The 144,179-nt window shown below is 38.8% G+C and overlaps 2 protein-coding genes and 1 non-coding gene across 4 annotated transcripts in view; 1 reads left to right on the top strand and 2 right to left on the bottom strand.

Annotated features, from left to right (window-relative positions):
* Positions 1 to 11,559: 11,559 nt before the first annotated feature.
* Positions 11,560 to 11,695, bottom strand: LOC129677693 (small nucleolar RNA SNORA17). The gene has a single exon (XR_008720238.1). It is a non-coding gene; the product is annotated as a small nucleolar RNA SNORA17 (small nucleolar RNA).
* Positions 11,696 to 75,380: 63,685 nt separating this feature from the next.
* Sytl4 (synaptotagmin like 4) lies at positions 75,381 to 135,000 on the top strand. Of its 2 annotated transcripts, none has more exons than XM_055608334.1 (17): positions 75,381 to 75,477; positions 106,866 to 107,032; positions 107,257 to 107,472; positions 108,098 to 108,207; positions 108,451 to 108,553; positions 117,131 to 117,232; positions 117,698 to 117,773; positions 118,119 to 118,200; positions 118,312 to 118,415; positions 119,090 to 119,185; positions 120,228 to 120,406; positions 120,669 to 120,771; positions 121,866 to 122,027; positions 126,606 to 126,714; positions 130,175 to 130,274; positions 130,972 to 131,180; positions 133,387 to 135,000. In XM_055608334.1, the coding sequence occupies exons 2-17, from the start codon at positions 106,923 to 106,925 to the stop codon at positions 133,533 to 133,535; spliced, it is 2,010 nt and encodes a 669-aa protein (XP_055464309.1). In that variant the 5' UTR covers positions 75,381 to 75,477; positions 106,866 to 106,922; the 3' UTR covers positions 133,536 to 135,000. The 2 variants fall into 2 exon arrangements, with proteins under 2 accessions (XP_055464309.1, XP_055464308.1); XM_055608333.1 differs by having other exon boundaries at positions 118,110 to 118,200.
* A 5,645-nt stretch (positions 135,001 to 140,645) lies between these two features.
* Positions 140,646 to 144,179, bottom strand: part of Srpx2 (sushi repeat containing protein X-linked 2) — a 32,819-nt gene continuing 29,285 nt past the window's right edge. The window contains exons 7-10 of the mRNA XM_055608312.1: positions 143,902 to 144,081; positions 143,459 to 143,592; positions 142,242 to 142,363; positions 140,646 to 141,194 (exon numbers count right to left, since the gene is read on the bottom strand). Of these exons, the coding sequence (XP_055464287.1) occupies positions 141,014 to 141,194; positions 142,242 to 142,363; positions 143,459 to 143,592; positions 143,902 to 144,081 (617 nt within the window). The 3' untranslated portion in view covers positions 140,646 to 141,013. The remainder of the gene's footprint in view (positions 141,195 to 142,241; positions 142,364 to 143,458; positions 143,593 to 143,901; positions 144,082 to 144,179) is intronic.

Below are 144,179 nucleotides of genomic sequence, written 5' to 3'. Positions count from 1 at the left end.
ATGAGTGAGTATATAACCTGTGTGTCTTTCTGCTTCTGAGATACCTCACTTATCTCAGATACCTCACTTATCTCACTTATCTCTTTTCTAGTTCCCATCATTTGCCTGCAAAGTTCATGATTTCCTTGTTTTTTGTTTGTTTGTTTTTTAATTGCTGAGTAATATTCCATTGTGTAAACATACCACAATTTTTGTATCCATTCCACAACTGAGGGGCAAGTGAGTTGTTTCCAGCTTCTGGCTATTACAAACAAAGCTACTATGGACATGGTTGAACAAATGTACTTGTTGTATACTTGAGCATATTTTGGATTTATGCCTAGGAGTTGTATAGGTGGGTCTTGAGGAAGCACTATTCCTAATTGTCTGAGAAAGCACCAGATTTCCAAAGTGGTTGTACAAGGTTACATTCCCACCAGCAGTGGAGAGGGTTCCCCTTTCTCCACAACCTCTCCAGCATGTGTTGTCACTTCAGTTTTTGATCTTAGTCATTCTGATGGGTGTAAGGTAAAATCTCAAGGTCATTTTGATTTGCATTTCCCTGATGACTAAGGACCTTGAACATTTCTTTAAGTGTTTCTCTGCCATTTGATATTCCTCTATTGAGAATTCTCTGTTTAGCTCTGTACTCCATCTTTTAATTGGATTACTTGATTTGGTGCTGTTTAACTTCTTGTGTTCTTTATATATTCTGGATATTAGCCCTCTGTCAGATATAGGGGTGGTGAAGATCCTTTGTCAATTTGTAGGCTGTCTTTTTGTTTTGATGACAGTGTCCTTTGCTTTATAGAAGCTTTTCAGCTTCATGAGGTCCCATTTATTGATTGTTGCTTTTAGAGCCTGTGCTGTTGGTGTTCTGTTCAGGAAGTTGTCATATGTGCCAATGAATTCAAGGCCTTTTTCTACTTTTTCTTGTAACAGGTTTACTGCATCTAGTTTTATATTTAGGTCTTTGATCCACTTGGACTTTAGTTTTGTTCAGGGTGATAAGTATGGATCTATTTGCATTTTTCTACATGTAGACATACAGTTAGACCAGTACTATTTGTTGAAGATGCTTTCTTTTTTTTCATTGAATGGTTTTGGCATCTTTGTCAAAAATCAGGTGTCCATAAGTGTGTGGATTCATTTCAGGGTCTTCTATTTGAGTTCATTGAGTCACCTTTTTATTTCTATGCCAGTACCATGCAGTTTTTGGTATTGTTGCTCTATAGTGCAGCTTGAGATCAGGGATGGAGATACCTCCAGAAGATCTTTTATTGTAGAAAACTGTTTTAGGAATTCTAGGGTTCTTGTTATTCCATATGAAGTTTAGAATTTTTCTTTCAAGGTCTGTAAAGAATTGTGCTGGTAATTTGATGGGAACTTCATTGAATCTGTAGATTTTTTTTGCTAAGATTGTCATTTTTACTATGTTAATCCTGCCAAGCCATGAGCATGGCAGATCTTTCCATCTTCTGATATCTTCTTCTAATTCTTCAGAGCCTAGAAATTTTTTTCATACAAGTCTTTACTTGCTTGGTTAGGGTCACCCCAACCCCAAGGCACTTTATGCCTTTTGTGGATATTATGGAAGGGTGTTGTTTTCCTAATTTCTTTCTCAGCACTTTTGTCTTTTGTATACAGGATGGCTACTGATTTTTTTTTTTTAAGTTAATTTTGTATCCGGCTGCTTTGCTAAAGGTGTTTATCAGGTGTAGGAGTTCCCTGGTAGAATTTTTGGGGTCACTCAGGTATACTATCATATCATCTGCAAATAGTGGTACTTTGACTTCTTCCTTTCTGATTTGTATCCCCTTGATCTCCTTTAATTGTTTTCTTGCTCTAGAAAGAACTTCAAGAACTATGTTGTAGCGATATGGAGAGAGTGAGCAGCCTTGCCTCGTCCCTAATTTCAGTGGGACTGATTTATGTTTCTCTCCATTTAGTTTGATGTTGGCTATAGGCTTGCTGTATATTGCCTTTACTGTGTTTAGATATGTGCCTTGTATCCCTGATATCTCCAAGATTTTAAACACGAATGATTGTTGGATTTTGTCAAATGCTTTTTCAGCATCTAGGGAGATTATCATGTGTTTTTTTTTCTTTCAGTTTGTTTATATGGTGGATCACATTGATGGATTTCTGTATATTGAACCACCCCTGCATGCCTGGGATGAAGCCTACTTGGTCGTAGTGGATGATATCTTTGATGTGTTCTTGGATTCAATTTGAAAGTATTTTGTTAAGTATTTTTGCATCAATGTTCATAAGGGAGATTGGCCTGAAATTCTCTTTCTTTGTTGAGTCTTTGTGAGGTTTAGGTACCAAGGTGACTGTGGCTTCATAGAATGAGTTTGGTAATGTTCCTTCTGTTTCTATTTTGTGGAAGAGTTTGAAGAGAACTGAAGTTAGCTCTTCTTTGAAGGTCTGGTAGAATTCTGCGCTGAAACCATCTGGTCCTGAGCTTTTTTTGGATGGGAGACTTTTGACGACCGCTTCTATTTCCTTAGGGGATATAGGAATATTTAATTGATTTACCTGGTCTTGATTGAGCTTTGGTAAGTGGAATCGATCAAGAAAATTGTCCATTTCATTTAGATTTTCAAATTTTGTGGTATATAGACTTTTGAGGGTTTTTTTCCTCCGTGGGAGATTTTTGATGACTGCTTCCATTTCCTTAGGGGATATAGGACCATTTAATTGATTTACCTGGTCTTGATTCAGCTTTGGCAAGTGGAATAGATAAAGAAAAATCATCTATTTCATTTAGATTTTCAAATTTTGTGGCATATAGACTTTCTAAGTAAGACCTAATTATTTTCCGGATTTCCTCAGTGTCTGCTGTCATTTCCTCCTTTTCATTTCTGATTTTGTTGATTTGGATAGTGTCTCTCTGCCTTTTAGTTAGTTTGGCTAAGGGTTTGTCTATCTTGTTGATTTTCTCAAAGAATCAGCTTTCGGTTTTATTGATTCTTTGAATTGTTTTTTTGTGTTTTTAATTTATTGTTTTCAGCCCTGAGTTTGATTATTTCCAGCTGTCTACTCCTTTTTGGTGTGTCTGCTTCTTTTTTTTTTTTTCCCTAGGGCTTTTAGGTGAGCCATTAAGTTGCTTGAATGAGCTGTCTCGAATTTCTTCTTGAAGGCACTTAGTGCTATGAACTTTCCTCTTAGCACTGCTTTCATTGTGTCCCATAAGTTTGGGTATGTTGTGCCTTCATTTTCATTGAGTTCTAGGAAGACTTTAATTTCTTTCTTTATTTCTTCTCTGACCCAGCTGTGATTGAGTAGCGGGTTGTTCAGTTTTCATGTGTGTAACCTTTTTGCTCTTTCTGTTGTTGAGGTACAGCTTTAGTACATGGTGGTCAGCTAGGATACAGGGGATTATTTCAGTCTTCTTGTATCTGTTGAGTTTTGGTTTGTGATTAACTATATGGTCTATTTTGGAGAAGGTTCCATGAGGTGCTGAGAAGATTCTTTTGTGTTTCGGTGTAAGGTTCTGTAGATGTCTCTTAGGTCCTCTATTATCTTCTTCATAAGCATAGATGTTAGGTCATCTTCTTTAATTTAATTTATGCTGTGGTGTCCAGGGCTGCTTGTTCCTGGGTAACTGGGTTCTGGAGATGCCATATTGCTGTCTTTTGTTGGTTGTGCTTTTACGCTGGCTTCTACCCTTTGGGCTAGCTTAGGTGTTGAGTATTAGTTTCTGGTGTTTTCTGGAATCCTGTGGTGGGGAGAATCCCCTTGGTAGGAAGATGATAACTCCTGAAAGAAGCCTCCTCAGATTTTTGGGTATCGTCACTGAATGGCTGGTATTTTTCAGGAATTACCACAACTCACCTCGGGCGTATAGACCTAAGTGGTAACTGTGGTCTTTGTTAGTCAAGGGGGCTCTCCTCTCACCTGGAGAAGTCCTGGAGACAGCTTCCCTGCTTCTGGGTTTTTGCTGTAAATTTAGTGAGCTGCTGCTGTAACCTGGGTGCCCTATGATTTGGTCAGTTTAGTTAGGGATAACTGGTTGCCCCTTGGAGCAGTATCTGGGGCCTGATCTCGGGGATCCCAGGCTTCTGTAGGTCTGAGGTTGGATCTTTGTGCTCCAGTACCCAAGGGGTAATCAGTGGCAAGTGAACACAGCTCTCGTGCATGCAGCAGGAGGCTAGAGGCTGGAGTCTGCGGGTACCCAGAAAGTTTTCAGGAGCTGGGTGCTCTGAGGTAGGGCCAGATGTTTCCCCCTCCGTGGGGTTTCCTCCCAACAGGAAGGCACAGTCTGTAGTGTTTGGGGTGGCACATAGAGTGTGCAGGTGCTGGCTGGTGGTGGCTCCAAGCTGGTGACTGGGCAGAAACCTGGGAACTTTTCCCCAGAAGATTTTTCTCTGTGGTGTGTGTGTGTGTGTGTGTGTGTGTGTGTGTGTGTGTGTGTCTGCTGAGTGCTTTAAGCTTGGATCTGCTATTTCCCTTGGTGTGGGGTTTTCTCTGGACAGGAAAACCCAGTCTTTTGTGCTGGGGGGGGCGCAGTTCTGTCTGTGAAGGAGAGTCATGTGAGCAGCAGGTCTCTGTGCTCGTGGCTGGAGCCCTGCTCTGGGCTGATGGCTGTTTGCCCGCCAGTCCCTGGGACCTTTTCCCAGGATAGACTGGGTGACCTGAGGTCAGTCCCATTTGCTTCTTTCCCTGTAGGGGGGTACTGGGTACTAATCTTGGGGCCTCTGGATGAGCAACAATTCCTGTTAACCACTAAGCCATATTTCTAGCCCTTAATATCTTATGTCAGATATAACTTTTCACAATTTTAATTAACAGACAGAAAAAAATTAAGATGAGTTAAAATTAAGCAAAATGACTGGCAAAAGTAAATGGATAAATAAATAACTAAACACATGACTAAGCTAAAGAATTGAGCAACTACTTCTTTATTCTTGGTATATTTATTCTTCAAAAACAAAACATTTCGTTTCTTTAAATGCATTCCCCTTGGCCACTTACACAATCTTTTAAAGTAATATCTCATTGTGTCAAATTATAGAGAACTATCCAGGGTTAACACTATCGAAAAATCATTCTGAAAACAATGTACCTATTTCGATTTAAATATTTTAATATTTAAATATTTTTTCTTCCATGTCTATCTTTATCATCAGTGATTTTATTTTTAGTCTCATTTTTTTAGAGCTTAATCAATTAATTTTACCTAGAAGTATATGAATATATATATATATATATACCATTTATGTGGTATGTGCAAAATATGCATTATGCTCTTTATATAATTATGTATCTTTTTCTATTTCTGTTAAGTCTACTTTAGTAAATCAATATTCACATAGTAACTATATTTACAAGAGTACTCAAAGGAAAATAAAAAATTTCCCTGTGAAAAGGAATGTCAAGGCATTTTTGAATTGACTAAGCATCAAATACTATCCTCGAGGAGTCCAGCACATTATGCCCCTGGTCTACCAATCTGTGTAGATATTGAGGCTTCACCATATGGGGTCAAAGTGGTGGTTTCTCACATAATGCTAAATGACCTAGAAAAGCCCATAGCATATGCATTGTGAACACCTGCTGAAGAATTAAGTACAGACGTTAGGTTTCACCTTGAACATTCAGATTTGTTGTCATTAAGCTTCTACACATTACTTCTATGTACATATTTGCCATGCAAATTTCCACGGTGTTAAGGTTTAGCTTCTTTGCTTTATATTTAGTGATTTATAGACATAAAGGAAAGATAGAGACCATGGAGTAATTTTTAACCATAGGTATACTTAAAGAACCTTTATCTATGTGAGAGAGTAACTTTGCTTATAAATTTGAAAGTGGAAATTGAGACAAAGACTTTTCTACATTTAAAAAACCCTTTTATGTATACCTGCTAATACAGAATAATTATTTCACAAGCTGTGAGACAAAGCATATTAAGTGATCATGACTGGTATAGAAAATCCTGAGATATCAAAATAAAGCAAGATTTGAATGTTCACAGAACTGTTTGTAAGATAAAAGTCATTTGAAACTGTGAATAAAATTTGACTTTACACAATTAAGGTAAAATGTTGAAAACACAGTGCAAACAAAACAAAACAAAACAAAACAAAACAGATATATTCTTTTATTCTTTTCAAAGCCAGAAAATCTTTTGTTATTTAGCTTCTACTCTCGTCATTTGTGACATATGTATTATCAGGCAGGTAGGCAAATTATCACTGCTGACATTAAGGAAGTTCTGTCTTAGGGTCAGGAAAGCCATGAAAATGAGAATGGCAATTAAAAGACATGGACTCTAGTTTAGTTTAATTAAAATAAATGGCAAGGGAAAATGAGTGTCTGTGAATGGCACAGGGGTGCAACTAATTGAGAGAGTCAGAAGGCATATTATCTGTCTTTAATTGAGAGGCCTTGAACACCATTTCACTCATTGTCCCATGCTCTCCTCTGTTAATTTTCTTTCATTTTTATGTTGCTTTGCTGATGAAAGCATTTTGCTCCTCCTTTCATCATCCCTGTCTTAATGATGCACAGGCACTTGACCTTGGTCTCTCCTGATAAACAGACAACCACTACAACAAATGGTCACAATAAAATTATAACCTTGAAAAAATGTATCCTTCAGCAAAAGGTGATCCTTGTTCTTCATTTTCAAAAATCCCAAAGTCTATCCAGAATATGAAATTTGAAGAGAGGGGTTATCCTGAGCTATTTCTCCTAGTTCAGGAACATTGACAAATCCCCAGAGAGGAGTAAACTACCCCTTCATTTTCAAATAGCTTCGTGATGTGTTGTTTTACATGATTTTGCATTTCGCCAACCTGTAAAATACATGTGTTCCAGTTAAATACACACTAAATTATCTTTTCATTCTGCTGTCTAATGGGTAATTGGGTAAATTTGTTTTTGGCCTTCGGTAAAGGTCTTACTCTCATTCACTGATGAAGATATTATCTGTTGAATTCTGATCATGCATTAAATCTCCCCAAAAGTTTTCCAACCAAAATTACAGTCTACTTTTAATTAGATCATTTTAGCATAAACAAAACAATATTATCTTAAAACAAGTTGTGGTAAGTGTGATTAATGCAAACAGTGTGGAAGCCTCAAAACAGTGCTTTCATTACTGAAATCCTCAGGCACAGACATTTCAATGTCATCAAACCCCAGAAGCCATTGTCTGTTGCCTTTTCTGGAGTTAAATAGACTAGCCTTTTTTTGTAAGCTTGCTTGAGAGTGAGTTTACACTTCCCTTAGAATGTTCTTTCCTTGATGTTTTCTTGGATGAAAGAAAGCTCTTTCTGCGAACAGCTCAAACTTCTTTAAGCTTAAAGAAGTTGCCTGGAGGAGAAAATTGCTTGCCACAAATATTGCTCAAAAAACAAACAAACAAACAAACAAACAAACAAACAAAACAAAGCAGATGCTGAGCCTGATGGACAACTGATGGGCAGAGTGAATGGAATTTTATGTAAAAAGTGGGAAATAGTAAGAGCTGGAGGGGACAGGAAATCCACAAGGAGAGTAACAGAACAAGATAATTTGAACACAGGGAACTTCCCAGAGACTCATACTCCAACCAAGGACTATTTGTGGAGATAACCTAGAACCCCTGCAGAGATGTAGCCCATGGCAGTTCAGTGTCCAAATGGGTTACATAGTAATGAGAAGAGGGACTGCCTCTGACATAATCTGATTGGCCTGCTCGTTGATCACCTCCCCCTGAGGGGGGAGCAGCCTTACCAGGCCACAGTAGAGGACAATGCAGCCACTTTTGATGAGAACTGATAGACTAAGACCAGAAAGGAGAGGAGAACCTCCCCTATCAGTGGACTTGGGGAGTGGCATGCATGCAGAAAAGGGAGGGAGGATGGGATCGGGAGGGGAAGAAGGAGGGGCTTATGGGGGGATACAAAATGAATAAAGTGTAATTAATAAAAAATTTAAAAAAAAGAAAGTTAAAAAAAAAAAAAGAAATGCACAAGGCATTAGGAGGATAAGAAACTTGTCCAAGCGGAAATTGTTACTTGGGGAGTAACAATTTGTAAAAACAGAGGGCAGAAGGAAAAATTCTGAATGTATACATTTTTAAATTGAATTGCCTCTCATATTAAAAAAAATTCTGATGAAGATAGAGGGAGTCAGATTATATTTGCATATATGCATGTGATCCTGTATATTCTTTTATAACAGCTCACCAAGGGAAAAAGTTATGTTTCCCAGGACCTATTTATATATAAATATTTCAGCATGTAGTATATGTTTAAAATTACAAATTTATCTGCTAAGGAGATAACTATATACTTACTGGCATTCAAAAGTACAACCTGGGTATGGAACAAAACATCTTTGTGTGAATTCTTAACTCTGAAATCCACATTACAGAATTTTAAGAAAATGCATTTTTCTAATATGTCAGGCAAGATTGTTTTCCCTAGCTCCAATAACTTAGACTTGTAAAAGCTATTTTTGCTTTATGAATATAGCCACCTTGCACTTTGGTAAATTACCTCCAGGCATCCTAGTTGCAGTCTTCTGGTCCATTAGACAGCTAAATGAAATGATTGCTGTAAAACAGAGACCTCTCTAGTATGCACATGAAGGGAGCTTGGGAAAACTAAAGTATGGACAAAAGTCCTAGGTAAATATGAGCCAATGAAAAAATATTTGGTCAAACCTTGATGTCAATAAGCCCAAAACTTGATAAATTAACTTGGTTAAGTTATTTACAGAGCTTTTCTAGATCTTTGTAATTATGTGACTGAGTACTAAAGGCTGTTCCTGACCTTATTTTATGTACATAAGCTTTTGTTTAACTCATGCCAAACATGTTTGGAGGATGGCTGTGGAATATATAGTATATCAATATCATATGCAGAAATGAATACTTGATGGACACATTAATCATAGTATGCTTACATATGGATATTTAGAGTAAATCATTTCACAAAAGAATAGATAATATAACTGATTCTGGCATACTTTGTGACCTACCGTAGACCATTAAATCATTTGGAACATATTTAAGCCACATGTACAAAAGTAAATCTTCCTGATGGCAGTACTAAGAGGAGAAATGTTTATAAAGCACGCTGGGATTCTAAGATACAAGAAGTTAAATAAACATAAATTATTAAGCATCCCAGTAAACACACTCATCATGAAAGCATTTGGGCTAATGAATTACATGCTGTTTATTCCTAGAGGTCATCATAATTACATGCTGTTTATTCCTAGAGGTCTTTCTCAGCTTCAGTTATTTTTAAAGAAATTACAAATATCAATGGAAAGTCAGTGTCTTAAGAAGGTTTAGCCAACCAGGTGTGATTTTACTTACACACACACCCACACACAGACACACACACTTTTCTCAAAGCATATAAATCACTTTTTTTAAAGTCAAGAAACAATAGTATGCCTCAAAGGTATGTCATTCATTCTGTCTAATGCTATTCCTTGCTATCTCTAATTCATGACTTTCTGCTACTGACACTCCTGTTTCTTTGCCATTACTAGGAGACAATAACAGCTCAATAAAAAGCTCACTTCTAATTATCCAGATGAGTTTTAATAAACACAGTTCACGTGTTTGAGGCACAATCAGGGAGTCATGTTTTTTTGTTTTTGTTTTTTTTGTTTTTTCCTTCTCTAATACAACTTAAGCTTTCTGCCTCGGCAATTCTGTCAGCAGAGACTGAGTAATGATATGCTAGACAGGTAGCAAGCCAAGCAGGAATAGGAAAGGGCAAAAAAAGTTAAATACAACAACAAATATTCAAGCATGTTTGTCTTCTTTTGAATATATCAAGGCCATAAAGAAAATTGTGTTAGGTTTTGTAAGAGAACCACATATGCAACCACAAAATTCAGGCTGTTATCTGTCAAATAAGCCTCTTTCATCAGCATTCTGAGAAACATGTTACACACCCAAAGGCACTTTTGCTTTTGTGAAATGAGTGAACTTTTTATTCTTTTGCTTTGACAATGACAGAGATTTTCCAGGTGAATAAACTCGCTCTCTTACCAGATGTAAGCTAGAGGAAGGAAGCAGTGTAAGCCTTTGTTAGTAAGGAAGTGGAGATAAGCTTGGACTTAGTTGGACCTCAAACAGAAAAGCTGCTATTTGTGCACATCTCCCATGCCACACGCACTCATTGATCTTTAAGAATGGCATTAGAGCTCTCAGGTAGAATCACTTATTAAGGAGCTTAAATGAATACTGGATAATATTTATAACAGTCCAAGTGGTGCATCTTGATTTCTTAGTTTCTAGTAAATTAGTAGTGCTATTTAGCATTCATACATAAAAGGATTGTGGGGATTCCTGAGATGATAACTGAGTAGGTATAAACATTGTTGAAGAAAAGGGATGATCCATGAGAAAACACTATCACTTATTTTTTTTAAGAGTCCCATTTTTTCTCTGTACAATAAACGTACAATGGGAACTAGATTTTCAAAGGAAGGTGTAGTGGGTAGGCTTACCAAATTTCATGTATATGTGTTATACCCTCAAAAGCATATAATTGTGTTGCAAATGGATAATTCCATACAAAATTGTGTGTGCAACCACCCATTTTATGCACAAAAAAAGCTTGTTTGAAAATCTGGCCCTGGAACTCTTGCTGTAGTCACAAAAAAAAAAAAAATCAGCTTGCACACATGGTTTCTGAAACAGAAATTATGGCCTGCCTTGACTATATAACTGCTGTCAACTATTTAAGAGCTCTTCTTTTCAGAATTGATTCAGAATGTAGTTTCAGGCTGTATAACAAGACCGTGACATGAAAGATAGTTTTTGAGATAAACATAGAAACTTTTTATTCAGCTGCCACTGAATATGCTGAAAGAACTTCTAACACTAGCAAGCAATGATGATGGCTATGTAATCACTGCTTGGTATAAAAGGCTCCCATGCATAGGAGAAAGCCTAATAATACTCAGTTACAACAATGTAGCACTATATTTTAAATATTTCCCTAATTTCCATAGTCTAGAATGCAGCAACAAACAGCTCTATGTTTGTTAGTCTGATTTAAAGTAGACTGCTTTCTTTTACTGTGGACTGAGTCCTAGTATTTGTGTGATAATATTTCTTAATACCTGAAGAACAGCTCTAACAGAGATGTAAGCAGACTTTGTAGTGTATAGAAGACTATGAGATGAAAATCAGTGTCAAGAGGAGCATGTCAGACATTAGCCTAAAAATTCAGAGTACAATTTTAGCGCATTATTTTAGTCTAACCACTGATTTCAAGACAATAATTTTTGTTAAGGAAGTTTTTCTTTTTCTCTTTCATTTCTCTACTAATTAATTTACTTCTCCTAGTAGTGTCTGGGGTCTCTGAGTGTCTGGGATCATCTCAGGAGTAGTCTCAGGAGTGCTATGCTCCACTCAGTTCATTATGGTGCCAGGCAGGGGTCTGCCCATAGGCCTGCATTGTGTCAGACCTGTGGTCATCTCAGGCAAGCTCCCCATCCGGGCCCTATGACCCCATTGTGATGACTCTCTTAATCTTGCTCCCCATCCTGGTAGCCAGTCCAGGCCTGCATAGCACCAGACTGGTGGTCACCTCAGGCTCACTTTTTTCAGGGAATGTTAGGCTAACTAATCTTTCAGATGTTAATAGGTCAACCACTGAGTGCAGACATAGCCTCTTTCCTCTCTGCAACCTACTGACAAACATGTGACACAACAGCCACACCTGCAGCTAACTCCTTTAGGTGCAGTTTAAAGTTTGCCAATTTTAAAGTGCAAATAAAGTTTGCCAACTTTATTTTCTATGGTTTCCTTTGGAGTTCTGTCTTATTTGATTCAAGCCTATCTTGCTATTGTTTATTTAGTTTCATTGAACTTTTTGGGTTAGAAACTCTATCCTCCAAGCCTGGTAAATAGTTCTCTTTGCAAAATCTTGCATGATGTCCAAAACATAAACACATTAGAAAAGTGAAAAGAAAAAAAAATATTTTAAAAAATGTTTGTTAAATCTTTGTACATACAAATCTTAAAATTTGTATGAATCAACATTATATCACCAAGATCACAGACATTAGAACTGATGTAGCCTGCATTACCATTGATATTTGTCACTGAGAGGTGTATCAAAGTATAAAGCATATGTATAGATGAGTTAAATTTTTGATGTAGTAAAAAAACCTTTGCAGAATAAGTAGACAGTTGAGTTGATTTAGCCTCTTATACGGTATTGTATACATTATTTATCCAAGAAAATACTTGTTTCTTAAATCATGAAATTTGTAGGTAAATGGTGGGACCTAGAAAGAATCATCCTGAGTGAGCTGTCCCAGAAGCAGAAAGACACACGCGGTATATACTCACTCATAGAGACATAACATAGTATACACCTACTAAAAACTGTACATCTAAAGAAATTAAGCAAGAGAGAGGACCCTGACTAAAATGCTCAATCCCCATCCTGAAAGGCAAAGAGGCTAGACATCAGAAGATGAAGAAAACAGGAAACAACCTAGGAACCTGCCACAGAGGGCCTCTGAAAGGCTCTGCCCTGCAGACAATCAAAGCAGATGCTGAGACTTATGGCCAACTGTTGGGCAGAGTGCATGGAATCTTATGTAAGAAGTAGGAAATAGTAAGAGCTGAAGAGGACTGGAACCACACAAGGAGAGCAACAGAACCAGAAAACTTGAACACAAGGGTCTTCCCAGAGACTCATACTCCAACCAAGAACTATTCATGGAGATAACCTAGAACCCCTGCACAGATGTAGCACATGATAGTTCAGTGTCCAAGAGGGTTACATAGTAATGGGAAGAGGGACTGCCTCTGATATAATCTGATTGGCCTGCTCTTTGATCACCTCCCCTTGAGGGGGGAGCAGCCTTACCAGGCCACAGAAGATGACAATGCAGCCACTCCTGAGGTGATCTGTTAGACTAAGATCAGAAGGAAGGAGAGGATGACCTCCCCTATCAGTGGACTTGGGGAGGTGAAGAAAGGGGAGGGAGGATGGGACCAGGAGGGGAGAAGGGAGGAGCTTATGGGGGAATACAAAATGAATAAAGCGTAATTAATAATAAAAAATTAAAAGAATACTTTCACCATTTAACTTTTTAAATTAATTAATTTTTATTAATTACAGTTTATTCATTTTATATCACAGCTGTAGCCCCCTCCCTCATCCCCTCTCCATCCCACCCTTCCTTCTTTTTTTCCTCCCATGCCCCTCCCCTAGTCCTATTAGGGGTGGTCCTCCTCTCATTTCAGCTGACCCTAGTCTATCAGGTCTCATCAGGACTGGCTTCATTGTCTTCCTCTGTGGCCTGGTAAAGCTGCTCTCCCCTGAAGAGGAGGTGATCAAAAGCCAGTCACTGAGTTCACTTCAGAGACAGCTCCTTTTCCCATTACTAGGGAACCCAATTGGACACTGAGCTGCCATGGGCTACATCTGTTCAGGGGTTCTAGGTTATCTGCATGCATGGTCCTTGGTTGGAGTATCAGTCTCACAAAAGACACCTGGGCCCAGATTTTTTTGATTCTGTTGCTCTCTTTGTGTAGCTCCTGTACCTTCCAGGTCTTTCATCTGCCTCTTCTTTCATAAGATTCCCTGCACTCTGCCCAAAGTTTGACTATGAGTGTCAGCATCTGCCTTAATTTTTAGCTGGTTAGAGTCTTTCAGAGGCCCTCTGTGGTAGGCTCCTGTCCTGTCCCCTCTTTTGTTTCTCTTCCTGTGTCCATCCCGTTTGTGTTTCTCAATGAGGATTGATCATCTTACACAGGGTCTTCCTTTTGTTTAGCTTCTTTAGGTGTACAGATTTTAGTATGTTTATTCTATATTATATGTCTAATATCCACCTATAAGAGGGTATATACCATGTGTGTCTTTCTTCTTCTGGGATACCACACTCAGGATAACATTCTAGTTCTCACCATTTGCCTGCAAAGTTCATGATTTCCTTGTTTTTAATTGCTGAGTAGTATTCCATTGTATAAATGTTCCACAATTTCTGCACCCATTGCTCCATTGAGGGACATCTGGGTGGTTTCCAGATTCTTGCTATTATGAATAGAGCTGCTAGGAACATGGCTGAGCAAATGTACTTGTATACTTTAGCATATTTTGGATATGTGCCTAGGAGTGCTATAGCTGGATCTCGAGGAAGCACTATTCCTAATTTTCTGAGAAAGCACTAGATTGATTTCCAAAGTGGTTGTACAAGGTTACATTCCCATCAGCAATGGAGGAGGGTTCTCCTTTCTCCACATTCTCTCCAGCATATGTTGTCACTTGAGTTTTTTATTTTAGTCATTCTGATGGGTGTAAAATGAAATCTCAGTGTCCTTTTGATTTGAATCTCATTGATGACTAAGGATGTTGAGCATTTCTTTAAGTTTTTCTCTGCCATTCAATATTCCTCTATTGAGAACTCTCTGTTTAGCTCTGTGCCCCATTTTAAAGATGGATTACTTGATTTGTTACTGTTTAACTTCTTAAGTTCTTATGTATTCTGGATATTAACACTCTATCAGATATAGGGTTGGTGAAGATCCTTTCCCAGTCTGTAGGCAGTTGTTTTGTTCTGATGACAGTGTCTTTTGCTTTACAGAAGTTTTTCAGTTTCATGTGGTCCCATTTGTTGATTGTTGATCTTAGAGCTTGTGCTGTTGGTGTTCTCTTCAGGAAGTTGTCTCCTGTGCCAATGAGTTCAAGGCTTTTCTACACTTTTTCTTCTAACAGGTTTTGTGTCTGGTTTTGTGTTGAGGTCTTTGATCCACTTGGACTTTAGTTTGTGCAGGATGATAAATATGAATTTATTTGTATTTTCCACATGTAAATATCTAGTTAGACCAGCACCATTTTTTGAAGATGCTGTCTTTTTTCCATTGTATGCTTTTTGGCTTCATTATAAAAAATCAAGTATCTATAGGTGTGTGGATTTATTTCTGGGTCTTCTATTATATTCCATCTTTACACCATTCTGTTTCTATGCCAGTACCATGCAGTTTTTATTACTATTACTATGTAGTATAGCTTGATATCAGGGATGGAGAAATCTCCAGATGATCTGTTGTTGTACAGGACTGTTTTAGCAATTCTGTTTTTTTTTTATATATATAAAATTGAGAATTTTTCTTTCAAGTTCTGTAAAGAGTTGTGTTGGTATTCTGATGGGAATTGCATTGAATCTGTAAATTGCTTTTGGCAGGATGGCCATATTCACTATGTTAATCCTACTAATCCATGATCATGGGAGACCTTTCCATGTTATAATATCTTCTTCAATCTTTTTCTTCAGAGACTTGAAGATTCTTTCAAACAGATCTTTCACTTGCTTGGTTAGAGTCACACCAAGGTACTTTATGCTATTTGTGGCTATTGTGAAGGGTATGATTTCCCTAACTTTGTTATTGACCATTTTGTCTTTTGTATACAGGAAGGTTACTGATTTTTTGGGGTTAAATTCATATCCAGCCACTTTGGTGAAGGTGTTTATCAGCTGAAGGAGTTCTCTGGTAGAATTTTTGGGGTCACTCATGTATACTATCATAATGTCTGCAAGTAGTGATACTTTGACTTCTTTCTTTCTGATTTTTATCCCCTTGATCTCTTTTTGTTGTCTTATTGCTCTACCTAAGAGTTCAAGTTCTATGTTGAAGAGATAAGGAGAGAGTGGGCAGCCTTACCTTGTCCCTGATTTCAGTGGTATTGATTTAAGTTTTTCTTCGTTTAGTTTAATGTTGACTCTAGGCTTTCTGTATATTGTCTTTACTATGTTTAGGTATGTGCCTTGTATCCCTGATCTCTCCAAGACACTAAACATGAATGGGTGTTGGATTTTGTCAAATGCTTTTTTGGCATCTAAGGAGATGATCATGTTGTTTTTCTCCTTCAGATTGTTTATATGCTGGATTACATTGATGGATTTTCTGATGTTGAAACACCCTTGCATGGCTGGGATAAAGCCTACGTGGTCATGGTTGATGATATCTTTTATGTGTTCTTAGATTTGGTTTGCAAGTATTTTCTTGAGTATTTTTGCATCAATATTCATAAGACATAGGTCTGAAATTCTCTTTTTTACAGATTTTTAATTAATTATTTTTTTATTAATTACATTTTATTTACTTTGTATCCCCCTATAAGCCTCTCCCTCTTCCCCTTCTGATCCCACCCTCCCTTCCCCTTTTTCACACATGCCCCTCCCCAAACCCACTGGTAGGGGAGGTCCTCCTCTCCTTCCTTCTGATGTTAGTCTATTAGATCTCATCAGGAGTGGCTACACTGTCATCTTTTGTGGCCTGGTAAGGCTGCTCCCCCCTCAGGGGGAGGTGATCAAAGAACAGGCCAATCAGATTATGTCCAAGGCAGTCACTCTTCCCATTACTATGTAACCCACTTGGACACTAAACTTCCATGGGTTACACCCATCAGAATGGCCAAGATGAAAAACTCAAGTGACAACAACATGCTGGAGAGGATATGGAGAAAGAGAAACCCTCCTCCACTGTTGGTGGGAATGTAAACTTGTAAAGCCACTCTGGAAATCAATCTGGTGCTTTCTCAGACAACTAGGAATAGTGCTTCCTCAAGATCCAGCCATACCACTCCTAGGCATATATCCAAAAGAGGCTCAATTACACAATAAGGACATTTGCTCAACCATGTTTGTAGCAGCTTTATTTGTAATAGCCAGAAGCTGGATACCACCCAGATACCCCTCAAATGAAGAATGGATTGCAGAAATTGTGGTACATCTACACAATGGAATATTACTCAGCAATGAAAAATAAGGAAATCATGAAATTTGCAGGTAAATGGTGGGACCTGGAAGGGATCATCCTGAGTGAGCTGTCCCAGAAACAGAAAGACACACACGGTATATACTCACTCATATACATGTAATATAGGATAAACCTACTAAAATCTGTACATCTAAAGAAACTAATCAAGAGAGAGGACCCTGACTAAAATGCTCAATCCCCACCCCGAAGGCAAAGAAGAAGGACATCAGAAGAAGAAAACAGGAAACAACCTAGGAACCTGCCACAGAGGGCCTCTGAAAGGCTCTGCCCTGCAGACTATCAAAGCAGATGCTGAGACTTATGGCCAACTGTTGGGTAGTGTGCATGGAATCTTATGTAAGAAGTGGGAAATAGTCAGATCTGAAGGGGACAGGAACTCCACAAGGAAAGCAACAAAATCAGAAAATTTGAACACAGGGGTCTTCCCAGAGACTCATACTCCAACCAAGTACTATGCATGAAGATAACGTAGAACCCCTGAAGTTCTCTTTATATGTCAGGTCTTTGTGTAGTTTAGATATCATGGTGACTGTGGCCTCATAGAATGAGTTTGCTAATTTCTTTATGTTTTTATTTTGTGCAATAGTTTGAAGAGAACTGGAGTTAGCTCTTCTTTGAAGGTCTGGTAGAATTCTTTGCTGCTGAAACCATGTGGCCCTGGGATTTTTTTTTTTTTTTTGAAGGAGCCTTATGATGCCTGCTTCTATTTCCCTGGGGGATACAATCTATTTACCTGATCTTGATTCAACTTTGGTAAATGGAATCTATCAAGAAACTTCCCATTTCGTTTAGATTTTCAAATTTAGTGCTTGTATATGTTTCTGTAGTAAGACCTAATGATTGTTGAGATTTCATCTGTGTCTGTCATTATGTCCCCCTTTTCATTTCTGATTTTGATGCTTTTGATAGTTTTTCTCTACTTTTTAGTTAGTTTGGCTAAGTGTTTGTCTATCTTGTTGATTTTCTCAAAGAACCGGCTCTTGGTTTCATTGATTCTTTGAATTGTTTTGTTTCTAATTCATTGATTTCAGCTCTGAGTTTGATTTTTTAGAGCTATCTACTCCTCTTGGGTGCATCTGCTCCTTTTTTTATTTTCTAGGACTTTTAGGTGTGCCATTTAATTGCGTGTATGTGATGTCTCAAGCTTCTTTTTGAAGGCACTTAGGGTTATGAACTTTCTTCTTAATAGTTATTTTCATTGTGTCCCATAAGTTCGGGTAAGTTGTGCCTTTTATTTTCATTGAATTTTAGGAAGTCTCTAATTTCTTTTTTCATTTCTTCCCTGACCAAGTTGTCATTGAGTAGAGAGTTGTTTAGTTTACATGAGTATGTAACCATTTTGTTCTTTTTGTTGTTGTTGATGTCTAGTATTAGGCCATGGTGGTCTGATAGGACAGGAGGGATTATTTCCATCTTTTTGTATCTGTTGAGGCTTGCTTTGTGCCTGACTATATGGTCAATTTTTGAGAAGGCTCTATGCCTTCTCAAAAGAAGCTATACTCTTGACTTGGGGTGAAAAATTATGTAGACTTCTATTAGGTCCATTTGATTTAGGACCTCTCTAGGTGTCATTATTTCCCTATTTAGCTTCTGTCTAGATGTTCTGTCCGTTGGTGAGAGTGGATCATTGATGCCTCCCATTATTAAGGTGTTGGGAGCAATGTGTGATTTGAGCTTTAATAATGTTTCATTCACAAATGCAGGTGCTCTTGTATTTAGGGCATAGATGGTCAGGATTGTGATATCCTTCTGGTGGCTTTTTCCTTTGACAAGAATGTAGTGTTCCTCCTCATCCTTTTGATTTTGGTCGAAGGTCTATCTTATTCGATATTTGGGTAACCACTCCAGCTTGCATTTCTGGGTCTGTTTGCTTGAACAACATATTTCTAGCCTTTTACACTGAGGTAGTGCTTATCTTTGTAGCAGAGGTGTGTTTCTTGGATGCAAAGGAATCTTGGATCCTGTTCCTTCAACAATTTTGTTAGTCTGTGTCTTTTTTTTTTTTTTTGGAGAGTTGAGTCTGTTGAAGTTGATAAATAATAGTTATCAGTGAATGTTAATATGTTAATTCCTTTTATTGTGGAGTTCTTGCTCTTACTGTGTTTCTATGCTTGTTTTCTCTTAATTTTTGTTGTGAAGTTATCTACATCCTGTGTTTTTTTGGTGTAGTTAATTTTGTTAGATTGAAAGTTTCCTTCTAGTATCTTCTGTAGGGGTGGGTTGCTGCTTAGATATTGCTTAAGTTTATTTTTGTCATGGAACATTTTTTTTCTCCGTGTATGTTGATTGAAAGCTTTGCTGGGTATAGTAGTTGGGTTGGCATCTGTGTTCTCTTAGAGCCTGCATGACATCTGCCCAGGCCCTTCTGGCTTTCATGATTTCTGCTGAGAATTCTGGTGTGATTCTGATAGGTCTACCTTTAAATGTTACTTGGCCTTTTTCCTTTGCTGCTTTTAATATTTTTTCTTTGTTCAGTAAATTTAGTGTTTTGACTACTATGTGACCTGAGGAGTTTCTTTTCTGGTCTAGTCTATCTGGTGTTCTGTAAGTCTCTTGTATGTTTATGGATATCTCTTTCCTTAAGTTGAGAAAACTTTCTTCTATGATTTTGTTGAAAATATTTTCTGGACCTTGGAGCCTGGAATCTTCTTTTTTTTGTCTATTCCTATTGTTATTAGATTTCTTCTTTTCATGGTGTCCTTGGTTTCTTGGATGTTTCGTGTTTGGGATTTTTCTATTTTAATTTTTCTTTAAGAGAAGTATCAATTTCTGCAACTGTATCTTCAGCACCTGAGAGTCTCTCTTCCATCTCTTGTATTCTGTTGGTGATGCTTACCTTTGTTGTTCCTGATCTTTTCTCGAAATTCATCAGCTCCTCTCTGTTAGTGTTCTATTTATTTATTCTAATTCTGTTTTTATGTCTTGTACCATTTCTTTTATTTGTTTGAATATAGATTCTTGTCTTTCCATGATGTTCTCCATTTTTTTTTGGTTCATTTCCTTTCTATACACCTCTTCTTGTGCCTCTATGTGTGTCTTTATTTGTTTGTCTGTTTTTCCTTGAGAGCTTTGTTCGTTTCCTCTCTATATGTCTTTACTTGTGCCTCTATTTGTTTGCCTGCATTTGCCTGTTTTTCTTTGAGAGCTTTCTTTCTTTCCTTTTTATGTGCTTCTAATAACTGGATAAGCATAGATTTGAGATAGTTTTTCTGTGTTTCTGGTGACTTAAACTATCCATTGATTTTTGGGGTTGCTGGTGAAGCCATGATGTCCTGATTTTTGTTGGATGTGTTCTTATGCCGACCTCTAGTCATCTGCTTATGGAACAAATCTTTGCCTTTTGTTCCTGGAGTTCATACTTCAGAGTATGTCTGTCTGTCTCTGGTTTCTGGAGTATTTTTCTGCAAGATGAGAGAGTTCCACTGATTTGGGAGTGGATGTCGGTGTTTCAGCTGTAGCTAAGGGAGGAAGGTCACAGGCGCATGTACACAAGTGTGGCAGTGTTTGTGGGAGTTTGCTTTGGAAGACTGGGTGCTAGTAGGTGTAGAGGCCTAGAAGGGTGAAGTGTAAGCACAGATGGGGATGCTGGTACAGGTTGTGGGTGCTAAGTGCATGTGCAGTTGCCCCGAATGACTCTGTGATCCACAGGCCTGTTGTACTGTCCTCAAGGTATTTCGATCTGTTTGGGTTGCACTATCTTGGCTCCAGGAATTGCCTGGACTCCACTGGGAGACCCACAGAACAGGAGATTCAATGTTGAGGATGCTGTCCCAAGGATCCCTATGTTGCCCACAGTGTGTGTCTATGGTGGGGAGGGATTCTATGTCTGCCTGCTAAAATAGAGGAACGCTGGATGTGGGGCTCTGTACACACTCACTTAAAGGTGCACTCACTCACTTGCAGGCCTAATCAGAAAGCAAAGGGTTTACCCTTTGTTCTCTATTCTCAGATTTTGGCCTGCAGGAGCAAATGAGAGTGTAGGAGCTCTGTCAGCTCAGTGGTGTCCACTGTTTTTCTGCTGGGCAGGGAGACCTGTAACTGGGGCAGCAGCCTCTGCTGTTTCAGCCATAAAGCAGAGAGGCTCATGTGTGGGGCAAGGGGAAGTGCAGCAGTGTCGAATATTGGCCACTCTCATGCCCTGGAAATGTCCATGGGAAACCTGGATCCAAACTGGCCCAGCTCATGGGTTGTTCCCTCTCGCCCAGGAAGCCTCATTGTCAATGTTCTGACTTCAGTTGCTCCCCGCCACTCACACATTTCAGAGTTTCGGATCCTGTGGCCCTCAGATAAGGTGTGCACTGGTCGCCGTCATCTTGGATGCACCATTTCACTTTTAAATCTATCATTTCATTCACTCCTGTGGAAGTTAGATGAGGTGACAGTATTGTCATTTTATTAATAGCGAATTTGGCAACAGGACTCAGACTCACACAAGTAATGATGGAAACATAATTCCAAACCACATTTATCATATCAGAGACAGTTTATTTCTTCTCCCTAACATAACCAACATTTTAATAACTATCTTTATAGAAAAAGAATAGACCCTAATATGCATTTACCATCTGTTAGAGATACTATAAGTCACTGATGGGCAAGATCACTAACTGACAGAAATATTTTTAAATGAATTTGGGTTCAGTCTTTAAAAATGTTTTACTAAAAATATAAACTTTGCCTTCATGTGATGGCTAGTTTCATTCAACTTGATATGAGCTAGAATCCTTTCAGAAGAGGGAACCTCAATGAGAAAATTCACCTACCAGATTAGCCTGTAGGCAAAGACTGTAGCACATGTTCTTAATTGTAATTGATAAATGAGGGCCCAGCTCTTTTTAGGTGGTGCCATTCCAGGGTAGCTGTTCCTGTAAGATATAAGAAACAAGGTTGAGTAAACCATGAGGAACAAGCCAGTAAGTAATGTTACTCCATGGCTTCTCCTTCAGTTACTGCTTTCAGATAACTGCCACCACTTCCTTTGATGATGGATTATTTTAAGAAAACTGTAAGCTTAAATAAAGCCTTTCTCCCCAAGTTGCTGTGTCATGTTGTTTTACCCCAGGAATAGAAACCCTAATTAAGACACTTTATTTACCAAACACTTCTATCAAGTTGAGACAGTCTTAGATTTTCTAGGCTCACTTACTCTGGAGATTTTATTTTTCCAAGGGCAGCAAGCACATCTCCAACTTCTTAATACTTTCACATGAAGAAACAAAATGCTTGTTGAAGATATTTCCCAAGAGAAGGAATAAAATGGTTAAGAAATATATTTTAAAAGGTATCCAATAGTCTTAGATATTAAGGAAATGCAAATTAAATCGAATTCAATATTTCATCATTCACCTTCCATAATGGCTGTGGTCAAGAAAACAATTGTAAACAAATGCTGGGGAGGATGTGCAGAAAGAAGATCCCCCCATTCACTGTTGGAAGGATTACAAACAGAAGCAAACACTGTGGAATGCAGTGAAGATCATTCTCAAAAGCTAACTATAGTCCTTCCACACAATTATACATTCTTTGGGACTTGCCCAAATTTCTCAATATCTTAGATACTTGTTCAGCTACCTTCTTTGGCACTCTGTTTATCTAGGAAATGGATATAGACTTAATGTTCTTCAACTGGTAAGCAGAAAATGAAATTGTGGTACATATACAGAGTGGAATAATATTCAGCTGTAAAGAAAATTAAAATCATGAAACTTGGTAAATTGATGGGACTAGAAAATACTGTGTGAAATGAGGAAATCCAGACCCAGAAAGAAAAACTCTGACTGCTCTCTTTCATGTGTGGTTTCTATCTGTGAAATTTTTAATTAATTAGTTTGTTTATTCACTTCACATCCCAATCATAGCCCCCTCCCACCTCTCCTCTCAGTCACACCCTCCTTTCCTCTTCCCCCATACCCAGTTCCTTATCCCTCAGAAAAAAGTAGCCCCCCCACCCTTTCCAGCATATCAAGTCACATCAGGACTGAGGTCACCCTCTTCATCAGTGGCCTGGAAAAGCAGCCTTGCTAAGGGAAAGTGATCTAAAAGCATGTAACAAAATCATTGTCAGAGATAGACCCAGCTCCTTTTACTAGGGGACCCTGTTAGTATATAGGCAGCCTGCTTCTCGGTTGCTTAGCAACCTATGATAGCATCATGTGTTGCCCACCAGGTAACCACACCTGGCAGGTGTGGTTCAGTTGCTCCATAAAAGGAGCAACCTGCTACTTTGTCTCTCTTGCCCTCTTATTCTCTCACTCTCCTGTGCTCTCCCCTTTCAATGTCAAGGCGCCCCTCCCTTCAACCATATCATGTCTTGCTCTCTGCTTCTCTTTCTCTTTATCTCCATCCAATAACCCTCTTTCATATAAAATCTGTGAGCATCATTATTTCCTTGGTCCTAACATTGCTGTGTTGGGCAGGGAAGGGCTCTCCTGGTAGCACCTGGTCTGGGCAGACCAGGAACCCTTAATTGAATCCATGATGTCAGCAACAGATTTTTCTTCTGTTCTACATATCCCTAACCACCACTCAACCATATATGCCATAATACCTACATTTTTCTCAAAACTGCCCTGCCCTTACTTCACACACCTGTCCCTCTGCTCACAGCAGCTCAGACTCAGCGTCCCGCCATGTGCTTGGAGCACATGGGATAAGGCAGATACTCATGCTGCACCAAATTGGGCTTGGGGAAACTAAAATGCTCATGCCAATCAATGAAACTGCTGATTTTTACACAGACACAGCCTGATTCTAAACTATTGCTGTTAGGTAAGCAATTTCTGGGGATCCTGCCTACACATAGATGGCCTTTTCAGAACTCATCTTTTTTGTGTTGTTGTTTATTTTTTTTAATTTTTTTATTAATTACACTGTATTTACTTTGTATCCCCCCTGTAGTTCCCTCTCTCTTCCCCTCCCAATCTCTCCTTCCCTCTCCCTTCTCCACGAATGCCCCTCCCCAAGTACACTGATGGGGAGGTCTTTTCTTTCCTTCTGATCCTAGTCTGTTAGGTCTCATCAGGAGTGGCTGCATTGTCTTCCTTTGTGGTCTGGTGAGGCTGCTCCCCCCTCAGGGGGAGGTGATCAAAGAGCAAGCCAATCAGTTCATGTCAGAGGCAGTCCCTGCTCCCATTACTATGGAACCCACTAGGAGACTGAACTGTCATGGGCTACATCTGTGCAGGGGTTCTGGGTTTATCTCCATGTATGCTACTTGATTGGACTATTAGTCTCAGGGAAGACCCATGTGCCCAGGTTTTTTGGATCTGTTGCTCTCCTTGTAGAGCTCCTGTCCCCTCCAGGTCTTACTAACTCCTGCTTCTTTCATAAGATTCCCTGCAATCTCCTCAAAGGTTGGCCATAAGTCTCAGCATCTTTTTTGATAGTCTGCAGGCAGAGCCTTTCAGAGGCCCTTTGTGGCAGGCTCCTAACTTGTAAATGTACCAGTGTCTTTATCTATTCTTCAGTTGAGGTGCAAACAGCTTATTTCCAGTTTCTGGATATTATGAAAGAAGGTGCTATGAACATAGTCAAGCAAATGTGCTTGTTGTATGATGGAGCATCTTTTGGGTATATGCCCAGGAGTAGTATACCTGAATTTTGAGGTACAACTATTCCTTATTTTCTGAGGAAGTGCCAGATTGATTTCCAGAGAGGTTGTGCAAGTTTGTACTCCCACCAGCAATGGAGAAGTGTTTCTTTTTCTTCACGTCCTCTCAAGCAACTTGAGGTTTTGATCTTAGCTATTGTGGCTGGTATAAGATGGTATCTTAGAGTTGTTTTGATTTGCATTTCTCTGATGACTAAGTACATGGAGCATTTCTTTAAGTCCTTTTCAGCCATTCAAGATTCCACTGCCATGAATTCTCTGTTTAGCTATGTACCACATTTTTAATTGGAATATTTGATTTGTTAATGTTTAATTTATTAAGTTCTTTGTATATTTTGGATATTACCCTTGTCTGATGTAGTGCTGAAGATCTTTTCCCAGTCTGTAGGCTGCCATTTTTTTTTCAATTGATAGTGTCCTTTGCCTTACAGAAACTTTTCAGTTTCATGAGGTTCCATTTATTAATTGTTGATTTTAGAGCCTGAGCTGTTGATGTTTTATTTAGAAAGTTGTCTCCTGTGTCAATGAGTTCAAGGCTGATTTTCACTTTCTTTTCTAAAAGATCTAATGTTTCTGGTTTTATGTTGAGGTGTTTAGTCCACTTGGACTTGAGCTTTATGCAGGGTAATAAATACGGATCTGTTTGTAATTTTCTACATGTAGATATCCAGTTAGACAAGGACCATTTGTTAAAGATGCTATCATATTTACATTGTATGGTTTTGGCTTCTTTGTCAATAATCAAGTGTCCATAGCTAATATCCACTTTTAAGTGAATATATATCATTTGTGTCTTTCTGATTCTGGGTTACCTAACTCAGAATGATCTTGTCTAGTTTCCACCATTTGCTTCCAAATTTCATGATTTCCATGTTTTTAGTTTCTGTCTTGATGGTCTGTCTATTTGTTAGGGAGGGTATAGACCTGAGTGGTAACTGTGGTCCTTTTTAGTCAGGGGAGCTCTCCTCTCTGAGAAGTTCTAGAGACAGATGCCCTGCTTCTGGGTTTCTTATTGTAAATTTAGTGAGCTGCTGTTGTAACCTGGGTGCCTTGTAATTTGGTCAGTTCAATTAGGGATAACTGGTTGCCCCTTGGATCAGTATCTGAGGCCTGATCTCAGGGATACCAGGATTCTGTAGGTCTGAGGTTAGGGCTCTGTGCCCCAGTACCCAAGCGGTAGTCAGTGGCAGGTGAGCTCCGCTCTCATGCCTGCAAGCTGGAGGCTAGAGTCAGGAGCGTGTGGGTAGCCAGAAACTTTTGCAGAGCTAGGTGTCCTGAGGTAGGACCAGATGTTTCCCCCACCATGGGGCTTTCTCCCAACAGGAAGGCACAGTCTGTGGTGTTTGGGGTTACTTGTAGAGCATGCAAGTCTATACACCTAAGGTGAGCTGTGGCAATTCCTAAAAAACACCGGCCATTCAGTGACCATACTGAAAAAGCTGAGGAGGCTTCCTTCAGGAGTTATCATCTTCCTGCCAAGGAGATTCTCTCTACCACAGGATTCCAGGAACCATCAGAAACTAACACTCAACACCTAAGATAGCCCAATGGGTAGAGGCCAGCGTAAAAGCTCAACAAACAAAAGACAGAGCAATATGGCATCTCCAGAATCCAGTTACCCAGGAGCAAGCAGCCCTGGACCCCCCAGCATAATTGAAATTCAAGAAGATGAACTAACATCTATGTTTATGAGAAGCAAAAAGAAGAAACAAATAAAATGCATAAAGAACTAGAGGAAGATAAAGTCAAACAGATTATGGCCATCCATAAAGAAATAGACGAAGATAAAGACAAACAGATTATGGCCATCCATAAAGACATACAGGAAGTTGCAGCCAAACAGTTTGTGGACTTCAGTGAGGAAATACTTAAATCACTGAAAGAAATAAAATAAACAGAGGATTGTTCAAACAAACAGCTGAAGTTATTGAAGGAACAACAGGAAAATACAGTCAGACAGGTGAAGGAAATCAACAACAAAATGGCTCAAGATCTGAAGATAGAATTTGAAAAATTAAAGAAAACACAAATGGAGGAAATTGTGAAGAGAAAGAACTGAGAGAAGAAAACAGGAACTACAGAGGTACGCATAACCAATAGACTATAAGGGATGGAAGAAAGAATCTCATGTGTGAAAGAAACAATGGAAGAAATAGATGTATCCATCAAAAAAATAATAAATCTAAAAAATTCATGACACAAACCTTCCAAGACACCATGAAAAAAGAAAACCTAAGAATAATAATAATAGAGGAAAAAGAAGATTCCTTCCTCTAAGGCCCAGAAAATATTTTCAACAAAATCATTGAAGAAAATGTCCCCACGTTAAAGGAGAGGCCAATAAGAATACAAGAGGCCTCCAGACCACCCAATAAATTAGACCAGAAAAAAATTCTCCTGGCATATAATAAACAGAACAGTAAGTATACAGAACAAAGAAAAAATACTAAAAGCTGCAAGGGGAAAAGTTCAAGTAACATATAACGACAAATCCATCAAAATCACACCTGACATTTCAACAGAGACTATGAAAGCCAGAAGGGCCTGGACAGATATCATGCAGGCCATAAGAGAACACAGATGTCAGACCAGGCTACTATACCCAGCAAAACTCTCAGTCCTCATAGACAGAGAAAACAAGATATTCAAAGACATAAACAAATTTCAACAATACCTATCTACAAATCCAGAATTACAGAAGACACTAGAAGGAAAAATACAACCCCCAAAACTAACCACTTTCAAGAAAACACAGGAAATAATTAACCTCACTACAGTAAAACAAAAAGTAACCAAGCACACAAACTTACTACCGCAGCCAACAGCAAAATCAAAGGATCTAACAGCCACTGGTCATTAATCTCTCTCAACATCAATGGACTCAATTCTCCAATAAAAAGAAACAGACTAACAGAATGGATGTATAAACAAGACCCAACAATCAGTTGCATACAAGAAACACACTTAAGTTACAAAGATAGATATTACCTGAGGGTAAAGGGGTGGAAGACAGTTTTCCAAGCAAATGGACGCAAGAAGCAAGCAGGAGTAATGATTCTAATATCTGATAAGATAGACTTTCAACCAAAATTAATAAAAAGAGATGGGGAAGGACACTTCATACACATCAAGGGAAAATTCCACCAGGAAGACATCACAATTCTGAACATATATGCCCCAAATATAAGAGCACCCACATTTATAAAAGAAACATTGATAAAACTTAAACCGCACACAGATCTTTACACATTAATAGTAGGAGACTTCAACACCCTACTCCCAACAAAGGACAGGTCAACAAAACAGAAATTAAACAAAGAAACAATGTCTGTATAACAGAAGTCATGAAACAAATGGACCTTACAGACATCTACAAAACCTTACACCCAAACACAAAAGAATTTACCTTCTTCTTAGCACCTCATAAAACCTTCTCCAAAATAGACCATATGGTTGGTTATAAAGCGAGCCTCAACAGATACAAGAAGATTGAAATAATCACTTGTATCCTCTCTGATCACCATGGACTAAAGCTGGACTTCAACAACAGAAATAGCAAAAAGCCTACACACACATGGAAACTGAACAACTTGCTACTCAATGACAACTGGGTCAGAGAAGAAATAAAGAAAGAATTGAGTTCATTGAATTCCTAGAATTCAATGAAAATGAAGACAAAACATACCCAAACTTATGGGACACAATGAAAGCAGTGCTAAGAGGAAAGTTCATAGCACTAAGTGCTTTCAAGAAGAAATTCAAGATATCTCAGTCAATCAACTTAATGGCTCACCTAAAAGCCCTATAAAAAATTAAAAAAGAAGCAGACACACCAAAAAGGAGTAGACGGCTGGAAATAATGAAATTCAGGGCTGAAATTAGAAACACATAAAACAATTCAATGAATCAATGAAACCAAGAGCTGGTTCTTTGAGAAAATCAAGAAGGTGGACAAACCCTTAGCCAAACTAACTAAAAGGCAGAGAAACACTATCCAAATTAACAAAATCAGAAATGAAAAGGGGGACATAACAACAGACTCCGAGGAAATCCAAACAATAATTGAGATTTACTTCAAAAGTCTATATACCACAAAATTTGAAAATATAAATGAAATGGACAATTTTCTTGATCGATTGCACTTACCAAAGCTCAGTCAAGACCAGGTAAATCAATTAAATAGTCCTATATCCCCTAAGGAAATAGAAGCCATCGTCAAAAGTCTCCTATCCAAAAAAAGTTCAGGACCAGATGGTTTCGGCGCAGAATTCTACCAGACCTTCAAAGAAGAGCTAACTTCAGTTCTCTTCAAACTATTCCACAAAATAGAAACAGAAGGAACACTACCAAACTCATTCTATGAAGCCACAGTCACCTTGGTACCTTAACCTCACAAAGACCCAACAAAGAAAGAGAATTTCAGGCCAATCCCCCTTATGAACACTGATACAACAATACTCAACAAAATACTTGCAAAGTATTTTGCAAGTACTTTGATGTGCAAGGGCACATCAAAGATATCATTCCACTATGACCAAGTAGGCTTCATCCCAGGTATGCAGGAGTGGTTCAATATATGGAAATACATCAATGTGATCCACCATATTAACAAAATGAAAGATTAAAAAAAAACACATGATAATCTCCTTAGATGCTGAAAAAGCATTTGACAAAATGCAACATCCATTCATTTTTAAAGTATTGGAGATATCATGGATACAAGGCACATACCTAAACATAGTAAAGGCAATATAGAGCAAGCCTATAGCAAACATCAAACTAAGCAGAGAGAAGTTTAAATCAATCCCACTGAAATCAGGGACAGGACAAGGCAAGGCTGCCCACTCTCTCCATATCTCTTCAACATAGATCTTGAAGTCTTTGCTAGAGCAATAAGACAATAGAAGGAGACAAAAGGAATACAAATATGAAAGGAAAAAGTCAAAGTATCACTATTTGCAGATGATATGATAGTATACCTGAGTGACTCCAAAAATTCTACCAGGGAACTCCTACAGCTGATAAACACCTTCAGCAAACTGGCTGGATACAAAATTAACTCAAAAAAATCAGTAGCCCTCCTGTATACAAAAGACAAAAGGGCTGAGAAATAAATCAGAGAAACAACACCTTCCACAAAGGACATAAAGTACCTTGGTGAGACCCTAACCAAGCAAGTCAAAGACTTATATGAAAAACATTTCCAGTCTCCGAAGAAAGAAATAGAAAAAGTCATCAGAAGATGGAAAGATCTCCCATGCTCATGGCTAGTCATGATTGACATAGTAAAAATAGCCATCTTACCAAAAGCAATCTACAGATTCAATGCAATTCCCATCAAATTACCAACACAATTCTTTAAGGACCTTAAAAAAATTCTCAACTTCATATGGAATAACAAGAAGCCCGGGATTGCTAAAACAATCCTCTACAATAAAAGATCTTCTGGAGGTATCTCCATCCCTGATCTTAAGTTGTACTATAGAGCAACAGTCATATAAACTGCATGGTACTGGCAAAGAAATACAATGCTGGATCAATTGAAGTGAATAGAAGACCCAGAAATAAACCCACACACTTATGGACACCTGAATTTTTACAAAGATGCCAAAACCATACAATGAAAAAGGATAGCATCTTCAACAAATGATGCTGGTTTAACTGGATGTGTACATGTAGAAAAATGCAAATAGATCCATACTTATCACCCTGCACAAAACTAAAGTCCAAGTGGATCAAAGACCTCAACATAAAACCAGACACATTAAATCGGTTAGAAGAAAAAGTGGGGAAGAGCCTTGAAGTCATTGGCACAGGAAACAACTTTCTGAACTGAACACCAACAGCACAGGCCCTAAGAGCAACAATCAATAAATGGGACCTCATGAAACTGAAAATCTTCTGTAAAGGAAAGGACACTATCATCAGAACAAAAGGATATTTACTAACCCTATATCTAACAGATGGCTAATATTCAGAATATAAAAAGAACTCAAGAAGTTAAAAGCAAGAAATCAAGTAATCCAATTAAAAATTAAGGTACAGAGCTAAACAGAAAATTCTCAATAGAGGAATACTGAATGCATAGAAACACTTTAAGAAATGATCAACATCCTTTATCATCAGAGAAATAAATGCAAATCAAAACGACCCTGAGATTTCACCTTACACCCATCAGAGTGCCTGAGATCAAAACCTCAAGTGACAACACATGCTGGAGAGGATGTGTTTCAGGTATACTGTTAAGATGTTTAATCTCTTTTCAGGTGATTTTTAATGTATGGTATAGTATAACAGGTCAATTACATTCTTCTTGGATAAATATATTTTACTGAAATTCTGAGAATTTTATATATCCATATGATGTATTTTGATAATATTTACTCCAGCTCCCCACCCTACCTCCTCAAGATCCACCTAACACACCCTTTCCTACTCTCCTGATTTCATGGCTTCTTAAAAAAAAAAAATCCAGTCTAATTTGTGCTGCCCATAAAATCATGGGATTTGCGGCCATCCATTGGCCAACTTAGTATGTGCCACACCTCTAAAGAAAACCTATTGTTCTTTCCATAGAATCCATAATTGTCAGTAGCTTCTTGGTTAAGGATAAGGCTCCTGAACCCTTCCCCAGTTCCATGCTGTAATGTTGCCTGGCTTAATCTTATACAAGTCTTATACAAGCAAACATAGCTTCTATGAGTTTATGAGTTCATGTCCCAAGGACACATTTTATTCCGGTCTTCCTAAAACTCAGGCTTTTTCCTCACATCTTCCATAAATTACTTGAGAGACAGAAAGGAGGTATGATACAGATGTTCCATTTCTGGCTTAGCACTACATTCTTTATTTTTTTATTTTTATTACAATTTATTCATTTTGTATCACAGCTGTAGCTCCTCCCTCTTATCCTCCCAATTTCACCTTTCCTCCCTCTTCTCTCATGCTCTGTCCCGATTACACCGATAGGGGAAGTCCTTCTCCCCTTCCATCTTGTCCTAGCCTATCAGGTCTCATCAGGAGTGGCTGCATTGTCTTCCTCTGTGGCCTGGTAAGGCTGTCACCACCCCCTCAATGGAAGGTGATTTAAGAGCCAGCCACTGAGTTTATGTCAGAGACAGCCCCTGTTCCCCTTACTAGGCAACCCACTTCACACTGAGCTGCCATGGGCTACATCTGTGAAGGAGTTCTAGGTTATCTACATGCATGGTCCTTGACTGGAGTATCAGTCTCAGAAAAGACACCTGGGCCCAGATTTTTTGGTTCTGTTGCTCTCCTTGTGGAGCTCGTGTCCTCCAGGTCTTTCTATCTACCCATTCTTTCATAAGATTTTCTACAATCTGTCAAAAGTTTGGCTGAGTCTAAGCATCTGCTTCCATACCCTCCTGGGTTGAGTCTTTCAGGGGCCCTCTGTGATAAACCTCTGTCCTCTTTCTTGTTTTTTCCCTCTTCTGATGTCTATCCTGTTTGCCTTTCTGGGTGAGGATTGAGCATCTTACCCAGGGTCCTCCTCCTTGCTTAGCTTCTTTAAGTGTATAGATTTTAGTATGTTTATCTGATATTATATGTCTAGTATCTACTTATAAGTGAGTATATACCATACGTGTCTTTCTGCTTCTGTGCAGAAACTCTGTTGGTCTTTGGGTTTATTTATGAGTCTTCTATTATTTGATTCCATTGAATCACACATCTTTTTCTATGCCAGTACCATGCAGTTTTTATTACTGTCACTCGGTAGTACAACTTGAGATCAGGGATAGAGATACGGCCAAATTATCTGTTATTGTACAGGATTGTTTTAGCAATTCTGGGTGTTTTGTTTTTCCATATGAAATTGAGAATTTTTCTTTCAAGTTCTTTAAAGAATTGCATTGGTATTTTGCTGGGAATTGCATTGAATTTGCAGATTACTTTTGGCTGGATGTCCATTTTCACTATGTTAATCCTATTGATCCATGAGCATGGGAGATCTTTCCATCTTATATCATCTTAGATTTCTTTCTTCAGAGACTTGATTTACTTTTAATACAAGTCTTTCACTAGTTTACAGTCACACCAAGGTATTTTATTTTATTAGTGGCTATTGTGAAGAGTATAGTTTCCCTAATTTCTTTCTCAAACTTTTTGTCTTTTGTACACAGCAGGGCTACTGAGTTAGTTTTGTATGCAGCCACTTTGCTGAAGGTGTTAATCAGCTGAAGGAGTTCTCTGGTAGAATTTTTTGGGTCACTGATATATACTAACATGTCATCTATGAATAGTAATACTTTGACTTCTTCCTTTCCAATTTGTATCCCCTTGAACTCCTTTAGTTGACTTATTGCTCTAGGTAGGAGTTAAAGTACTGTGTTGAAGAGATACAGAGAGAGTGGGCAGCCTTGCCTTGTCCCTGATTTCAGTAGGCTTGATTTAAGTTTCTCTCCATTTACTTCGATGTTGGCTATAGGCTTGCTCTATATTGCCTTTACTATGTTTAGGTATGTGCCTTGTATCCCTGATCTCTCCAAGACATTAAACATAAATGGGTGTTGAAATTTGTCAAATGCTTTTTTGGCATCTAAGGCAATGATCATGTGGTTTTTCTCCTTCAGTTGGTTTATATGGTGGATCACATTGATGGATTTTCGTATATTGAACCAACCCTGCATGCCTGGGATAAATCCTACTAGGTCATGTTGGATGATATCTTTTCTGTGTTCTTGGATTCTGTTTGCTTGTATTTTATTGAGTATGCACCAATGTTCATAAGAGAGATAGGTCTGAAGTACTTTTTTTTATGTTGAGTCTTTCTGTGGTTTAGGTATCAAGGTGACTGTGGACTCAGAGAATGAATTTGGTAATATTCCTTCTGTTTCTATTTTGTGGAATAGTTTGCAGCATATTGGAGTTAGCTCTTCTGCGAAGGTCTGGTAGAAATTCTGTGCTGAATCCATCTGGCCCTAGGATTTTTATGGAGGGGAGACTTTTGATGACTGCTTGTATTTCCTTGGGGGATATAGAAAGATTTAATCTATTTACCTGATCTTGATTTAATTTTAGTAAACGGAATCTATCAAGAAAAATGTTCATTTCATGTAGATTTTTAAATTTTGTGGCATAAATGTTTATGTAGTAAGACCTAATGATTGTTTGAGTTTCTTCTTTGTCTGTCGTTATGTCCTCCTTTTCATTTCTGATTTGGATGATTTGGATAGTTTCTCTCTGCATTTTAGTTAGTTTGGCTAAGGGTTATCTATCTTGATTTTCTCAAAGAACCAACTCTTGGTTTCATTGATTCATTGACTTGTTTTATTTGTTTGTAACTGATTGATTTGAGCTCTGAGTGTGATTATTTCCAGCTGTCTACTCCTCTTGTGTGTGTCTGCTTCTCCCCCCCTCCCCCCAGGGCTTTCAGGTGAGCCTTTAAGTTGCTTGTATGAGATGTCTCAAACGTATTTCTAAAGATAATTAGTACTATGAAATTTCCCCTTAGCACTGCTTTCATTGTGTCCAATAAGTTTGGGTAAGTTATGCCTTCATTTTCATCGAATTTTAGGAAGTCTCCAATTTCTTTTTTATTTCTCCTCTGACACAGCTGTCACTGAGTAGACAGCGGTTTATTTCCCATATGAATGTAGGCTTTTTGTTATTTCTATTGTTGTTGAGGTCTTGTTTTAGGCCATGGTGGTCTGATAGGATACAAGGGATTACTTCGATCTTCTTCTATCTGTTGAGAATTGTTTTGTTTCTGACGATATGGTCATTTTTGGAGAAGGTTCAGTGAGGTGCTGAGAATAAGAGTATACTCTTTAGAGTTTGGGTGAAAAGTTCTGTAGACATCTATTAGGTTCATTTGATTTAGGACCTCTGGAAGTGTCATTATTTCCCTATTTAGTTTCTGTCTAGGTGATCCCTTGGTGAGAGTGGAGTGTTGAAGACTCCCACTACTAATGTGTTGGGATCGATGTGTGATTTAAGTTTTAATATGTTTCATTTACAAATGCAGGTGCTCTTCTTTTTGGGGTATAGTTGTTCAGGATTGTGATGTTCTCATGGTGGATTTCTCCTCTGATGAGAATAAAGTGCCCCTCGTCATCTTTTTTTGATTTATTTTGGTTGAAAATGTAATTCATTAGATATTAGGATAAATACTCCAGCTTCTTTCCTGAGTCTGTTTCCTTGAAAACCTTATTCCAGCCCTTTACTCTGGGGTAGTGTTTTTCTTTATTGCAGAGGTGTGTTTCTTTGATGCAGCAGAATGTTGGATCTGTTTCAGCAACCAATCTGTTATTCTGTGTCTTTTCATTGGAGCGTTAATTCCCTTGATGTTGATAGATATTAGTGACCAATGAATTTTAGTTCGTTTTATTGTGTAGTTGGATGTGTTTCTGTGCTTGTTTTCTTTTAATTTTCTGTTGTGAAGTTATCTATATCCTTTCCCTTCTTGGGTGTAGTTGATTTTGTTAGAATGGAGTTATTCTTCTACTATCTTCTGTAGGGCTGGTTTGCTGTGTAGGTATTGTTTAAATTTAGTTTTGTCATGGAATATTTTGTTTTCTCCATGTATATTGATTGAAAGCTTTGCTGGGTATAGTAGTCTGGGTTGGCATCTGTGGTCTCTTAGAGTCTGCATGACATTTGCCCAGGCCCTTCTGGATTTCATGGTTTCTGTTGAGAAGTCTGGTGTGATTCTGATAGGTCTACATTTATATATTACTTGGCCTTTTTCCTTCCCTGTTTTTAATATATTTTCTTTGTTCTGTAGATTAATGTTTTGACAAAAGGAGTTTCTTTTCTGGTCTAGTCTATTTGGTGTTCTTTAAACCTCTTATAAGCTTACGGATTTCTTTTTTCTTATAGTTTGGAAAATTTTCTTCTGTTATTTTCTTAAAAATGTTTTCTGGATTTTGGAGCCTGAAATATTCTCTTTTGTCTATTCCTATTATTCTTAGATTTTGTCTTTTCATGATGTTCTTGTTTTTTGGATGTTTTGTGTTTAAAACTTTTCTGATGTTACTTTTTCTTTGAAAGATGTATCAGTTTCTGCAATTGTATCTTCAGCACCTGAGATTCTCTCTTCCTTCTCTTCTATTTTGTTGGTGATACTTACCTTTGTGGTTCTTGATTTCTTCTCTAAGTTCTCCAGCTTCAGGGTTTTCTCTGTTTGTATTTTTTTATTTTTAATTTTTTTTAATATTAGTTACAGTTTGTTAACTTTGTATCCCTGCTGTATCCCACGCCCTGTTTCCTTCCCTATCCCACCTTTCCACCCCCATCTCCTCCCTTCCCCTTTCAAAGTCCACTGGTAAAGGAGAACCATCTGATACTGGTTTATCAGGTGTCTTCAGGACTGGCTGCAAAGTCCTCCTCTGTGGCCTAGCAGGGCTGCTCTTCCCGGGGGGTGGGGAGGAGGTCAAAGAGCCCGCCATCCAGTTTATGTCAGAAACAGTCCCTGTTCCCCTTATTAGGGTACCCACTTGGATACTGAGCTACCAAGGATACTGAGCAGGGGCTCTAGGTTGCATCCATACATGGTCCTTTTTTGGAGAAAGAGTCTCATAAAAGACCCCTGTGCCCAGACATATTTGTTTTTTGTGGAACTCCTGTCCTCTCCAGGTCATATTAACACCCCCCCTTTTTTTTTTTATTTCCTGTACTCTGCCGGAGGTTTGGTTATGAGTCTTAGTATCTGCTTTGATACACTGCTAGGTAGAGTCTTTCAGGGGACCTCTGTGGTAGGCTCCTGTCCTGTTACTTGTTTGCTCCTACATCCAATGCATGTCCACCATTTCCTTCATCTGTTTGAATGTGGATTCCTGTCTTTCCATGATGGCCTTTTTTTGTTGTTGTTGTTCATTTCCTCTCTATCTGCCTCTACCTGTGCTTCTATTTGTTTCTCTGTATTTGCCTGTATTTATTTGAGAGCTTTGTTTGTTTCCTTGTTATGTTCCTCTAATAACTGGATAAACATAGATTTGAGATCCTTCCCCTGTGTTTCCAATGAATGAAATTATCCATTGATTTTGGGGGTTGCTGGTCAAGCTGTGATGTCCTGATTTTTGTCTGATGTGTTCTTATGCTAACATCTAGCCATCTGCTTATCTGTAACCTTCGCTGTTTGTTAATGGAGTCTGTACTTAAGACTTTGTCCATCTGTCTCTGGAGTCTGGAATATTCTTCAGAAAGATAAGATAGGTCCACAGGTTCAGGAGTGTATGTTGGTGTTTCAGCTGTAGCTAAGGGTGGAAGGTCGCAAGCACATGTGTGGAAGTGTGGCAGTGTGCGTGCAAGTGTTCCTTGGAGGACTGGGTGCTAGTGAGTGTAGATGCCTTGAAGGGTGGAGCATTAGCACAGGTGGGGGTGTAGGCACATGTGCACTGAATGCCTTAGTGGACCACAGGTCTCTTGTACTGTCCTCTAGGAACTCAGATCTGTCTCGGTTGCACCATTTTGTCTCCAGGTATTGTTTGCCTGGACTCCACTGGGAGACCCACAGAACAGGGGCTTGAATGTTGTGAACACAGTCCAAAGGTTCCCCATGTTACCCACCGTGGGGGTGTGGGTGAGAGGGATCTGATGTCTGGCTGCTGGAGTAGAGGGAGCCTGGGTCTGTCCATTCTTTGGTCACCATGCAGGGAGGCCCGTAGTTGGGGCTGCCTCTGCAGTCTTAGACATGGATCACAGAGGCTCTTGCTTGGGGCAGTGGCCACCCACCACAGCAGCTGGGCATGGACTGCAGTACTTGGGGCCTCCTCTGCTGTCTCAGTTACAGAGCAGGGTGGCCCTTACAGCTGCTGCCTCTGCTGTCTCAGTCACTGAGCTGGCAGGCTTGTACAAATACCACATCCACTGTCTCAGTCACCAAGCAGGGATGCTCATGCTTGGGATGGCAGCATTCTCCTCCTTAGCAGATGAGCTGGGAGGCCTGTGCCTGGATCCAAACTGTGCCAGCTCACAGGTTGTCCCTTGTAGCCCAGGAAGCCTCAATATCGATGTTCTGCCTTTAGTCATCCCTCCATTCGCCAGTTTCGGAGTTTCGGATCTTCTGCCCCTCAGACATGGTGCACCCTGGTCACTCCCATCTTTGAGTCCCCATGTTTTCTTTCTTAAGTTCATCCACACCAATGTTTTCTTTCTTTATCTAATTTCTCAATCACTTTAAAATTTCTACTTTCTTGAGATATGACCTAATACTCTCCACTTTGTTTTTTCCCATTTTTTTGTCAATTATCTCTATGCTTTTTATTTACTTTATGCACTGCTGGAGATCAAATCTAGGCTTTTGCACATGCTAGGCAAGTCCTTCACTGTTCAGCTTCACTTCCAGCACTGACTAATGTTTTTTTATTAGCATTCCTAATAGCCTGAGGGGGAAGGTGAGATATCAAATTAGATAAGGCTTCTTGAACTTCCTGTTTTGCTGCAATAAGGTTGTACAGAGGATGCATGCTAAAGTGAGTCTCTTAACCACAGCATTTACCATAACTTGATAGCATATTCAGTCACTAAATATGTTGGTTATCTTAAGGCAGTCCCATATGGCTTGCATATAGTCAATTCATTCAGATTGTGCTCTTGGCACTTGTAGATGGTAGCAGGCAATCATTTTTATTCCCAGGCAAACAGACTTCATAATTTTTCTCTTCCAGTCCACAAAGCTAGCTGTCCCTTAGGAATAAAGTATATTTTTGTATCGCATACAACAATCTGTGATTGTTCCACAATGAGCTAGTCTTCCTGCATCAGCCCGAACTTGCTCTTCTACTCTCTCACATAAAACCAAAGATCTTCTCACATCAGTTGTTTTTAGAGTCCATTTCACAAAAATCTCCTCAGGGAGCTAATGACTCTTAATCACAAGATGAGACAATGCTTTCCCACTATATCTTCTACTTTCAATGTTTTCTACTTTTGCCCTTCCATGATAACTATCTTTTTTGTGACCAAATGTCTTACAGGTATCTTCTGTTGCGATAGCATAATTTTCTCTGTTGAATGATATTGAGGCTCATAGACTGATTCTTACAAACTACCTCAAAGCCTGATGAGGCATTCTTTTCTGCATTCATATTAGTTACAACAGATATTGATAACAAAACAATTGAGTATTTATTATACTTCTTATTATTTTTCATTTCATTACATATCCAAGGGCTAGTTCCTCAATAGTTGTGTCTGCCGCTATCTCTGAATTCCTCTGGTAATGCTTTCTACAACTGAACACAGAGCAGCTGTGGTTTCACATTATATGTGACCAAGCATCAAAGGTTTCTCATCCTGTATAATTTCAGGTTTTTCCTTCCCTAAACACAAATTTCTAGAATTCTAGAAAAGTTCCATCTCAGTGATAATAAATGATTAAAACAAAGAAACAAGGAAACAAACAAACACATACTTGGTGACTCTTACACTCAACCAAATTTTTTTTAGTTTTAAATTATTTTTATATTAATTAGAGTTTATTCACTTTGTATCCCAGCTGTAGCTCCTTCCTTCATTCCCTCCCAATGTCACCCTCCTCCCTAATCTCCTCTCATGCCCCTTTCTAATTCCACTGATAGCAGAGGTACTCCTCCCCTTCCATCTGACTCTAGCTTATCAGGCCTAATGCATGGCTGCATGGTCTTCCTCTGTGGCCTGGTAAGGCTGCCCCCTCTCAGGGGGAGGTGATCATAGAGCCAGCCACTGAGTTCGTGTCAGAGACAGTCCTTGTTCCCCATACTAGGGAACCCACTTAGATACTAAGCTGCCAGGGGCTATATCTGTGCAGGGGTTCTAAATTATCTCCATGCACGGACCTTGGTTGGAGTATCAGTCTAAGAAAAGAACCCTGGGGCCAGATTTCTTGGTTCTGTTCATCTCCTTATGGAACGCCTCTCCCCTCCAGCTCATTCTATCTCCAACTTCTGTCATAAGATTCCCTGCACTTTGTCCAAAGTTTGGCTATGACCCTCAGCATCTGCTTTGATACCCTGCTGGGTAGGTAGAGTCTTTCAGAGGTCCTCTGTGGTAGGCTTCTGTCTTCTTCCCTGTTTTCTCCCTCTTCCAATGTCAGTCCTGTTTGCCTTTCTGAGTGAGGATTGATCATTGTATTCAGGGTCCTCGTTCTTGCTTAGCTTCTTTAGGTGTACATATTTTAGTATGTTTATCCTATATAATATGTCTAATATCCACTTAAAAGTGAATATAGGCCATGTGTGTCTTTCTGCTTCTGGGATCCCTCACTCAGGATGATCTTTTCTAGTTCCATCCATTTGCATACAAATTGGTTCATGATTTCCTTGTTTTTAAATTGCTGAGCAGTATTCCATTGTGTAAATATACCACAATTTCTGTATCCATTCCTCCACAGAGGGACATCAGGGTTGTTTCTAGATTCTGGCTATTACAAATAAAGGTGCTATGAACATAGTTGAGCAAATATTCTTGTTGTATACATGAGCATATTTTGGATATATGCCTAGGAGTGGTATAGCTGGATCTTGAGGTAGCACTATTCATAATTTTCTCAGAAAGTGGCAGATTGATTTCCAAAGTGGTTGTACAAGTTTACATTCCCACCAGCAGCAGAAGAGGGTTCCCCTTACTCCACATCCTCTCCAGCATATGTCATCACTTGAGTTTTGGAACTTAGCCATTCTGATCGGTGTAAGGTGAAGTATCAGGGTAGTTTTGATTTGCATTTCCCTGATGACTAAGGATGTCGAGCAATTTTTCAAGTGTATCTCTGCCATTCGGTTTTCCTCTATTGAGAATTCTCTGCTTAGCTCTGTATCCCATTTTTTAAATTGGATTACTTGATTTGTTGCTTTTTAACTTCTTGAGTTCTTTTTATATTCTGGATATTAGCCCTCTGTCAGATATAGGGTTGATGAAGATCCTTTCCAAGTTGGTAGGCTGTTGTTTTGTTCTGATGACAGTGTCCTTTGCTTTACAGAGCTTTTCAGTTTCACAAGGTCCCATTTGTTGATTGTTGATCTTAGAGCCTGTGCTGTTGGTGTTCTGTTCAGGAAGTTGTCCCCTGTGCCAATGAGTTCAAAGCTCTTCCCCACTTTTTCTTCTAACATATTAAGTGTGTCCTTTTTTATGTTGAGGTCTTTGATCCACTTGGACTTTAGTTTTGTTCAGGCTGATAAGTATGTATCTATTTGCATTTTTCTACATGTAGACATCCATTTAGACCAGCACCACTTGATGAAAATGCTGTCTTTTTTTCATTGTATGGTTTTGAATTCTTTGTAAAAAAATCAAGTATCTGTACATGTGTGGGTTTATTTCTGGGTCTTCTATTTGATTCCATTGATCCACCAGTCAGTTTCTATGCAAGTATCATGCAGTTTTTATTACTATTACTTGAGAACAGGGATGGAGATACCTTCAGCAGATCTGTTATTGTACAGGATTGTTTTAACAATACTGATTTTTTTCCATATAAAGTTGAGAATTGTTCTTTCAAGTTCTGTAAAGAATTGTGAAAGTATTTTCATGAGAATTGAATTGAATCTGTAGATTGCTTTTGGCTGGATGGCCATTTTCAATATGTTATTCCTACTGATCCATGTACATCTGGGATCTTTCCATCTTCTAATATCTTCTTCAATTTCTTTCTCCAGAGACTTGAAGTTTTTTTTTTTTTTTCAAACAGTTCCTTCATTTACTTGGTTAGAGTCACACCAAAGTACTTTATGTTATTTGTGGTTACTGTGAAGGGTGTAGTTTCCCTAATTTCTTTCTCAGCCCTTATGTATTTTGTATACAAGAGAGCTACTGGTGTTTTTTTTGAGTTTATTTTGTATCCAGCCACTTTGCTGAAGGTATTTATCAGCTGAAGGAGTTCTCTGGTAGAATTTTTGGGGTCACTCATGTATACTATCATATTATCTGCAAATAGTGATACTTTGACTTCTTTCTTTTTGCTTTATATCTACTTGTTTTCCTTTAGTTGTCTTATTGCTCTAGGTAGGAGTACAAGTACTATGTTGAAAATATACGGAAAGAGTGGGCAGCCTTCCCTTGTTCCTATTTTCAGTGGGAATGATTTAAGTTTCTCTCCATTTAGTTTAATGTTAGCTCTAAGCTTGTTGTATATTGTCTTTACCATGTTTAGGTATGTGCCTTGTACCCCCGATCTCTCCAAGACTTTAAAGATGAATGCGTGTTGGATTTTGTCAAATGCTTTTTGTGCATCTAAGGAGATGATCATGTAGTTTTTATCCTTCGGTTTTTTTATATGGTGGATTACATTGATGGATTTCCATGTATTGAACCGCCCTTGCATGCCTGGGTTGAAGCCTACTTGGTCATGGCGGATGATATCTTTTATGTGTTCTTGGATTCGGTTTGCAAGTATTTTCTTGAGTATTTTTGCATCAACATTCATAAGGAGATAGGTCTGAAGTTCTCTTTTTTTGTTGGGTCTTTGTGTGGTTTAGTTGTCAAGGTGATTTTAGCTTCATAGAATAAGTTTCTTAATGTTCCTACTGTTTCTATTTTGTGGACTAGTTTGAGGAGTGTTGGTGTTAGGTCTTCTTCGAAGGTCTGGTAGAAATTCTGCACTGAAATCATCTCGCCCTGAGCTTTATTATTATTATTATTATTATTAATTTTTTTATTTTTTGGAAGGGAAACTTTTGATGACTGCTTCTGTTTTCCTGGGGGATATGGGACTGTTCAGTCTATTTACCTGATCCTGATTTAATTTTGGTCAATGGAATCTATAAAGAAAATTGTCCATTTCATTTAGATTTTCAAATTTTGTGGAATAAAAGCTTCTGAAATAAGACCTAACGATTGTTTGGATTTCTTCCATATCTGTTGTTATGTCCTCCTTTTCATTTCTGATTTTACTGATTTGGATAGTTTCCTTGGGTAAGGGTTTATGTATCTTGTTAATTTTCTCAAAGAACCAACTCTTGGTCTCATTGATTCTTTGAATTGGTTTCTTTGTTTTTAATTCCTTGATTTCAGCTCTGAGTTTTTATATTTCCAACTGTCTATCCTCTTTAGTGTGTCTGCTTCTTTTTTTTTCATAGGGCTTTTAGGTATGGTGTTACATTGCTTGTAGGAGCTGTCTCAAACTTCTTTCTGGGGGCACTAAGTGCTATGAACTTTCCTCTTAGCTCTGCTTTCATTGTGTCACTTAAGTTTGGGTAATTTGTGCCTTCATTTTTTTTTTAATTTTAGGAAGTCTCTAATTTCTTTTTTTCATTTCTTCCCTGACACAGCTGTCTTTGAGCAGAGAGTTGTTTACTTTCCATGTGTATGTAGGCTTTTTGTTATTTCTGTTGCCATTGAGGTCTAGTTTTAGGACATTGTGGTCTGATAGGATATAAGGGATTACTTCAATCTCCTTGTACCTGTTGAGGTTTCCTTTGTGCCCGACTATATGGTTAATTATTGCGAAGGTTCCATGAGGTGCTGAAAAGAAGGTATACTCTTTTGATTTTCAGTGAAACATTCCATAGACATCTATTAGGTCCATTTGATTTAGGACCTCTGTAAGTGTCATTATTTCCTTATTTAGCTTCTGTCTAGATAATCTGTCCCTTGGTGAGAGTGGAGTGATGGAGTCTCCCACTATTAAAGTATTGAGTTTGATATGTGATTTAAGCTTTAATAATGTTTCATTCACAAATGTAGGTGCTCTTGTTTGGGGCATAGTTGTTCAGGATTGTGATGTTCTCCTAGTGGATTTTTCCATAGATGAGAATGAAGTGCCCTTCCTCACCATCTTTTTTGAATAATTTTGGTTGAAATTCTATTTTATTAGATTTTAGGATAGCTACCCCTGCTTGTTTTCTTGCTCTGTTTGCTTGAGAACATTTTTCCATCCCTTTACTCTGAGGTAGTGTTTTTCTTTGTTGCAGAGGTATGTTTCTTGGATGAAGTAGAATGTTGGATCCTGTTTCCACAAACATTCTGTTAGTCTGTGTGTGTGTGTGTGTGTTTTATTAGAGAGTTGAGTCTGTTGATATTGATAGATAATAATAACCAATGAATGTTAGTTCCTTTTATTGTAGAGTTGGTGGTGGTACTGTGTTTCAATGCTTGTTTTCTTTTTGTTGTGAAATTATCTACATCCTGTGTTTTCTCAGGCATACTTGTTTTTGTTGGATTGAAGTTTTCCTTCTAGTATCTTCTGAAGTGCTAGATTGCTGAAGATATTTTTAAGTTTAGTTTTGTCATGGAATATTTTGTTGTCTTCATCTAAGTTGATTAAAAGCTTGATAGGCATAGTAGTCTGGGTTGGCATCTGTGGTCTCTTAGAGTCTGCATGACATTTGCCCAGACCCTTCGGGATTTCATGGTTTCTGTTGAGAAGTCTGGTGTGATTCTGATAGGTCTACCTTTATTATATTGCCTGGCCTTTTTCCTTTCCTGCTTTTAATATTTTTTCTTTGTTTTCTAGATTTAGTGTTTTGATATGAGAAGTTTCTTTTCTGGTCTAGTCTATTTGGTGTTCTTTAAGCCTCTTATAAGCTTACGGATTTCTTTTTTCTTATAGTTTGGAAAATTTTCTTCTGTTATTTTCTTAAAAATGTTTTCTGGATTTTGGAGCCTGAAATATTCTCTTTTGTCTATTCCTATTATTCTTAGATTTTGTCTTTTCATGATGTTCTTGTTTTTTGGATGTTTTGTGTTTAAAACTTTTCTGATGTTACTTTTTCTTTGAAAGATGTATCAGTTTCTGCAATTGTATCTTCAGCACCTGAGATTCTCTCTTCCTTCTCTTCTATTTTGTTGGTGATACTTACCTTTGTGATTCCTGATTTTTACTCTAAGTTCTTCAGCTCTAGAGTTCTCTCTGTTTGTGTTTTCTGTATTAATTCTTTTTTTTTTTTTTATGTCTTGCACCATTTCCTTCACCTGTTTGAATGATTCCTGTTTTTCCATGATGGCCTTTATTTCTTTGTTCATTTCCTCTCTACATGCTAATAATTGTGCTTTTACCTGTGTTTCTATTTCTTTGTCTGCATTTACCTGTATTTCTTTGAGAGCTTTTTCCGTGTCCTCTTTATGTGCCTGTAATATCTGGATAAGCCTAGAATTGAGATCATTTTCCTGTATTTCTGATGGGAAATAGTATGTATATTGATTTTTGGGGTTGCTGGTGAAGCCATGATATACTGATTTTTGTTGAGTTGTGTTCTTATGCCAACCTCTAGCCATCTGCTTAGCCATAACCTTCGCTGTTTGTTCCTGGAATCTGTACTTCAAACTAGGTCCGTTTTTTTTTGTTTTTTTTTGTTTTTTTTTGTTTTTTTTTTTTGTTTTTTTTTTTTTTCTGGTGTCTGGAGTATTCTTCAGGAAGATGAGAGAGGTCCACTGGTTTGAGAGTGTGTGTTGGTGTTTCAGCTGTAGCTATGGAAGGAAGATTGTATATACAGGTGCACAAGTGCTGGTGAGCAAGCGTGTGTGTGCTTGGAAGTATGCCTTGAACAACTGGGTGCTAGAGTGTGTAGATGCCTGGAATGTGGTTCTTAAGCTCAGGAGGATGTGTGGTGATGCTGTTTGGGAGCTCAATGTGTATGTGCAGGTACCCTGAATACCTCATTCGTCTACAGGCCTGTCCTGGTATTCAGATATGTCTGGGCTCCAGGAATTATTTGCCTGTACTCCGCTAGTAGACCCACAGAACAGGAGCTTCAATGTTGAGAATGCTGTCCCAAGGATCCCTATGTTGCCCACAGTGGATGTGTGGGTGGGAAGGATTCGATGTCTGGCTTCTAGCTAGAGGGACCCTGGGTCTGGGGCTCTGCACTCACTAGCTAGCAGGCCTAATCAGAAAGCACAAGGGTTCACCCTGTTCTCTACTGTCAGAAATAGGCCAGCAGGGGCAAATGAGTGTGTAGAAGATCTGTTAGCTCAGTGGTGTCCACTGTTTGTCTGCTTGGATGGGAAGATTGTACTTGGGGTAGCTGCCTTTGCTGTCTCAGACACAGAGCATGGAGGCTCCTGCTATGGCTAGCTGCCACCCTGCTGCCACCTCAGAACCTGGGAGGCTGGTACAGTCACCTGCTGGGGGTCCCTGAGAGTCCTGTACAGTGGTCTGCATAACTGAGGGGGGGGCTGCTCATATAGTGGCCTGCAGTCCCAGACCTGGGAGGCCGGTAGAGCTGCCTTCTGGGAGACCCTTATAGCCTCCTACAGAACTTGGAGTCAGTGTGGGCCACTTCTGCCAAGGAAGGAGTCCTGTGCTTTGGGCAAGGGAAAGTGAAGAGTGGTTGAATATTTGCTACTCTCAGTCCCAGGAGAAATACACGGGTGACCTGGATCCAAATTGTCTCAGCTCACTGGTCATCCCCCTTCACACAGGAAGCCTCAGTGTTGATGTTCTGGCTTTAGCTGCCCCTCCACTCACCAATTTTGGAGTTTTGTATCCTGTGCCTCTCAGATACTGTGTGTGCTGTTTGCCGCCATCTTGCTCTACTAAGCAATTATGAATCCAAGATCTCTCTATCTGTCTCTGTCTCTCTCTGTCTCTCTGTTTCTATCTCTGTCTCTCTGTATATATCTCTCTCATGTGTGTGTTTATGTGTGTGTGTCCACGTTATGGTGGGGGGTGTCTTTGCTTAAAAGGCAAGCAATGATGAAAACAGCAGATATCAGTTTGGTTCCCTCTAATCCAATTCCAGCCTGCCACAATCTACCTGAAGATAACATCAGATCCCATAGACTGGGAGCTCAGTCGTTAAGGCTATCCTGATTTTAGATTACAATTTTAAATCCTGAGGTTATTTTACCTGTGCTTCTGACCAGCTAGTTATAAATCAGAATTACTAAAATCCTCTGGCATGAACGTCTAGCTTAGTGGCAAATTGCTTGCCTAGCATGTCTGATGCCCTGGGTTTATTCCAAGCACTTAAAAAAAAAAGATAAAAGAAAAAATTACATCTCCAACCTCCCTTTAAGTTTAATTATGCCCACAGCACTCAGGAAATACTTAGTTTCTCCATTTATTTTAAAGCATATGATACAGATGAGCAGGCAGATGGAAGCAATGTATAAGGTAGGCAAGAAAGAAGGGCACGGAACACCGTGCTTTCTTTGGGGACAGCACCACTCAATAACCTTTATGTGTTCTTCTCTTTAGAATCTGCTAGAAGTGCATATGACATAGATTGGAGTGTATATATCATGAGTGTATACTTATCTCCAAACTAAACTAGTTGTGTGTGTTAAATATATGCATCATTTTATATGTCACCATACTACAATAAAGGGAGTGTTTCTAATAGGAATAGGCTGAGTTAGATATTTTTTGTTCCATTTCCTCATCCTTTTCTGTTCTTCTTAGTTCCTCTCTAGGTCCTACCAGATTTACCCCTTCTATTAGTTTCATTTTTTTTTTTTTACTGCTGAGATAACATATCCTGACAAAATAGAACATAGGGATTTATTTCAGCTAACAATTCCAGGCTACTGTCCATTATTATGGGGAAGTCAAGGCAGGAACCTGATGCAGCTAATCATACCCATAATCAAGATGAGAGAGAATAGAGAGAATAAATGGATGCATACTTACTTGTGCTTAGCTTTTTTTTTTTTTTTTACACAGTCCAGCATATTCTGGTTCTTCATACATCAATTGACAGAAGTAATCAAGATAATCCCATACAGACTCATTTACACCTGATCCGTTATTGAGACTCTATTCTCAGGTGATTCTAGGTTTTGTTGTTAACAAAACTAACCATCCAGACCATATATAATGTGTAGTCTTGGTTCCTTTGCCTGTTGACTTGTAGCTGGTTTTGGTAACATAATATAAAGAAGAGGTTAGGAGATGAGGACAGATGGTGGGAGAAGAGAGAGGTCACGGAATCTCTGCCTTACTTTGATCATCCTGTGGCAATAGTTACGTTTCTGTACACTGAGAGCACCCTCTTCGCAACTACTCATTCATGGTACTAACACTCATTGGACACTAACATTTACATCCTTTTGTTTCCTCGACTTCTTGGCTGTAGCAGAGTTAATGTTTTGGTTTTTTTTTCATTCAAATTTTACTGTTCTTTGTTTCTTCCAGTAACATTGATCACTCCTTGTAAGTAATCTTTTCATAAACCTTCTTCATCTGGATGATTTGTAGTGAGTAATTTTCCAGGTGAGTTACTATTGCTGAAAGTTGCTCCTGTCTCCACCCATTGTGATGAGGTTTAAACAACAATCACGACGGATGGAGAAATAGTCTCATTATAGAGGGTTGTGAGCCACCATATGGTTGCTGGGAATTGAACTCAGGACCTTCGGAAGAGCAGCCAGTGCTCTTAACCTCTGAGCCATCTCTCCAGACCCCGAGAAATAGTCTCATTTGGGAATTTTCCTGTACTTCCTCAGTTCTTCAACAAGTGATTAGAGATAGAATGTTTGAAAAATAAAAATAACCACGTAGGAAGATCACCTTTCTTTTTTGTTGTTGTTGTTGTTGATAATTTTATTATATTTTTTGTTGAATATTAGTATTTATTATAGATTTATCTTTTAGTTATACAGTGGTTATTCCTTTTTTGTTTTATTAATTACAGTTTATTCACTTTGTATCTGAGCTGTAGTCCCCTCCCAATCCTACCCTCCCTTCCTCCTCTCCTCCCATCCCCCTCCCCAAGTCCACTGATAGGGAAGGTCCTCCTCCCCTTCCCTCTGACCCTAGCTTATCTGGTCTCATCAGGACTGGCTGCATTGTCTTCCTCTGTGGCTGGTAAGGCTGCATCCCCCTCAGGGAAAAGTGATCAAAGAGCCTGCCACTGAGTTCATGTCAGAGACAGTTCCTGTTCCTGTTACTAGGGAACCTACTTGGACATTGAGCTGCCACGGGATACAGGAAGATCACCTTTCTTAAAGGAACTTAAAAAGTACAGAATTAGTACATGGCCATGCTAGAAAATTTAGAAAACCCCTAAAATAAAAATAAAAATAAAAATCATACTCCATGAAATAGCTACCATTTTACATTTTAATAAATATCTTCTTACATTGCACATATTTAAGGTGTACACTGATTTTTAAACCCACAATTCCTGAGAAAATGCCACCATCAATTCTTGGTGTTTGGTAGTCTTTATTAATTGTTCCTATCCATGGTTTATGTGTGTGTATGTGTGTGTGAATTGAAGAAAAAAAAAACACAAAAGAGAAACATAACTGGGGTGTTTTCTCAGTTCAGTCCCTTTCATAGACTGACATATTTGATGGACTAGGTGGAACTCACCCATACTGAATCCTGCTGCATTGGGCTGGGCTTGTGTGCTCTTAGGGAGGGACTGCATTCTACAGCTCTCACACTCACAGCAATCTATGCCAGAAGCATGGGTAAATAAGCCATCGTTGCACAGCTGGCCGCTCTGCACCAATCTGCTTTGGAACACATGGAAACCTCTAGAGCCTAAGGCATCCCAGAGAGAGAAGTTAAGAACCAATTAATTCTTCAGTAGTCCTGAAAAGGTTAATCCCAAATTGACCACTGAACACAAATGTGTTCCCACAGGGAAGAATCTAATCTCATTTTGGGTAATAACTTCAGTCTTTGGTATTGGAGCTTATATGGTAGATGCCAAGGTCATTTTGTTTTCCCTCAGAATCCAAAGAGCAAAAAAAAAATTCCCTGCTATTTGTTTACTGTGTCTCTCAAAAGAAACAGTATTATTAGGTATGTGTGGAACATCTTGTTCCTTGAATTCATTTTTTTTTTTTTTTTGCTGCCCAGTGTTACTCTGACCCCAAACAAGCAATCCTTTTGTCACTAAGTTTATAAATAAGGCTGGTAAAATAGACTGTAGAGAGAGGGAATTGGTACATGCAGAGACTTATACAGAGTGGCAAGCATTCTGTGCTAGCAGATTTGGTGCAAGTACAGTTTTCTTGGGGGAAAATATGCTTTCATCTGACTTTTTGCCTACTACAGAGCAACTGAAAATCTACTTTCTACCACTTCTTTTTTTTCGGCCAGTTAGAAATAGCAACATAAAGATGAAATGTGACACTACTCTTCTTTGCCATTTTAAGTATTATTATTATATTGACCTTAAAGCCCCCAATTTCACTGCGAAAAGGTTTTGCTTGTAAGTTTGATATTTTAAAGACCTAAATAAAGAGACATCAATGTGAAAATTTTATTATGGACCAATCAAAGAACATAGAGTACAGATGAAAGCCTAGCTGTATATTTTTTAAAAAGTAAGACCAATTTTCACTTTAACTCTGGTTGTCAAATTTCTTTGTTTTGGAAATTATATGTATGTTCATTATTTATTTATTTATTTATTGAGCATGTATATATGAACATGACACAGCCTATGTGGAGGTCAGAGGACTACTTATGAGATTTGGATCTTTCCTTCCGTAATGAAGGTTTGTGGGATCAAATTCTGATTGTCAAGCTCTGAAACAAGTGTCTGTATCCACTGAGCTTTCCTTCTGACACTGTTTTAGAAATTGCATTGCACCTTTCCAGAACATGCTAAGGTGAGGGTGTGAATTTATTGAGCTTCAAATAGCAAGATTTGGACAGGGTGGACTATAATTACCCTTGTTTATTTGTTAAAATGTGTTCCACAATTCAACAAATTGCTTGCAGCTTCCCCGTAGCCACTGCACATCTAATTGAACCTAAAACCCTGGCTCAGATGTAGCCCATAGACTCAGTCTCCAAGTGGGTTCCCTAGTAAGGGGAGCAGGGGCTGTCTCTCGCATAAACTCTGTGACCAGCTCTCTGATCACCTCCCCCCGGGTGTGTGTGTGTGTGTGTGTGTGTGTGTGTGTGTGTGTGTGTGTGCAGCTTTGCCAAGCCACAGAGAAAGACAATGCAACCAGAAAATTTGAACACAGGGGTCTTCCCAGAGACTCATACTCCAACCAAGTACTAGGCATGGAGATAACCTAGAACCCCTGCACAGATGTAGCCCATGGCAGTTTAGTGTCCAAGTGGGTTACATAGTAATGGGAAGAAGGACTGCCTCTGACATAATCTGATTGGCCTGCTCTTTGATCAAGTCCCCCTGAGGGGAGAACAGCCTCACCAGGCCACAGAAGATGACAATGCAGCCACTCCTGATGTGATCTGATAGACTAAGATCAGAAGGAAGGAGAGGAAGACCTCCCCATCAGTGGGCTTGGGGAAGGGCATGCGTGAAGAAGGGGGAGGGAATGTGGGATTGGGAGGGGAGGAGGAGGGCTTATGGGGGGATAAAAAGTGAATAAAGTATAATTAATAAAATTAAATTAAATTAAAAATATCATAAAAAATTGAGTCATCTTAGCCTGGTGCAATAGACAATGAATTTAAGCTCCTATTTTGTTATTTAGCATTAATGTGTTCTGAACTTTTGAGAACCATAATTGTACAGTGTCCGTTCTGTAGTATTAAATGATGATGTGTGTAAAAGTCCTTATATCTGGCTTGTAGCTTCCTTATCCACTTCGTAGAACTTGGCTCTAAAGTTTCCCTTGAATTTAGTTAAAGTCATTTGGGATATTTCTAAATGATCCATGTCTCTGTGAGTGTTTCCCCATATATGGTTTTTTTACTTACATTCAAATTTATTTTCCTCATCCAGAAAAACCAAATGAAACCATAGCTCACAAAACTATCTTTATAACTCTGCTTTCCTCCTCTTCATTATCTTAGACTCCAGAAGACAGAATTCATTTTATAGGCAGCTACATAATTCAAAATAAGAAAAGCAAAGCTCAAAACTATACAAGAGTTGTGGTGTTTTGCTTCCCACCAGTTAGGGTTTCTTAGCATCAGTACATAGGTATGCTTTGGGATGGAAACATATTTGCTATGGTAGGTAATAGAGAACACCATCCCTGGTCATTATCTATGAGATACAAGTGATACTTCTCCCATGAGTGTGAAAATCTCAAATGTCCCTAAAAACATAAATTGACCCCTGCTAATGGTGGGGGCATTATTCCTGGTTGAGAATTATTCCACTGAAAAACTTAAAGTGAAATTTTAGTAGAGATTGAAAATTCGATTAGAAAGCTGAAGTGCCGAGTATGTAGCTCAAAGCCATACTGATTGCCTGGCATGCCTTAAGTTCTTTCCCCAGCACCAACATCACCACCACAAAAAGCCCCAGGAAAAAGAATTTGAAATAAAGGGGGCTATGGGATAACAGGAGACCTGATCATTGACATCCAACCTAGAGGAATTCAGGGAAGGCTTTCCATAGGAGGTCACATCTAAATTGAAGGCAGGGTAGGAATTAGCCTGGAGAAGAATTAATAATGGCAGAAGGCATTATTTAGTGTTTGGGAGGAAATGCAAATCATTTAGTTTGGCTGGAAGCCAAATGGTCAAGAACAAGGAATAGTAGAAGACTTGTAAGATAGGCAGAGGGCATTTTAAGCTGTGAAAAGAGACACCCAGTTCTAAGACTTATGGAAGCAAGGTAACACTTTGAAGACTGATGCAGTCTAGATGAGAGATGATTCCAGTCTGAGTCAGATTAGTGATATTACAAATGAATCCCAGCTCCAGGTAGATAAAAGAACAACAAAATCTAGAGACTATTTAGGTGTGAGAATGATTCTGGCTTATGAAATTGGGTAGATGATAGTTGTGGAGAGCTGCTTGTTTCTCAAACTGCTTTGTTATTGAGTATTCAGTGAAAAACAACTTTTCACCCTGGCCTTCACCTTGACACTGAAATAAGAGGATGTTCTGCCAAGTTCCTTAAAACTTGTTTGTGTGTAATTAATTACCTGCTTGTAAAGGCAGACAATTACTTTTTGCTGTTAAGCATACTAGAACATTGTCTAAACTTTACATTTTTCATCTTCATTCAAAAAAATTTTTTCTTTCTTCTCGTATGCAATTAACTCTAGTTGTTAGATATATGTAAGGTGTGATTGAGAACTGAACTCCAGGCTTTAAAATTAAAAAAATACCGTTTCTTTTCCTTTTAAAATGTTTGATTTATGAAGAGATGATTTCAGTGTGACAAAAAGGTATGAGAAAAATAGAACAAGGACACATGTTTCAGTCATTTTAAGGAGCAACTCTTGATGCTTTCTGAAATTCATTTCTTAAATGATTATGAATGTTATTGCGTCTTCCTGTGAAGTCTCCTCTATTAAATTCTTTTGAATTTGATATCACTTTTCAAAGCACTTTTTTGTTTCTTATACATATGTATGAATTACATAAATATATACAGTGTTATTTTACATTTTAAAAATTATACAAATGCTATTACACTGTATATATCTCTAGTGACTTGCATTTTGTACATTGCTTTAAAGATTTTTTCATGTTAATATGTTTAGATCCAGCTCTCTCACTGAAATTTTATATACATTTTGTCTAATGAATAAATAAATGTTTATCTAAATCCCCCCCAAAAAGAAAAACTTGTTTGTGTGACTTGGACCATATCTGCTACAGGGAAGTAATTTAAGAAGACAAGTTTGGCAGTTTCATGAACTTCTTTCTTGTATCGATATGACTTATTTTTGCTTTGCCTATAAAAAGGATTTGGGGAATAAACTCCTGGTTACAGTCTTACTGACAGCCCTCTCAAGCTGATCCTGTGTGTAGTGTGACTTGCTTTGATTATTTCAATCCTCATTCCCCACTCAGGTACTGTTCCACTCTATTGGTGGGCTCCAACAGATAGTGCTGTCCACTGGGCTAGAAAACATTGGGAACAAAAATAAAGTTGAAATAAAGATGAAGCTCAAGTTTGGAAGTGCTGAATTTTAAATGGCTGGTGTGATCACAGAAGTGAGGATAGAAGTCATTAAATATATGTCTGAAGATTGGGACACAATCTAGTGTACAGAGACAAGATTAGAATTATCATGGGAAATGAAGCAATAGGGAATGATACTATCCAAAACAGAATATCCATAATAAAAAGAGATCAGGTTGAAAGACATACTTAACGCAATAGTTTTCAAAGTTCCTTAATGCTGTGACATTTTAATACAGTTCCTCATGTTGTGGTGACCACACCATAAACTTATTTCATAATTGCAATGTTGATGCTCTCATGAATTATAATCTAAATATCTGATATGTAGGATATCTGATATGTGATCCCTGTGGAAGGGCCATTCAATCCCTAAATAGATCACAACCCACAGGTTGTGAGCCACTGTTCTCTGGCTTATCAATTTGTGTTAACTCTGAGTGAAATTACTTAATTCATTGCTGAATAGTGGATATAGTTTGAGTATATCTTCCAAAAGTTTCTGTGTTGAAAACTTGGTTTTCAGTGTGATACTATTAAGAAGTAGTAGAACCTTTAAGAGATGAGGCCTAACAGGAGACAACTTCCTGAACAGAACACCAACAGCACAGGCTCTAAGATCAACAATCAATAAATGGGACCTTATGAAACTGAAAAGCTTCTGTAAAACAAAGGACACTGTCATCAGAACAAAATGACTGCCTACAGACTGGGAAAGGATCTTCACCAACCTGATATCTGACAGAGGACTAATATACAGTGTATATAAAGAACTCAAGAAGTTAAACAGCAGCAAATCAAGTAATCCAATTAAAATATGGAATACAGAGCTAAACAGAGAATTCTCAATAGAGAAATATCGAATGGCAGAGAAACACTTAAAGAAATGTTCAACATCCTTAGTCATAAGGGAAATGCAAATCAAAACGACCCTAAAATTTCACCTTACAACCATCAGAATGGCTGAGATAAAAAACTCAAGTGACAACACATGCTGGAGAGGTTGTGGAGAAAGGGGAACCCTCCTTCACTGCTGGTGGGAATGTAAACTTGTACAACCACTCTGGAAATCAATCTGGCGCTTTCTCAGACAACTAGGAATAGCGCTTTCTCAAGATCCAGCTCTACCACTCCTAGGCATATACCCAAAAGAGGCTCAAGTACACAATAAGGACATTAGCTCAACCATGTTTATAGCAGCTTTATTTGTAATAGCCAGAAGCTGGAAACAACCCAGATGCCCCTCAGTGGAGGAATGGGTACAGAAATTGTGGTACATCTACACAATGGAATATTACTCAGCAATAAAAAAAAGAAATCATGAAATTTGCAAGTAAATAGTGGGATCTGGAAAAGATCATCTTGAATGAGCTATCCCAGAAGCAGAAAGACCCACAGAGTATATACTCACTCATATAGACATATAATATAGGATAAACCTATTAAAATATGCACACCTAAAGAAACTAATCAAGAGGGAGGACTCTTGCTAAAATGCCCAATCCCTATCCAGAAAGGCAAAGAGGCTGGACATCAGAAGAAGGAGAAAAGAGGGAACAAGTCAGGAAACTGATATAGAGGACCTCTGAAAGGCTCTGCCCTACAGACTGTCAATGCAGATGCTGAGACTTATGGGCAACCTTTGGGCAGAATGTAGGGAATCTTATGAAAGAAGTGGGAAACAGTAAGATCTGGAGAGGACAGGGACTCCACAAGGAGAGCAACAGAATAAAAAAATCTGAGCACAATGGTCTTTCCTGATACTCCAACCCAGGACCATGCATGGAGATAACCTAAGACCCCTGCACAGATGTAGCCCATGGCATTTCAGTATCCAAGTGGGTTCCATAGTAATAGGAACAGGGACTGTCTCTGAAATGAACTTATTGGCCTGCTCTTTATTCACCTCCCCCTGAGGGGGGAGCAGCCTTACCAGGCCACAGAGGAAGACAATGGAGCCACTCTTGTTGAGACCTAACATACTAGGATCAGAAGGAAGGAAAAGAAGACCTCCCCTATCAGTGAACTTGGGGATGGGCATGAGTGCAAAGGGGGGAGGAAGGGAAGGATTGGGATGGGAGGAGGGAGGGAACCACGGGGGGGATACAAAGTGAATAAAGTGTAATTAATAAAGAGTTTAAAAAAAGAGGAGAGAGAGAGAGAGAGATGAGGCCTGGTGGAAGATAAACAGTTCGTGGGGGCATCACCATTAGAGTGGGACTTTGACTTAGTTCTCATGGCAGATTCTTTTGAAAAAATAGTAAACCTGGCTTCTCCCCTCACTCTGGCTTCTGTTTTAAAAGTGGCATGCATGAAGAAAGGGGAGGGGAGGTGGGATCAGGAGGGGAGGAGGGAGGGGGTTATGGGGGATACAAAATGAATAAAGTGTAATTAATAAAAGTTAAATAAAATATTTTTTTAAAAAGTATTTTTTGTATCCCATGAGGGGGGGTACAAAGTAAATAAAGTGTAATTAAAAATAAAATTAAATTTAAAAAAAGGAAAAAAAAATTTTAATTTTATGTATATGGGTGCTTTGCCTGCATGTATGTCTTTGTTCCACATGTGTGCAAGCAGAGATCAGAAGAGTATGTCATATTCCCTGCAAATGGAGTCACACACAGATATGAGTGAATGAATGTGTGCTAGGAACTGAATCAAGGGCCTCTACAAGAGAAGCAAGTGCTTCTAAATATGGAGCCACATCTTCAGCCTCATCACTCTTGCCTCTTAATTGCTATACATATAATCTCTCTCTTTCTCCTCTGTTTCATTTATGCTCTTGCTATTGTGGTGTTATCTGCCATGAAGTCTTTGTAAAAGCTGAGCAAATGTTAGCACCATTCCCTTTAGCCTGTAAATAGGTCCTTTTTCCCCTTGAAAAGTACTCAGTTTCACATACTTCATTATAAGATTGGAAAAACTGACTAATAGGTATATAATGTATAAAACATTTCCCTTATCTACATCTATTAATTTATCTTTTTAAAAAATCCCATTCACATTGTTTTCTTTATATAACCCATTATCTCTTGGTTACTCTCATATTTTGTGACAGTTTAATTTGTAGATATTAAAAATTCAAGCATTCAAAATTCATAATTGTATCTTATATCCAGTTGAAACCTCCAGTGTATCTTATTGTGCAATACCCCAGATCCCCCAGAAAAGAAATATGATTTGTTTTTTCCTTTCATTTTCTTTGCTTCTCTTTCTTCTCTGCTTGGTCTAAGACTTCTGAAAACTCCTGACGATGGGGAGGGAATTGTGAGTGTGTGTATCAGCATGTCATTGTTGTGTTACAATACCTTGGAAAAACAGCTGAAAGAAGTAAAAATTTCTTTTGGATGATAGTGTCATATATTTTAGTCTATAATTACTTGGATTTTTTTTTTTTTTTTTTTTTTTTTTTACTGAGCTCATGTGTGGTAAGATAACTGAACAAGTGGATCATTTTACGGTGAACAGGATGCACAGAGAACAAAATAGGAAGCATCCAGGGACAAGATACACTAGTAAAAGGCATAGCCTGTGACATATTTCTTATGCGTATACCCCACATATTAATAGCCCATGGGGTATTAATAGCCCATGGGGTTAGCGAATATTCAAGTTAGTGCCTTAATGGCTTTTAACAGCATTACCAGTTTTGAACCAAGTGTTCAACACATGAACCTTCTGGTTGTGGGGTACTTCATATTCAAGACACAAGTGAAAACCTCAATTGAGTGGTGATGGTATAATTATCTACAAGGTATTTTATGAGGTAAACACTCCTAGAATACTGCCTTTTGGGGTCAGGCTTTTATAGTTTGTTCACAAAGCTTTTCTCAATTCCTCATGACATTAGTATGCATCTATGCCTGTATCATTCCTTTATAAGAACAATGTATGGACTGACAGTTTTCCCTTTCATCTTTTATCTACATAGCTGTCTTCTGGGATTCCTTTATTCTATAGCAGTCAGCTATGCACAGAAAGAAAAGAAAAGAAAAAAAAAAAAAAACCCTGTCTGTCCCATAGACAGCGTAGTTCATTGGCATTACAACTCTACACCCTATGTTTGCCTCACCAATGTGAGTTTCTTCAACTAGTAGTCTGCTCCAGGATTCTTCAGATAAAAAGTCAAGTACATAATTTTACTTTTTTTCTAAACACCAGATAATACATGTAAGGTTCCTCCAGGAACTCCCCCTGCTTTGGTAGTAATACAAGTGAGCCTAAAATTAATTTTGCACAGCAAACTTCTATCCTGGTATTAAGATGCCAGTTTCATCCCTTGATAGGTTTAATTGTTTTTTTTTATGTTTTTATTTTATTCTTACTTGGCTAGAGCAGTAAATCATAGCTGATTCTTACTCCCATGAATTCTCTTAAAAACCCTCTTTGTTTTTCTCTAGAATTCTCCCTCCCTCCCTCTCTCTCTCTCTCTCTCTCTCTCTCTCTCTCTCTCTCTCTCTCTCACACACACACACACACACACACACACTTACACACACACACATACATACAAACATATGTATATATACATACAGGCTGGAGGTGGATGGTTGGGATTAATAACTAAGATGGCAGTTTGTCTAATTCTTAGTAAATTCTGTGAGAATCTGCCCAGCATTTTTTCTTTAGGATGGAGTTTTATTCTTCAAATGTATGTCCTCAATCTTGAGCCCTTAGTCAAAACTTGTAGAAAGACAGATAAAAGATAACACCATCTAAGATAATTTTACTTATATTTGTATCAGCAGGCACATATATATGACATAATTAATTATTACTGAACAAAGATAAGTAGTTAAGAATATGGAGTGTGAAGCTCTATCTCACTTCATACCCTGAGTTAATTATTTGATCTTCTATGCCGCAATTACCTTATCTGTAAGGATAATAATAGTAGCTCATCATAGGATTTTTGAATAGTAAGTGTAATGCATATGTATCTTAGATTAATACCTCAGAACAGTGTTGATAACAGTAGTATTATGTATGCTTATTATTAGTGTTGCTTCTTTTTCTTAAACTAACAATGTATTATCCATGTGGGCAAGATCTTTGTTGTTGTTTATTGATAACTTTCCAGCTCTCCCAGAATTGGATATAGCAGGCGCTAGTAAATGTGACTGTCTGTAGACTTCTTATGAATAAACTAATGTGACATTTATGCTTCTAATATTAAGGTAGGAGCAGAAAGGGCAGGAGCTGGGAATATTAAGAAGCACAAGCAGAAGAGATGGATGAACCTGGAGGCCATGGCATTGTTTCAAAAGCCTTAGAAGAGGAGGCCTTATGAGGAATAACTGGGGAACAATGTCAAACATTGGTTGATAGTCAAAGGAAAATTAAAGTAAAAATAAATCATTCTAAAACATTTACATTCTAAAACAGAGAATCTCTGTGCTTTTCTTTCATATCAGAGTACATTTTGCTTTTCTTTTCTTAAAAGATGCTTTTATTAAAATGAATGACCACTCAGAGCAAATTTTTGAAAACACATATTAAAAGTTTTTATTCTGAATTACCAACTGCCAAAGAACAAATCATTCCAGCACTTACCTAGTCTTGGCCAGAACCATAACGTACTCATCCTCAATACAGTTTTGTACAGGTTTCTCTGACCTGGACACGCCTCTTGAATCAAACAACAAAAGCTGCTGTTTATGTCTTCATGACACTCTCTCTCCTAAGAGTGTCTTTCTCCTTTCCTCCTACCTGCTTTTAAAGTTATAATTACACCAAATAAAAATTCTTATAATTCAATAACAAAAAGACAATTCAATTAAAAGGAGAAAAATTATGTGAATAGACATTTTTTCAAAGAAGAAAATGCTAATGGCTAATAAGCACATGAAAAGATATTCAACATTATTTGTAGGGAAATGAAAATCAAAGCCACTGTGTCACCAACAGCACAAAATGTTAAAAAGCTCTGAAGTTCTAACTCTTACCCATATGCTGTGAGTTAATTTTATATCTTAAAATTCTGGTTGAAGTCCTAACCCCCAGCAACTTAGAATGCATTAAAAATTGGATCATTGAAGATGTAATTAGGTAAGGTAAATTAATTGGGATGGACAGCAATCTATTATGATTGATGTCTTTACTAGTGGAGCTCTCATCCCTTATAAAGAAGTTTATTTTTGCAACAGATGGAGATTATTAAAAGGATACACAACAGGTCAAAATTCAGAGAATACAGGATAATGGATTGCTTAACTCTAAATGATACATCTTCAACGCAACCCATGCACCAGGGCTTAGGAAAAAAATCACAGACAAGAAAGTAGAAAGATTATAGGAGCCAGAAGCACAGGAAATCTACTTTTAGATATTGTTCTCTAAGCATGACAGGAAAAATATACTCATGAACTCGTAACAATACAGTTGCCTGGATGAGCCTTGTATAACAAAAGCAGTTGACATGCCAACTTGAATAGGGAAAATTCCACATTGTCCCACTCCTACATAAAGAGGTACAGGAGTCAATATCTGCGGAGAGAGGGTGAATCAGATTCCTACAGAGATAAACTCCTGGATAGGTTGTTCATTCCCATGTGGTCAGTCCTGAACATACATATAAGCATCTCTCTCCATGTTCTCCTCTATATTTCTCTTTCTGTATGTATGTATATCTATATCTATATACACATATATGTACATATATATGTATTTATATGTGTGTGTGAAAATATCATTCATTAATTTAGCATGGGAAAAGTTGGACAGGCAGGGAAGGAGTGATGTAATACAATATAAAGTTTTTAAATCATATTTTAAAGAAAATTGATTGAGACACAATACATATAGAGATAACACCACATGAGGGTGAAGGTAGAGATAAAGGTAATCTTTCTACAAACCAAGAAATCACTCACAGCAAGAATGGAAGCATAACAATTTTTCTCACAGACAGCTTGGTCTCAGTCTTCTAGTTTTTGGACCTAGACAAGTTTCTGTTACCTGGGCCAATCACTTTGTGGTACTTAGTTATGGAAGCACTTGAAACCAACACACCAACTTTCCTTATTTTTTGTTTATTCTTTCTTTTTTACTTTTTAAATTTTTATTTAATGTTTTTTATAAATTATAGTTTATTCACTTTGTATCCCAGCTATAACCCCCTTCCTCAATCCCTCCCAATCCCACCCTTCCTCCCTCATTTCCTCTCATGCCCTTCCCCAAGTCCACTGATAGGGGAAGTTCTCTTCCCTTTCCTTTTGACTTTAGCTTATCATGTCTCAACAGGACTGGCTGTTTTGTCTTCCTCTACGGCCTGGTAGGCTTCTCCCCCATTAAGGAAAAGTGATCAAAGATCCAGTCACTGAGTTCATGTCAGAAACAGTCCCTGTTTCCATTACTAGGGAACCCACTTAGAGAGTTAGCTGCCATGGGCTACATCTGTGCAGGGGTTCTAGGTTATTTCCATGCATGGTCCTTAGTTGAAGTATCAGTCTCAGAAAAGAACCCTGAGGCCAGATTTCTTAGTTCATTGCTCTCCTTATGGAGCTCCTGTTCCCTTCAGGTCTTTCTATCTACTCCTTATTTCATAAGATTCCTTGCACTCTGCCCAAAGTTTGACTATGAGTCTCACCATCTGCTTTGATACTGTGCTGGATAGAGTCTTTCAGAGGCCCTCTGTGGTAGGCTCCTGCCCTGTTTCCTGTTTTCTCCCTCTTCTGATGTCCTTCTACTTTGCCTTTCTGAGTGAGGATTAGTCATCTTATTCAGAGTCCTTCTTCTAGCTTACCTTCTTTTGGTGTAAAGATTTTAATATGTTTATCCTTTATTATATGTCTAAATCTGCTTATAAGTGAGTATATACCATGTGTGTCTTTCTGCTTCTAAGATACCTCACTCAGGATGATCTTTTCTATTCCCCACCATTTCCCTGCAAATTTCATGATTTCCTTATTTTAAATTACTGAATACTATTCCATTGTGTAAATGTACCACAATTTCTGTATCCATTCCTGAAGTGAGGACATCTGGGCTGTTTCCAGCTTCTGGCTATTACAAATAAAGCTGTTATGAACATGGTTGAGCAAATGTTCTTGTTGTATATTTGAGCATATTTTGGATATATGCCTAGGAGTGGTATAGCTGGATCTTGAGGAAGCACTATTCCTAATTGTCTGAGAAAGAGCCAGATTGATTTCTAAAATGGTTGTACAAGGTTACATTCCCACCAGCAATGGAGAAATGTTCCCCTTTCTTCACATCCTATCCAGCATGTGTTAGTACTTGATTTTTTGATCTAAGCCATTCTGATGGGTGTAAAGTGAAATCTCAGGGTCATTTTGATTTGCGTTTCCCTGATGACTAAGGATGTTGAGCATTTCGTTAAGTGTTTCTCTGCCATTCAATATTCCTTTATTGAGAATTCTCTGTTTAGCTCTGTACCCCATTTTAAAATTGGATTACTTGATTTATTGCTTTTTAACTTCTTGAGTTCATTATATATTATTGATATTAGCCCTCTGTCAGATATAGGGTTGGTGAAGATCCTTTGCCAATTTGTAGGCTGTCTTTTTGTTTTGATGACACTGTCTTTGGCTTTACAGAAGCTTTTCAGTTTCATGAGTTCCCATTTATTGATTGTTGATCTCAGAGACTGTACTGTTGGTGTTTACTTCAGAAAGTTGTCTCCTGTGCCAATGAGTTCAAGGCTCTTCCCCATTTTCTGTTCTAACAGAGTTACTGTGTCTGGTTTTATGTTGAGGTCTTTGAACTACTTGGACTTTAGTTTTGTGCAGGCTGACAAATATGTACCTATTTGCATTTTTCTACATGTAGACATCCACTTAGACCAGCATCATTTGTTGAAGATGCTGTCTATTTTCCATTGTATGGTTTTGGCTTCTTTGTCTAAAATCAAGTATTCATATGTGTGTGGGTTTATATCTGGGTCTTCTATTCTATTCCTTTGATCCGCCATTCTTTTTCTATGCCAGTACCATGTAGTTTTTATTACTATTGCTTTGTAGGACAACTTGAAAACAGGGATAGAGATACCTCCAGATGATCTGTTATTGTACAGGATTGTTTTAGCAATTCTGGGATTTTTGTGTTTCCATATGAATTTGAGAATTGTTCTTTCAAGGTCTGTAAAGAATTGTTTTGGTATTTTCATGGGAATTGCCATGAATCTGTAGATTGCTTTTGGGAGGATGGCCTTTTTCACTATTTTAATCCTACTATTCTGTGGACATGGGAGATCTTTCCATCTTTTGATATCTACTTTAATTTGTTTCTTCAGAGACTTGAAGTTTTTTTTTTTTCTAACAGGTCTTTCACTTGCTTTTTAAGAGTCACACTAAGGTACTTTATGTTATTAGTGGCTATTGTAAAGGGTGTTTCCCTAATTTCTTTCTCATCCCTTTTCTCTTTTGTATGCAGGAGGGCTACTGATTTATTTTAGTTAATTTTGTATCCGGGCACTTTGCTGAAGGTGATTATCAGCTGAAGGAGTTCTCTAGTTGAATTTTTGGTGTCACTCATGTATACTATCATATCATCTGCAAATAGTGACACTTTGAATTCTTTCTTTCTGATTTGTATCCCCTTGAACTCCTTTAGTTGTCTTATTGCTCTAGCTAGAGCTTCAAGTATTATGTTGTAGAGATATGGAGAGAGTGGACAACCTTACCTTGTCCCTGATTTCAGTGGGATTGACTTAAGTTTCTCTCCATTTAGTTTGATGTTGGCTCTATGCTTGCTTTACTATTGTTGTATTTTTGTTTATTGTCTTTACTATGTCTAGGTATGTGCCTTTTATCCCTGATCTCTCCAAGACTTTAAACGTGAATGGGTGTTGGTTTTTATCAAATGCATTTTGTGCATCTAAGGAAATGATCGTGTGGTTTTTCTCTTTCAGTTTGTTCATATGGTGGATTACACTGATGGATTTCTGTATATTGAATCATTCTGCATGCCTGGAATGAAGCCTTCTCTTTGCAAGTATTTTCTTGAGTATTTTTGCAACAATGTTCATAAGAGAGATAGTTCTGAAGTTTTCTTTTTTGTTGAGTCTTTGTATGGTTTAGGTATCAAGGTTACTGTGGCTTCCTAGAATGGGTTTGGTAATGTTCTTTTTGTTTCTATTTGGTGGAATAGTTTGGAGTTAGCTCCTCCCTGAAAGTCTGGTAAATTTCTGTGCTGAAACCATTTGACCCTGGGTTTTTTTGTTTTGTTTTGTTTTTTGTTTCTGTTTTTTTGTTTTGTTTTGTTTTTTGTTTCTGTTTCTTGGTGAGAGTGGAGTGTTGAAGTCTCCCACTGTTAAGGTGCTGGGATCCATGTGTGATTTAAGCTTTAATAATGTTTCATTTACAAATGTAGGTGTCTTTGTATTTGGGGCATAGATATTCAGGATTGTGATGTTCTCCTAGTGGATTTTTCCTTTGACGAGAATGAAGTACACCTCCTCATCTTTTTTGAATAATTTTGGTTAAAAGTCTATTTTATTATTATTGAAAGTCTATTATCTATGTTAAGATAGCTACTCCAGCTTGTTTTCTGGGTCCTTTTGCTTGAAAAAAATTTTCCATTCCTTTGCTCTGAGGTAGTGTTTTTCTTTGTTGCAGAGGTGTGTTTCTTGGATGAAGCAGAATGTTGGATCCTGTTGCAACAACCATTCTGTTAGTCTGTGTCTTTTTATTGAAGAGTTTAGGCCATTGATATTGATAGATTTTTTCGATTAAATTTTTATTTTTATTTTTATTTTTTTTATTTTTATTTTATTTTTCTTTTTAGTTACATTTTGTTAACTCTGTGTCCCAGCTGTATCCTGCTCCCTCATTCCCTCCCCAACCCCACACTCCCTCCTTGGTCTCCTCCCTGCCCCTTTCCAAGTCCCCTGATAGGGGAGGACCTCCTCCCCTTTCATCTGACCCTGTTTTATCAGGTATCTTCAGGGCTGGCTGCAAAGTCCTCTTCTGTGGCCTAACAGACTGCTCCTCCCCTGGGGGGGGGGTGTCAAACAGCCTGCCCTTGAGATCCTGTTAGAAATAGTCCGTGTTCCCCTTACTTTGGAAAACTACTTGGTTACTGAGCTACCACAGGCCACATCCGAGCAGAAGTTCTAGGTTATATCCATAGATGGTCCTTGGTTGAGTGTCAGTCTCAGAAAAGACCCTTTGCCCAGATATATTTGGTCCTTGTAGAGCTCCTATCTTTTCCATATCATACTAACTTCCCTTCTTTCATATGATTCCCTGCACTCTGCCGAGGGTTTGGTTATGAGTCTTAGTGTCTGCTTTGAAACACTGCTACGTAGAGTCTTTCAGATGCCTTTTGTGGTAGACTCCTGTCATAAGTTCAATGCACATCCCATTTGTCTTTCTAAATGAGGATTAATCACCTTCGCCTGTGTCCACTTTCTTGATTATCTTCTTTCTTTAAGTTGGGAAATTTTTCTTCTATAATTTTCTTAAAAATATTTTCTGGACCTTGGAGCCTGCAGTTTTCTTTTTCATCTATACCTATTATTCTCCTTCTTTTCTTTGCATCCATGTTTTCTTGAATGTTTTGTGTTTGGAACTTTCCTGATTTTACTTTTTCTTTGAGAGATGTATCAATTTCTGCAATTATATCTTCAGTGTCTGAGATTCTCTCTTCCATCTCTTGTATTCTGTTGGTGATGGTTACCTTTGTGGTTCCTGATCTTTTCTCAAATTTCTCTAGCTCCAGGTTTTTCTCTGTGTGTGTTTTCTTTATTGATTCTAATTCTGTTTTCATGTCTTGCAAGATTTCCTTCATCTGTTTGAATATGGATTCCTGTCTTTCCATAATGTCCTCTAGTTTTTTGTTTGTTTGTTTCCTCTCTATATGCTACTATTTGTGCCTCTATTTGTTTTGCTGTATCTGCCTGTATTTCTTTGAGAACTTTGTTTCCTCTTTATATGCCTCTAATAACTGGATAAGCATAGCTTTAAAATCATTTTCCTATATTTTTTTGCCAAATATTTTTTCTTTTTCTTTTTTTTATTAATTACACTTTATTCATTTTGTATCCCCCATAAGCCCCTTTCTTCTTCCCTCCCGATCCCACCCTCTCTCCCCTTTCTGCATGCATGCCACTCCCCAAGTCCACTGATAGGGGAGGTTCTCCTCTCCTTTCTGATCTTAGTCTATCAGTTCTCATCTTTGTTTCCTCTTTATATGCCTCTAATAACTGGATAAGCATAGCTTTAAAATCATTTTCCTATATTTTTAATGAACCAAAATATCCATTGATTTTGGGGTTTGCTGGTGATACTATGATGTCCTGATTTTTGTTTGATGTGTTCTTACTCCCACCTCTAGCCATCTGCTTACCTGTAACCCTCGCTGTTTGTCCTGGAGTTGGTACTTCAGACTGGGTTTGTCTGTCTCTGGTGTCTGGAGTATTCTTCAGGAAGATGAGAGAGGTCCGTGGGTTTGAGAGTGGATGTTTCTGTTTCAACTGTATCAAAGGGAGGAAGGTTGCAGGCGAAAATGTGCAAGTGTGGGCTAGTGAGTGACAGTTTGCCTTGACTGAGCCTGTAGATGCCTGGAAGGGTGGAGCTTAAGCACAGGAGGGGGTGTGCAGGGGGTGATAGCTCTGTTCAAGGGTGCAATGTGCATGCAGAGGTGCCCTGAATACTTCAGTGGCCTGTAGGCCTGTCATATTGTCCTCCTGGTATGAAAATCTGTCCGGGCTCCAGGAATTGTTTGCCTGGACTCCACTGGGAGACCCTCATAACAGGGGTTTCAGTATTGAGAATGCTGTCCCATGGATCCCTATGTTGCTCACAGTGTGTGGGGGTGGGGGGGATCTGATGTCTGGTTGTTAGCTAGAGGGACCCTCGATCTGGGGCTCTGCATGCACTCAATTAAAGGTGCACTCACTGGCTTGCAGGCTTAATCAGAAAGCACAGGGCTTCCCCTAGTTCTCTACTGTCAGATTTGTTCCTACAGGTGCGAATGAGAGTGTAGGAAATCTATCAGCTCAGTGGTGTCCAGTGTTTGGCTGCCAGGTAGGGAGGCCTGTATTTTGGGTAGCTGCCTATACAGTCTCAGTCACAGAGTCCTGAGGCTCCTGCTTGGACTAGCTGCTGTCCTGCCACAGCTGCAGTTCTGGGAGGCCAGCTTGTGTCATTGACCATGAAAGCTTGTGCTTGGGGCAATCACTGCCCTCAGCCAAGTGGCGAGACCCATGCTTGGGGCAAGGCGAAGAGCAGGGGGTTTGAATATTCACCACTCTCAGTCCCTGGAGAAGTCCACTGGTGACCTGGATCCAAACTGTCCCAGCTCACAGGTTTTCCCCTGTTGCCCAGGAAGCCTCAATATGAATGTTCTGGTTTCAGCAATTTTGGATTTTTGGATCCTGTGCCCCTCAGATATGGTGTCTGCTGGTCACCACCATCTTTTACTGCCCTTGTTTATTCTTTCATGCAATGTGTTTTGATCATATTTTACCTTCCCTTAACTCCTTTCAAATCATAGGCACGTCCCTACTTGCCCAAAATCATGTTTTTTTTCTTTTTCTTTAAAAATAATCACAAAAACAAAAAATTAAAATGCAACAACCAATAAGGCCAAAAAATGTCAAAATTAAAATTCACACACATACAAACTTACCTCCCTACACACAAATTCATGGAGTGCATTTTGTGTTGGACATGGGTCTTGCACTGGAGTTTGGTTGATATACAAAATGACACTCTATTGGAGAAAATTGATTTTCCCTTTCCCAGAGTGTTTCAATTGCAAATAGCCTCTTGGATAGAGATGGATTTTGTATCCACTTCCCCCACTCCATGTATTTCTATCTGTTTGAACCTAGACAGATCTTATGTGTACTGTCTTAAGTGTACTATAACAGTCTGTGTGACTTCATATGTGTATCAATCTATTGCCAACACACCATCTTTTTATCTTCACCCATCATAATTTTTCCTAGCACTTCATGCTGTAAAAACACTACTTTCTTCATAGTTCCATTGTACATTACTTAGAGTGTATTGCCCTTTTACTTTGCTGTGTGCTATTTTTCTTCTGCAATATCTTTCAACCTTGATCTAAATCCTAATCCTACTTATGTTTTAAGAGTCAAAGAACCTAACTTTTTCCAGAGATACTGCATTAGTTGCTTTTTATTGTTGTGATAAAACTCCATGACTAAGGCAATTTATAAAGGAAAACACTTATTTGGGCTTATAGTTCCAGAGGGCTAGAATCTGTGATGGAGTAATGAGAGCTTGGAGGTAGGAAGAGCTGAGAGCTCATATTTTGATCCACAAATGGGTGACAGAGTAGCACATTTAGAATAGCATGAGTCTTTTGAAATCTTAAAGCCTACCACTGATGATATACCTTCTCCAACGTTAATCTTACCCAAACAATTACATCCACTGGGAACCAACTATTCAAACATATGAGCCTATGGGGACCATTATCTTTCTTTTTTGTTTGTTTGTGGTTTTTTTTTACTAATTACTTTTGTATGATTTTATAAAGTTTTTAGTTACAAATAAGGTCATAAATCAAGGCATTTTCTAAATACATTGGTAAGAACATCAGGTAGACTGCTTGTAGCAAAGTGGAGGGATATCCACCAGGAGTCTCAGATGCTATCTGATGACATTTTTTTTTTCAATTAATTAATTTATTTATTCACTTTCCATCCTGATTTCAGCTCACCCCCCCTTCTCCTCCCAGTCTGACCCTCACATTCTGTTTCCCCATTCACCCCTCATCTTCTCCTCATAGAAGAGGAGGTCCCCCATGGATACCAACCTGCCCTGGAACATCAAGTCACAGCAGGGCTAAGCATATCCTCTCCCAGTGAGGACAGACAAGGTAGCCCGCCCATCAAGCGGAAAGGGATCCAAAGGCAGGCAACAGAGTTAGAGACAGCCTTTGAGGGGCATTTTCATTCAAACCTTTCATTCAAACAGGTTCTTTACTAACCATTCCTAATCTGGCTGGTGTAAATATCCTTTTAGATATTCCTATAGCCATCTCCCTAGATTTACATTTTCAATATGTTATTTATTTCTGTCATTTGCCTGTCTTTCCATACCTTACTTAATAAACTGTGAAATCCCGGAGGAAAGACTCATTCAAATCTCACTGCTTACCACAGTACATGTTGCTCATAGTAGAGTTTCAGTACATATGTTTGAATGAGTGGGCTTCTTTTCAACATTTGTCTTTTCTTCTGCCTTCCCTCAGTACCTACTGAAATACTTCACACATTGATGGTACTGAGTATATCATGACATTCTCAACTGTAGTAATTTGGCAATATCTGAAGACATTTTTTTTGGTTGATATAAGTTGAGGAAATGCTACTGGCATTTAGTGAATAGATGTCAGAGGTGCTGTTCAACATCCTAGAGAAGAGCCCACTCCATCTCCCAATAAAGCACTCTTTGTTCTAAATGGCTGCACTGTGAACACTGAAAATCCCTGATTTTTTTTTTCCTCAGACTGGGTTTCTTTGTGTTGCCTTGGCTGTCTTGGAATCACTTTGTAGACCAAGCTGGCCTTGAACTCACAGAGATCTGCCTGCCTTTGCCTCCCCGAGAGCTGGGATTATAGGTGTGTGGCGCTGTACCCAGTGAGAAACCCTGTTCCTGACTGAGAGACTAAATCTACATTTTCTACCTTATATTCATAGAGTCACTGTAGTTTGTCAAGAAACCTGGTTTTTCTGTTGCTTTTACAAAGGTGTTGTGCTGGCAACCAGGATTAAAACTTTGACAATTAAACAGTTTTTGGTAGGAGGAGAATAAATATGTAAATTGTAATAGTTTCATGTTTGAAAATGTGATATAGCAATGAAAATAAATGAACTGCATCTGCCAACAGGGATAAAGTCACACAAGAATAATGTTGAGTGAGGACAAAACCTGCAAAAGATAATACAGCTTCATATGGAGTAATATGATTTATGCAAAATATTAGACATTATTTAAAGATAGATATGTATATAACAAATGAATACACACATAGGAATGATAAAGCCTAAAACTGAGACAGTGAAAACACATAGATGGACGAGGACACACAGTGTTTTTATTTTAATTTTATTGGTAATAACTTTGTTTTTATGACTTGTGTTTGAGGGGTGGACTGTTATCTATATATCCCAGGCTTGTTTCAGATACTTGGTCTTTCCACCTCAGCCTCTCAATGGCAATGGACTGCCTATGCCACCAACCATGACTGTTTATGTATTTTGGGAAACACTTCAAACTTTTAAAGAGTAATTGCAAAATACTGAGGTGTCTTGTCACTTGAAGCTGAGGAAAATCTCTCAAGTTTTTAGTAGCCAGAAACCTCTCAACATGAAAAATTTATCAACTCATTTAACCCAAACATTATCTATAGGATAGGAGATTACATATCACAAACAAGGTAAGTATAAATTCCTGGTTAAATATTTTAATTTAGTTTTATGTTATTGAAGATTCAATATACAAACAAATGTGTACACATACACACACACACACAAGTTGCTGAGATAATTTAATATTGTTTCTATGTTTAGAGCTAGCCACTTAGGATTGGATAACCTATCAGGATGCTTGTTCCTGGAGAGGACTGAACCTCCTTCCATAGGCCATTAATTGCCTGTAGCTCTTCACCTAGGTATGCAACCATGTTAAAATGTCAGCTGGTGCTGTCATTGTGCAAATCTTGTTTAGGAGATTATATTGTGTTGCTGCTACCTGACTATATATATATATATATATATATATATATATATATATATATATTCACTATTTTCCAGAAGATGCCCTGGTCCTCTAGCTTTTACAGTCTTTCAATCCCCTCTATAAGGGTTGTATTGCAAATACCTCAATTGGATATGGGCATCTCAAAGTCAGTTGCTCTCTGTATTTTGACCATTATGGGTTTCTATGATGGTTTCCTCCTGTTACAAAAAGAAGCTTCTTTAACAAGTTATGAAAGCTAATTTATTTGTAGATATAAGCATTTAGAATGTATTTGGGATTATCTTGGTTTAAGAAAGTGACAATAATCCAGGCATGGTGGCTCACACCTTTAATTGCAGCACTCAGAGAGGCAGAGGTCGATTGCTATGAGGCTGAAGACCAGCCTAGTCTTCAAAGCCAAGTCCAGGACAGCTAATGCTATACATAAAAACTCTGTTTCCGATTTTAGTCTATCAGTTCTCATCAGAAGTGGCTGCATTGTCAGGGTCTAGGTTTTGTCCACGAATAGTCCTTGGTTGGAGTATGAGTCTCTGGGAAGTTCCATGTATTCAAATTTTCTTGTTCTGTTGCTCTCCTTGTGGAGTTCCTGTCCTCAGGCTCTTACTATTTCCCACTTCTTACATAAAATTCCATTCACTCTGCCCATCAGTTGGCCATCAGGCTCAGCAAAGATCAGAAAGAAGGAGAGGAGGACCTCCCCAATCAGTGGACATGGGGAGGGGCATGCATGCAGAAAGGGGAGAGAGGGTGGGATCGGGAGGGAAGGAGGGAGGGGCTTATGGGGGGATACAAAATGAATAAAGTGTAATTAATAAAAGTTAAATAAAAAAAATAAATAAATAAAAATCTCTGTTTCCGAGAAAAAGAAAAGACAATAAAAATTCAGCTCTATAATACCAATACTACCAGGCATGAATACTTAAACTGATATTAAGTTAAATTAGATACATGATTGTTGGGTACCTCCAAGATATGAGGGCCACTGTTGCACCCTTATAACACCACTGGAGCTATTCTGAGAGTCCAGTCATTGTCATTCCCTAGCTTTACCACTGGGAATGACTATTGATTGCTTTTCTCCCTTGGCAGCTTGCATCAAACTCAGAGTCAGTGAGAGCTATTCTTTAGGGAGGAAAACCTCCAGATGAATTCTAGTTCAATTCCTCCTAGTTCTGTGTCCGAAGTATGTGGCATCTTTAGCAAGAAGGTCTTAAATTCAAGTTCTGTGCTGCAGTTAAAGGCAACATCAATGGCCTATGTTGTTTTGGGAGTCCCTTGAACTCCCCTGACCAACAACTTGAAGGGAGGCTTCCCAAACCTAGTACCAGGGTTTTTATTAGTGTATGACTTTTGAGGGGACAATTATCACTCCCAGTGACATAATTTCATTTCAACTATTTGTAGTTGTATTCCCATATGTACATATGAATTATATGTGCATTTATATTAAGTAAACATAAAACAATGGGTTTCTCTATGGTTTTTTTCCAGTCATCCTTAGTGTTTTGTATCTCTCTTCCTCCCTATTGCTCTCCTTCACCCTCACAAGTCAAAGACCCCCACTTTATTTCCCCCACTTTCATATCTTTTGTGTCCTACTGTCCCCCATTTTAGAGCTCCCCCATGTGTGATTACATGTTTTCATAAGACATTGTCTGAATTTGCTTGAATTGTTAGACTCCTCAAAATATTCCGTAGAATCTGAACAAAAAAAAAATATTGAAGCAGTCAGGAAGCATCCATCCAAAAGTGACAGCAATTTGCAAAGTACAGACTATGTGTAAAAAGGTCAGTGACCAGTTTTGTTTTGTTTGTTGTTGATGTTTGACTCATTGCACTTACTGCTGGGTAAGTAAGGCTGTTTTAGAGAACAAGACTCATATCTTTGTATCCTTTAAATGAGGTAGCTCTTGATGAGTGAGAAATTGCAAACATGGAAGAAAAACCTTAATGTGGTGCCGAGTAATAAAGGGTGTTGGAATAAATGTTTTCTTAGGTTAATTCTGATTGAAGATATTTTAATTCTTACTAAAGACCACATGCAAAAATAGGTGTTTCCACAAGCCAGCTTTGTCTGTCTGTGTGTGTGTGTGTGTGTGTGTGTGTGCATAAAACAAAGTCCACAGACTGTCCCACTCCAACCTACAGCTTAGTTGTCAAAGCTTCACAAAAGCAAGAAGTTGTTATTTTTGAAGGTTTTTTTCACACTTTAGGATAGAGGAGGGCATTAAAAAGTCATGTTTCTGAATTTTGCAGGCAAATGGATAGAACTAGAAGAGATCATCCTGAGTGAGGTAATCCAGAAACAGAGAGACAGGTATGGTATACACTCACTTATAAGTTGATATTAGAAATATAATATAGGATAGCCATCTACAGACCTAAAGAAGCTAAACACTAAGGAGGACCCTAGGGATGATTCTTAAATCTTATACAGAAGGGCAAACAGCATAGACACGAGAAGTGGTGGAACATAGGAAACAGGATGGGAGCGTATACTATAGAGGATCCTCTGAAAGGCTTCACCCAACGGGGGATTGAAGCTGATGCTAAGACTCATAGCCAAACTTTAGGCACAATGCAGGGAGTTTTCTGGAAGAAGGGAGAGGGTGGGATAGAAAAACATGGAGAGGACAGGAGCCCCACAAGGAGACCAACAAAGCTAAAAACCCTGAGTTCAGACTCTCCTGCAGAGACTGATGCACCAACCAAAGATTATACATGGAGAGAACATAGACCCCTTGCTCAGATGTAGCTGATTTGCAGCTCAGTCTCCATATGAATCTCTGAGTTAGGGGAGCAGGTGCTGCCCCTATCACGAACTTGGTTGACTGCTCTTTGGTCACTAGCCGCTGGTGATGAGGTCTTACCAGGCCACTGAGGAAGAGGATCAAGGCAGTCCTAATGAGACTTAATAAGTTATGGGCAGATGGCAATGGTGGAGAACTCCCCCTTTCAGTGGACTAGGGTAAGGGGATGTGGGGAAGAAGGAAGAAGAGAGGGACTGGGAGTAATTGGGGGAGGGGGCTTCAATAGGGATATATAATGAATAAGTTGTGGAAAAAAGTTCTAAAAATTATAAATAAATAAACTCTCCTTTTTCTCAAAAGAAAAAAAAAAGTCATGTGTCAGAGCCCTGAGGTGGATTTTTATTGCTTTGTCTACCAAAGTTAGAATGATTTTTTCCTATTAAAATTCTTTTTTAAAAGATTTTTGGTACTGGGACTGGAGACATGGCTCAGCAGTGAAGAGCACCAGTTGCTCTTCTGGAGGATCTGGGTTCAATTCCCAGCACCCTCATGACAGCTCACAGCTGTCTGTAACTCCAGTTCCAGTAGATCTGACACTTTCTTCTGGCCTCTGCAGACACTGTCTGCTTGTGATGCTCACACATACAGGTAGGTAAAACAGATAGAGACATAAAATTTAAAAAATTAAAAATTAATAAGATAAAAAAAAATTGGTATTATCAAAGCCATATATATTCATAAGGAAGTTGAAAAATAAAGAACAATGAGAAAACAAAAATTCCATGTTTTGTTACTTACAAATATTTATTATTGTTATTTTTGTATAGTTCCAAACATTCTATTTCCATTGGTATAATCATATTCTTTATTAAATGTTGTACCCTACTTTCAAATAATATTATATATTATACATAATATATTCAAATAAAATATATCATATTATAATAGTATAAGCATTTTATCATAAACTGTTTATATAAACTGTTTATATATAAATGGATCATAATATTCCATTTGTAAGACTATAAAATATTTTTCCTTACTATTGAACTACCTTTATCTTTTTTTTTTAATTCTAGTTTATATTGGAACAGAAAATTTGTTCCCATCTCTGTTTCCTCAGGGTTCATTCAGTAACCAGTCCATAGCACAATTGCTGCTCAGGGCTTACTATGTATCATATTCTATTTTAGTTGCCAAGTGTCTGCCTCTAGTGGCAGGTTTGTCTTTTACTAAGAATCCCTCCGGGGTGGGGGGGAGAACAAATATAAGAGAAAGCTGATGGGTTCAGCTTTGGTTGTGTTAAATTTGAGGTGTTTGCAGCATATCTGATTGGAGATGTTAAGAGAACAGAGCTCAATGTAGCCATCTGGGAAGAATTATAGAGTTACAGTCATAGTCATATAGATGAAAGATACCATTTAGAGAAAGAGAGAGCATATTTATCTTCACTCTGAAATCATCTGACATGACAGCAGAACATGAACCCTACCAAGGAAATGGAGGAGAAGGCAAAATACTAGGAGTAAAAACAAGACAGCATGATGTCACAGATAGCACAGAAATCATTTCAGGGATAAGGAACTGGCTATTGGGTCTAAATGTAGGGAAGAGGTCAGGCAAGATAAGAACCAGCAATACTCTATTTGTTTGTTTATCAAGGAATTTATTGACACAGAGATCATTGGTTGAATATCTTGTTTAGCTCAGTTTCAGTGGAGGAAGAAAGCTAGATTGCCAAGAGTTGAGAAATGAATGAGAAAAAAGAGTGAGAAATTGGAGACATGTCTCACCTGTGAAGTACATTTTCAATAAACTGACCCTTGAACGAGGTGTAGAGAGATCTTGCATATGTGTGAGACACTTATCTTCTTTTAAGGTGGTAGAAATTTGAGTATGTTTAATTGCTGGTGATAGATGAGATCTGCTTACCTTTCATGGCTGATGTGAAGCAAATAGAGACAGAGAGGAAGGTAGAGATGTGGGTAAATGTAAGCATTTTAGTGTGTATTGATAGACATCCACATGCTTGCTTTCAAAGAGGGTCTTTAAGCAGCATACATTCCTGCTACTAGTTACAAAAGAGCTTATTTGGTCATTACTCGGTAAATGCTATGTACAACCCCCCAGAACTGTTTGCTAAAGCATCCCACTATTGTTCTAGTTTGTTGTCTAGTTTCTAATGAGTATTTTAACCAGTTATATCTTTGAGTATGAATTTATGAATTTAATCTATTTACTTTCTTTAAAAGGTACTTTTGTTTGCCCCCAAAAAAACAGAAAAGTCAGTCTGAGTGCACATATATTAATATTCCCCAAAATAAAATTCAGACTCTTTTTCCACTTTTTACCTCTTTACCATTACCCTCTCCTGTTACCTTCTCACTCCCGCTGACTTCCTTTCTTTCTTTCTTTTTTTTTTTTTATCTAGTCACCCTTCTATTATTTTTTTTAATTTTATTTATTTATTTTTGATGACCCAATCCATTTCCTTAGGATTGCTTACAGGGTCCTGGGTAATTATTTACAGGAACTTGGGCCCCTTACCAATACCTCCACCACTGAAGATGTCTTTCCCTCCCCCAGTAAGACTCTTGATTTCTTAGAAGTACTTGACAGACAACTTTTGGCTTTCTGAACAAAGAAGTAAGTGAAAAAATTTTCCCCCAACCCTCATCATCAAATAGTGTGAGCAAAGGTAGACTTAAATGGTGGAGGAGGAAATTCCTCCAGTGCCTTCCTTAAGGCTTTTGTTCCCAGAACTCTTCTGTGCTAGTTGGCCCTCTGCTAAAATATCCTTGCGCTCTGTGCGGCCCCTTTAAGAGTCCAGCTCCTCCCCGCTCTAGGGAAAGTTACAGCTTTTTCCGCCTCCTGGGAGGGTGAGTAGGGCCGGCCGCCCCGGTTGCTGTATTGGTGTTTTTGGAGCTAGAGACCCTCCCAGACACAGCACCTATACATTTGAGCTCCTACTAGCACCTGTTGCAGGTGACAGGTAGGTGGCAGCTAGTGCCTGAGCGCCCCTTCGCCTTCTGTCTGGGACTTCGCGGACCCTCCAGCACTGTGTCTCTTGACCCCCCACCACCATCTCGGAGACGTGTGTCCTGTTGTACCTTGTGAGCTGTCCCTCTCCTCCCGCCCCAGCTGTTACTCAGGCTCTTCTGCTGTGCCTGCGTCTAGGGACCGCACCCCCAGGTGCCTTCTGTCTGCTCCTGGCGGTCCCTCCTTGCCAGTTTTCCTTCTCTGGGGCTGATTCTCCCTGGTTCCTTTAGACCATGTTTCTGGGTGCTGCCTCTCCACAGGTATCGCTGGCCCAGGGTGCCCGGGCTTGTTCCTGCTAGCCTTGGCCCTTCTGGAGAGAGAGCTGGCCTTAGCGCAGGCTGCCACAGGATTCTAGCAGAGCTGTGTGCTTGGACTTGGCGGCTAGTCACCTTTTTTTTTTTTTTTTTTTTTTTTTTTTTTACTGTTTCTCTCAGGGTTTGGCTAGTCTAGCGTGTTCTATGGCCCATTGCTGTTTCCGAACTCCAGGCTTCTATTTTCCAAGCTTTGCCTTGTCTCTCCATCACAGGTACAGGCTAAAGGTCAGTTGACTCTTGAGTTCTGCCTCAGTGGGCTCCCTTTGGGCTTGGAGCTGGAGACCCAGTTTACTTTAGAGCTCAACTCCTTTATCATGCCATCTTCAAGCAGGAGGGGGGGTTGTTCCTGGCAGAAGGACACCAGTGTTTCTCCAGCCTGTAACATTGGAGGAGATATGATGGGGGAGAAGTTGATGGCAAAATAATTTGGTTAAAAATTCTGGTCGCTTAAAAAAGTGATGTGTTTTGCTTTAACCAAACCTTTCTTCCTTTACTATGTTACTGTTTCAGGACCAGAGGACCTAGCATTCTGCTTCTACCAGGATTGAGCCTAAGCCCCGCGTGTCTGCGAGAAAGTAGTTCCCTATATCCCTGGGCAATTCTTACCTCACTTTTCCTCCTCTCTGTTTTGTTACTTTGAGACAGGGTCTCATTGTAGCTCTGGCTGGTCTGGAATTCATTATGTAGACCAGGCTGGACTCACACTGGCTAGCAATCCTCCTGCCTCTACCTTCCAAAGTGCTTTTACTGGTGTGCAACACCACATTTGTACCCTGCTTCTATTTTTTAACTGGAAACTTCTCTGCTCTTTCTTATCCTTATTGTCTGGAAATAGTTGCTATTAGGGAGTTAATTTACACTAAAGTGTAAATCTACCCTGAAGTAGTGAAAACAATGTTCAGCACAGAGATCTATGGCAATTTTTTCTTGGTATGTGTTTGTGTGTGTGTAAGCACCTACTGGAAACCCTAGTAGAAAAAGCCCCCGCAAAACTGGTTTGTGAGGCTCCCTTTGAGCAGCAGATGACATTGGTAACATGATTTCAAATGTTGCACCCTAGGTCAGAGTGGTAAACTTGAGCTTGGAGGCCTGTTCTGGCATTATTGGTCTGTGAGTGTATGAAGCATTCTTTCTGGTTTTTGTTTTTGAGCACTTTCTCTTCAAGGTTGGAACTACCATAATGATGCTATAATGATTAGATGAAATTTGGCATGGTGATAAGTTCTCATAGTATCTCAGACCAGCCTCATACTAATTCTGTGTAGTAGATGCTACAGTTACAACCGTGTTCTAATGAAAAGGAGACGGAGAGGTTAATTGTGGTGCCCCAAATTACACTCTTACGGTTTAGAGCTTATATGAAGCTAAACTTTGGTCCTTGGTTCCATCTTGGATGTACCGTGGGGGAGTTGAACCACCTCATTCATTTCTTAACTCAGTTAATGTCAAACATAAGGCCAATTGCATGTTGCTGTTGTTAAGTACATACCCCTGAATGTTGCCAGATGACTGAAACTCCCAAGGCTCTCAGCTCTGGTAATTGTCTTGAAGAGAGCATAATCCTGTATTTTAGAGGTGTGTTCCTGGATTCTAGGGATGGGCACCTGATTCAACTTTTTCCTTTCCTGAAGGCCAGGGGAGAAACAATAGTTATAAGCAGCTTACAAGTATTTGTCAAAAAATATGTGTATGGGGGCTGGAGAGATAGCTAAGAGCACTGTCTGCTCTTCCAGAGGTCATGAGTTCAATTCCCAGCGACCACATGGTGGCTCACAACCATCTATAAAGTGAACTGATTCCCTCTCTGGCTAATGTAAATGCAGATAAAACACTCATATACATAAAATTAATAAATATTTTTAAAAATATGTGTATGGAACAAAGCCACATCAGGTAAACTGTCATAGTGAGCCCTTCTTATTTGTAGCTTAGGCAGAGATAGATAGGAGAATGTGTCTTCCTCAACCTCACCTCTGGAACTTTGCTTAAACTGTTGTTTCTTTCCTCTGGAAAGCTTGTCACTCATTATTTCCTATTCATCTTTCAGGATTTAGCTTAAAGTCCTTGCCTTTGAGACAATCTCATTGAAAACATACTTCCTTCCCTTGAGGACAATGACTAGTTATACTATCTTTAAGGGCGTTATTTATATTTTGACAAAGGTCTGAACATCATTCTGTTTTTCCATCTGGAAGGCTGTAATCTCTGTAAAGGCAGTAACTGGATCTTGAAGCACAAATATTTGTGCTAGGGATTGGGGATGCCATGTCTTCAAGAGAAATAAGAAGAAACTATGCTGAGCTATATGTAACCCACAGTAGGGGTTCCTACATTAGTATTACACCTCTCTTTCAAGACTGTCACTTTTCCAGTCCACTTACAATTGAAACCCTTTCCCTAAAAATTCTTTTTTCTCTTTTTAAAAGTTTATTTATTTTTATTTTATGTGAATTGGTATTTTGTCTGTATTTATGTCTGAATGAGGGTGCTGGATCCCCTGGAATAGGAGTTATAGACAGTTGTGAGCTGCCATGAAGGTGCTGGGAATTGAACTCCGGGTCCTCTGGAAAAGCAGCCAGGGTTCTTAACCACTGAGCCATCTCTCCAGCCCTCTTGAGCATTCTTTCTACCTTCTTCCTACATTTGTTTTGATTATTGATTGTTTCACCTCTCCTTCAGAACACAAAGGCCATGTGGATAGGAATTGCTGTCTTTTGTATTTAGTGCCTCTCCTTAGTTCATCTTAACAGTGGCAGCACTGGAAAGGGAGGTGTGAATTATCAGATGTCCTGAGGTCTTTCAGGCATTTGGCAAGGTCAGAGAGAGGATACAGAAGGTGACTGCAATAGGGAAGTAAAAAGCCCAAAAGAATAACACATGCCACAAATTAGGTTTTTAGTCTTGTTGCCTTTTAGCCTTCTTAGGTGTGAAGTGGTTATTAGGTAATGGACTGTGTGGAGAAGTTCCAGCTGAGTAGTGCCTTTACAACACCTGCCTAGTTGTATACTGGTTTTATATAAGAGTAGGCAACAACTGTGAAGCAAAACAAAAGTGCTATTTTGTTTAAATGCTGTTTGAAGTATCCAACCAGAAAGAAGTCCAGAATCTATTTGATAACATTGGACTTGGAAGGAAGTAGGCCCTGGAAAAGGTAGTAACTGTGTACTTCTCAACATTTATTGTGTGTTATCTTCTTTGAAATTTAAGTTTGCACAAATAACTGTCCAAGCTCTTTAAAACTTATCTCTCCAAACACAACATTGGAGTGTCTCAGGGCTCAGCCTATAGACTTTTCTTCACCCCAAAACTTCCTCTCTTTCAGCACCACTATTGTAACATCTATGAGGACAGCCATCATTCATATTTGTCTTCTGGGCTTTTCTTCTATTCTGATGCCTCATGTTCTTAATAGCCTATTTGACATTTCTGTGTGTCATTTGACAGATGCCTCAAGGGTAAGATTGTCAAATGAGGATTATTGACTACCCTAACATCTTTAATCCTTCCCTTCATCTTCCCATGACTAAGAAAAGAGGGCACCATTATCCATTTAGTTGATTGAACCACGAATGTTGGGTTACCCATGATTTGTGTCTCCTTCTTCTTAGCTCAATTCTTATAGTGTTTGAGTTTTTGTTGATCTTACTTTCAAACTGTATCATGTATGTTTCCATATGTCTCCATCTTCTCTGCCTGCCACACTTGTCCAAGCTTCCAAGAAGCTTCATTGAACATTCTTGCACAATGGTCAAAAATATACAACTATTTCTGTGGAACAGCTTTGTATGGGTGTGTGATGTATATGTGCATTCACACATGAGTTTGTGGTTGTGAACATAGAGGTGATGGAGGGCTTTAGGCATCCAGATCTATTATTGTTGCTTTATTATTCCCTTGAAACAGAGTCTCTCATTGATCTAGAGCTCACCATGGTCTGGCTAGGCTGGCAACCAGTGAACCCCAGCAATCTTCCAATTTCTAGCCTCCCTGCCTGTATCAGGCTTTATACATGAATTCTGTAATGAATGAGCTCAGGTCCTCATTAGAGAATGTACCCACTGAATCATCTTCCCAGTCCCTGGAAAAATCATTGTAGTAACTGACTTTCTGGGTGAGGGCAGAATTGATCAATGAATAAATAGTTTCACTTGAACTGGATAGATAAGTTTTAGTCATTTATTGCACTGCATGCTGACCACTGCTAATTCATTGTATATTCTTAAACTCTTAAAGGAATAGATGAATCTTTCTATAATATATCCCATAAATACACACCATCATTATCAATGAAAAAAAAATATGGCATAGACCCATTTAGTACCTCAGAGGGTTTACATATTTACTATCAAGAGTATTTTTTTTTCTTCATGCTCTTATTAAGGATGGATGATTTCTTAAAAATATCTTATTTTTCCTATGGTAGAGTTCAAACCCATGGTCTCATGCATAGTAGGCAAGTAATCTACCAGTCAGTTACACCCCCAGGCCAGGAAAATGTCATATTTATACTAAAGAAGCTTGGCTCTGGTGGGAAGGAGACAAAGCTCAGGGAACATCAGGGTATTCATTTTGTGTTGCTTTAAATACAGGATAGAGAGAAGCCTGTTTATGAGTCAATCACATAGGATTAGATGATATAGGGTCCCCGAGGAAGCTGAGGGTTGGTGATTTAGCAGAATGAAAGTGGAAAAGATACTGGACTTACAGAAAGGGAAATAGCTTTTTCGTTGAGACAAAAGAGTGAGGGCAGAACTAGAGATACTGTGGAGGACAGAGATGTGGAAGGCCAGTATTCTAAGGTGGTCCTCCTGACAAGAGTGGTGTAAGGCTCCAGTGGCATTTGAGAAGGATGAAAAGAAGAGTGCACCATCAAGATTATACATATGTGTTTCACAGCCTCATATTTTCTGCAAATGTGTCCAACTTTTGTTAATCATACCTCCATAAAACTGCAAAAAGTAAACAAAATGGATTATTGTAATTTGTTTCTACCTCAAGTCACAGAGGCTGGTTTCATTTTTTTCCAGCATCACTCTACAACCAAGGTCTGGAAGTGTTGTGGACAATCTAGTTTGAGAGATTTGTCTAGATGGCTGTGACAGAAAATGACAAGGTCAGAGATTAGACAGTGTCAGCAAATGAAGAGATGAAATTTATAGATCATTGTCAATTCCATGTCTGTGACTATCTAAAAGTACCTTTTACCTAAGGCATTTTAAAGAGATGGAAAACTTCTGTGATATCTGCTCTATTTCATGTGTGTAGCCTTTTCAGTTTAGGTACCAGGAATTTCTTAGTGTCTGTCTGTGTTTTTAAATTATTACCAGTGACCAATTTGAAAGTGTGGTTTTATTTGCTATGAGGATTTGCAATGTGATAGGAACCCAGCATTGGGTCTGGCCATCCATACACTTGACATCTAGTGGAGACAGACGCTGGTCTTTTTTTTTTTTTTTTTTTTTTTTTTAAACTGGGGAACGTTTCAGTAGGGTGTTAAACAATGAATCATAAATTTCATTGCAATTGGAAAAAGTTTTGTAAAGTTCAACTGACCCACAGAGTAAATTAATCTGGGACCATGGGGGCTCACAGAGACTGAACCACCAATCAAAGAGCATGCATGGGCTGGACCTAGGCCCCCGGCACATATGTAGCAGATGTGCAGCTTGGTCATCATGTGGGTCCCCTAACAATGAGAGTGGGGACTGTCTCTGACTCTGTTCCCTACCTTTGGATCCCTTTCCCCTAGCGGCTTGCCTTGTCAGGCCTCAGTGGGAGAGGATGCACTTAGTCCTGTTGAAACTTCATGTACTAGGGTGGGTTAGTACCCATGGAGGAGCCTCCCCTTCTCTGAATGTGGACATTGGGGAGTGTGGACTGGGAGGAGAGAAGGGAGGGGGTCTAGGATCAGGATATAAAGTGAATAAAAAAAGAAAAGAAAAATTAGCTTATTCTGATAGTTTTTTTTTTTTTTTACCAGTTCACATTTATCAAGAAAATATGAGAGTATCTTTTACATTTTTCTTTTTAAAAAGTTAAACATTGGGGTTGTAAAGATAGCTCAGTGGTTAGGAGAGCTTGCTGCTCTTTCAGGGGACCCGACTCTGGTTCCCAGCATTCACATCAGGCAGAGTACACATGTGGTATACATGCACAAACATGTAAGTACACATAAATAAAAACAAATCTTAGAAAATTTAACATTGTCTTTCTGTGATTTTGCTGAATTGATAACCAACAAGATATTCCTATCTATTCACCCATCCTTTCCATCTCTTCATCATAAAATACACATTTTTTATTTAATATCCTGTAGTAAGCTTTCAGTGTCAGTACATAGATAGAGCTGCTTTTTTAAATAGCTGCATAGTTTACCATTATATGTATTATAACCAATCAATTTCCTATTGATGGAAGTTTTGCTGCTTTAGCATTGTTCATCCCTGAATATCTCACTGTCTCTGTCTTTCTCCATCTATCCGTCTATCCATCCGTCTGTCCGACTGTCTGTCCATCTATTCCATCTTGAATATCAGCTCAATAGTTTTTCCAAGTGTAATAGCTCTACTAAAAATGGTCATTTAGGCTATATTAAAAATAGTTAATGACAGCTGGGCATGGTGGCACATGTCTTTAATCTAGGGAGGCAGAGGCAGGCAGATCTCTGTGAATTTGAGGCCAACCTGGTCTACAGAGCAAGTTTCAGGATAGCCTAAGGCTACACAGAGAAACCCTGTCTTGAGAAACAAAACAAAGTAAAACAAAACAAATGTCAGTGGTGCTAAAGAGTAAAAGAAGTCTAGGAAGAGAAAGACAAAGAATTCCTCATTGCATTTGGGGAGTTCCTGACTTTTTTTTTAAAGTAATTTAATGTCTTTATTTGCCTACCTGTTTAGTTGTATTGTACATAAAATTACATCCCTGTAGATCAGCAGTTCTAAACCTGTGTGTCTCAACCCCTTTGGAGGTCAAAAGACCTTTTCATAGGGGTCACATATCAGATAACCTCCATATAAGATTTTATAATTCATAAAGTAACAAAATTTCAGTTATGAAGTAGCAACGAAAATAATTTTATGGTTGGAGGTCACCAAAACATGAGGAACTGTATTAAAGGTTTGCAGAATTAGGAAGGTTGAAAACCACTGGTGTAGATAATTGATTATAGGAAAAGATCCTTCTGAACATATTTGTCTTAGGGATTTCATGAAGCACTGTTCTGCTCATGACTGATAGTTATGTTTCCTACCCTTACCAGATACAGTTTTCATTATAGATTTGTGGGGATATATGTGTGTGTGTGTAATATGTAGTTTCTTTTTTTCTTAATACCCTACTGCATGGAGGGGACCTAAAACCCCGGCTCAGAAATAGCCCATAGACTCAGTCTCCAAGTAGGTTCTCTAATAAGGGGAGCAGGGACTTTCTCTGGCATAAACTTAGTGGCAGGCTTTCTGATCACCTACCCACTGGTGAGGGGGTGCAGCCTTGCTGGGCCACAGAAGACAATGCAACCAGTCCTGATGAGACCTGATAGGCTAAGGTCAAAGAGAAGGGGAGGAAGACCTCACCACTCAGTGGACTAGGGGAAGGGCATAGGGGGAGAAAAGGGAGGGAGGGTGAGATTGGGAGGAGATGAGGGAGTGGGTGGGCCACAGCAAGGATACAAAATGATTATATTGTAATAAATGATAATAAAAAGATTAATATGATTTTTACAGCTGGAGGAAATGTATTTTGGATTATGAGATCTTCACGAACTTAGCAGGTTGGGGGTAGAATGTTGTGATACAGAATGATGTGTTTTGGTGTCAAGCTGACAAGGAATGGCCTTGTGATATTAGTTTTGATTTATAACTCAGCCTAATTAAATAATACTAGGGTATTTTTAAAAAAAAAAGAGTTCCTGACACTTAACCATAGTAGAAACAATTTCTGAGTGCTATAAGGTAGAAAGCTAGACTGATGAATTGAGAAATAATTGAGGAGATGAGGAATTAGAGGTACTGAATATGTACAATTCTTAAAGAAATTTGCCTCTAATGAGCAGAGAAGGGGTAGTAGCAGGAGAGGAACTGAGATCCAGGGAATTCACTTTTCATTTAGTATCTCTGAAGGCTGATGAGAAGGACAGTATAGTTAATATAGTCCTATGCCTCATGAAAGGGGGATCTGGAATTGGGTGGAGGTTCACCATGAGTGGGCATAGATGAGCATAACTTTATAGATTTGGCAGCAGGAAGTTGTCAGAAAGCATTTATATGTCTCTGCTTGGACAGGAGTTAAGGTAGACCAGGTTCGGGCTGCATATTAGAGTCATTTGAGCAATGCTATTCTCGAGTGTTGTGGAGAATAGGAGGGCAAACTAGACCCAGAGAGGCATATTTGTGGTGCCAAGCAGTGTTGAGGTGAGCTTGGTGATGAAGACTTCATGTGGATAATAATCTACCAGGCCAATTCTTTTCTGCACTGGGTCCCAGAAGCTTTCATGAAGGCATAAAAATCACAAAAGTGAGCTCAGAAGGGCTAGTAGGGTTTTTTTTTTTTGTTTGTTTGTTTGTTTTGTTTTTGTTTTTATTTTTAAATCAGATACTTATAATGAAATTAAGAGTTAATGCGGACACTGGCAAGAATGTATTTAAAGTAATAGAATTCAAACTGTCTAGGGAAGACAGGAGCTGACCAGATGAAAAAGGGTTTGTGGAAGATTGTTCAGTGAGGTCTGGGAGTAGGAATGGCTTGAGAGATCTCAGAGTGAACAAGATAGAAGGATAGGGTGTTAAATTCAGAGAGGAGTATTGAATCAATGATATCAAAGGTGGGGAAGTTCTGGGCAATAAACTCTTGGGTGTGGTTGAGTGATAAGTGGTATTTTTGATGCCAGCTCATTCATTCAACAAATATTGATTGAGTGCTTATTGTAGGCCAAGCAGCACTCTAGACACTGAAGTTACAGAGATGAACAAAATAAAACTCTATTTCCTTCCCCCTCCAATAAGCTACAAAGTTTATTCTTTCATACAGTTTACAATCAAGTAAAGGGAATTATATATATTAAAAAGTTTAACATGTATAAAATAAGGGATATCTTCATTGCTGAGGTTTCTATGTGTAATTTTACTTAGACATAATAATAATACTAAGAGCAAATATTTACATATGTGTGGCACAGAAAGATATTTTGAGTGCTTTACTTTTCTTAAATTCTACTTACCTCATTGTGAGAATTCATATATCTTCCCTCTTAGAACTTTCAAAGGTACTTTCATGTGTCTTGTCAGTTTTGAAAATATAAAGAAACGAGCCGGGCACTGTGTGCACACCTGTAATCCTAGATCCTAGCACTCAGGGAGGCAGAGGCAGAGGCAGAGGCAGGCGGATCTCTGTGATTTCAAGTCTAGACTAGTTTACAAAGCGAGTCCAGGACAGCCAAGGCTACACAGAGAAACCCTGTCTCAAACAACAAAACAAAAACAAAGGAAAATAAAGATTGTACAAATCCACTTTGAACATTTTAGTGTTTTTAAGTTTTTATTCTTCGTTTTTTAACTGCTAGAACATTGCTTCTGCAGTACACCAGATGTTGATAGTGCATGTACTAATCTTCACTAGGGATTTGAAGTAATGTGTCAACTAATTATGGTTAAACAGTTCTGGAGGCAAGGAAGACTTTCAGTAAGTTAATATATTACCTTTATTTCATATTTAGTAATTTCCCTACCTTTTGTGTACACATACTCACAAATGTGTTTATCAGCATTTTACTTGAAGGAAATTTATACTTTAAAACAATCTGCCACATATGCAGCTCAGTTGACATTCAAATACAGGTTATTTGGTTGTGTTTAAAGTTTCTATGGCCATAGCTAGATCACAGCATCCCTAAAATTAAAAGAAGCCAAATGCATGAAATCACAGCTAGGTGTGAACATAGGCTGGATTAGTCATGAGCCATCATGATTTCTCATTTAAGAGGATGGTGTGGGTGCTTTTTAGGTGACGTGGCCTGAAAGCAACAGATGCCAGTTAGAGTTCAGTTTAGAAATCACCACCATCTGTGACCCTGGCAAAAGAACAGGGTCTTCTCTTTGGGGTTTCTGTTTTATCAAAGCTTATCCAGTAGGAAATGATAATGAAGTTACAAGGTGATATATTTATTGAAAAGTTATAGCCTTGCCACACTTTAAAAAATGAATATGAATGAATTAGATTTTATAATATCCCTTTATTTTGGGGAGAAGGGGTGGAGTAAGTTGGATCAAACCAAATCCAGGGCTTTCTGAATGCTAGTCAATGCTGTTCCATTGAAATATACCCCTAGATCTTGGGTTTTTGAGACCAGATTTCCTTACATAGCCCTAACTGGTTTTAAACTCACAGTCCTTTTACCTTGATGTCCTGCATGCTGAGATTTCAGGTACGTGCCACTGTGCTGTACATTTTTTATTTTTTTAAGACTTGTGGGCTCTTTACTATAGAAACTTTAAGGCTCTTTAAAGACTTACTATAGAAGGTGGTGAGGTGGTCAGTCTTCCACCAACAACCTTATGGGGCCCTTATGGAGCCTGCATGGCTTACATGAGAAGAAGATTTCCTAGTACAGATTTTGAAAGTTAGAGAAATAAATAGGATTGTCTTAATAGCTATTTCTCCTGTTGCCAGGTAGGACATTTGGATTCATGATCTCATTTTTGACCAACAATCTCATTTTTTATGATATTTAATACTTCTGTGAACCACCTGTATGGAGACCTGCCTCTAGGATTTGTGGTGGGTCCTGAGAAGCAGGGTTTTATGACTGTGAAATCATGAATATAAAGCCACATTCACATGTTCATGTATGCTGCTCTGTAAGAGCAGTGTGTAGACTTGGCTATTTAGCTTCCTTTTAGGACTTAGTATGGAGTTGTTATAATATAGGAAGTGGAAATTTCCTCAAATCAGGTGTGAACAAGATTTGACAATTTTGAAAGTTAACTATGTAGATGCCATCTGGTGAAAAGTGTCCCTACATATGATTCTAAGAGCTAACTAAGGAAATTTCATCTTGGTTACTTTTGCTCCCTTCAGTATGCTCCCACTGTCCATTAGAAGAGATGTCCTAGATGGAGAGAGTAGCTCTTTTCCTGTCTGCAGAGGAAAGGTTAGAATGAGAAAGTAAGCCAGACTGAGCACCTCTGAAACATTGATCCATTAGTAGGTAATGACTTTAAAAACCTACCTCAGGTTTCTAGTCATAAAATGTCCCTTTTCTCAAATGTCACCACACAGAACACTATTTCTAGAACGTAAAGAGGCAGTATAATTGAATAACTAAGGCCTTGGACTCTGGAACCAGACTGCCTGTTCAGAAAATTAGACTGTCTCTTCCAGAGTATATAACCTTGGGCAAGTTATTTGCTCAGTTTGTGTCTCACTTTCCTCCTTTATAAAATGCACACAATATTTTAGTACCTGCCTCATGGCACAATTCTAAGGACTAAATGACTCCATGTGTAGAAAATGCTCAGAAAAATGCACAGTCATCATCCTAGTTGGTACGTATCTTAAAAGGAGCTGAAACTGCAAAACATCACAGCACACACAAACTCCTTTCATAGAACCCATTTAGAGATAAAATAGTTGAGATCATAAACCTTCATGTAAAACTGTGAGCTAGCTGTAAATTTCTTACCATTAAAGAAAAACAGAAGACAACTTTGCTGCTATAAAACTGTTGACATCAGCCCCAGAGAGGTCAAGGCCTGGAGCATATGTGAGAGCAGGTTGTGCTCTATGGATGACCTGGTACAAGGTTGGACTGCAGGTGGCTCCAGGTACTGAACTGTGAAGCCCTACTTGCTCTTTGGTTTAGAAGCATTGACTTTGAATCTTTTATTTTGTCTCCATTCCTGTTTTCCCTTTTTTCTCCTACTTTAAAAATTTCTAACATTTTTCTATGTTTTATGTATCTTTATAAGTCACTTTAAGTCCTGTCTGAAACAGTGTATAAATAATTATCTTTAAAACTGTTTAAAACTGATCATATCTAATTACTAACATTTGCTTAATATTTATGCTTACAAGTCTACATCCATGCAGAGAGGTATGGGCAACTTTCCATCTGGGCAAGAACACTGATTAGATTTCTCAAATTTCATAGAAAGATGTCAAAACAGCCATATGCTCATATATTTTCCAAAGCATATAATTAATAATAATTAAAACTAAGCAGCTAACAATATCAGTTTTTTTTTTATTCTAGGCCAGACACTATGCTATGTCTTTTACTCATGATGAATACTCACAGCCCCTGGCAGGAAGTCTCATAATTGCCATTCTTTCAAGTGGGAAAACTTAGACTCAGAGAGTTCAAGTAACTTTTTGCCATGTTCATAGATATTAAAATGTCATGAAGATATAATTTGAACATAGGCAGCCTGGTTTCAGATCCACTACTTTTAACTACTGTGTATGCTATGTTGTTGTTGATTAGAAATCTAGTCCATCAGAAAGAACTCCAAGTTCTCATGGGAGAGGCTCTTTCTATGTTATAGGACATTCGCAGTTTTTACTTCTGTGTTACCTTTGCAATTTTCTCTGTTCCCTTTCTATCACTTCTGTACTCTTAAACTTGCTTCTTGTCATGTTCTCCTGGGATTTACGTCACACACTTCTCAAATCAATGTTCTTTACAACTGTTTGAGTGCTCTAAAATGTCTTTGCCTTATTTGAAACACTTCAATGTGTCCTGATGTCAAAAGGTAACTAGCAAAGCATCTGTGCATAATGTGCCAAGCTCCTGTAGACCTTCTGGCCCTTTGACACCCTCCCTTTATAATTTGTCAGGCATTATCATTATAGTGCTTGTAATAGCATGTTGCTTTATGCCTCCATGCTTTTTCCTCTTGATGGAAAACCCTCGTCTGGTAAACCAGCTGCTACCCATTAAAGTTACATACATTCATTTCATTTCCTGCTGATAATTATCTTTCTAGTCCCCTTTTCCCCAAGCTTGGTTAGAGGCTTCAACTTAGTATTCTCATGCTATCATATGCATGTATTTCTGTGTATGTTTGTGTGTGTGTGTGCTCATTTTTTAGACTTTAGAGACTTTATTTAATTTTGAAATTATTGATAATTTTATATATGTGTACAATGTATTGTGATAATATTTAACCATTACTATGTGTTGTTCCTCTCCCACCCCTACTAATTCCCTTATTTCCCCACACTAATTTCCTTCTTATTTTCATTTATTATTACTTCTTTCTGCATACTTTGTAATGGTAGCCACAACTGCTGTGTGTAAATGATGGCAGTGACTATATCATATCTAGAAGATAATTTTTCATAATACTCTTCCTAATCTTCTGACTCTTTCAACTTTTCTACCCCTTCTTCCGGGGCTCAGAGGCAATGGTAGAGTTGTCGCATTTAGGGCTGAGCACTTAACCCTCATTTCTTCTGCGCACTTTAGAAACATATAAGTCTTCATTAACCATCACCCATTGCAAAAAAGAAACTTCTCTGATCCTGGGTGAGAGTAGCACTAATCCATGGGTATAAACATAAATATTTAGGAGATGGTTTAGTTACATGTATTTAACAAAATATCAGTATTATATTCCTCACTAACACCTGTGGTCGCTCCATCTATAGGCTTTTGATCAGATTTACAGTACTAGGCATGAATTTCTTAACATGGAGTAGGCCTCAACTAAAACCTGGAAAGTGGTTAGTTATGCCCTGAATAGCCATGCTGCTATTCCACCAGTGGACATATCTTGCCTGGCAAGTCATCAATGAATCACAGAGAATTCACAGCTGGGTCAGACTGTTGATGGGTTTTTCACTCAGGAGCCTGCTTAGCACATCCCAACACTATTAATGCTATCTACTGGAGAGGAAGCTTCTAATTCATCCAGCTTAGTTACACAAAGTACATAGTGTCTTCAGCAACAGTGACTTTTCTGATTCTACTGGGCAACCAAGAGCAATGACCATATTTAGGGGAAGCTCTGGGGGATCCCTGGACAACAGTTCATGGGAAGTTATCCTGCATTTGACCTTAGGATTTAATTTAAAATACGTGGCTACTAAGAACAGCATTATGTACCCACTATGCACATATTTTTGCTTATTTTTATTTTTTAAATTTATTTATTTATTAATCTCAGTTTACTCACATGGTTCCCCAGATGTAGCCCCAACCCCAATTCCCTCCCTTATCTCCTCCCATGCCCCTCTCTAAGTGCACTGTTAGGGGAGGTCCTCCTCCCCTTGCATCTGACACTAGCTTATCAGTTTTCACCAGGACTGACTGCATTGTCTTCCTCTGTGACCTGGTAAGGCTGCTAACCCCTCAGAGGGAAGTGATCAAAGAGCCAGCCACTGAGTTCACATCGGAGACAGTTCCTGTTCCCATTACTAGGGAACCCACTGAGCTGTCATGAGCTACATCTGTGCAGCGGTTCTATATTATCTCAGTGCATGGTCCTTGGTTGGAAAATCAGTCTAAGAAAAGACCCCTGGGCCCAGATTTCTTGTTTCTGTTGCTCTCCTTGTGGAGCTCCTGTCCCCCCCCCAGATCTTTCTATCTCCCCCTTCTTTCAAAATATTCCCTGCACTCTGCCCAAAGTTTGACTATGAGTCACAGCATCTGATTTGACACCCTGCTGGGTAGAGTCTTTCAGAGGCCCTCTGTGGTAGACTCCTATCCTGTTCAAAGCTTTCTCCATCTTCTGATGTTTACCCTGTTCGCCTTTCTGAATGAGGATTAATGATCTTACCCAAGGTCCTACTTCTCGCTTAGCTTCATTAGGTGTACAGATTTTAGTATGTTTATCCTGTGTTATATGTTTAATATTCACTTATAAGTGAGTATATACCATGTATGTCTTTCTGCTTCTGGGATACCTCATCCAGGATGATCTTTTCTACTTCCATCTATTTGCCTGCAAATTTTATGATTTTCTTGTTTTGATTGCTGAGTAGTATTGTGTTGTGTAAATGTACCACAATTTCTGTATCCATTCCTCTGTTGATGGACATCTGGGTTGTTTCCAGATTCTGGCTATTACGAATAAAGCTGCTATGAACATGGTTGAGCAAAAGTTCTTGTTGTGTACTTCAGTATATTTCGCATATATACCTAAGGAGTGGTATAGCTGGAACCTGAGGTAGCATTATTCCTAATTGTCTGAGAAAGTGCCAGATTGATTTCCAAAGAGGTTGTACAAGTTTACATTCCCACCAGCAATGGAGAAGGGTCCCCTTTCTCCATATCCTCTCCAGCAAGTGTTCTCACTTGAGTTTTTAACCTAGCTATTCTGATGGATGTAAGGTGAAATCTCAAAGTTGTTTTGATTTGCATTTCCCTGATGACTAAGGATGTTGAGCATTTCTTAAGTGTTTCTAGGCCACTCAGTGTTCTTTTATAGAGAACTCTGTTTAGCTCTGTACCCCATTTTTTTAGTTGGATTACTTGATTTGTTGCTATTTAACTTCTTGAGTTCTTTATATATTCTGGATATTAGCCCTCTGTCAGAAATAGGGTTGGTGAAGATCCTTTCCCAGTCTGTAGGCTGTTGTTTTGTTCTGATGACAGTGTCCTTTGCTTTACAGAAACTTTTCAGTTTCATGAGGTCCCATTTATTGATTGTTGCTCTTAGAGCCTGTGCTGTTGGTGTTCTGTTCAGGAAGTTGTCTCCTGTGCCAATGAGTTCAAGGCTCTTCCCCATTCTTTCTTCTAACAGGTTTAGTGTGTCTGGCTTTATGTTGAGATCTTTGATCCACTTGGACTTTAGTTTTGTGCAGGGTGATAAATATGGATTTATTTGCATATTCCACATGTAGATACCCAGTTAGACCAGCACCATTTTTTGAAGATGCTGTCTTTTTCCATTGTATGATTTTGGCTTCATTATCAAAAATCAAGTAACCCTAGGTGTGTGGATTTATTTCAGGGTCTTCTATTCAATTCCATTGATCCACTATTCTGGTTCTATGCCAGTACCATGCAGTTTTTATTACTATTGCTCTATAGTACAGCTAGAGATCAGGAATGGAGATACCTCAGGATGATCTGTTGTTGTACAGGATTGTTTTAGCAATTCTGGGCTTTTTGTTTTTCCATATGTAGTTGAGAATTATTCTTTCAAGGTCTGTAAAGAATCTTGTTGGTATTTTGATGGGAACTGCATTGAATCTGTAAATTGCTTTTGGCATGATGGCCATTTTCACTATGTTAATCCTACCAATCTTTGAAAATGGAGATCTTTCCATCCTCTGATACCTTCTTCAATTTCTTTCTTCAGAGACTTGAAATTTTTTTCAAACAGGTCTTTCACTTGCTTGGTTAGAGTCACACCAAGGTACTTTATATTATTAGTGGCTATTGTGAAGGGTGTAGTTTCCCTAATTTTTTTTTTTGGTCACTTTTTTCTTTTCTCAACAAGAGGGCTACTGAATTTTTTGAGTTGATTTTGTATCCAGCTACTTTGCTGAAGGCGTTTATCAGCTGAAGGATTTTCTCTGGTAGAATTTTTGGGGTCACTCATGTATACAATCATATCATCTGCTAATAGTGATAGTTTGACTTCTTCCTTCCTGATTCGTGTCCTCTTGATTTCCTTTAGTTGTCTTATTGCCCTAGCTAGGAGTTCAAGTACTAGGTGAAAGAGATATGGAGAGATTGGGCAGCCTTGCCTTGTCCCTGATTTCACTGGGGATGATATAATTTTCTCTCCGTTTAGTTTGATGTTGGCTATTGGCTTGCTGTATATTATATTTACTATGTTTAAGAATGTGCCTTGTATCCCTGATCTCTCCAAGACTTTAAACATAAATGGTTGTAGGAATTTTTTTCAAATGCTCTTTTGGCATCTAAGGAGATTATCATGTGGTTTTTCTCCTTCAGTTTGTTTATATGGTGGATTACATTGTTGGATTTCCTTATATCAAACCATCCATGCATGCCTGGGATGAAGCCTACTTGGTTATGTTGGATGAGGGTTTATGGTTTTTTTTATTCGGTTTGCAAGTATTTTATTGATTATTTTTGCATCAATGTTCATTAGAGAGATAGGTCTGAAGTTCTCTTTTTTAAGATTTATTTATTTATTTATTATTTTTTTAATTTTTTTTATAAATTACACTTTATTCATTTTGTATCCCCCATAAGCCCCTCCCTTCTCCCCTCCCGATCCCACCTTCCCTCCCCTTTCTGCATGCACTCCCCAAGTCCACTGATAGGGGAGGTTCTCCTCTCCTTTCTGATCTTAGTCTATCAGTTCTCATCAAAAGTGGCTGCATTGTCCTCTTCTATTGCCTGGTAAGGCTGCTCCCCCCTCACGGGGAGGTGATCAAAGAGCAGGCCAATCAGATTATGTCAGAGGCAGTCCATCTTCCCATTACTATGTAACCCACTTGGACACTGAACTGCCATGGGCTACATCTGTGCAGGGGTTCTAGGTTATCGAAGTTCTCTTTTTTTGTTGGGTCTTTGTGTGGTTTATGTAATGCTCCTTCTGTTTCTATTTTATGTAATAGTTGACAGAATATTGGTGTTAGCTCTTCTTTGAAGGCTTTTAGCTGTGTCATTAAGTTCTTGTATGAGATGTCTCGACTTTTTACAGGAGGCACTTAGTGCTATGAACTTTCCTCTTAGCATTGCTTTCATTGTGTCCCATACGTTTGGGTAAGTTGTGCCTTCATTTTCATTGCATTTTAGGAAATCTCTAATTTCTTTTTTTCATTTCTTCACTGATGCAGTTGTGACTGAGTAGAGATTTTTTTTTTAATTTCTATGTATATGTAGGCTTTTTATTATTTCTGTTGTTGTTTAGGTCTACTTTTATGCCATAGTGATCTGATAGGATATAAATGATTACTTCGATCTTCTTATATCTGTTGAGACTTCCTTTGTGCCCAACTCTATAGTCAATTATTGAGAAGGTTCCATGAGGTGCTGAAAATAAGGTATACTCTTTTGAGTTTGGATGAAAAGTTCTGTCAACATCTATTAGGTCCATTTGATTTAGGACCTTGTAAGTATCATTATTTCCCTGTTTAGCTTCTGTCTAGATGATATGTCCCTTGGTGAGAGAGGGGTGTTGAAATCTCCTACTATTAATGTGTTGGAGATCGATGTGTGATTTAAGCTTTAATAATGTTCCATTTACAAATGCAGGTGCTCTTTTATTTGGGGCATAGATGTTGAGGATTGTGATGTCCTCTTGGTGGATTTTTTCCTTTGATGAGAATGAAGTGCCCCTCCTCATCTTTTTTGATTAATTTTGGTTGAAAGTCTATTTTATTAGCTAGCTACTCCAGCTTGTTTTCTGGGTCCGTTTGCTTAAAAAACATTATGCGAGCCCTTTACTCTGAGGTAGTGTTTTTTCTTTGTTGCAAAGGTGTTTTTCTTGGATGGAACAGAATGTTGAATACTGTTCCCGAAACCATTTTCTTTCTTCTAATTGGAGAATTGAATCCATTGATTTTGATAGATAATAGTGACCAATGAATGTTAAAGTGCTTGTTTTCTTTAATTCTTTTGTTGTTGTTGTTGTTATTTTATCTATGTACTCTGTTTTCTTTGGTGTAGTTGATTTCATTGGATTTGAGTTTTCCTACTAGTATCTTTTGTAGGACTGGGTTGCTGTGTACATACTGTTTAAGTTTAGTTATGTCGTGGAATATTTTGTTTTCTTCCTGAATGTTGATTGATAGCTTTTCTCGGTTTAGAAGTCTGTGTTGGCATCTGTGGTCTCTTAGAATGTGCATGACATCTGCCCAGGCCCTTCTGGCTGTTTCTGTTGAGAAGTCTAGTGTGATTCTGATAGGTCTACTTTTATATGTTAGTTGGCCTTTTTTCCTTACTGCTTTTAATATTTTTCTTTGTTATGTACGTTTAGTGTTTTGAGTATTATGTGTCATGTAGAGTTTCTTTTCTGGTCTAGTCTCTTTGGTATTCTGTAGGCCTCTTGTATGTTAATGGACATCTCTTTTCTTGAAGTTGGGAAAATTTTCTTCTATGATTTTCTTGAAAATATTTTCTGGACCTTGGAGCTTGCAATCTTCTTTTTTGTCTATTCCTATTATTCTTAGATTTCGTTCTTTCATGGCATCCTTGATTTCTTGGATGTTTTATGTTTGGAACTTTTCTAGTTTTAGTGTTTGTTTGAGAGAAACAATTTGTGCATCTGTATCTTGTACAGTATGTGCAATAGTATCTTCACCTCCTGAGGTTCTTTCTTTCATCTCTTGTATTCTGTTGGTGATGGTTACCTTTGTGGTTCCTGATCTTTTCTCTAAGTTCTCCAGGTCTAGGGTTTTCTCTGTTTGTGTTTTCTTATTGATTCTAATTCTGTTTTCATGTCTTGAACTACTTCCTTCACCTGTTTGAATGTGGATTCCTGTCTTTCCATGATGGCCTCTATTTTTTTATGTTTATTTCCTCTCTATATGCCTCTACTTGTGCCTCTACATGTGCCTCTTTTTGTTTGGCTATATTTGCCTGTATTTCTTTGAGAGCTTTGTTCGTTTCCTCTTTATGTGCTTCTAATAAAAGGATAAGCATATATTTGTGATCATTTTCCTGTGTTTCAGATGAGTTAAAATATCATTTGATTTTTGGGGTTACTGCTGAATCCATGATGTCCTGATTTTTGTTGGATGTGGTCTTATTCTCACGTCTAGCCATCTGCTTATCTGTAACCTTCGCTGTTTGTTCTTGGAGTCTGTACTTCAGATTGCATCAGTGTGTCTCTGGTGTCTGGAGTATTCTACAGGAGGATGAGAGAGATCTCTCTATTCAAATGTGGATGTTGGTGTTTCAGCTGTAGCTAAGGGAGGAAGGTCGCAGGCGCATGTGCCCAAGCATGGGTGTGAGCATGGAAGTGTGCCTTGAATGACAGGGTGAAGTGCATGTAGATGCCTGGGATGGAGGAGCTTAAGGTCAGAAAGGGTGTTGGTGCTGTTCATGGCTATGTACCTTGCTGGCGCTGTTTGCATGTCCAATGAGTATACACAGGTGCTCTGAATACCTCTGTGGCTTACAGGTCTGTCATACTGTCTTGCTGGTATTTAGATCTGTCTGGGCTCCTGGAATTGTTTACTTGGTCATCACAGGTAGACCCACAAAACAGGGTCTTTAATGTTGAGAGCATTGTCCCACACATCCCTGTGTTACACACAGTGGGGGTGTGATTGGGAGCGATCAGATATGTTTGGATGCTAGCATAGAGGTATCCTGGATCTGGGGCTCTGCATGCATCCACTTGAAGGCACACTCACTGGCTCGCAGGCCTAATTGAAAAGCACAGGGGATCCCCCTGTTCTCTGTTCTTAGATTTGGGCCTGCAAGGGCAATTGAGAGTGTATGAGATCCGTAAGTTCAGTGGTGTCCACTGTTTGGCCAATGGACAATGGTACTTGGGGCAGACACCTATGCTGTCTCAGTCACCTAGCATGGAGGCTCCTGTTTGGACTAGCTGCTGCCCCACTGCAGCTGCAGACCTGGGAGGCCTGTACTGCTGCCGTCTCTGCTGTCTCAGTCAAGGAACATGGAGGGTCATGCTTGGAACAACCACTGCAGCCTCCACCAAGCAGGGAGGCCTGTGCTTGGGGCCAGGGGAAGTACAGGTAGGTTGAATATTATCCACTCTCAATCCCTGGAGATGTCCATGGGTGACCTGGATCCAAACTGGCCTAGCTCACAGGTTGTTCCCTTTTGCCCAGGAAGCCTCAATGTCAATGTTCTGGCTTCAGCTGCCCCTCCACTCACCCATTTCGGTGTTTTGGATCTTGTGCCCATCAAATACAATGCACTCTGGTCGCAGCCATCTTGGACTCTCTTTTGCTTATTTTTTAAATGATCAAGTGTCTGTTTCTCTGACTTTGTGATCTTTGTGGTCATGGGCTATGCTTTATTCAATTATCCTTAGTTAGCTTTCATAGTTCTTAAAATATAGTTAGCCATCCTAATTAGTGAACATTTTGTACCCATTGCAGAATTCAGAGCTCCAATCTAGGGCCAAAAGTAGAAATCATACAAGTATTCAGAGGTAACTACTAGAATAGTAGAGGATGGGTCTCATGGAAAAATCTGTGGGGCTAGATTAATTTATGCTTACAAATCTAGAAGGTTGAAGGGGGTTGAATATTCATAGATTTTAATTGTGACAGTGCTTTTGGTAGATGTCCTCCAGATATTGTCACTGCCCTCATAACAGATAGCTAAGACATTTATTTCCATGAATATATTTATTAAACACTTCTAGGAAGGACATAACCCTAAATGGAACAGTTGATACAACAACCAACATAGTATCCAATAAGGACATTATATTTCAGCCAGTGCCTTTGTGTGTAGGAGTATCTAGTTGTGATTTTTGGAAGCATTGACTCCCTAGAAGCTAGCTTGCTTGTTTTTCTTCACCCTCTTTCTATGTTATCCTATTTCTCCTACCCCTTTCCCATTCCATCCCTCTTTCCTTCCCTCCTGCATCTCCTTTCATATCCACCCTCTTTTCTTTGCCTTAATTTTTCGAGATGCAGGTGTGCTGTGTAGCTTAGGTTGTCCTTGAAGTTGTGATTCTTCTATCTCAGCTTCATGAGTGTCCCATGAAAGCTTTCTTCTCTATGTGATGTGGTTTGGTTTTGTTTGTTTTAAGTTCTAGTGATTGACCACATCCTCTGTTTTCTTTTTCATTTCACCATGCTCTAAATTCAACTCCCTTACTTTAAGATTGTCAAATAAGTAAACCCACATGGGTGGCTGGGTTTTTTCAAAGCCTTAAGAGCTGTCTTTCACCCATGTTTTGGAATTTCATAATATATAATAACTATCAATTGTGATGGTGATTTAAAATAGTCTATTTCAAATACTGTCATTTTCTTGGTGACAGTTAATAGAGCCCACTTTGGCATGTGCCTTAAGACTGCACAAATTTCTATGCTGCATTCTGTGTCCCAGGTTAACCAATTTACCATTTCTTAGTTTCTTGCATGTCTATATACAAGCATATCCAGAAAACTAAAGAAGGTAGTTTGTAAGAATGGTTTCCTTCAATTCTCCTGTAAGTAGCTTTTCAAGATTTTTGATTCCTTACCCGTATTATTTCATTTTTAACCCTTAAAATGTGTGCATTTATTTAGTGCTCTACTAATAGCATATTATGAAGCATGTACAAAACTACAAATAAGAATGAAAGATAAGTACTGTGAAGAAGGCTTTAGCATTTATTAAAAGTGATACCATTTGTATTCATTTGATGAAAGCAGTGATTTTAAACGCTTTTCTTATATTAATATGATGGTGGGGGAGGAGGGCAAAGGAGAGACAGAGAAAGAGAGAGAGAGTGAGAGAGAGAGAGAGAGAGAGAGAGAGAGAGAGAAGTTTGTGTGACTGTGGGCATGCAAATACCATAGCTTATATGGAGGAGTCATGTGTGGGAGTTGGTTCTCACCATCTATCTTTTTTCTTTTAGGGGGTTTTTGCTATGCTACACAGTGCCTACCCTAGGGTAGCTCAATTTTTAGACTTCTGCCTGCTATATTGGCATCAGAATTGCAGATGTGTACCACTACATCTGGCTTTTGACTTGAGCTCTGGGGATTGAACTCAATCCCCAGAGGGTAGTCAGGCTTCTGTGATAAATGCCTTTACCTAGTGAGCCATCTTACCAGACATTGTTCCACTATTTTTACAGTTGTTTTAAATAATTGATGTACTTTCACCATAATATCTGTGTATCAGTATTCAATGTACCAAGAGCGGTGATTTTAAACAAAAATTTGGCTTATGATATGGTTTCTTGAAGATCTAAGTCTAAATCATAGTATTTTTTAAATGTTATTAATTAGTTTTCTGATTTTTTTCAGTGTTCCTACTTTCATTGATTATTCTTTACATATATACCAGACAGCTTGGAGTTGTCTTGCAACTCATTATGTTGGTTTTGTCTCACGTTTTTCTTGCTGTGCATCATTTTGTATATTATTGTATCTTAATGCTAATTATCTTTCAACTACAATGTCAAATCTGTTGTTACTGTCATGTTGTGTATGTTTGATTTGCCAACGTTATTGTTTTATATTTCTAGTTTTGAATTCAGTCTTTTCTTTTACAACTTCCAAATTCCCACTTAACTTTTCACATGGAAAGCAGCCATAGTAACTATTTGGCTTCTTTGCCAAAAATCAAGTATCCATAGTTGTGTGGGTTTATTTCTGGGTCTTCTATTAGGTTCCATTGATCCACTATTCTGTTTCTGTGCCAATACCATGCAGTTTTTATTACTATTGCTCTGTAGTACGGCTTGAGATCAGAGATGGAGATGCCTCCAGGTAATCTGTTGTTATACAGGATCGTTTTGGAAATTCAGGGTTTTTTCTTTCTCTATATGAAGTTGATAATTTTTTTCTCAAGGTATATAAAGAATTGTGTTGGTATTTTGATGGGAATTGAATTGAATCTGTAGATTGCTTATGGCAGAATAGCCATTTTTCCCATGAGCACGGGAGTTCTTTCTATCTTCTGATATCTTCTTCAATTTCTTTCTTCAGAGACTTGAAGTTTTTCTCAAACAGGTCTTTCACTTGCTTGGTTAGAGTCACACCAAGGTACCTCATGTTATTAGTGGCTATTGTGAAGGGTTTTGTTTCACTAATTTCTTTCTTGGCCTTTTTGTCTTTGGTATACTGGAGGGCTTCTGATTTTTTTGAGTTAATTTTGTATCCAGCCACTTTGCTGAAGGTGTTTATCAGATGAAGGTTGAATTTTTGGGATCGCTCTTGTATACTATCATATCATCTGCAAATAGTGAATATTTGACCTCTTCCGTTCCAATTTTGTACACCATTTTTTAATTGGATTGCTTCATAAACATTCTTGAGCTCTATTTTGGGATTCACTTAGGCTGTTTGGAAGCACTTGAAAGTTGATTGAGCCTTTCAAGTTTTTCTGGTTATATTTGATAGGTAGGATCATAGCATTGCATAATGAAGGCATAATTATTCCCCACTACTGAAATAATAAGACTTAGGTCTGGAGCCACTGGTGTCTGGTCATGATATTTTACAGTATGGATGTGAACATAGACGGTGTTTCTGGTTTTATTGGAATGATAGGCACAGTGCTTTTGAATCTTTTTCAGGTGGGACTTTCCTCTGGTCTGGATAATTTCATCATAGGGATGCCGTGTAACATTTGGTCCTTTGCTAAATACTTGAGGGAGGCCATGTGTAAGTGATTGAGGGTCTGTCTTTACAGTTTTCTATCACATGTTCTGTCTTGATAACTCTGGTCACCTAAGGTTTGTTCAGGTTCACAGCCTTCTCAATGTGGGAAGCTTAGCGGGCTTTTCCTGGTTTTCTCCTCTGTACTTTGGTCTGAATACTCTCTCAAGACAGTAAGCTAGAAAAATAAAAAGTCTCACCTCATTTATCCCCATCTCACAGAGATTACAGCCTTGTATTAAGTAATATTCAGTGTCTCGAACACTATTGTTTCATGTGTTTTCCCATTTTATTGTTTCATGTATTTTCCCATTTTATTGTCTTCCCATACAATAACGTACAATCTTTGTTACTTCATCTTGAAAGTCATTAGGCATGCCATTTGCTAACTCTCAATGATTATGACCCAGCACAGTTCTACTTGTCATCTTTCAAATGTGTAGGCACTATTACATTACTTGTTTGACATAACAAAATCACCTCAAAATAACTTTACAAATGCATACAGAATCTGTAATCTGGTAATGTATATCTCATATAACAAATCAGTGTCTATTTATACTATACAAACATTGGCTTAGCAAGAGTAATTTAATTCGGGGCTTCGTGGATAAACTACCATATTTTGAAAGAATCTAGTTCCCTCCTTTATGCTTAGTTAGATATTAATTTTTACCAAAATTGTTCATTATCCTTTGGTGGGAAATGACTGTTAATCCATTTAGAGTTGACATATAAACACATCATATAATTAGCATTTGTAAGTTAGAAAAATATTTAATATTACTTCAACATTTGAGTATGGGTCAGGTTTTCAGAAAATCTTCTGTTTTATAAAAGGCTATCAGTGCAATTTCTTATTAAAAGAAAGCTAAAGCATAATATATAGTCTAGCTAGAGTTTAGCTCATGATCAACACATATTCTTTAAATGAAAATGAACATTTTCCAAGATGTAATACAATCTGAAAGTATGGATGCATATATATATAAAGTGATGATATATGGGTTGGAATAGCTAAGTGTTACAATAGTGAGGCTTAAAAAAAGGTGATTCACAGCATCTCTGTGTTCATATAACTGTAAGAATTTTGTGGGTTAATTTTTTTGTGGGGAGGGGCAGAGTTTCTCTGTGTAACCTTGGCTGTCCTGGACTCACTTTGTGGACCAGGCTGTCTTCAGCTCACAGAGATCTGTCTGCCTCTGTCTCTCCAAGTGCTATGATTACACGTGTATACCACCACACCCAGCCATTTTATGTGTTTTAAAACTCATTGGCACAGGAGACAACTTCCTGAACATAACACCAACAGCACAGGCTCTGAGATCAACAATCAATGAATGGGACCTTATGAAACTGAAAAGCTTCTGTAAAGCAAAGGATTGGGTAAGGATCTTCACTTACCCTATATCTGACAGAGGGCTAATATCTAGAATTATATATTCTAGATATATTCTAGAACTTAAGAAGGTAAAATGTAACAAATCAAGTAATCCAATTAAAAAATGGAGTACAGAGCTAAACAGAAAATTCTCAACAGAGGAATATTGAATGGCAGAGAAATACTTAAAGAAATGCTCAATATCCTTAGTCATCAGGGAAATGCAAATCAAAAATACCCTGAGATTTCACCTTATACCCATCAGAATGACTAGGATCAAAAACTCAAGTTACAGAAATGGGAGCCCTCCTCCATTGCTGGTGGGAATGTAAACTTGTACAACCACTTTGGAAATTAATCTGGCTCTTTCTCAGACAATTAGGAATAGTGCTACCTCAAGATCCAGCTATACCACTCCTAGGCATATATCCAAAATATGCTCAAGTATATAACAAGGACATTTGCTCAGCCATTCTTCATACCAGCTTTATTTGTAATAGGCAGAAGCTGGAAACAACCCAGATGTCCCTCAATGGGGGAATGGATACAGAAATTGTGGTATATTCACACAATGGAATACTACTCAGCAATTAAAAACAAGGAAATCATGAAATTTGCATGCAAATAGATGGAACGAGAAAAGATCATCCTGAGTGAGGTATTACAGAAGCAAAATGACATACTTAGTACATACTCACTTATAAGTGAATATTAGACATATTATAGGGGATAAACATAATAAAATCTGTACACCTAAAGAAGCTAAGCAAGAAGGAGGGCCCTGGGTAAGATGATAAATCCTCACTCATAAAGGCAAACAGGAAGGAAATCAGATGAGAGTGAAAACAGGGAACAGGACAGAAGCCTACCTCAGAGGGCCTCTGAAAGACTCTACCCAACAGTGTATCAAAGCAGATGCTGAGACTCATAGCAAAACTTTGGGCAGAGTGCAGAGAATCTTATGAAAGAAGAAGGAGATAGAAAGACCTGGAGGGGACAGGAGCGCCACAAGGAGAGAAAGAAATTCTGGACACAGGGATATTTTCTGAGACAGATACTCCAACCAATGTCCATTCATGGAGATAACCTAGAACCCCTGCACAGATGTAGCTCATGGCAGCTCAGTGTCCAAGTGGGTTCCATAGTAATGAGAGCAGGCACTGTCTCTGATATGAACTGATTGGCCTGCTCTTTGATCACCTCCCCCTAAGGGGGGGTGCAGCCTTACCAAGCCACAGAGGAAGACAATGCAGCCAGTCCTGATGAGAACTGATAGACTAGGATCAGATGGAATGGGAAGAGGACTCCCCCATCAGTGGACTGGGGGAGGGGCATGGGTAGACAAGATGGAAAGAGGGTGGGGTTGGGAGGGAATGAGGGAGGGAGGTACAGTGAGGATACAAAGTGAATAAACTGTCATTAGTATAAAAATAAAAATTTAATTAAAAAAAGAAGTAAAGAGCTTATGAGAATAAAAGAGTGGGAGACTTCAACACTCCAATCTCACCAATGGACAGAGGACATATCATCTAGACAGAAGCTAAATAGGGAAATAATGATAATTAAAGAGGTCATAAATCAAATGGACCTAATAGATGTCTACAGTACTTTTCACCCAAACTCAAAATGAGTGTACCTTCTTCTCAGCAACCCACAGAACCTTCTCCAAAATTTGCCACATAGTTGGACACAAAGCAAGCCTCAAAAGATACAAGAATATTGAAATAATCCATGGCCTAAAACTAGACCTCAGCAACAACAGAAATAACAAAAAATCTACATATACATGGAAATTAAATAACTCTTTATTTAGTGTCAGCGAAGAAATGGAAAAAAGACATTAGAGACTTCCTAAAATGCAATGAAAATGAAGGCACAACTTACCCAAAATTATGGGACACAATGAAAGCAGTGCTAAGAGGAAAGTTCATAGCATTAAGTGCCTTCAAAAAGAAGTTTGAGACAGCTCATGCAAGCAACTTAATGGCAAAACTAAAAGCCCTAGGGAGAAAAAAAAAGAAGCAGACATACCCAAGGGGAGTAGATGATTGGGAATAATCAAAGTCAGACGTGCAATCAAGAAATTAGAAACAAATAAATCAAGTCAATGAATTATGAAACAAAGAGCTGGTTCTTTGGGAAAATCAACAAGATAGACAAACCCTTAGCCAAACTAACCAAGGGGAGAGAGTAACTATCAAAATCGGCAAAATCAGATGTGAAAAGTGGAACATAAAGACAAACACTGTGAGGAAATTCAAAGAATCATTAGAAGTTATTTCAAAAGCGTATACACCACAAAATTTGAAAGGCATGTGATTTTGGTCAGTTGAAAACTAACTCATTCCAGGGGGGTAGTTTTTGTGAGCTGGAAAACATCTTTGTGTGCACTCTGAGAGGGAATAAATAGAAGCCCACAGATAGTGAGATGATGTTTGTTTGTTTTTTTTTTTTCCATCTCTATGCTTTGTTTATGGAATGCTTTGTTGGTTTTTGCATAGAGAAATGCTCCAGAGGACTTTCTGTACAGCTTTGGTAGGGCTTTTCCCCTTCAACAGACTCTGGCTGTTTGGGCAGACTTAGGCTGTTTTTGCTGAGTGGTACCACTACTGTTGCTGTTGCTGCTGCTGCTGTGGTTTGCTGCTTTGCTGTTTGACTGGACTTCTGGTATCCTGATGACTGAGTTTAGTATATCCCCCAAAGAACCCAATGACCCTAATCAGCAAGAAGTATCTAAAAGAGGTATACAGCTCCTTTCCCTACCAATCAACTGCCTATCTAACATCAGGGGGATGGAACAGAAGTAGAGGAGTTTAAGAACTTAAAATACAGGGGTCTTTGCTGAGACTGATACTCCAACCAAAGACCGTGCATGGAGATATCCTAAGACCCCTGCACAGATGTAGCCCATGGCAATTCAGTATCCAAGTGGGTTCCATTGTAATAGGAACAGGGACTGTCTCTGACAGGAACTGATTACCTCCTGGTCTTTAATTACCTCCCCCTGAGGGGGAAGCAGCCTTATCAGGCCACAGAAGAAGACAATGCAGCCACTCCTGAGAAGACCTCCCCTATCAGTGGACTTGGGGAGGGGAATGCATGCAGAGGGTGGAGGAAAGGAGGGATTGGGATGGGAGGAGGGAGGGAACCACAAGGGGGATACAAAGTGAATGAAGTGTAATTAATAAAGAATTAAAAAAAAGAACTTTAAATAAAGTAGATATTTGAAAAAAAAATCTAAACAAAATGGACAATTTTCTTGACAGATTCCATTTACCAAAATGAAACCAAGATCAGGTAAATAGACAGTCCTATATCCCCCAAGGAAATAGATGTCTCCCTGAAAAAAAAAAAAGCAGCCCAGGGCCAGATATGGTTTGAATGCAGAATTCTACCATTAGAACTCAGCATTAGACCTTCAAAGAAGAGCTAACTCCAATACTCTTCAAACGATTTCACAGAATAGAAGTAGAAGGAGCATTACCAAACTCATTCTATGATGCCACAGAAAGACCCAACAAAAAAGAGAACATCAGACCTATTTCTCTATGAACACTGACGCAAAAATACTCTAGAACTAAATTCTTGCAAACTGAATCCAAGAACACATAAAAGATATCATCCACCGTGACCATGTAAGCTTTATCCCAGCCATGCAACAGTGGTTCAGTATATGGAAATCCAGCAATGTAATCCACTATGTAAACAAAAGGGGAAAATCCCACATGATAATCTCCTTAGATGCTGAAAAAGCATTACACTTATCTTTTTAAATTAACTTCTTATTTCATTTCCTTGAAGTCAAAGATTGTAGTTTGGATAAAAAATACATTTTTTTTAAATTTATTGAGACTATATTACAGTCTAGTACATGATCAGTTCTTGGGAAGAATATTCCAAGTGTGCTTGAGAAGAATATTTATTGTTGGATATACAGTTCTTTATATGACATTTAAGTCAAGTTTCTTTTATTGCTCAACTTGTTTATACATTTACTAATTATTTTGGTTTTAATATTTTGAGACAGGCACTCATAAATTAGGCTGGCCTCAAACTTTCTTTGTAGCAAATGATGCCCTGAACTGTCTCCTCTTCCTGTCTGTGCCTCCAGAGTTCTGGGATTACACCACACTTTGTTGATAAGCTGCTGGGAGTGAACTCAGGGCCACATACATGCTAGGAAAGCCCTCTCTTAATTGAGCTACATCTCCAGCATTGATCCCATCATCATATGTCCTAACATCAAAAGGCATTGTGAAAGATACTTGATGGATTCTACTGTGTATGTAATGACTAATAAACTTCTTCATAGTCAAGAATACTTAGAGGCATATAAGTTGCCTCCATCCCATCTTTCACTTCATTCTCTTTTTTCAAAAAATGTACTCATGGGGCTAGAGAAATGGCTCAATGAATAAGAATGCATATTACTCTTCCATAGGACTTTAGTTATGTTTTCAGCACCTGTGTTAAGTGGCTACAACTGCCTGTAACTCCACCTCTATCTATGAGATCTGATGCCTTCTACTGGTATCCCCCTGTACCTGCATGCACATGGTAAGCACACACACACACACACATACACACACTACAAAAACAACAATACTTATTTCAATAAGGCAAAATCTACTTCTTCTGTAATCTTCACATGTAAATAGCATTCACTTTCTTTGTCTCATTCTTTCTTTCCCCTCTCCCCTGTCTATGTAATACAGAATTAGATACTTCTCTAGGTTTCTGTAGATTTAACTTAATTCCTTGATAGCAGTTACCACAAAGTACCGTGTTCGTGTCTGTAAATTTCTGAAATGTACGGACCATGGTTCACTCATCTCTCTATCTCCAGTGCTTTGCAAAGTACTTCACAGTGTGGTACTCAACAAATGTTCAGGAAACGGGAGAAGCTGTTCTCAAGTGCAGGGCCAGTACCAGCTATTAGGGAGGTAGTGGGGGTGGTAGAATCTCTTGAAGCATTATTAGAAAGCTGACTAAATTCCAGGAACATAGGACCCAGTCAGGAAGGGAGAATTTAGCTGAAACTGGTTAGCACCCTTTAATACAGAGATCACCTTCCTGATTATTTGAGTTAATAAAATTGGGAGGTAAGAACACTTGAAATAATAAAAGTTGGATGACTGAGACCTCTATAGTGGTGGGAGAGTTTGACTTAGCTATTCTATGATATTTCTTGACTAAGATGCTTATTCATAGTAACCCAGCCACTCTCCAGAGTTGTGAGTAATTTCTTGAAAAATAATTGTAGGCCATGGTTCAAGTTTGAAATAGAAATAGTAAATAGCAGGTTCTTTTACTTTGCCTCTTTAACTTGACTCAAAGAGAAGGTAGCCTGGAGAGAGGTTCTAGGGCTCTACAGTGATTCAGGACTTAATCATCTTTATGGAATTAATTGCTCTTTTATTTTAGACAGCTCTGTTCACTCTCCTTGCGAGGTTGTCTTGAAGAAAGAAGAGTAAAGACATCATGTCAGAGATACTAGACCTCTCTTTTCTGTCCGATATGGAAAGGGATTTGATCATCAGTGTTCTGCAAAGAGATGAAGAACTCAGAAAAGCAGATGAGAAAAGGATTAGGTAAGAGTCCCAGAAATAGTATGCACTTCCAAGTTTTCAACCAAGGATACCCAAGCTTTTCAGTTGCTTATTCTACTGTGAGAATTATGTATATGATTTTAAAGCTTAGTGGGTCTAGTTGGGATTTGAGGTTTTGCTTTTACAGAACCCAGTGATCTGACTACCATTACCTCAACATGTGTAGATCCTGAACCCACTTGTGCTTCTCTTTTGGGTCTTGGCAGACGACTGAAGAATGAGCTACTGGAGATAAAAAGAAAAGGTGCCAAAAGGGGCAGCCAACACTACAGTGACAGAACCTGTGCCAGGTGCCAGGAAGGCCTGGGCCGCCTGATTCCCAAGAGCAACACTTGTGCGGGTTGTAATCATTTAGTGTGTCGAGACTGCCGCATCCTGGAAAGCAATGGTTCCTGGAGGTGCAAGGTGTGCACCAAGGAAATGTGAGTGTCACTTAATGGCCTAGTAAAGAGGGGAGATCGGTGGGACTCTCCTGTGAATTTTTCTCATTAACTTTGTTAGGTGAATGGCAAGAGTCATTATTAAGACGTGTCTTAGGGTTTCTATTGCTGTGACAAAACACCATGACTAAAAAACAAATTGGGGAGGAAAGATTCCATATACTTCTACATTGCTATTTATTATTAAGGAAGTCAGGATAGGAACTCAAACAGGGCAGAAACCTGGAGGCAGGAACTGATGGAGAAGCCATGGCAAGGTGCTGCTTGCAGACTTGCTCCTCATAGCTTCTCAGCCTGCCTTCTCTCTCTTTTTGTTTTTTAATGTTTTTATTTTTATGTTTTATATTAATTACAGTTTATTCACTTTGTATCCCAGCTGTAGCTCCCCCTCCCTCATTTGCTCTGAATCTCATAGGATCCAGGACCGCCCAATTTGGGCTGGGCCCTCCTCCACTGATCACTAATTGAGAAAATGCCTTACAGCTGGATCTCATGGAGGGCTTTCCTCAACTGAGGCTCATTCCTTTCTGATGAGTCTAGCGGGGTCAAGTTGACACTCAAAACCATCCAGTACAATACATCTGACATTTTATTTTATTTTCCCCAGAGAATTGAAGAAAGCAACTGGAGATTGGTTTTATGACCAGAAAGTAAACCGCTTTGCTTACCGAACAGGCAGTGAGATAATCAGGATGTCCCTGCGCCGTAAGCCTGCAGGTATTGTGCCAGAACAGAGGCTGTTCCCTGAAGGACTTAACCTCAGGAATAGCTAGGCTTGTGGGAAATCCAACTGTATTCTGTATTCTGGTAGTGACTTAACTCCTGGGGCTCAGCCAGTTTGTGGGAATATAAAAGGATATTTCTGTCCCATGTGCAAGTGTGTGTTTGGGGGGAGATGCTTTGAAAGTTGTTTCCTTCCTTGCCTCTTTATTACTATCCTGCCATGCTTTTGTTTTGAAGCAAATAAAAGAGAGACAGTGGGACAGTCCCTTCTTCAGCAGACACAGATGGGTGATATCTGGCCAGGAAGAAAGATCATTCAGGAACAGCAGAAGGAGCCCAGGTGAGAGCCAAGGAATTAATATTATTTAATTCTTCTACTACTTTTACTCCATTTTTCTAAAAATAACAGGTATTATTAGGGGGAAATTGGAAAGCACAGATAAAACCCAAAGAAGAAAAAAAATCAATCCTGTAACCATTAGCCCCATGCAAGTATCAACATTTTGGCCATTTCACTTTGTTCTTATGCCACAGTCTGCTGTGAAAAAGAAAGCTATCAACTCTTGACACGGATTTATTTACTTTAAAAGTTATGTGTCTGTTTGCAGGTATGTGAACATGTGTGCACGTGCCTGCAGAGACCAGAAAGATGTTAGATACCCTGGAGTTGGGCTCATAGGCAGTTTGAGCCACCTGACATGGGTGCTGCGAACTGAACTTGGGTTCTCTGCCAGAGCAATATGAATCCTTAGCAATGGAGCTGCTTCATCTTCTCAGTCCTATATTAATTTTCTACACCTCCCAAATATTTTATTTTATTCGCACTGTTTGTTACTAAAAATTATTTTTTCAGGATTTTTGATGTTTTATTTCTGTTAGACAACCATAAATCAACAGAACTTTAAAACTGGTTTAGTTTTAGTTTCATATTTATACATATTGTTTGCTTATAACCAGGCCTCACATCATGACTTCTCTACTCTTGAATTCTTTACTTTGGCTTTATTTCTTGGTTTTCTAGATTTCATCATTGGGAAGTTTCTTCTAGAAGGGTTTCTGACGTTTATTGCATTCTTTCATGTTCAGAATGCCTGCCAACTACATTTGTACTTTAATAGCATCTTAGCTCAGCATTATAGACTTGAGTTATGTTTTCTTTCTCTTGGACTGTTGTAGATGTGTCCCTGTTGTCTTGAATCTAACTATGAAAAAAGCATTGCAGGTAACTCTGTGTTTATACATATAAACACTCATATAGGTGTGCATGGTATGAGAATTTATATTGATATAATTGGATTTAATGAAAAAAAATTGAAGTTAGTAACTTAAAAATATAAGCCAATGATGATTATTCTGTACTTTTCTGATATATGATTTACTTTTGATGAAATTTTTAGAGTTGGAATGTTCTGTACCATGCCCTTAAACATTTGTCCTGTTTTGTTCATTAGGGGCACCACCTCAGCAATATTGGATTTCATTTTCCATTCTTTCTATAATGTTTTAAAAACTGTATAATGCAGCCAGTTCTGATGAGACCTGATAAGATAGGGTCAGATGGAAGGGGAGGAGGACCTCCCCTATCAGTGGACTTGGAAAAGGGCAGGGAGGAGATGAGGGAGGGAGGGTGGAATTGGGAGGGAGTGAAGGAGGGGACTAGAGCTGGGGTACAAAGTGAATAAACTGTAATTAATATAGAAAAAATACAAATTAAATTTAAAAACTGTATTATGCAAAAGCAAAAGAGAAAGAGGGAAGCTATTAGCCATTAAGACCCCGGCTTATTCTTTCCCTTCGTGTTATTTGGGTTTGGGCCATTCTTTTTCTTTCTTCCTTTCATGAAATTTACAGGCAAATAGATGGAACCAAAAGATGATCCTGAGTGAGGTAACCCAGAAAGAGAAAGACAAGTATGATATACAGTCACTTACAAGCAGAAATTAGCCATATAATATAGGATAGTCATACTAAAATCTACACACCAAAGAAGCTAAACACTAAGGGGCACCCTAGGGAGGGTGTTTAAATCTCATTCAGAATGGCAAACAGGATAAATACCAGAAGCGGTGGAAAAGAGGAAACAGAATGGAAGTCTTCTATAGAGGGTCCTCTGAAAGGCCTACCTAAGGGTGCATGGAAACAGATACTGAGACTCACAGCCAAACCTTGGGCAGAGCGCGAGGGAGTCTTATGGAAGAAGAGGGGGGTGGATAGAAGGACACAGAGGGGACAGGATCCCCACAAGGAGACCAACAAAGCTAAAAATCCTTAATTTAGGGGCTTCTGCAGAAACTGATGTACTAACTAACTAAGGACTATGTGTGGAGAAGACTTAGACCCCCAGATCAAATGTAGCAGATTGGCAGCTCAGTCTCCATGAGGGTTCCTGCATAAAGAGAGCAAGGACTGCTTCTGTTATGAACTTGATTGCCTGCTCTTTGATCACTTGCCCCTGGTGATGCAGGCTTACCAGGCCACAGAGGAAGAGGATCCATGCAGCTCTGATGAGACTTGATAAGCTGTGGCAGATGGCAGAGGAGGACACCCCCCCCTTTCACTGGACTAGTGGAAGAGGATAGGGGGAAGAGGGAGTGAGGGTGGGACCAGGAGGAGTGGAGGGAGGGGCTTCAATCGGGATATATAATGAATAAGTTGTGAAAAAAGTAAAAATAAAAAAGAACCAGTATTGAGCTGGTGGCACATGCCTGTATTTGTAGACATTTGTGAGGCTGTTGTAAGACCACAAGCTTGAGGCCACTTTGAGCTATATATTAAAACCAAAGTTAAAAAGAAGTATACAGAAACATGAAAGTTAATTCCTCCAGTAACATAATTTTATTTGTCCAACACTGTTAATATTCATTGATAATTTCAGCATGTAAACTACCAAGACCTCCATACACATGCATGTGAGTTAAACTCCTGCATTTTAATTGTTTTTAAAAAGATTACATTATGGTCATGTTCAACTTAAAAATTAAAGAAAAAGAACTTTAAAAACAGTAATACAGATAATCCCATAGAAATAGAGCAAAATATCTGAACAGATATTTCATTAAAGATACTATGCAGATGTTGAATAATGATGTTCAACATTATCAATCACTAGAATACAAATAAAATAACAATGAGATGTCACATGCTAACCAGAATCTTGACTATACCAAGTTCTGGATGCAAAACTAGAATTCTAAGTAATTTCTTTAGAGAAATGTACCATAGTCATCTGCTCTCAAAAAGTCTAGTCTTTTAGAAGTTCACTGTACAGCTACTGTGTGATTCAGATGTTTCATAGATATGTAAGTCAAGGCATATGTCCATTCAAAGACACACACACACACACACACACACACACACACACATATATATATATATATATATATATATATATATATACATATATATATATATTCATAGAAGTTTCATTTATTTTTAAACACAATAAGGATTTTGTGAGTGCTGGGAATTGAATTTAGGGCCTCACATATGCCAGGCAAGTATTCTTCTACTGAATTATATTCCCAGACCTAAAATTGAAATGTATTTTAATGTATGGGCCTGGAGAGATAGCTCAGTTGGTAAAGGGCTTACTGCCCTAGTAGAGTTTATGTCCTTCAAATCCACTTAATAGTTGGTTTGGTGTAGCAGTTGAGGAGGCTTTTACAAAGAATCCCATAGCAAGATGATGGTTCCCCATGTTAGCCAGATACCCTGCCTCAGTATATGAGGAGGAGAGGGATCAAGGAGAATACTCAATATCAGTGTTGGTTGAACACACACATACACACACACACACACAAAATAACCCCACACACTTGTGCCTACACATTTATACACCCGTGCACATCACACACATATTTTAAGTAGTTCATCAAAGAATTAATTATAATTATTTTGCATTTATAAAACATTGGAAAACGACAATTAAAGCAATTTCAGCAACTAAAGATATAATCTATAAAACCAAACATGGTATACTAATAATAATGACACAAATCAGACATGTTACATGATACTATGCTAGCAAAGCTACTTTTCTTCTTGCATTTTATCATATTTTTTGTATACTTTAACTTGTATAGATAATCATAGCTGCAGTTAGTATGTGGGTGGTGCAGTAGCCATGTCATGTCCCCAACATAGCCTTAACTATAGTCTTCCTCAGCCTCCGGCTCTTACATTCTTTTCACCCTTCTGTGATGTTCCCTGAGTCTTGGTGGGGGATGGGAGGACAGTTGTTACAGGTGTTGTTTTTAGGGCAAAGCACTCAATAGACACTTATTCTCAGTACTTTGATGGATTATAACCCTCTGTATTAAACACTGACCACTTCATAGAGAAACTTATTTGGCCAAAGTTGAAGGCAGCACTAATTTATGGGTGTAAGTATAAAAACTTAGAAAGCAGTTTGACAACATGTCATTTACCAAAACAACAGGCTTTTCCCTAAGGTGTTGGTTCTCAACCTTCCTAGTGCTGTGACCCTTTAATATAGTTTTGTATGTTGTACTGATTCCCAACCATAAAATTATTATTTTCATCGCTACCTCATAACTGTAATTTTGCTACTGTTATGAATTATAATGTAAATATCTGATATTCAGGATGGTCTTAGAGGACCCCTGTAAAAGGGTTGTTTTACCCAAAGGGGTCATAACTCACAGGTTGAGAACCACTGCCCTAGGTCCTCAGACCTGCTGAACCATGGGTTATAGCATGTAGGGTTGGCTTCAGGAATACCTCTGGTGTCTTCTTTTTTTCTCCCAGTGACCTAAATAGTACCTTCCAATACCATGGAAGCTTATCAGAAAAGGAATGAAGTAGTTGTATGGCCTAGTCCTAGATTCAAGTTCTTTGCCTTATGAGTCTGTTTTTGTGACAGTGCCATGTGGTTTTTATTACTATGGCTCTGTAGTTTAACTTAAAATCAGATATAGGGATACATCCAACTGTATGCTTTTTGTCCATGATTGGCTACTGGGGTCTCTTATGCTTTCAAGTAAATTTTTAGATTTTTTTTTTCTCTTTATTTCTATGAAGGCTGTCACCAGGGATTATTTGAATCTGTAAATTGCTTTTAATAAAATAGCCATTTTCACAATATTGATTTTTTTTCTGGGAGCTCTCTCCATCTTCTAATAATGTCCTCAATTAATTTCTTCAGTGTGTTAAGGTTTTTGTTGTAGAAGTCTTTCACATCCTTGGTTAGGTTTATTCCAGGGTATTTTTAAGCTATTATGACTGAAACTATTTTCTATTTTAGCTTGCTTGAAATTTATATGTAGAAAGACTGGTGACTTTTATGTGTTAATTTTATATCTTGCCACCTTGCTGAATGTGGTTATCAGTTTTTAAAAGATATCCAGTGGTGTCTTTGGGGTTTATTATGTATACGATAGCTTCATTCATGATAGCTGAAACTTGGAAGCAGTTTAAATGCTCACCAATAGGTGAATGGATAAACTGTGGTTTGTTTATGCCACAGAATACTAATCTGTTAATGAAAGGAACAAACTGTTGATAATGCAGTATCATGAATGGATCTCAAAGTACATATGTTGAGTGAAAAGCACTAAACAAAAAAGTACCTATGTTCTGAGTGTGGTGATACAAACCTTAAGTCCCAGCAGTTAGAGGTAGAGTCAGAGAGGTAGAGAGAGAGAGGCAGAGAGAGCCAGAGAGCCAGAGACAGGTGGATCCCTGTGAGTTTAAGGCCAGCCTATCTACATAGCAAATTCCCTGTTGGCCAGAACTCCATGGTGATACCATGCTTCAAAACAAACAAACAAACAACAAAAACAAAACAAAACCCCCAAACAAACAAAAAACAGAATAAAACAAAAAAAGAGTACCTACTCTATGTGTCTGTGTGATTCTGTTACATACATTTCCAGAAAACACAAACTAATTTTTTAGTGGCAGAACTAGATCAACATTTGTCTGGAAACAGGGGCAAGAAGGGGAAGTAGACGGGCATGTAGACACTTTGCGAGTGATTAATATCTTCCTTAACTAAACTATAACAGTAGTGTTTGAAGTGCATATCTTTTGCCAGAAATCATCAGCATGTGTAATTAAGCACGTACAGCTTATTTGTGTCAATTAGTTAAAAACAGCAGAAACCTGCAACACAGACACTTTTCCAACACCAGAGCACTTTGCTCGTTTTTATGTTTGTGTGCTGCTTGAATGTATATATATGTACTATGATTTTATCAGGGCCTTGTATGTATGAGTCATCTGTTCCAGGTGATGAGGCCCCTTTATTCCTCGGTAGTTAAGGTTAAAAATGGCTTTTATTTGCTGAATTTGATTAATGCATCTGACATCACTGGTCAGAATGTAATTTCTGAAATCTATTGCTTCTGGGCTGACTGAGACCTCTTGTCTCATTGGATTGAGAAGCACCTTATTTATTATAAACATGAAAATAGATTGAGAGAACATAAGTGATTTTTACATAAAATTTTTGTGCCTCAGAGATAATTTAATTCAACCCTTTTATTTTTATAGAAAAGAAACCAGGCTAAATGATTTACCTGAGATCACAGAGATAAAGACCAGGACTCCTATCTCTGAGTTTATTTTTACTGAACAGATGTCAAATAATTGCTTTTTTGCCCTATGGTTGTTGGCATCAGCTCAGGATCAGAACTTATTCATCTTTAGGGGAGAAAAAACAAATCCAAGCACCAAACACTCCACAGGCCATTGTTAAACAGTGTCTCTAGAGGAATGATTCTGTTTGAAGTTAGTTTTCCCTTTGCAGTGAAGGGGACGAAAAATAATTTTAAACTAAGGAAAAGAAAACCAAGCACCTTGCTGTGCCTTCTATGATAAAGGTAGTACATTTGTCAAAAATGACCTCAGTTTCACCTCCTGTATACACTAAGATTTCAACTCAGCTCCTTCTGTTTGCACATATCTATCTCAAACATCACCTGACAAGCTGGAAAGTTCATTCTCCACTGGATGAGACATTATAGATTTACTTGTTAATTTGTTTGTTAAATATATGTGAAGGCTTACTGTGTGCCAGATATTTTTATGTACTGGGATACTGTTGTAGATACAAAAAGGCCCCTTGTTCGTAGATTATAGATTTGTTGGTAGGGAGCACATACCGCAAATAAAAAACAAATAACCAAATAAGTAGTCTGTCAGATGTTGACAACTGTAATGGAGAAAATCAACTGGAGTGAAGGGATACAGAGTACCAGGGACACATGTGTGTACATGTGCTGGTTCCCTTAGGCAAAGCCTAAATTGTAAGGTGACATTTGAAAAAAAATGCAGGGGGAAACATGGAGAATATTTGGAGGGGAAGAACATTGTAGACAGAAAACTCAGCAGGTATAAATAACTCAGAATGAGGAGCTGGAGAGATGGCTCAGAGGTTAAGGGCACTGACTGCTCTTTCAGGGGTCCTCAGTTCAGTTTATAGCATCCCCATGGTGGCTTATAACCATCTACAATGGAATTTGATTCCCTCTGCATGAAAACAGACCATTCATATACATAAATAAATAAACCTTAAAAAAAGAACCCAGAATGAGTTTCACACACGTGTAATCTGGAGTTGAGTAAGGGGTGGTTGTGCAAGGAAATAGGCACAGAAATGGAGAGAATCCAGTCATGTAAGATTTTCTTGACCTATGTAAAGACTGTAATTTATTTTGAGAGAACCAATGTTATGGTGGTTGCTTCTTTTGTTGTTGTTTAAAAAACTGAGGTAAAATTCACTTAGTATTAAACCACTTTTAATTTTGACAAGTTTGATTCTATCATTGTTAGAAGGTCACAGCTATCAATTTTCAGAACATTCCTATCATTCCAAAAAGAAACCTTGTAAAATTAACTAGCCACTGCTATTTCTCCCAGCCTTCAATCTATAATCTACCTCTCTGTATTCACATACCCTGGACTTATCATCTGAATCAACTAATGCCAAGTGTGGACATTCTGATTGATTTATTTCAGTGAGCATAAAGTTTTCAATATCCATCCATGTTGCTGCAGATATTACAGCTTTATAATCTTTTGTGGATGAACAATATTCCTTTGTTTGCATTGCTATACAATAGTTTGGTTATCCCATTATCTGTAGATGAACATTTGGATTATTTATAACTTTTGGATAGTAAGACTAATGCTATTTGAAGCTGGGGAGATAGCTCAGCTGTTAAGAGCACTTGTTCCTCTTGCAGAAGACTTGGGTTTAGTTTCCAGCACCTACTTGGTGATTCACAACCATTTGTAACTCTGGTTCCTGGGAATCCTGTGCCTTCTTGCTGACCTCCATGGGCTCCAGGCAGACATATGGCACACAAACATACACACAGGCAAAACATTAATGTGCATAAAAGAAATAAATGAACAAATACTTAAAAAATCAGAGGAAAAGTGTATAATATTACTGCCAGGCATGGTATTGCAGGCCTGTAATCCTAGCATTCTAGAGGCATAGCCATGTGGATCTCTGTGAGTTCGAGGTTAGCCTGGTCTGCATAGAAAGAAGGACTGGTCTGGGATATTTAGAAAGATGGAGGTGTTAATCTTCTGAAATGTAGAATGTAAAGAGGAGTGAAGATTGAAAGATTAACCTGGAGATCCTAAGAAGAGGTTTTTCATTACAAGCTTCATTTTCTGCTAAGGAGTTTGAACTCAGTGTCCCCAAAATTGGGAATGACTTAAGTGTTTGCAAAGTCTGTTCACATGGCTGGGGATGCAACTCAGTGGTAGAGTATTTGCTTAGCACCTCTGAGGCCCTAGGTACTCTTCCCTCCACTGTAAAATTGACTTACATTTATGTTCAAAATATCGCTCAGATTACTACTTGAATCAGTTGGAAAGATACGTATCCAGAGGCAAAAGAGTTTACTTCCTGTAAAACACTGCATCTTGGTTTTTATTCTAGTGTGCTGTTTGAGGTGCCAAAACTGAAAAGTGGAAAGAGCACGCTGGAGGCTGAGAGCGAGAGCCTGGATAGCTACACAGCTGATTCATATAGCACCCCCAGGTGGAGTTTCCCCATCTGTTTCTCTTCTGCCTATGCTGAGCTCTCATTTTGTTCTCTGCCATCAGGATGAAGGTTTCTTCTGCCTTGAGTGTTCCTAGTTTCTGTCCTTGGCCTGCTGAATGAATCTTTTCTCTTACCCTCACCAGAAGTCTCTCTTTATTAGTACTTCTATTGCTTTTACTCTGAGCACAGCTTCCTGGAGTGAGCTAACCTCCCCTGGATGCTACTCAGTGGTGGATTCTCCTCCTGTCCCCTAGGAAAGGGGGTATGAGCATTTGTATGTGTGTGCAGAATTGTTTGCCTGATCTTCTGTCCTCCTTCAAAGTGTCTCAGATGTGAAATGAGCCTTCTTAATCTGGTTGCTATAATCATAGCAGTGACTTTCCTTCTTTGCTAGAGCTTTGGGGAGCTGGCTAGAAGAGAAAGGGGAAGAAATTATTTAGTTCTAATTTCTGATACTTCCAGGAGAGATTCTCTGGATAAATCTGGACTCTTCCCGGAATGGAAGAAGATGTCTGCTCCCAAATTCCAAGTCGAAAAGGTAAATTGCAGGCCGTTGGTTTTATTTCTCTTCCCCTTCCTCTCCCCCACCTTTCTCCTTCCCTTTTTCCCTCCCTCCCTCTCTCCTTCCTTCTGCCCCTGTCTTCATATGTCAATTCTGGAATTCAACTAAAAATTTGTGTCCGATTTGTATAGAAACATTTCAAAGGTCTTGGCTGAAATGTGTGTGACCATGGGTTCTCTATTAATCTTTTCTTTAAGTTTGTCATGGTTGGCTTAAAGTCTGACCCATAAGCTGCTTGTGAGTGTCCTTTCCTTCCTTCTTTGGTCTACCTACAGGTCTTTTTCCATATCTTTTTTCCTTATTTCTTCTGAGGAAACCCAGCCAGGGAGCCAAAATGCAGTCTCTGTTGATGAGGGCGACATGATCTTCAAGAAGAACACCAGAAAGATCCTGAGGCCTTCAGGTAGCCTTTCCTTCATGGATACACAGGCTCATGTTCTGAGTGTTTTTGCTTGGCTCTTGGTATGGAGTACAATAGGTTTCTTTTTCTTTACTTTTTTGGTCTTTCATGTAGAATACACTAAGTCTGTGATAGACCTTCGCCCAGAAGATGTGGCACAAGAAAGTGGCATCCTGGGAGACAGAAGCAAATCTGTGCCAGGCCTCAGTGTGGATATGGTAAATACTCCTATATGCAAATTGTTTAATTCTTTAGGAAAGTTGAAATGACCCACAGTTCCCCCGATTTCTGAAGTAGTACCAGCTCCTGAGTTGCCCAAAAAACTGTCTTTGCTGTCACTTGATATTTATTACATTGTTGGGTATATGGATGGCTATTCAAACATACACTTATTTTGGCTAAAATATAAAGAGAGGACCAGCAAGATGATTGATGGGGCAGCAGCAGTTGCTGCGAAAGCCTGACAGCCCAAGTTTGATCCCTGGAGCCCACAATTAAGGTGGAAGATGAGAACTGACATCCTAAATTGCTATTAGACCTTATGCATGCCATTGTATATGCATGGCTGAATACACAATAATAATAATAATAATAATAATAATAATAATAATAATAATAATAACAGTATATATACATAATAAAAACAACAATAATAGTAAGATTTAAAATATGGCTAGACTGGGGTATTCAAATGGGAGAGTTATAAAACTCCCATGAAAATATTAAATACTTGTATTCTTTTGAGATATGAAAAAATATTTTTAAAAGGATATGTGCATATATATTCACATGAAAACTCAGAGCTTTTGTACCCAACTTTGGTCCTCACTGAAGGAAAGACATTAGTTTTTGAACCTTACTTTTATTAACTCTCAAGTCTGCATTGTTCTAGGAGGAAGAGGAAGAGGAAGAAGAGGATATTGACCACCTGGTGAAGCTGCATCGCCAGAAACTAGCCAGAGGCAGCATGCAGAGTGGCTCCTCCATGGTATGTCCTATGCATTTGTGCTTATAGACTCATTGAGACACCAGGAAGGACAGAAGAGCCAGCCTTCCTAGAGCAGACTCAGGACCTAGGGAAATTACCCTAGTCACTCTTCCTAGGGAACGGGCATGCATTTGTTTGTTCCTGTCCTCATGTTAGAGCTTAGGTGCCCAGTGTAACTTCTGGATGAGAGCTCTTGGAGAGTCTCCAAGAGCTAGTGAAGGCTCTGGCCATTCTTTCACCACAGGTTTGAGAAAATAAATTGTAACTCCTCTGAAAGAATAACCAGGCCATGAAGTAAACAAAACTAGACTTCTTTATCTTAAGCTGCTCCCTATTCTCACACTAAAGTCATCATGGGAAAGATCTTTGCTAGGTGGACGTCAAAGTGTGGATAGGGATCAATACAAAACAGCCTCATGAACATTCTAATCAGAGCTAATATCTATCATAAGTACAAAGATTGCTATTTAGACGAACAGATTTGGGAGGAAGAGTAATTAGACTTTCACACTCACACTGGAAGAAACTGTAGGGCTCACCTCATATACCTGACTGCTACCAGAGAAAGGAGAACTTTTGTATTTGTGTGGTGGTTCTCTTGCTTCTCTCAGTTCTGATCCAATCTCTTTCCTCTTTAGATACTGCTAGATAGAATGCAGACAATTAAGGCCCCCTTTAAAACTGGGAACTAACACTTTCTAGCCAATGTTGCAACATACGTAACACCCACCGCAGATGGATAGCATACTTTACCTCCCTACTCCTTTTCATCATCCTACGGATTGGGAAAATTATCACTAGATTGTGTAAAATGAGGAAGAAACAGACACTAATAATCTGTGTGAGCCAGGAGGTGCACTACTAATCCAAACAATTATGGATGTGCTACTGGCAGTGACTTACCCTCTAGGTAAAGGACTGTTGGTAGTCCTGGATCCTTGCAGGCCTTTCTGAGAGTTTTGGCTTTATCATGAGGAAAATGTGAGAAATTTCAGATGTGGAGTGTGTCTTTCTTAGACATTTGTAATTGCTCTACCCTCAGAGTACCATTGGAAGCATGATGAGTATCTATAGTGAAGCTGGTGATTTTGGGAACGTCTCTGTTACTGGCAAGATTGCCTTTTCACTCAAGTTTGAGCAGAAAACGCAGACTCTGATCATCCATGTAAAGGAGTGCCACCAGTTGGCCTATGCTGATGAAGCCAAGAAGTGTTCTAACCCGTGAGTGCCTCTGGGACCTGACTAATATTCTGACAGGAGAAAGTAGACTTTGGAATCTACCCGGGTACTCTTGAGCCAAAATTATCACGTCTTTAGGGGTATAATAGTGAGATGTGATATAATAAAGGGCTTAGGACTTGGAAAAGGCAAACATGAAATTTTTGACATAGTATCTCATCATATGCCGAGCAGGAAAGTAATAAAAAGGGGGGGAGGCTTGAGAAAGTCTAGCAAGTAATTTAGTGTTGTGCTTCATTTCTAGATATGTAAAGACTTATCTTCTGCCTGACAAATCCCGTCAGGGAAAAAGAAAAACTAGCATCAAGCGGGACACCATCAACCCACTATATGATGAGACCTTTAGGGTATGTATCTGAACCTAGAGTGGAGAAGGCTTTGTGTCTTTGTCATGTAGATTTGCCTCCTCAACATGGCTGCAAGACCATGCCTGCCCACAGAGTCGTGGTGAGCATGTGTTCCACATCCTCACCCTTTGGGGAAAGAGAACAAAGGTGAATTTGGCTTCCTTGCATTGTTTTGAAGTTAGACATTCACATGGCCACAAAGCTCATTATAAGAAGTCATTTGAGGTCCTGGAGACATGATTCTGCAGTTATGAGTACTAGCTGCTCTTGAAAAAAAACAGAGTTCAATTCCCAGCACCCACACAGTGGCTCACAGCTGTCTATAACTCCAGCTCCAGGGGACCTAATGTCATCTTTCGGCGTTGGTGGGCATCTACGTGCATGCATTGCACATAAATATACTCAGGCACATATTCACATAAAAGAAAATAAATATAAACTTAAAAAAAGAAGTTATTTGAGTTCCATAAAGGTGACTCACATGGTAGAAAGTGACAACTGACTCCTGCAAGCTGGCCTCTCATCTCCATACTCATGCCATGGCATGTTTGTGCCCACATATATACACATGATATTCATGTACCCACATAAATACACACATAAAAAAGTAAAATGTAATAAAAATTTTAAAAGTAATTTGAGGTAATGTGTCTCTTTGGCAATTGTTTGTAGATATTCTTGTGTCCTTTGACTCAAGGAATACTTAATTTTCTCTGGTTTCTTATGGACTGTGTCAGGGTTAGCGAAAGTGACATTGAAGCTTTGAGTAGAAAATTTTTAAGTGCTTAGGAACTAAAACCCCCCTTTTAAAGATTTATTTCTTATTTGTACGGTTTTCTACCTGCACACTAGAAGACAGCACCAGATCTCATTATAGATGGTGGAGAGCTACCATGTGGTTGCTGGGATTGAACTCAGGACCTTTGGAAGAACAGTCAGTGCTCTTAACTTCTGAGCCATTTTTCCAGCCCCCTAAAACCTCTTTATACCCTGAACTACACACCATGGGGACAGGTCACTATGGGTTTGGAAGAATTAAGCTTTGAGTTGTGAGTTCTAACTGGCCACCTTGGGCTGCTTCTTTCCCTCTACAGTATGTGATTTCAGAGTCTCTTCTGGCTCAGAGGACTTTGCAGTTCTCTGTTTGGCATCATGGCCGTTTTGGCAGAAACACTTTCCTAGGAGAGGCGGAAGTCCACATGGACTCTTGGAAGCTGGATAAGAAGCTGGATCATTGCCTGCCTTTGCATGGAAAGGTAGTCTGCTTTAAAGGTCTTTTCACAGTTCTCCAGGAGGATTGTCTGCAGTGGCCTCTGCTGGTTTGTATTGGAAGTAGCTTTGCATGAAGTTGTCTGTAGAGTTTTGCTGCATCCTGCTGGCCTTTCTGAATTTGGCAGCAGTTTCAGAGGCCCCTGCATATTTTAAGCAGGAACAATTTCTTCTGCATAAGCCAGGCAAAGCAGGAAGCTACAGCATGCCAAGCTTTTCTGCTCACCTTCTAGAGCCTGAATGTATCCTGACATCCTAAATTGTACCTCCTCTCAAATCTAACCTTTGCAATGCTTTCTAATCTGCACCTCTTTTTAAGCCAAACTAGCTGCTTTAGAAGCGAGAAGCAAAACAGTCGATGGGTCTGCAATGGCTGTCCTCTTGATTCTGTGCACAAGCCAGAGGAATGTGACTTTAGAGATGGCACCCAGATGATAATATAGTAAGGTGGCGTCATAATGATCAGTTGCTTGGTACAGATGAGGACTAGAATCTTGCTTCTGTGACTTACTGATAATATAGCAATTTCACCTACCTTCTGCGATCCTCAGATTAGCCTTCTACAAAATGAGAGAAAAGTGCTACATCCTGTTGTGGGACTGAATGCAGGACATCCTTTAGTGTGTAGCACGTAATATCAATTCCATAGCTTATTGTCATTCTGGTTAAATAGCTACATCAGAGAACTTTAGGTAGCAACTTCCTATTTATCACAACAAATCAAAGGTAAAAACACTTAAAAGCTATAATAACATTTTTGAATATTTCAAACAATGCAGAGTATATAGAATATATTTGTAAAGATGGTCTAGAAACTCAGAATAGGGCAGTCTTTAGGAAGTGAATCTAATGTGGAAGAGAGATTTACTTTTTTCTGTTCCATTTTATTAGTCTTTTATGTTTATGTGTTTGTTTAAACTTTTGACTTTTTACCCTGTTAAAAATATTAAGTGCAAAATGACCTTTATATACATGGTTCCAAATTAAAATAACAAAAAGTATGTAAAGAGAAAGTAAATTGCATTATTTAGAAATAGCCACTCTTAACAAGTATTTAAGTATCCTTCTAGAATTTCTATATTAAGCAGCACAGATATTAATTCATCATCTATCTAACACCTATACATACACATATATAATATTCTTTTTTGACCCAAGTGACTTTATAAAAGCCTTGTTGTTCATATATGTGTGTATACTTTTGAAAAATATGTATATTGATTTTTAACAATTTACCATAGGTATCCCTTTATATCATCATTTACAGATTTGTATCATGCTACTTGCTACATAATATTCTCTCACGTTATTATATTATAAATTGATTTACCAGACCCCTACTACTGGGTACTTTAATTGTTATATTTTAAAATTATGCTGTTGTATATTTTTTCCTTTATTTTTTTTCAGTACTGGTGATCCAGCCTAGAGAATTATATATGCTAAACAAGTGCTGTACTGATGAACCCCTTATCTTGGCCTTCTTTAGGGAAAGTAATTGTCAGAGGAAATTACCCTAGTGGCAACATAGCTGAGTAATTACTCCTCTAGTAATTTGATGGGTATTGCCTTCCAGAAAATGTTAGTGACAATACATGTTTCCACTTTAAATAGACATAAAAACAGAAAAGCAATTACTATCAAAGTAAAACATGCTTTTAGAGCCTTAGAATTTCTTAAGAATTTGGCATGCAAATCATTCTCCCAGTGGCTTGGAGTTTCTATAATTATATTGAAAATGTCACTGTAAACTACTATAAATTACCACCAAAAAGAGTCTTCTATTAAAATGGAAGTATTTGCTCTTTGGAAATATTTTCAGCAGACTGAAAATGTGCTAGGTTAATAAGCCTTCCAGGTTCTAATCAATACTAAACACTGGATTTTTAAGAGTTCGTTAAAGTCAACAGTCTAGGAGTTAATAAACTGTGTAGCTTATGAAATAAAATAGCATTTTATCTTCCTCTGAACATTTTAATAACTTGACAATTTCCCCTTATGTCTTATACTTAAAACTCTATCAGATCATTTTACTATAGTGTTATTTAATTTAATATGTAAACTATATTTGCTATACATATTAAATCTTTAATTAAAATTAAAAAAACAATATATTTCTTTTTAACTTAAAATAATCTATATTTAATGTTTCTGAGTTCTTGACACACACCCTCCCCCAACAATCCATGTGCTACCACTTTGTTTTCTCTTCCCGGCAACTCCTTCCCACTTCTTTTTTATCTTTCCCACAGACTAAGCGTATGTATTCTGGATATATAGTATGTCTATGGACATAGGAGATTATGCCTCCCAGTATCAACATGCCCAGCCTCAAAAAAAAAAAAAAAAAAAAGGGCAGATGAAAGGAAATCTCTAGTTAGTGCCTGCTCGTGCTGGAGAAATCTGGAGCATAAAGAAAGTGATACCCTGTGAACTAAGAGAGGAAGCAGTTTTGTTGCCCAGAGCTACATGCTCTGTGTCCTTGACTCGTTTTTATTCACTGTTATATCCATTCAGTCAACTAGGTGCTATGCTAAGTGTTAGCCTTTCTAGGATGAACAAAAGACAGCTTGACTCCTGTCCTTCTGGCCTGCAGATTCTAGTGGTACAGAGTTGTGAGCTAAAAATATGTAAGTCGGGGACTAAGGACATATCTCAGAGGCAGGGTATATGGTTAAGCAGGTATGAGGCCCTGGGCTTGATACCTGACACTGGAACAAACAAGCAACAGTCAAATGTTAAAATCTGTGTAGCAGGCTTTTAAGTATTCCTGAAACCAGTACACACCCCTGGTCCTTTTTTAAGTACTTTGGGTTTTTTATTAATTTATTTTTTTATTAATTACAATTTATTCACTTTGTATCCCAGCTGTAGCCTCCTCCCCCATCCCTTCCTAATCCCACGTCCCTTCCCTCTTCTCCTCCCATGCCCCTTCCCCAGTTCACTGATAGAGGAGATCCTCCTCCCCTTCCCTCTGACTCTCTTCTATCAGGTCTCCTCAGTACTGGCTGCATTGTCTCCCCCTGTGGCATGGTAAGGTTGCTCCTCCCCTCAGGGGGAGGAACAGGACAGGAGCCTACCACAGAAGGCCTCTGAAAGACTCTACCCAGCATGGTATCAAAGTACTTTGATTTTTAAGAAGCAAATATGTCTCTTTTTCACAAATAGGACACTATTGATGATGATATAAAGTAGGGAAAGGTCTCTTTGCTTTTTCCAGTCGGTTCTCCCTACATTTAGATTCTTCTGCATCATTTTTGATTGTTTGATTCAGTTTGGTGGTAAAAAGCATGGATTCTGGAACCAGGTAGTCTGAATCAGAATCTAGGTCTGCTAATTATTAGTTGTGTGTCTGCAGAATTTAACCTCTCTGTTTTTTTTTTTAATTCAATAGCCCACAAAATGAGGGTAATATCTATATCATGGAGATTACATTAGATATTAACTATATATTTATGCTACTAGCAACACTATCTGACAAATAAGAAATGCAAATAATTAGAGACAGTGATAGAAAGCATTATAACAATGTCGTTCACATATATAGTTTTAGTGTCTTTTTTTAAGTGTCTTTTATGTTTATACTTAATGTGAGATTTTCTTCTACTTTTTGCTTTGTTTACCTAACAGTAAGTATATATCTTATAATTTCCCATTTCAGAACGCATAAATTCAGTATAGTCTTATTTTAGGATAAGAATGAAAATATAGATTTAGGTTTATTTTACCCAACATGTCTAATGTATATTTTTATAGGTATTTAACTAAGTACGTGTTATATTCAACCAGGATTTGAAATAATAAAAAAAAAAAAACTTCTAGGAGCAATTGACACATAGCCAGGACAGGTAGCATGGCTGGAATCATCTGGATTCTATTTTAACTAGCTGGATTATAAGAGGAAGATTATGTTCAAGATATGACTGAGGACAGGAAAGCCAACTGGTTTCTTTTCTACAGTGACCATTCTTTACTTGCACATGGGCTATCAGAGATAGCCTGTGTTCTTTCTGGTAACCTCATGCCACATGTCACATAAAGGCATTAAAGTCACTCTTAACCCTGCCTGTGTACGCTGATACTTAGATTGCTTCCACTTTTTGGCTCTTACTAACAGTGCTGGTAGATTCTTAATCATATATCATTCATTCCTTTCTGATTTTCTATGGACATCTTGTTGGCATGCCTTTGGGAACATTTGGAATCTAGTAATCATATCCCCAGAGTATACAATAATGTACCTTGGTTCTTCTGGATCTTCTTCTGAAGAGGCTAGCAAAGGAAATGTAGCTGCTTTGGGATTGTAGCCATGAAAGAGGGATCATCTTGTGCCCAGAACCTGTCCAGGATAATTGTATCTATTTAATTTATTTTTGATATAGGGTCTGGCTGTGTATTCCAAATTCAAACTAGTGATCCTTTTTCTTCAGACTCCCCAGTGCTTGGATTACAGAAGTGTATCAGCACACTCTCCTATGGGAACAACTTTATAACCCTCTCAAGGATGAAGTTCCAGTATTTCCTGAGAGGCCTGAGTTTACTTGTTGGGTTTCCCTATGTTTCAGATCAGTGCTGACTCCTCGCTTGGCTTGCCAGCACACAAAGGCGAGTTGGTGGTTTCATTGAAATACATCCCATCCTCCAAACTCCCTGTTGGAGGTGACCGGAAAAAGAGTGAGTTTTCTTTGGGGGCCTGGATCCAGCTCTTAGGCTATGCGCTATGAGAAATTGGTGCTGGCACTGTTGGTTTGCGTAGACTGGGTTTTTTTTTTTTTTTTCCTGCCTGAACCTTCTAGGCAGGAGTCCCTTCCTAAGGAAGCCTTTATGTCTGTCAACTGGAAGGAAATGCCATAGTGCTGGCATTCCTTTTAGATGACTTTTAGACTGTTAGTATAAATTGGTCTTGTTGCATCTCTGTCAAGCTACTAAGAAGGCAGAAAAGAATAGGAGCTTTGTGGATAACAAAGGTGCTTGGAAGATGTGGGAAAGTATGAGGTATAGGAAGTGCAGGGCTGAGTCACTCAACATGGCCAGCACTGTACTGGTGACTGTGAATACATAGAGGATAGGGAGATAGTACTTGTCCTCTGAAGACAAGTTTTTTAACAAAAGTAATCATGTGCCCAAACCACCTACCTATGAGGGTGATAGAGAGAGCTTTTCTTAGGAAGTAATATTGAAACTGGACCTTGAATTACAGCAGGTACAAAAGGATGAAGATGAAAGAGAGGAATAATTTTGCAAGAAGGGACAGGGTTAGCATAGGTTTTTAAAGAGCTTGGTAGTTGGGCACAGTGGTGCATGCCTGTAGTCCTAGCACTTGGGAGGCTGAGGCAAGAGGTTTGCCATGAATTTTCAAGATGGATAGGTTATACACCAGGATTACAGGCCAGACATGGCTATAGAGTGAGACCTCATCTCAAAAAAAATTGAGAAGACAAAACGAAATAGTCCAACTATAAAACTCCTAGGCATATATCTAAAATATATGCTCAAGTACATAACAAGGACATTTGCTCAACCATGTTTATAGCAGCTTTATTCATAATAGCAAGAACCTGGAAACAACCCAGAAGCTCCTCAACTGAGGAATAGATACAGAAATTGTGGTACATTTACACAATGGAATACTACTCAGCAATTAAAATTAGGAATTCATGAAATTTGGAGGCAGATGGTAGCATCTAGAAAAGATCATCCTGAGTAAGGTATCCCAGAAGCAGAAAGGCACACATGGTATATATTCACTTATAAGTGGATATTAGACATATGATATAGGATAAACATACTAAAATCTGTACACCTAATGAAGCTAAGCAAGAAGGAGGACCCTGGGTAAGATGCTCTATCCTCATTCAGAAAGGCAAACAGGATGGAAGTTGGAAGAGGGAGAAAACAGGCAACAGGACAGGAGCCTATCACAGAGGGCCTCTGAAAGACTCTACCCAGCAGTTTATCAAAGCAGATGCTGATACCAAACCAAACTTTGGGCAGAGTACAAGGAATCTTATAAAAGAATGGAGAGATAGAAAGATGTGGAGGGGACAGGAGCTCCAGAAGGAGAGCAACAGAACCAAGAAATCTGTGCAAAGGAGTATTTTCTGAGACTGATACTCCAACCAAGGACCACGAATGGAGATAATTTAGATGTACAGATGTAGCCCATGGCAGCTCAGTATCCAAGTAGGTTCCCTAGGAATGAGAACAGGGACTGTCTCTGACATGAACTCAGTGGCTGGTTCTTTGATCACCACACCCTGCAAGGGGGGTGGGAAGGGCAGCCTTACCAGACCACAGAGAAAGACAATGTAGCCAGTCCTGATGAGACCTGATAGGCTAGGGTCAGAGGGAAGGGGAGGAGGACCTCCCCTATGAGTGGGCTTGGAGTGGGGCATGGGAGGAGATGAGGGATGGAGGGTGGGATTGGGAGGGAATGAGGGAAGGGGCTACAGGTGGGATTAAAAATGAATAAACTATAATTGATATTAAAAAATAAACAAAAATTAGAAAAGAAAAAATAGCAAAAAAAAAGAAAAGAAACCCTGTAGGTGGAGGATGCAGTTCAGTTCATCAAGTGCTTGCACAGCATCCATAAGGTCTCTTTTACATGCACAGAGCACTTCATAAACTGACACTTGGGAGTTAGAGGCAAGAGGATCAGGAGTTAAAGGGCATCATGAGCTACATAGTGCATTTGAGGTCAGCCTGGGCTACATGAGACCCTGTTTCAAAAAAAAAAAAAAAAAAAAGCTCAATATGTATGGCTGTTAAATGTATGGTTGTGAGGTTGTAGGTCAGTGGTCAGGAGTATGTTCCCAGTTATGCTGGAGCTGGAGTTATGATGGGAATGTATGTAAGTACAGTTGGGATTGGAGATGATTCTGGAGCCAACTAAAAAAGAAAAAGGCCTTTAATAAAAGTGTTTAACTTAACTTTATCTGCTAGCAATGGGAAACCAAAATTCTCATATATATATATATATATATATATATATATGAGTGAAAATTTTGGATATATATATACATACATATATGTATATATATACATATATGTATGTATGAGAATATATGTGTATATATGAAAATATATGTATTTGAGTATATATATATATATATATATATATATATATATATATATATATATATTCAGCAAAGTGTAATGTAGATTTGAGGAATTACTAGATCCTAAGGAGTGTGTATGGAATGACTAGAAAGGAACCAAAGACAGGACCTTTGGGAGGTTTTAAGGTGATGAAGAGATGGAAAATGTCAATGAGGAAAAGTGTTATCTGTCAGTGAGAGAGAGGGTTATTAGGAACGGCAAGGAGATAGATTGAGGAGGAGGTAGGCAGGCACTGTCAACACTCTTCAAACACTCTGAGCTGCCAGGCCAGAGGAGAACTAAGAAGACAGCAGTTTGTTACAATTATGTTGGAAGGCATTAATGGAATCTGATTTCACTAGGTTGAGTGGATGAGGTGAAGAAGCAGAGGTGATAAACGTGGTCAATTCTTTCTCAGGGTAATTGGTGATCATAAAAAGAAAGAAAAGGTACATAGAACAGCTTCAAAAGGATCAAATCGAAGGAAGGGAGGTTTTCTTTCAAAATGGATATTTAAAAAAAAAAGAAACAGTACATTCAGCAAGTGTTCGGGCTGAGGGCAAGGGATCGGTCTGGGGAAAGGGATATTCAACATGGTAGGTGGGGGATGGAAATTGATGGTGCTTTGTTGAGTCCTGTGCAGTAAGTGGTGAGGGCAAGGACTCAGCAGAAGACTTCCTTCCTTCTTCAATTGCTTAGCAAACCACATGCAGATGCTTCTTTTAGCTTCAGTTGACTCATGTATAAAATGAGAACAATCGTAGTGTGTATGTCATAGGACTGCTTAGAGAAATTAGATGCTTAAGGTGGCGTTTGGTTCATAGCAAGTTTTTAATGAATATTTGTTGCTATCAGGGTTATTGAGTTCCTATGGCTTATGCTGGGCACTGTGCTAGGAACAAAGGATGCAGGCATGATTCGGTTAAGGACTTTTCTGTATTCCAAAGCAAGGAGAGGAAGTTCTATATAGTGAAAGCTCAAGATATGCCTGCTGGCATGGGGGTTCACTTGCAATGGATGACATCCCTTACAGGTAAAGGTGGGGAAGGGGGAGAACTCCAGGTGTGGATCAAAGAAGCCAAGAACCTGACGGCTGCCAAATCAGGAGGGACTTCAGACAGCTTTGTCAAGGGGTGAGTCCCTGGACCAGCATCAAACTAACCAGTTATAGAATAAGCAAGTTAGTGGGGAACCCAATTTAATTTTCCTTTGTAGCTCCTGCCCTCAGCCTGCCACCTTCAGTAGCTTTGTTTCTGAAATTACATAATGGCAAAATCTCCACCACTTCCTTTGCACTGGTCTTCAGTTTGGTCTCAATTCTAGTGCTAGCTCTCAAAGTAGAGAGTGATAGACAATTAGGTTCAGACTTTCTCAGACTAATCATCTTCCTTAATCCTAGATGGACATTCCATGTCCCATGACTGTCTAGAATTGAGGTTCAAAGCTCTGTTCATTATTCTTATGCACTGTAAGCTTCTTCTATATTAGAAATAGTTTACTGACTTCAGCTCCCTACGAAGTCATGTGTGAGTAACCTTATACATATTACTAATGGCTTCATTTACCTTGTGTGAGAAAAGTAGAACCACACATTTAAACTCATCCTTGCTTAGAGGATAGGCCTTAGGATAACTAACATATTCATTTCCTCTCCAGGTTAAAGGAAATAGATGATCCCTAGTACACAGAGTGGGAAGGTTCAAAGGAGCACTGTGTATTTTGACCTGGGTGCAAACTTACCATGCAGGGATAGGCCTGTGGTAGAGTCAAGGGGAGCTTAGTCATATTTCCAGCTTGAGTAGGTGTTGATGACTCCCCACCCTCTGCCAGATACCTCCTTCCCATGAGGAACAAGGCCAGTAAGCGTAAAACTCCTGTGATGAAGAAGACCCTGAATCCCCACTACAACCATACATTTGTCTACAATGGTGTGAGGCTGGAAGATCTGCGACACATGTGCCTGGAACTGACTGTATGGGACCGGGAACCACTAGCCAGCAATGACTTCCTGGGAGGAGTCAGACTGGGTGTTGGCACTGGTGAGACTCTCTCCCCCATCTGATCATCACTTGTCTTAAAGGCCTCTTGTCTTTCTCACTCTTCTCACTTCTTGCCCACTGCAATATACAAAGATCTTTTCTGACAGAAATTTTCTGTCAGAAAATTTTCATTATGAAAACATCCAACAAATACTTATTGAGTTAGGCATAAGTGAAGGCTAAACTCATGCAGTGTTCTATGTACAGAAAGGTGACCCTGAAAGCCAGGAACTTCATCATCCTCCTACAAAAGAATATCTAAAACTACATAAATACCTGACTTGTGATTTCTATCTTCTATCTTGTTTATTGAAAAGGGTCCTTAATCATCATTCCTCAAGAATTCTAGATTACCTCCTGCTTCTCAGTGCTTCTGCAATCTCTGTCTGTTCTGTATAATCAGTTTCATTTGATTTGACTCTTGAAAGGGAATGCACACATGCTCTGGTGATGCCAATCTCTTTGTTCATTTCTCCCTTTGGTTTGAGATGGGGTCTCATGTAGTCCAGATTTGCCTTGAACTCCTGATACTCTTATCTCTACCTCTCAAGTACCCAGATAATAGACATATTAACAACCTTCTCAGGTGCAATTTGATTTAATAAAGAGTAAATTCTCCACTGGCCTTATCTCCCACTCACTCTAAAAAGAATGAATTCCTTTTCCTGGTCTTCAACTCTTAGTCCATGTGATAGGGCTTCCATTCTTCTACTCTAGTGAGTGGTTACTCATGCCAAAGTGAGGTAATTATCTCACTAGAATTTCTAAGCACTATTTAATAGAGCAGATTGCTCCTTTTTCTTGAAATGCTAACAACTTACTGCCTTCTTTGACTCCCTTTGATTCCATGTGTACCACTTCTCAGTGTCTTTCTTAGGTTTTTCATTTTGTACTCAAATTCGTGCTCTCTGGGCTCAGTCTTGGATATGCTTTTTTTTTTCTCTTTTTATAAACTTGATCAGGCCCCTCCGACCTTTTAAAATTATTGCATCACGACATTTTCAAGTGTAGTGTTCACACTCAAGAACTGTGTAACTGAGTTATCAAAAATTACAAAAAATAAAACGGAAAAAACTTTATTGTTTTAATTAGTTATGATTTTGTGTTGGGCCATACTCATAGTTGTCCTTAGCTCCATGCAGTTCTGGTTGGATATGTCTGGTGGATGCTTATAGACTCAAATACTACTTGTACATGAATAACTGATAGAAAGCATCTACAATGATATTTTTACACATATGAGCTTCTTTAAGTTGGTCCCCTGTTTAAAACCCTTTGCTGTCTTTCTCCCACATTTAGAAATTCTTTCCAAGTCTACAGACCCCCATATTATCTGTACTCTTCTTATTCTTCCTGTGTCATTTCCTGCTCACTCATTGTGTTCCAACTAACATTACTTTTACTCTGCTCTCCAAGTCTGTCAAGTAACTTCCTACTTTGGGTTTTATGTTGATTAACTTTTCTACTTACATGTAACCTACCAATGGTAGTGGCATTCATTGTGTGTTCCTCACCTCATCTCCAAACTGGCATATAATAGGCACTCAAGAAATGCTCATTGAATGAATCAATTACTATTCAATAAAATAGAAGTAAGAGCACATAATCCTAACTTTAGGCCTAGAATTTATAGAAAAATATATTCAGAGATTGGGCATCATTGTGCATGCCCATGGATCTCAGCACTTTGCAGGCAGAAGCTAGAAGATTGCCACAAGTTCAAGACTAGCCAGGTCTACAAAGTAAGTCCAGGACAGCCAAGGCTACATAGAGAAACCCTGTCTTGAAAAAACAAACAAACAAAAAAGTTAAGTCAAGTTTCCATGTGTAGACTAGTACTCTAGTTACTAACCAGCTCATTGCTTTCTTACACTGTATGCAATAAACTGTATTTTTAAAAATATTAAGTCAAGTTGCCAATGACAGAAGGGTAGCACGTCTGGTATGGGGTGTCAGACATTAGAGCTTTGAAAGGTCCACTAAGTAACAAGCCTCCATTGACCTATGTCATTTCAAGTCCCATATCATCAACCAGCAGTCTCTGGATTGTCTCAGGAGCACAAGTATTTGTAGACTCAGCTTGCCAGCTTGCTGCCTTCACTATACAATGTCTTTTCTGGGTTAGATTCCTTCACTATATAACCCATCCTCCCTGATGGGCTCAGTGATAGGACTCTGTTCAGCCTCATCTGGTGTTTTTCCTCAGGGGTCAGTAATGGCGAAGTGGTGGACTGGATGGATTCAACTGGTGAAGAAGTGAGCCTGTGGCAGAAGATGCAACAGTACCCAGGGTCTTGGGCAGAAGGAACTCTGCAGCTACGTTCTTCAATGGTCAAGCAGAAGCTGGGTGTATGAGTCCCTATCCTCATCTACAGGTGCATTCCTGGTCAGTTCAAGTCAAAAAAGCAAAGCAACCAAAAGGAAAGATTTCTAATTTAATGTGTGTGCATGTGTTTGTATGAACATATTTCTGCAGATCTTATTTTACTAGCTAGCGTGACACTGGCATGTTCTCTGTTAAAGCAGCATAAAGGTCTTTTCAAATTGTGTTTATTTATGTATAGTCTATTATATTTTTGGAGTACATAGTTGCCTCTATCTTTCTGTAGTTTAATTAACTTTAAAAACCTTTTACAACTCTCTACCTTCTATCTTGGTATCCGTATTCTTACTCCCCCTGGAAGTGTGATGTTTTAGCATTAGTTTTATTTTTAGGTTTAGGTGTGCCTGATCGAAGGCCAATGCTCTTGGAAGTGAGGCTTGGTTGTTAAAGACAGGACTATGGGAGTGTGGTTTACAACCAGTCCTTCTTCTCCAGTTTGTATTTTATGTCATCATTTACCATGATACACTTCTTGATATAGAACTTGCTTTTTAACTCTTCTTTTTTAAGCAATTTCTGTCTTGCTTGAGTATAGTGTTTTTGTTTTTGTTTTTGTTGTTGTTTTTAATGCAATGAAAATTCTCCAGCTCCTTACTAGACCTTTGGGGAACCCTTATAATGAGTGACTTTAGAAAATCCACTTTAATAAGATAATGGCCTTTTCACTGAGGCATTAACATGCCCTGCGAGACCTACTAGCTGATCCCAAAAGGTCTTAGTGACTCTGAATAAATTTTTCACAACTCATGCTGAATTCTCTGTTTTTAACTGTTACAGCAGTTGTTGGAAAGAGATATCTTTATTTCCGTTATGTACGATGAGACATCTTCATTCTCACGTACTATAGCTTTCTCCAAGTTTGTGTCTGGGGTGTGCTACTATATAGAACATAGTCTGCATATCTCTGTTTCAGCCCAAACTGCCAAAGACTCTAAACCAATACAGTGCTGCCCCAGGCTAGGAACTATTAACACCCCATGAAAATGTGGATGGAACCACCCAGCTATTCTAAGTTTTTAACTAAAATATTTTCAGTTCCTATTTTTGGTTGTTTCCAAGGGGTAACATGGGAGTAGTGTGTTGAGACTTAAAAGAGGAATCTAGTAAGCTTTTATTTCCTGCTACTTATTCTTCTAAACTGGACTTTCCATTCATAGCAGTCTATCTATACAAAGGTGTATGTGGATAGTGTCTGAACCAGAGAAGAAATCCCTGTCAGTGGATCCATCTGCAAGTTGACTTTCCTGTAAGGTCACTCACTGGATTGAAGGCAGCTAGAGTAGTTAAGTCTGTAGGTCTGAATTGCACAGACTGTTTTTCCACGATCCCTTCAATGTGGATTGATACTGTAATGGAAGCATAACTTGAGAGCTCAAGCTCATACTTGTTCTTTGGTATTCCACCTCAATATGCATGTGTGTTTCAATAAAGCTTTATCACTTGAGTGTGTTTACATTTTTGAGTTTTGCAGATGCTTTTGCCTCTGATGTCCTCACTCATTATTCTCACTTTCACTCACAACTTGAAGGTCAGAACCAGAGAAAGAAAAGCACCTTGCTATATTGGAAGAAAATATGCCTTTTTCCCCACTGCTTTCTGATACTTTTGCTGAGCCCAGATTCCTTCTCCTATATGTTTGGTATTTTAAAGTAGCTCAGAAGTTGGCCCTTGGCCTTTGCTTGAGGAAGAAGAGAGATGTTCACACAGGCTTGAGGGGACACATTCCATTCTACCAGCACTTCTTTGTAGATTATGCAGTTTCTTTTGGAGGTAGAGATTTATCCTCACTTCTTCATTATTTAGATTTGAGAGCTAAAATCACATATGCAAAACAATTCATCTTTGAAATAAGGCTCAGAGTTTCTAGCTAAAGCTTCAGTGATTCTTGACCTCTGTGAAAAAACATATTTGGAAAAAAAATGCACATTGTACATAAGGTTTTGTATAATGCCTGACTGTCTCCAACAACTTATGAAGTATCAAACCTTATCTTCTTGCAGCTAAAGAAATGTGAGCCCCCCCCCAAAAAAAAAGAAATATGAGCTCCTTGTCATGTGACAGAATTGGAATTTGAATCACTGTCTGACTCTACCATGTTGTCTCCTGTGAGAAGGATGTATGCAGAGGGCAAAACATTAAGCAAAAGCATGGTTCATCTTTTCTAAAATACCCTAGAGAAATGGGATCAATTTACAAAAGAGGATAATAAGAACGCTTTGGATATCACCAAACCAGTAAAGTGGCAACATAGCTTGTGCTTGTGCGTGTGTATATGTGTATGTGTGTATGAGAGAGATACAGGAGGGAGAAGGAAGAAGAAAGGGAGTATGAAGAAGGAGAAGAGTGGCAAAAATGGAGAGAGGAAAGTGAGGGGAACAGAAGGAGAAGTGAAAAGGGAAGGGAGCTGCATAAGAAAAAATTAAGTGAATTGCTAAAACGATCCTGTATAACAACAGATCTTCTGGAGATATCTCCATTCCTGATCTCAAACTATACTACAAAGCAATAGTAATAAAAACTGCATGGTACTGGCATAGAAATAGAATGGTGGATCAATGGACTCAAATAGAAGACCCAGAAATAAACCCAGATACCTATGGATACTTGATTTTTGACAAAGAAGCCATAACCATCCAGGGGAAATAAGACAGCATCTTCAAAAAATGGTGCTGGTCTAACTAGATATCTACATGTAGAAAAGTACAAATAGATTGATATTTATTACTCTGCACAAAACTAAAGTCCAAGTGGATCAAAGACCTCAACATAAAACTAGACACATTAAACCTCTTAGAAGAAAAAGTAGGGAAGAGCCTTGAACTCATTGGCATAGGAGAAAACTTCCTGAACAGAACACCAACAGCACAGGCTCTAAGAGCAGCAATCAATAAATGGGACCTCATGAAACTGAAAAGCTTCTGGAAAGCAAAGGATACTGTCCTCAGAACAAAATGACAGCCTACAGATTGGGAAAGGATCTTTACCAACCCTATATTTGACAGAGGGCTAATATCCAGAATATATAAAGAACTCAAGAAGTTAAACAGCAAAAAATCAAATAACCCAATAAAAAATGGGGCACAGAGCTAAACAGAGAATTCTGAATGAAGGAAAATCAAATGGAAGAAAACACTTAAAGAAATGCTCAACATCCTTAGTCATAGGGAAATGCAAATAAAAATGACCCTGAGCTTTTACCTTACACCCATCAAAATGGCTAAGATCAAAAACTCCAGTGACAGCACATGCTGGAGAGAATGTGGAGAAAGGGGAACACTCCTCCATTACTGGTGAGAATGTAAACTTGTTCAACCACTTTGGAAATCAGTCCAGCGCTTTCTCAGACAATTAGGAGCAATGCTTCCTCAAGATCCAGCTATACCACTCCTAGGCATATATCCAAAACATGCTCAGGTATACAACAAGAACATTTACTCAACCATTGTCATAGCAGCTTTATTTGTTATAGCCAGAATCTGGAAACAACCCAGATGTCCCTCATCTGAGGAAATGGATACAGAAATTGTGGTACATTTATACAATAGAATACTGCTCAGCAATTAAAAACAAGGAAATGGTGAAATTTGCATTCAAATGTATGGAACTAGAAAAGATCATCTTGAGTCAGGTATCCCAGAAGCAGAGACATACGGTATATACTCACTTATAAGTAGATATTGGACATATAATATAGGATAAACATACTAAAATCTATACCCCTAAAGAAACTAAGCAGATACTGAGCCTGATGGCCAACTGACGGGCAGAGTGAATGGAATTTTATGTAAGAAGTGGGAAATAGTAAGAGCTGGAGAGGACAGGAACTCCACAAGGAGAGCAACAGAACAAGAAAAATTGAACACAGGAAACTTCCCAGAGACTCATACTCCAACCAAGGACTATCCATGGAGATAACCTAGAACCCTGACAATGCAGCCACTTCTGATGAGAACTGATAGACTAAGATCAGAAAGAAGGAGAGGAGGACCTCCCCGATCAGTGGACTTGGGGAGGGGCATGCATGCAGAAAGGGGGGGGGAGGCTGGGACCAGGAGGGGAGGAGGGAGGGGCTTATGGGGGGATACAAAATGAATAAAGTGTAATTAATAAAAGTTAAATAAAAAAATTTAAAAAAAGAAACTAAGCAAGGAGGAGGACCCTGGGTAAGACGATCAATCCTCATGCAGAAAGGCAAAGGGGATGGACATCAAAAGAGGGAGAAAACAGGCAACTGGACAAGAGCCTACCACAGAGGGCTGTTGAAAGACTCTACCCATCAAAGTATCGGTGGAGATGCTGAGACTCATAGCTAAATTTTGGACAGAGTGCAGGGAATCTTATGACAGAAGTTGGAGATAGAATGAGCTGGAGTGGAGAGGTGTTCCATAAGGAGAGCAACAGAACCAAGAAATCTGGGCCCAGGGTTCTTTTCTTAGACTGATACTCCAACCAAGGACCATTCATTGAGATAACCTAGAACCCCTAGAACCCCTGCACAGATGTAGCCTGTGGCAGCTCATCCTCCAAGTGAGTCCCCAAGTAATGGGAACAGGAACTGTCTCTGACTTGAACTCAATGGCTGGCTCTTTGATCACTTCCCTGTGATGGGGGAGCAACCTTACCAGGCTACAGAGGAAAACAATGCAACCAGTCCTGATGAAACCTGATAGGCTAGGGTCTGAGGGAAGGGGAGGAGGACCTCCCCTATCAGTGGACTTGGGGAGGGACATGTGAGGAGATGAGGGAGGGGGCTACAGCAGGGATAAAACTGTATCTATAAAAATATAAATACAATTTTATATATAAAAAGTTGAATAAACTGTAATCTATAAAAATATAAATACAATTTTAAAAAAGAAAGAATTAAGTGGCTTTTGTCATTCCAGCCCCTTTGTTTCTGATTGGCTGTGGCTCTGATTCTGCTCCTGTCTCTTTCTCCTACTTGGATTTCTTAAGTCTTTATCTATAAAGAATATAAAGGGGGTTACACTAAGACCTTACCTAGGGAAGGCAGGATTGAATTGATTACTCAAAATGAAACACAAAAATGCAAGCCCCTAAAGTTGTTGTAATCCCTAGTTCATTGGAACATTTCCATGCAAGGGTCAGGCCCAGCTGGGTTCTTTATGCAAGAGGCAGTGGAACCCTGTGTTATCTTCTGGGCTTTCGATCTACTAACATGTCCTGGCTTGCCACTTGAAGTGCTAGTATGATGACAAAGAGGACATTTATCTTTCCCAATGCTGTCTTTGCCTTTGGAATAACAGACCCTGACTGACCAGAAATTTCCTACATGTACTCATTGTATTTCACCTTTGATTTGCCTTTGGCCTTTCACAACTCTGATATTTCTCACAAGGGAAGATGGAGAAGGGGATTTTCCCCTCTTACCTGTCTGATCATTTCTTCCATGTTCTACTCTACTGAGCAACTGGCTGACTTCTTGTTTTGCCTTTTAAAACTGAGATTACCACTAGAACCTAAGTTGAAATGGCTTCTCTCTGATTCACTGCTCCCCCCCAATACATTGTGGGCTTATGATTTATGTCATACCACTCTGCTTTAAAGAAAAAAATTTCCTGGGATGAGAGCCTTTCATTTTGTTCCTTCCTTCTGGGGCCACTGTGAATATTGTATCTTTAGAAGATGAAACCTTTCCCCTTAGCATATTAATTATCTTATAATGGGAAGTAGAAAAAAAAGAAGAGGTCAGATGGTATAGTGGAGCCTGGCTTCTGTTGTTTATGCCTGACTTATTAGTTGTCTGGTCTTAGCATATTGCCTAGCTTCTCTATGATTCAATTCCTTCATCAGTAAATGGGACCTAATAACAACAACTACCTTTTAGGGCTCTTCTGAAGATTTCTGAGTCAATCAACAGTGTGCTTATAATGTTACCTGACACATTGTAGGTGCTTGAACATTACTATCGCTGCCTTCCCACCCAACCTGTTTACTGTCTCTGGGTGCCCAATGTTGGTGCCCAGGAGAAAACTGAAGAAACAGGACATCTGAGTCTTGACTGTGATTGTGGCTTCCATCACTGTATAAAAGATAGTTCTCAGAATCAAGTGAAGAACATTTTGTTTCAAACACTGTGACACAAGTCAGAGCAGAAACCTGCAGCTGGAGATGGATTATCAGCTTGGCCTATGGAAGATCCTGGCTTTAATGCCCAGCATAGAAGGGTAAGGAATGGGAGAACAAAGGAAAAGAAAAACAAAAGATGAGTAGGGAACTATGTGTGGCTCCATTTCCCAAAAGTCTAAACCTCAAGTTTGCTTTCTGGCTTTGTTTCAAACATTGATGTATTGTAGCTACTGGCTCTGTGCTTATCTCTTAAAAGTAGGTATCTGAGGAAGTCATCAAATGAGGTTATCCATTTTTGTTCTTTCTGCTGTTTGATGGTGGTGGTGGTGTGTGTGTGCATGCACATGTGTGTACATGTATGTGGAGATCAGAGGTCAGTCTTGGGTTTTGTCCTTCATGCCATTTACTATTTTTCTTGAGATAGTTTTTTACTTGGCCTGGTACTCACCATTAGACTAGACTTGCTGACCAGTGATCTGCACAGATCTGCTTGTTTCTACTTCTCCACTGGGATCTCAGGTGCACACTACCACAGCTGGCTATTTTACATGGCTTCCGGGGATCAAACTCAGGTACAAATTGCTTGCATGACAAGCATTTTACCTGCTGAGCAATTTCCCCAATTCCTAATCTAGTTCATAGACTGGGGGACCCTCTGATGAAGTGCCATCATCAGGGTACTAAAGACCTCAGTAGGCAGAAATTCTTGGCCACAAGCTTGTGGGAGCATCTATGAAAGAACATCCTGCTATGGCTGGATGTTGCTTCCCACACTTCTTTTGGATAAAATGTTTTTCTAACTCTTGATGAAGCAACAGTTCAAGCAACATATTTTTTAGCCCAGTGTTCTGGATGGGCAAACAACATTAGCTTCAGGAATGATTTGTAAGCCCTAGTCACCCCTCTACTGTTCCTAATACAATTAATTAATTGTAAGGAAAATCTATTTGTACTTGTTTAGTGTCCTGCTTGTCTGTTGCAATGCTGCCCTCTGCTGTCACTATAGGGTAAAGGAAGCATTTCTGACACAGTAAAGGAGTGAATTTAGGATTTACTATCTGAAAGACTTTGGAAAGTTAGGGAGAGGCTCCAGTCAGATGAAGAAGACCTTCTACCCCCAACCCATTGCCCAGGGTTTGTCCTCAGTCCCTACCTACTTTCACATGCTCCTCCAGTGCTACCTGAAGTGGAGACTTGCATAGGGAAGCAAATATTCTGCCCTAAAATGATGCCTGGAACTGTCCTAGATTTGGTAAATCTCACTCACCCCCACCTGAATCCTGCTCCCAATAGTGTGGGACATTTCCTCCTCAGTTTAAGCTACCTAGGATAATTGCCTCAGCCACACCCTGGCTCAAGGTCACTCGCACACATCCCTTTGCTCCAGACGCAGTGCCTGCTCCTGGTTGCTCAGCAGGTAGTCATCGATGAATGTGAAGATTTCCTCAGGGGTGACAGGTTCCACGTACCGTTCGCGGTCAATACCCTGCTTGTCAATTAGCACCATGTTGAAGTAGGAAGGAGTGAGGCGCTGGAATTGCCTAGACAGAGCAGTCCAGAGAGGCGTGAGACGTTGGTCCAAGTCTCACAAGACTGTCCCACTACCCTCTGCTCTTTTATAACTCCACCCCTTTCTGTGTGCCCTGTCCCATGTCCCATCTCAAATCCTTTTTGCTTATTCTCTGTTGAGTTCTTAGTCTTGGTAGCCTTACAGAGTCTAGCTTTCCTTCCTCTCCCTAGCCTGTTATTTCTGCACTGTATTTTTCACTTGAAGCAAGATGATTGTGTACTGCTTGCAGATTGCATGGAGCAACTCCTGCTACATATTGCAGGCACTATGACTTGTATGCACATCAGACCTAGCAGGTATGAGGCTGATAAGCAAATCCTGCTTAACTCTTCCACCTGCAGCAGCAAGTCCGCTGCCTCCATCCACAGAATGTTTCCTAGTCTCTTTAATTGCTCTGAATCATTCTGTCCCCACTGAAACTGAATCCTAGAGGTAGGTATTATTTCTCAAAGAACACTGATGGCTTTATTGGACCTCAGTATAATTGAGGAACTGTAATGCCAATAATGGATAGATGATGAGAAAAGTCAACTTCTATCAACTGTTAGCTATAACCTTCTTTTTCATGAGGGACAGATAGATATGATTCAGATTTCAGTGGCCAAAGATGCCTTTTTCTCCTTTATAGACTGATTGGAAGTAAACAGAGGAGCTCATAGGCAATGAGATCAGAAGCTTCCTCGCAATTCAAGTCTGGAGTGGAATCCTTTATGGCTGTCTTTGTTGTGGCTCTTCAAAGTCATCTGACGTGCCTTTATGAAAGCCCAGAAAAGTGGTTTGTTGTAGAGCCTGGTTATGTATACTTTATGCCTCTTGTTTAATTATCATGTTCCTTTAGAGCTAAGATTTGCTGTCCTTTCTTAGTGCAGCTATAAGAGTTCAAACACACACACACAAAAAAAAAAAAAATGCCTCCAAGAGACTAATACATGTCTGCTGGTTTAGTCCATACTCTTGCTTGCTAGTGTACTGTATCAGGTTCTTGCCCATCCCTGCCCTGCATCCTCCCAGCCTGCACCTGAGCTCCTCAATGATGCCAGCTGATAGTTGTTGCTCCCGGATTCGCCCCACCACCTGAGGTTGCTGCCCCACCAGCTCAATAATGTTCACATGCCGCAGGTCCAGTCCACAGGTGGATTGCTGCGAGGGAGAGAGAACATTAAATAAAATAGCGTGTTTTTATGCTGTGACTCCATTAACATGAGAAAGGAAAGGTTTCTGTAATGATACACAATCTCAGAATCACAATACTGTGAGGTCTGTACAGACTTTTTCCTCAATCCTGAAGTACTGGCTACACAAAAATGTTTCCTTTATTCAGCCTAAGTGTCTGAAAAAGACTGTGCAATGTGGAGTAGAAAAGAGAAACAAGTCTTGACAGCCACCTAGACTGGCCTTTTATCAATCTTCTACCTACTCATTAGTTAAAATCACAATGCAACTTCCTTGCTGTCTTTTGTGATATCATGGCACTTTTTTAACTGATAGTGATAGACAGCATAGACTTGGAACTAGATAGTGTGGGTTCAGTCCCAGCTCTACCTCTTATTAGCTAGCGATCTTTGGAAAGTCTCTTAATCTGTTTCAGCTTCCTCAATCTTCAGTAGGGCATAGAATTGTACCTACCTCATAAGGGTTGTTGTGTGAATTAGTTGTATATATGTAAAAGCACACCAGTCATTAAATGACACTTACCCAGCATTTATTATACAAGTGAAATTCCTTGGAAACACACATAATTTATTCTTAATATTTATATTTGATCACAGTAGTTTTACAAACTTCTCCACATTACTTTCCCAGCCTATGCCCAATTCCTTGCAAGATACATCTACCATTCCTTTCTTACTGACTTTTTCATACATTATCATACTTACTGACTTTTCCACAAAAACAAAAAAAAAATGTGGCCAATGGGGGCTGGAGAGATGGCTCAGTGGTTAAGAGCACTGACTGCTCTTTCATTAGTCCTGAGTTCAATTTCCAGCAACCATATGGTGGCTGACAACCACCTACAATGGGATCTGATGCCCTGTTCTGTCATGCAGGAGTACATGAAGATAGGGCACTCATATACATACAATAAATATTAAAAAGAGTAGATTATTAAAAACCTGACTAATGTACCTAATAATAAAAACTAATCAAATACTACCCACAAAAAGTAGGAATATGTAGTTTTTGTGTTGGCAGAGTGAACTTTTTGCTAAGCCATCCTAGTGCAGTCGGTCTCACCTGCAGCATAGAGATTTGCATTTTGTAATATCGATTGGAGGGATCAGGAGCTGAGACTATGAGGAGTCGCTGTTTCTCATAGAACTGGTCCAGGAGGCCAGCAGCTGAGTTGACATTGACATTAATTTTCACAGCTAGGGCAAAAGCAGATGATCAGTCAGAACATGCCCTTCTTCTTAACCCTTCAAGGCATTCCAGTCTGGTATAGCCTTGCCCTCCCTTCCCTGAGGTAAATTCCAGAAGGTAAATTCCTGAATATTTTATACCATTCTTCCTGAGGTATAAGTATTCTCTGGAGGATGTTGGCCCTTAAAAAAAAAAAAACCCATCTCAGAATCTCCATTCCCATATCACACAAGTGATATTAATGCCTGGACCACAGAAGTTCTTGTAGAGTGACTCTGAGCCACAGGCCTATTCACTCATTTCCTGGTTTCACTCACGTGTACAGATAGGTGGTGATCCTGACCACTGTCGACTTGATTTGCAGACTCGGGATGGGGTGCCCTGGCGTTCATAACCACCATCACAGTGGTATTCACAGATGGCCCCATAGTTGTTCCCCGCTGAGGTGCAGGTGAGGTGGCCATGCTGTGGTGGTTTCAGAATGGGACAGCGTCTCACTGCCAGAGAGAAGCTCAAGTTAGGGATTATAATATCTCTCATAGTCAGGAAAGGCTAAAGGACCCACTCCACTCTTTTTAGGACAAGAGACTTCAGA

This window comes from Psammomys obesus, unplaced genomic scaffold (assembly GCF_907164565.1).
Source record: "Psammomys obesus unplaced genomic scaffold, mPsaObe1.curated_primary_1811, whole genome shotgun sequence".
Classification (NCBI taxonomy): Eukaryota; Metazoa; Chordata; class Mammalia; order Rodentia; family Muridae; genus Psammomys; species Psammomys obesus.
Note: the sequence above shows the minus strand (reverse complement) of the source record. Positions and strands in the feature narration are given on the sequence as shown.

Bases quoted from the DNA above. Each gene is read 5' to 3' on its own strand.
- Sytl4 (XM_055608333.1), top strand. From the start codon at position 106,923: ATGTCAGAGATACTAGACCTCTCTTTTCTGTCCGATATGGAAAGGGAT. The intron at 118,201-118,311 runs GTAGCCTTTCCT...TCTTTCATGTAG, and splicing joins AAAGATCCTGAGGCCTTCAG to AATACACTAAGTCTGTGATA. The intron at 131,181-133,386 runs GTGAGACTCTCT...GTTTTTCCTCAG, and splicing joins CAGACTGGGTGTTGGCACTG to GGGTCAGTAATGGCGAAGTG.